Source organism: Hoplias malabaricus, chromosome 1, assembly GCF_029633855.1.
Source record: "Hoplias malabaricus isolate fHopMal1 chromosome 1, fHopMal1.hap1, whole genome shotgun sequence".
Classification (NCBI taxonomy): Eukaryota; Metazoa; Chordata; class Actinopteri; order Characiformes; family Erythrinidae; genus Hoplias; species Hoplias malabaricus.
The window spans coordinates 29,535,922-29,680,100 of NC_089800.1; the positions used below are offsets into that span (position 1 = coordinate 29,535,922).

The window sequence follows — 144,179 nt, forward strand, 5'->3', positions numbered from 1 at the left end:
TTGTTATTCTTCAATTTGCTCTTGTGCTCTGTCTCACTCACCCTCTCCCATTCTCTCCTTCCACGCATCTTTCCAGCACCTGCTCCTTTAAATGACAATGAGTTTCTCACTGTTCACCCCGACCACGGCGAACAGTGAGGAGAGAGGGGCAAAAGCTCTGGGTTTTTGCTGTAAGTATTACACTTAAGGCACATTCATGATCTGTAACCGCTTATCCAATTCAGGGTCGCGGTGGGTCCAGAGCCTACCTGGAATCATTGGGCGCAAGGCGGGAATACACCCTGGAGGGGGCGCCAGTCCTTCACAGGGCAACACAGACACACATTCACTCACACCTATGGACACTTTTGAGTCGCCAATCCACCTACCAACGTGTGTTTTTGGACTGTGGGAGGAAACCGGAGCACCCGGAGGAAACCCACACGGACACAGGGAGAACACACCAACTCCTCACAGACAGTCACCCGGAGCGGGAATCGAACCCACAACCTCCAGGTCCCTGGAGCTGTGTGACTGCGACACTACATGCTGCGCCACCATGCCGCCCTGGGTGTTGCACAGTATCCTTTAAAAGATTTCCTTACGTAAGGATTTACTGTATTAACAGATATTTACGTGAGTAAAATTCTATTGTTTCCATGGAAACCGTTGTTTACATGCACTTGTCTTGTACCAGCTCACAAATTTTTCAGAAAAAAAGGAAGAAAAGAAAAAAAGAAAACCAAATTGGTTGAGGAATACAGGGTGGGCCATTTATATGAATACACCTTAATAAAATGGGAATGCACGCCATTGTTTTTCTTGTGAAATTCCCAATAAGTTTGATCTGTCACGACCCTCTTTTCATTGAAAAAACAAAAGTTGGATCCAAAATGGCCGACTTTAAAATGGCCGCCATGGTCACCACCCATCTTGAAAAGATTCCCCCCTCACATATACTAATGTGAGACAAACAGGAAGTTAATATCACCAACCATTCCCATTTTATTAAGGTGTATCCATATAAATGGCCCACCCTGTACAATAAAAGCATGTGTAAAATAGTGAGGGCATTTGAAACTTGGTGAATGATGTGGAATACTGTTGACTTATTGGCATGAAATACCTCACCTATTACTGGAAGGATCCCGTAGCGTGAAATTGGTGAACAATCATTAACTGCATTGCAGGCACGAAGAGAACAACTGCGGAAAGTCGTGTGATCCAACTCAAGACGACTAAATAAATCATGGATTAATTGCCGATCAAATGTATGATTTACAGCCAACTGTTCTTCATTAGGCGTATCCAGTGGGTTTTAGATCCAGTTCCGGTCGTGGAACACTGTCCTCGGGATACGTTCCTTTATCACCATAAACTCCACCATGTTGCGGTTAAGACAATATCAGAGGTACCTTATATTGTTTTCCTTAATTTGGTTGCTAAGGTGTTTTGTGCAACGATTTAATGGACTTTAAGGGATTCCTTAAAGGGATAAGACAAAGATAAGAATAAAACCTTAAGGAAATGTTTTGTGCAACCAATTTTATTTTAAGGAAACCTTAACTTGGACTATTTCTCCATTCCCGTTGTGTCTATATTGCTGTGTTTAACCTCATCTTTGTGCTCTCACATAAACACTGTGATTGGACACCTCAGACGAGGGGGCGGGACAATTCTAAAGTATCTGCATTTTATGTCAGAAGCCGAGAAGGACAATAAATTTTATCTTTTCAGACTTAGGCAGATCACAGGACACTGACTGGGTGGTCTTGTTTCACATTCTGTGTGTTGGTGGGCTAACTTTTTTTTTTTTACTGAAAACTGAATTCACAACAAAGCAAAGGTAAATGAGGAAATTTCACAGAATTTATTCCCTCTCTCTCTGCTAATTTTCCACAAAAATGTCTGACATTTCAGGACATCCCCATTTTCCAACTGGCTTTTCTAGAAGTCTAATCTAGGGGCACTGCCTGCTTTCTGCACTGAACTAGCTGAAACCCCTACACACCTAAGCAGAGTGGATGTGTCTCAGGGTGAGGACACACTGGTGTTGAACTCTGAGAGAGAGAAGCTCTTTAACCTGGACTGTAATTCCAACCAAAGGCCAGTCAGAGTGGCCGGGGAAACTCGACCAATTTCAAATTGCACGTTGGAGTCATTTGGAGTAGCCAGTGCTCAGGCAGCAACCATGGGGACTGTAACCGCGGCCTGGGTCCCGTTGCCATGGTAATGGCGGTCGGTCTGGCTTGTGTGTGTGTGCGTGTGTGTGTGTGTGCTGGAGCGAGAGTGACTCCAGTGAACTGTCTGATAGCACAAGGCAGAGGGATTAGGAGAATGTGTTCGAAGGAAATGAAGTGAGGGATCATGAAAATAGATGGAGAGAGAGAGAGAGAGAGAGAGAGAGAGAGAGAGAGAGAGAATCAGTCATGTGTGTGACAGAGTACACAGGAACACACATACAGCAGTGTTTGGAGATATGTGTGTGTGTGTGTGTGTGTGTGTGTGTGTGTGTGTGTGTGTGTGTGTGTGTGTGTGTGAGAAGATGGATTCAGGTTCCTCTGTTGTTTACCTGATTAATACCTGATGAATATCTGTAATATCACTCTCTGCGTTACTGAGTTATTACTTTACATCTGCAAATAAACACAGGCTTTTGTTTAGCGTCTTTGATATGTCTCACACAGCGCAACACATTGATCAGCTAAAACATTACAATCACCTCCTTGTTTCTACACTCACTGTCCATTCTCTCAGCTCCACTGACCCCACAGGAGCACTTTGTAGGTCTACAATTACAGCCTGTAGTCCACCGGTTGCTCTGCATACTTTGACCCTTGCCCTATTTCACCCATCATCTTCAATGATCAGGACCCCCACAGAGCAGGTATGATTTGCGTAGTGGATCATTCTCAGCTGTCTTTGGTCAGTGAAGCTGACAGAATGGACAGAAACAAGGAGGTGCTTATAATCTTAGGGTTGACTGGTGTATAATAGCTGTATCTAAAGTTGCATGCAGCTCCATAACTATGAGAAATGTACTGAGGCTGAAACTGCCAGAATTAAATGATCAACCAAGGCTTTACATTTGAGATCCCTTCAACTACACTGGGCTCTAAAGAAAAGTATTTAATTTGAAGTGTTAATTTAACACCAGTGACGTTAGTGTGCTATAGGCATTCACACCCTCTTAAAGCTGCGGTGACACACCTGATAAATATAAATATCTGATTTTGACAAGTTGTGTCTCACGTGCCACCACAAAGCAGCAGTGATACTTCCCATAGTGTAAAGCTTGGCATCGGTTATGAGCTTTTACACACAACACGGTTTCAAACACAACAATGGAAGAGTGCAGAGAATGTTTTTCAGGAACCGGAGTGATCATAATGCACACTGATGTATTATAATTCTATAAGATCTTTCTGTAAGATCATATGATGTGGATCATTCTCAGCGCTGCAGTGACACTGATGTGTGTTAGTGTGTGTTGTGCTAGTACGAGTGGATCAGACACAGCAGTGCTGCTGGAGTTTGTAAACCCTGTGTCTACTCGCTGTCCACTCTGTTAGATGCTCCTTCCTTGGTGGTCCACATTGTAGATGTAAAGTCGGAGACAGTAGCTCATCTGTTGATGCACAGTGGATGTTGGTCCTCCTCTAGTCCTTCGTCAGTGAACACAGAACACTGTTGGCTGAACGTTTTTGGTCAATGGACTATTCTCAGTCCAGCAGTGACACTGAAGGGTTTAAAAACTCCAGCAGCACTGCTGTGTCTGATCCACTCGTACCAGCACAACACACACTAACAGACCACCGTGACGTCAGTGTCACTGCAGCGTTGAGAGTGATTCACCTCCCAAATCATACCTGCTCTGTGGGGGGCCTGAACATTATTGTAGAGCTAAAAGGTTGGTGAGGTTAGGCTCATGTGAAGATGCTCAAATATAAATAAATAAATAAAAACCTCTTTTTTCCCCTCTCAAACTATCAAAGCCTTCACATTAGACGTGCACTCTCTATAATCAGAGCCTCCTGCCAATTCTACTTAATCGTGCCCTCCAACCCAGTGGGTCTAATAGGGTCTAATGCAGCCGTGCAGCCTGGATGTGACGAGCGTGGCCAGGAGGCAGCCGCAGCATCCAGAGCAGACGGTCTGGCCTGAACACGCTAATGGAGCAAATGGACGGAAATGCCATGTGAAAGAGCCTGATGTATGGGGGCTGTTGTTGAGGGGGAGGTTAGTGTTGATCTAATTAGAGGCTGGCAGTGATGGAGCAGGGCCTAGTATGGGGCCCTGAGTCACACCGGAGCTGGGAGAGCGCCACTGGGCTCAATTGGGTCCAGGATGCATGGTCCTGCCTTCCACTATTGGCATGTGCACGGGGAACATTAGTCTTAATATCTTTCTCTCCGTAGCATCTCGTCTCTGGCTCGTTGGACACGACGTCCGCTCATCCGTCCTTAATGCATCAGGCTGCTTCAGGGCTTTTTGACTTCTTTTGTCCGTCCCCCTGTTTCCAAACGCTACTATTCATGTCTGGGATCGATCTGATTAGAGGTCATGACAGAAAGGGAGTAGTGTATATGTCAGTGCACTGCTGCGTATTTATTTATTCATTAGGCCGATGCATATTCATCAATCGCGGAGCTCGAATCAATCCAGGAATAAAAAACGAGATCCATTCAAAGTGTGTTAGCAGATATCAGTGGGCTATGATGACCTTTCCAGAGCTCTTTTTTCATCCGGGACGGCCTAACTAGTTTTAGATACCATCTCCGAGGAGCCTCACCCGCACCGTCCAATCAGACGTCCGAGAAACCAGAAGGTCACTGGCTGCAGCTTCGGCCGACTGTGGAGGAAAGCTCAGAGCAACAATAGCATTCACTGTAATACGATCAGGGACATAGGCTTCGGTCTGAACACTGTTCCTCGGTGGAGCTTGAACCATGCCCCCTCCTTTATCACACGCCTCATTCAAATTGACCAGTTCACTGTCCAGGCTGCTCTGAGTGCAAGTGCTAGGGAAAGTGCTTCAGGGCAAGGGCGCCTTGCACCTTCAGGTAGGAGTTTTGGGGTTTGTAGAAGAAGGGAGAGAATGAGAGAGAGAGCAAAGGTAGACAAAATAGAAATAAACAGAAAGAGAAAAGGGGGGTAAAAAAAGGTGAGAGAGTTTGTGACTGTTTTATTTAAGTGAATGTGATTTTTACTGATTGACTCTAAAGCTTGTCTGACCTAGCAACAGTTGCTATGGATGTACTTGCTAAAGGTGGAGCCTGGATATGAACTGCAGAGGATGACTGGGAGGAAGGAGGACTGGAAAAGAGAACACATCAGACAAGGGTCATGAAAGTTCACAAGCAGATTAGTGAGGACGCCGTGTGAATTATGTATCAGAGTCGGACACAATCAGACCTGAGCCTGCACTTCAGCTCCGGGAGGAACACTGCACACGTTACCAGACATCTTTACGTACAGTGAATGAGAATATGCAATATTAATAAGAGATATGGCTGCCCTTGGAAGAGCACGGTCAGAATGTGAGGCGCATAAATATGCAGAAATCTCCTATATCCACCACTACACTTCATAACACACCAACAGTTACCTAACTTTACTCTATCATTATCACTACACCAAAGCACAGGCATTACAGAGCTGTGATAATGGAGAGAGAAAACAAGCGGAGGACCCTAAATGGGTTGTGTGTGTTTTAAGGTGGACTGAGAAAAGAAAAGAAAAGAGACATAATTTTTGGAGCAGACAACAGTGACATCTATTGGCCACAAAGTAAACAAGGAAGCAGAGAAAATGATTAATTTTAACATCCATCCATCCATTATCTGTAACCGCTTATCCAATTTAGGGTCGCGGGGGGTCCAGAGCCTACCTGGAATCATCGGGCGCAAGGCGGGAATACACCCTGGAGGGGACGCCAGTCCTTCACAGGGCAACACAGACACACACATATTCACTCACACACACGGACACTTTCGAGTCGCCAATCCACCTGCGTGTGTTTTTGGACTGTGGGAGGAAACCGGAGCACCCGGAGGAAACCCACGCGGACACAGGGAGAACACACCAACTCCTCACAGACAGTCACCCGGAGCGGGAATCGAACCCACAACCTCCAGGCCCCTGGAGCTGTGTGACTGCGACACTACCTGCTGCGCCACCGTGCCGCCCTAATTTTAACATGCTTAACACATTTAAATAATAAAGAAAATAACAGAATAAAATATATCTCTTATCTGTTCTTGCCTTACGCCCGATGATTCCGGTTAGGCACCGGACCCACCGCGACCCTGAACTGGACAAGCGGTTACATAGAATGAATGAAAGAATGAATGAATGAATAATGTATGGGATGATTACAAATTTATCCGATAGATAAATAAATACATTTAAAAAACAAATTTGCATGAGGAATTAAATCCAATTAAATGCAGGGCATCACACATTTTCATTCACATACTCACACCTATGGACAATTTGAGCTATCAGCATGTGTGTTTGGACTGTGGGAGATAACTGAAGCACACAGGGAAATGTAAACACACACAGGAAGAACACACCACACTCCTCACACACAGTGGTACCGGAGATTAAACCTAGGACCCCAGGACCCTAGAGCCTTGTGGAAGGGACATTAACTGAAATGACAAAATGTTAACTTTATAAGAATAAAATTCTTACGTAATGTAATATATATATATATAATGAAAGTAATTTATTCCAAGAAATTTCATCATGAAATTTCATACAAGTAAAGACCACATTGAAGGCATATTAATTCAGTCAGCGAGGGTATATTATATTATATTATATTATATTATATTACATTATATTATAAAAGTCTCACAGAAAAAAATATCTTTCTTTGTTCCCTTGTCTAAATGGTATGTCTGGAACTAGAGCACTTAAGTGTATTTTTCAGGTTTTCTTGATGGAGATCAGGTGGTTTCCTTTTCTCTCCGCAAGTGATTAGATGGCCATTTAAATACAGAACGTTTAAGGCATGGCGATTTTAAATGGAGCAATTCTAACACTAAAAAAATCTGTTGGGCAGAGGAGTCAGAAGTGTAAAAAGCACGGATCCATCCGTCTGACAAAAGCCATCTCAGATGCATTACACTCACTCAGTCACTAAATGGGTTCGGTTTCTGTCTGAGGACAAAAACTTTCTCACCCTTTCTTCCTCTTTTCAAGCAATTCCTACCATTTTACCTCGTGTTAAAGACTGAGTTAAAGTCAACTTACACTTCAGACAGAAGCCAAACACAGAACGTTTTGACCAAAAAGAGAGGTCAGTATAGAAATAAAAGAAAAAGAAAAGGGGGAGGGGATTGATTGTGTCAGTATTGACTGGGGGAGTATGTGGTGCCCTTAATGGAGCTTCTTGCTTTCGTGTCCTGTGTTTTCTCATGCACTAGTTTGTCATTTTGAGGTCCAAAAGTGACTAAAGCCTGACTACACAAATCAGATATGGGCCCAATCCCATTTCATATTTTTACTTCTACCCCTGGTGTTCGAGTGTGATTTTGCCCCTTGGAACTGAGTTAGAAGGTGTAGTGCTTTAAATCTTCCACTACAAAATGGGACAACCCTTCAAGGTGCTGTTACTTCATTAGCAGCTTTGCCAGTCTGCAGCGATATCAGAGGAGATATTCAGAAGTGCAGTTCCACCTTAAAGGCAATATCGACTGTGGGGAAATGCTGTTCCCTGGTTTGTTTACGTTCAAAAGCCCCATGTCTTTTAAGGTGAAACAGTACGTTTGAGGAGAAAAATTAATGTTGTAAGGCTAGGTTTATGGAATATGTATCTAGACTTAAGAAACACGTCTGGTTTGCTCTGTAGTGTGTGAACAGCTTTGTAGTTTCTCAGCATTCCCCACTGCCTGATGGGTTGGTCCGGCCAACAGAGTCTATTTTCTTTAGGCAGTTTTTATGCCCACCTCACAGAACACCCACCAGTGTGTAAGGTCACATAGAACTTTGTTATTATACACAGTAAACAGATTATTATTACGATACTGAAGATAGGTTCCAAATTCAAATGTCACATACACAGGTGCTGATATGGATTCTTTGCCTCATGTCATAGCAGAACAACAGCAGAACCACTTTGAATTGTTTGTTTGAATGTTGTTTTGCATATTTTTAGAGTTTAAAATACCTCCACACATTTAAATGTTCTAGGAAGTGTATAAGAAACTTCCCCTCATCACCAGAGGGAGACAGAGAGCAGCTGCGCAATTGTAATCAGGATCCAAGACACCTGGATGAGCATTTCAGCTGCTCCCTCAGGTCCCTCAGCATTCAGTCTTGAGTTCTCCTTGGTGAGTGTTGTTCTGAGAGTGAGCCAATAATTTGGTTTAAAAAAAAAAAAAAACCTTGAGCTTTTTCCTGCTTCAGACCAAACCTTTGGGGCCTGTTCCCTTGAGGTGTCTCGAGTCTTGAGTGAAGTATTTTTTTATCCCAAAAAAGTAAATGATGAATAAATAAATGCTTTTTCTCTCTGGATTTCCTTTGCCCATAATCCAGTGATATGGAGTGTTACTGTTAGCTTAGCCTCTAGACCAAGTTTGGTATTGAGTTCTTCGAGCTAGTGCTCTGAAACTTTTGCTACTGCTCCCTTCATATTGCTCCTCTCCAACCCTGAAAGTGATTGAAATACTGAGTAGAGATGAGTAGTATATTTAAATAAACGCATCACACCCCTAGAACTCAAGTAGCCAATCCCAGTCTGTGGCTGCATATGAAATCGTGTACTTGAACAGTACCTACTGAATTGGATCCAGTGCACAGTGCCCAACCGTTAAAGCAGTATGCAGTTTCAGTACGTGAGTGTGCAGTATCCATGCAACTTCAGACCAACTACATCTGCCATCTTACCAATGTCTTTTGATGTATGATGTCACACCACCAACAACAAAAGTCCCACTAGTCACTAAAAGTCCTGTTCGCCAACTCTATTGTTTTAATTTTGTTATTTTTGGAGAAACTTACCGGGGCTCTTTTCCTCATCCTTTTCCCAAAAGTTCTCCCAATAAAGTATGTCATCTGGGGACTTTTGTGTACTGCTTGATGAATACTATGTATTCGGACACCCTAGTCTTTCTCGCATACTGCTTTTGGAAGTACGCGATATCGGACACAGCACATAAACAGGGCTAGATTACTGACATTCTGGTATGGCCTTGTAAAAAAGAGTGGTTTAGACAATCTTAAAACATGCACCAGGATGTCACGTGTCTATCACTGTCTTCAGTGGACATTTAAAACTGGTTCTCATGTTTTCTTTATTTGGAATAGACAAGCATCTTCGAATACTTTCCAAAAATATTTGTGCTGGCAGAACTGGTGCTGACAACCCAGGGGTCCTAAACCACATTCTATTAAGGGGCAATTCAGCCTGACCCATGTCAAACATGTGTAATTGTCACACTCACATATTTAATCAATAGTTAATGTCAGTCCATTGCTTCCGAATTGTAGTGGTAAGTAAACCTTGACTGAAAGAATAGGGTCAAATTTGTGTCAAAAAAAGCAACAAAGAAGATTTCTTACCCCAGTTACAGTCCCTTTGCACTGTTCAATGTGTTATTAAATCCTGCAATGTCTGTGACAAAATGTCACACAATAAATGTGGTCACTTTTAAATATTTTCTGAACTGAAATAATCAAAAATCCAGTGAGCTGCAAGCCCCATGTAAGAGATTATGTTTGTATTCTTTTTCTTGTCTGGGTGATTGTGTTGTGCTACACCAATGAGTCATTGGGCAAGACTCCTGACACTACATTGCCCCCCCTATGGTAATATGAGTAGTATTACAACACCTTTGCCCTAGAGGTGGCATTATCATTGGCAGGTATTTCAGACAGTCCGTTCTCAGCTCAGCAACAGTAAATGACCAGGTTATCCTAGCAGTGGTGTGTTCTAAGAAGACCATGCTGAGAAACACTGGCCCTGATAGTGTGAGGAATAATTTCCACATCTGAACTGGCCTCCACAGAGTGTAGGCTTTCACCCCATTTTAAAAAGTATTTGGAATGTGCCATAGAAGGTTTTACAGAGACGTTTGACTGTTGGGTGGTTTATACTCACCATCCACAAATGAAAGCAGCTCTGAATAGAGACGTGTGTAGGTTTGCAAATGTTTGCTATACTCAAAGCTAAAGCATTTTCCATTGAAATTTTAGTGTGCTACTTCCCTTATTGCTGCAGGAAAAATGTCTCTTTGGACTTGATGTGAGGACTTGAAGACACTCAGTAAGAGCAAATTTCATATTAAAATATAAATCAGTTAATGCTAATAATGCTAATACTAGTGTAGCGTGGTTGTTTGCTGTAGCTCAGATTCTCAGACATTTCTACCTAATAAACTTGAACTAGAAACCATATCTACCCATCAGAAAACAAAATGCATTATATGCAAAAAATTGGATAATCTTTTTTTTCCCTCAATATCAGACACTTCAAACTTTGTTTGACATTTGAGGCTGCTATGTATATTTCACATATAGCAGTAAGCTAGCTAGCTGGCTAACAAGCTTGCAAATTTAGTGACATAATGATAAACAGCAGCTAATGTGAATGAAGCTCTCTCCCTCTGTTGATCCCTCCCAGATATTCCACCGTCCACTGTGAGTGATTTTACTGAAAATTTAAAGCATGTAGGAACCACAGCATCTCAGCCACAAAGTGTTCAAGTAGTGCAGAAAAATACCAAACATTTTGCTGATCAATACATGCAGAGCTACTGCAGAGCTCACACATGTTGTTAGAACTGCAAAGACCAGGTCCATATATTAATGCTTGTGAGTTTAGGATGTGACGCCATACAAGCTCCTGTAGGTGTCCCAGTACTTTTTACAAACTTTAAAAACTTTATGATTAATTTCAGTTTAATATACTACTAATCAACTGCCTCAATTGTGTTAAATATTGAAATGACATTACATCTGGTGACTTGACTAGGACTCAAAGCTTTAGACTTGGGCCTCACACAAGACTCCCTTGTATTTACTTGGGACTTGACTCGAGACTCTCTTGTCTTGATTGTCAAGACTTGAGACTTACTAGTTACATGCATCTTAATGACATGTGCCCCCTGTCTGAAACATAGACAGATTTGTTAAAACGATGATGTTTAACACTAGAAGCACTCATTTCATCGCTGTGATATCTTGCTGCCTCCCGCTTGTACCCCTAAGTGCCAAACACCTGTGAATCAGGTTTTCTGCCAGCAGGTCTCTCAAAGAATTTTTATATGTCATGCAATTAATAATGCCTATGTGAAATCATCTCATGATATATTTGTGTGAAGAAAATCCATTTCTGGCTGATTTTTGTGTGTTTCCTGTGGATTTTTCTGCAGTTTGTCGTTGCTGTTGAATTGACACAAATGTACATATTTCAGAAGAATAAGTCTGGACGCCGAGACATAGACTAAAAATGGGATATTCCTGGGGGAAAACGAGACGTCTCATCACCCTACCTGAAGGTAGTGAATATTTAACCTTGAGGGTACTACCGGGTTTTCAGAGTGTACTGTAGTCTTCTTTTCGCTTGTAAAACCACATACAGAACAATATCCACTGCCTTTTTTTTCCATGTGATGCACTTCCTCTCCAACAGATGGAGGCAGTGGAGCTGCAGTCAGAGAATCCTCAGCACTGTGAACCCTGTACATCAGAGTTATATAAGACCAGCATCTTGAAGAAGGATGATACAGTGTGGAACTGAACTGCTGCCCTTTTGATTTATCAGAAATCTGATGCAGATGCACTGTGCAGTGTTAAGTGAGGAATTAGTGAGTTGTTGGAGCTGATGAGAATTCCCTCTGAAAGACAGTCTTGGTTCCTCTTCTTTCCTTTTATACATTTTTTAAAACACTCCAGTATCCATTTAAATTCCTTAATTAGGTGCAGCACTTTGGCTTTATATATAACATTTTAAATACTACGCTCTACAGTATTTAATAATTAACCTCTGAGATTCTGCTTCTGAGGTGAGTGAGTGATCCACTCTTGAGTCTTGAGTTGAGGTATCATGAGTAGCTATGTCTAGGGAGTCTTGCCTGGTGTTATAAAGTCATGCTCTTGGGGAGTTTTTTAAATATTTTGAGTCTTAGTTCATGTCACTGTCTCAGCTGGACTGCAGTAATTAATTCTATCATGAGGAGATGCAGGTCTAAACACCCCCCCCCCACACACACACACACACACACATATATATATATATATATATATATATATATATATATATATATTTTTTTTTTTTTTTTTTTAACTACCAACCCCCAGGTTACTGTTATACCCTAAAGAGCAGAAAACCAGTAGTTCCACCTCAGCAAGATTCATAACCCACAAATCTAGTAAAGCGAAATATGAATATATCTCAGTATGAAATGAGGCGCTCTGTAGCATCTGTGCATAAGTCTGGTGTCACCATGCTCAGTGCCATGTGTCAGCTAGAGGGGTATAAAGCCTCCTGAAACACAAAGGTTGTTAATGCAGCAGTTTACACCTTGACTTCAGAAGAAATGTTGCATTAGCAGGTTTCAGAATGGTGTTTTAGTTTAAGATGGTGTTAAGATGTATGCAGCGTCTCTGATTTGAATTCTGAGCACTGTTGACTCAGACTGTGCATAATTGATAGTGATGTAGCATTTTAAACTAACACTCACAACTGTATTTTGTGTGTGTGTGTGTGTGTGTGTGTGTGTGTGTGTGTGTGTGTGTGTGCGCGCGTGCATTTTGCCCTGGCAGCCTCCCCCACAGCTGTGTGAAGTGCTGCTAATGTGTAGTAATTAGCACTGATTCCAGGGTCGCGCACACAGAGACGGACAGACGGAGAGAGAGAGGCCATAACTCTCTCTGTCCATTATCCTGAGTGCTCTAACTGCAGGTGTTAATTGTGAGGACATATATATGTATATAAATATATACACTACCAGACTCACCATTTCATACTTAAAGTAATGCACTGAAACACCATATACTGCAATATATTTGTTTGTACTCAAGAGCACAATTTTGGCACAGGGCATTTCGGTCTCTTCACACTGAGGTCGTTAAGGTCAGGTGAGAGAGAGAGAGAGAGAGAGAGAGAGAGAGAGAGAGAGAGAGGAATGACCATCGACCTGGAAGACTGCATCGGGCACTAGGGTTTCACCCAGGATAGAGTGCCCATCCATATCTGGGCATACACACATTCACTCCCACACATACAGACATTCATTCACATACACACTCATTCAGTCACTAAAGAAGCCAATTCACCTAACCTCCATGGTTTTGGACGTGGGAGGAACCCGGAGACCCCAGAGGAAACCCACACAGACACGGAGAGGACATGCAAACTCCACCCAGATGGGACTTGAACCCAAGATCCCAGCACTGAGAAGCTGCCCACTGTGCATTTTCACAAAGTGTGTTCTGACACATGCTGCTGGTTACACACACTGAGTGACTGAAGCAAGAGAATGTAAAGACAAGGTGATATAAAGGTACATGTTCTGTACAGAAAACACAGCTCTGCTAATTTTAATAGAAAATTATTCATTTACTACATTTAACAAAGACAGGAAACAACATAAGACAACTTGCATGATAGAGGTTGCATTGGAGTTCTTGTCATTCGTGTGTGTGTGTGTGTGTGTGTGTGTGTGTGTGTGTATGGAGCAGAGAACATGTCATGCCAGATGTGTCCAGCCCAGGGCCTTCAGCATTAGCCATGAAACACACTGCTTAGGAAGTCAGATTTTACAGCTTGTGTGTTTTAGCTGTAAAGTGTTAGATCTCTGCAAATTAATTTATTCATTTAACAATTGTCTGACATTTTTTATCAGGTGAAATAATTTTGTTAACCCTATAAATAAGATTATATTGCATTTGTGATCCAAGCAAAATTGTTTAATACATTTGCTCCCAAGAGAATAACTTTTATAGTTGATCACTTTCAAACAACGGAAAGCACCTTTTAGGAATGGCCTGTCAGGAGAATAATTACAGGCGATATTTTAGGAAACCAAAATGTTTCTTTTTATGGCTTTATTTAAAGGAACCTCCTCTTTTTTTGTGTATAACAAGTATTTATCACATTGTGGAAAGCCTGTTTAAACACTCCCAGTGTGGGCATTAGTCTTCCTTAGGGATGCCCACCACCAGCTGATCCCCAAAATGGGTCCCCACTCTGTAAAATGTTTTAATCTCTAGTGTCTGTGTGTGTGTGTGTGTGTGTGTGTGAATATCTGCATTACATAAAGGGTTCAGGAGGGACTCTTAAATTAGAAAACATGCTTTTACGCCCTTTTACCCTTAAGCTTTTTTTTTTTTTTTTTGCGAACTAAACCACTGAAGGAACACTTTGTGGCACTTTTTGTTAACTTTAAGACTGTAGATTTAAACAGGATAAATTCTGGCTCCATTTCTGTGCTGATGAAGTTGCCTGAGGCATTGTGGGAAACAGCCAGAAGCACCGGAGGCTCCCGTCAGAGCTGCAATTCAGCTGAAAATTCACACGTTTTCCTTCTTTCCCCAAATGTATTGATGAAGCCTGGCCACATTGCTGTCTCTAACTGAAACTAAACGTCTGCTGTCTGTTTTTATCTTGGCATGGTAGTCTTTCAGAGGACAGACGTGAACTGTTTTCACAGCAGGGGATAGCTCACTCCTCCACTCTCACCTCGTATTACTCACTAGCAGCTCAACATAGAAACAACTGATTAACAAACTCAAACCTCAAGGACTCCCTTGTGGAAGAGGTCTGAGGTCTTCAAATGTCTGTGACCTGCTTTGGTAAAAATACCATAAGGATCATTCCCTGCTGTAAACAACCCTGTTATTTCTCAGCTTTTTTTTTTGGCTCCTATTTCTCCATTCTCATTATTGCTCATTTGCCTCAGTTTTGTCGTTTTATGTTTTATTATGTTTCTAATTACTACACTTCTTTCAACTCCAATTTTTGTTTCAACTCTCTGTTCTCTTTATTCTCCAGTTGTTCAGTCAGTTCTCAATTTCTCCGCTGTTGTCAGGTCACTTTTACGTGGTTTAACTCCCCACTTTTGCACTCTCACATTAAAGTGGGTCTGTGACTGAAGGCTCATATGACGGGGCAATGTGATTCTGTGTCTGATAGAGGTGACGCAAAATCAGAACAGCTCATTGAATCTCATATTTTCTGATTCAGGCAGCCCCCAGTATAACTTTTCACAGTGTGTGGGTTGGAAGGCTTTGGGTACCCAGATGTATTTGAACAAGCAGTGACCAGGTTTGTGAGGAGGGTTTTTTCCCCCCTTTTCACAATAATAATCGTGTCCCACTGTGAGGATTTTGGTGTGTTCTCCCCGTGTCCTCGTGGGTGTCCTCCCGGTGCTCTGGTTCCCTCCCACGGTTCAAAAACATGTTGATATGTGGACTGGCGACTCAAAAGTGTCCATAGGTGTGAGTGAGTGAATGTGAGCATGTCTCTCTATCAAGGATGTGCACCCCCTCCAGGGTGTGTTCCTGCCTTGTGCCCAATGATTCAGGGTAGGCTCTGGACCCACCGTGACCCTGAACTGGATAAGCGGTTACAGATAATGAATGAATTAATTAATACCAAACTGATGTGGGTTACCAATTTTAACACCTGTTTTAGCTTTTTAAGCAGATGCTTTTTACACCATGGCTGGAGCTGTTCTGTTGCAGGAAGATAAGGGATCAACCATCATGCCCCTTATTCCTTGAAAAATGTTTACTCAATTTCATGTTAATGATTCCAGAATTATTTGTTCCAGTTTGCCCGTGTATTAAACCCAGCTTACCCATGCAGAAAAATAATTTAAAGAGCCACTACTGTGAGTTACAAAAAGCTTGTTGCCTGGCAAGCTGCACATAATGGAGCTGTAAGTCTGGGTGCCTTTTAAAAATAGGACAAAGGTTTTGTTTTTGAACTAGCTCTTTGATTTTATTTTATTTATATTTCTTTTTTAAATTTAGCCTAAACCCCTGCTGAAACCTAGATCAGCATTACAGGATACAAATATAATATAGGTGCATTCCCGCATATATATTTATCCACATAATTAATAATCTATTTATTTTCATTTTTATTTATTGTTTTTTGTTTTTCTGCAGGTTTGTAACAAAATAAAAATTCCTTCCCACCAATGCCCACTAAGGGGTCATTAAAAGGCTTTGTGTTTGTGTGTGTGTGTGTGTGTGCACTCATAATTCTTGTTGATGTGCCATTGCCAGAACATGACCTTCAGGGCAATCATTAAACATCCCCAAAATACCAACTATTACGTTGAATATAAATAGCTGCAGTGTGAAAGCCATTGGACAGTCTTAGAGTAGATGCTTTCTCCTAATTGGTTTCTTCCATCCTAAATACCCTCTCACTATGACGCAGCAATCACCGGACTGTCCTCTGTGGCACTGGTGAATACATTTTCATTAGAGTGTGGTGATTCTGTGCCCTCAGAGGTCCATCTGTGTCCAGGAAACAAGGGGAAGGTTATTATGACTGGCAGCATTGTGCACAAATGTTTATACCTCCTGTGCATGTACCCTCACCCCCAGAGACATCGGGCATCACTGCGAAGATGCAGCACCATGGCAACCTGGAGGTTGCCTTGAATCAAAACCAATTTCATCCCAATTAATGCTGATATCTTAATGATATTCGGTGTCATGTGTTTTCATCTGTTACAGCACAAGCAGACAGTGACCAATTCTTAGGTGTAGTTGTTAAAGACAACAGCCCTGTATGGAGGGGAGGGGGTGGGGGGAGTCCATTTAAAACTGGATAATAGCAGAGGTCTCTGTTGTTCTGCTGCCATCTGGATACAGACATTCTCTAATGGAGCTCTCTGTCAGAGCTGAGACTGCCCTTCACAGCCCTGGCCAGTCGACAATACGCAGACTTCCAATAATCAGCTTAGATAAAAGCTCATGCACTTCAGGCCTTATACTATGTAGTGAAAATTGGGATTTATAACAACAGTGCGAGATCTGGGGTTACACAGACTGTCCCCATCAGATAAACATCAGATAAGGAGAAAATTACACTTCAAATCTGTACATATTCTCTCAGAGTACGTCCATCCTTCCACTGGGAGAAGCACAGCTTAACGCCGTGGTTCTCTTAGGATATGGAGCTGGAGAGAAGCCCTCACTGGGAAAAGGAAATGGACATGTGTATTTACAGACTGTCACAGACTGAACAAAGAAGCTACTGGTGGTCCCTGAATCCTGGATTGACCATCCCAGAGCCCACACCTCAACCTCACTCAGTGTGTTTGGAAAGTAGATAATGCAACAAATTCTAAAATTAAACTTTGCTCTCTTTCACAGAACGTGAATGTCTGAGATGTGGAGTAAGTGTACACAGACTCATTCATCCATTATCTGTAACTGCTTATCCAGTTCAGGGTCGCGGTGGGTCCAGAGCCTACCTGGAATCATTAGGCACAAGTTGGGAATACACCCTGGTGGGGGCGCCAGTCCTTCCCAGGGCAACACACACACACACACACACATACACACACACACACACACCTATGGACACTTTTGAGTCGCCAATCCACCTACCAACGTGTGTTTTTGGACCATGGGAGGAAACCGGAGCACCCGGAGGAAACCCACGCGGACACAGGGAGAACACACCAAACTCACAAAGCACAACAGACAGTCACCCGGAGCGGGACTCGAACCCACAACATTCAGGTCCCTGGAGCTGTGTGACTGTGTGATTTTCGGTAACCAGTTCATCTTTATCAGGGTCGTGGTGTATCCAGATCCCACACAATTATTGGGTGCAAAGCTGGAACACACAACAGCCCATCATAGGGCAACGCACACACCTGTGGACAGTTTCACACATTTATTAATAATAAACATTACTTATGACATACAATAATTGTATATTTAATTTAGTTTTACACTAACAAACACATGGCATTGCCCAGTTCCAAAATTACATGGAACATTAGCCAAAACTTTCATATAATACAACATACAATGCACATTGTCACAAAAAATATATAAAATAAAACCAACACCATTGTTCATACTTATGAGGAAAAATATAGGAACCCAGGCTTTCTGTCATTTTTTGGTAGCTGAGTTAGTGTTGTATATATCCGCTACAAAATTACAGCAGCCAAATGCGTTTGCCAAAAATATCTTGATGAAAGCAACAATAGGTAGTATTTTTACCTTAGAATTACTGCTTCAAAATCAGTGTGATGTTGGGAGAATAGAGTCTCTTGCTCTGTCCCAAAAACTAGTGAGCTTCCCATGTAGGGACTGACTATGTAGTCAGCTGTTTAAGTAGACAGCGTTATAAGGGTCTTCTGTCCTCATGAGGCACAGCTTGTTCCTGCCCACTGCATGCGGCTGTTGTTTACTTCCCTCAGCTACTAGCATTGCCTCAGCATTTCAGCGTAGTGGAGTCTAGTTTTCCTGTTTTTGTTACCATTTTAATTTTGGCTCTGGAAAAATAGTAAAATAGACGGACGTTGTGCTTGCGTTGCATCATGGGATTGCCTTTGTGGCTGTTGAGCAGTTCGATGATGCCTTAAAATTCGGCCAGATTAAGGTATCTCAGTAGGCAGCATATTTAAAATGTCTTAAAATTGGGACAGCCTACCTGTCAGGAGAGTGCATACTATGACATAAAATGCTTTTTTTGTAGGCAGCTCACTATGTTTTTGCTACTTTGCTACTCCAGGCCCAGCACTGTAGAAACTGAACTAGGTAACATTGGAAGGAGGGTAGGAAACCACACCACCTCTCCACTGATTTCAGGACAGTGCTGTAAAAGTGAGTTACACTCTGAAATTGTTTGGTGGGGAGTCCAGGAGTAAAAACAATCTTACCTAGTGTTCCTTTAACTGATGATATTTTGGAAAGATTTAGGGGAAAAGTGTTTGAATCAGAAGGTTTTTTTTGTTTTAACATACTCTATCAAACTTTTTTCCAGAGTCAAAACAAATGAGGGTAGTTCAGACTGGAGGATTTACAATTAAGGCAGTGTTAGTGAAGCTGATGATGTAGATGCAGAAAGCAAACCATTGAATGACATTAATCATAGTAACATTTGGTGAAATTGTGATTAGAAAAACATCAGCAAATGAATGGATTAATGGTGTCCCAGAGACAGACCATCTGCTCCTGTCTTATTCTGAGTCCTGTTTATTCTTGTGATAAAGATGCGTGCATTGTTTTAGAATGTGGTTCCTCAATCAAAGCTAGTTACAAGGAATTAACGGTCTCCTCTCTTTCTCTGGAGTGACACGTGGAGGGGGATAATTTACGTCCCATGTCCCTGAAGACGACACAGATTTTCACAGGAGTGCACATTTTGAAAATGCATGAGATCAGCATGCAGCACTCAGTCAGCATGTTCGGCTTTGATTAAGTCTTTTGTTTTTAAGTTGTTGTCGGCACATTTACATACTCTAAACTCCGTGACCTGGGTCTGTGGCTCAGAGCAGCAGCAGTACAACAACATGTTTGAGTCGGTTATTATGTGGATAATGTCCAGGTTTAAGACCCATTCTGTTTCTGTTCACACTGACCACGTCCTTGTTTCTAAACTCACGGTCTATTCTCTCAGCTCCACTGACCACAGAGGAGCACTCTGTAGTTCTATTATTTTAAAAGCCTGTTGTCCGTTACTCTGCATATTTGTTAGCCCCCTTTCATGTTGTTCTTATATGAGGTCCTGGTTGTTAAATAAAGTGTTTACTCAGCAATTACTCAGTACTTGAGTAGTTTTGTTCACCTAGTACTTTTTACTCTTTCTTAAGTAATTAACTGAGTTATTACTTTTTATTTTTACTTGAATCATATTATTGTAAAGTAACAATACTCTACACACCTCTGCAATATAATACACCTGAATGCACAGCAACGGGCAAATTCAGTGCCGGAGAATATCTCTTAAACAACTAAAACAATAATAAATTCAATCTTTATAATTTAACAAATTAAATTGATCACAATAACTTATTTTACAGGTTGTCGCAAAACACATGCCGTTATCTCTGCCGTTTTACTGTGCTCCTGTGTCTGCTGTCGGGAGTTTGTGTGTGGCCATGTGACGACTTGGCTCTGTTTGATTGGTGGAATGGAGTCAAATGTCGCTAGTGGCTACATTTGATTCGTGAGACGCAGTCATGTGCCAGAGGCTCCGGTGATGGCAAGGAGAATGTGGACCCACTGTTGGCCCACTGAGGAAAAAGTTGGAGGTTTTGCAGAAAGTTGGATGTTTTGCACAGCATTATCTGGGCGGACCGCTGATGATTAAACAGAATTTTAGACAAAATGCCACATTTTAGCACTTTTCCATTCACAGTCTAATTTACATTTTTCCTTCATTAGGTTTTTTGTTATTCTTTATAAATAAGATGGTGGACCAGCAGTGGTCTACAGTCAGCGGTGTGCCAGCCTTTTTATGACAGTGGACCGATATATGCTTGCTGTCTGGGTCTGTTGGAAGTCTCAACAAATAAAGAGATTGTGCATTGGACGGATCAATGAAAATAAGTAACGAGTAAGACACTATGTAGCTCAATGTAACAAAGTAAGGCTTCTTTACAAATATACTCAAGAAAAAAGTATCCTGCATTAAAACTACTCTTATAAGTACAATTTATCAACAAAGTTACTCAAGTACATTTAGTGCGTTACTACCCACTTCTGTTAAATGTTCAGGACCCCCACAGAGCAGGAAAGATTTGGGTGGTTGATCATTGTTGTGCTAGTACAAACAGATCAGACACAGCAGTAGTTGCTTGATTTTTTAAAGCCCTCAGTGTCACTACCAGACTTAGCCTTTTCTATACTTGAGGACTGAGCATTTTCTAGACTAGAGGACAACCAACACAAACTGTAGCAATAGATGAGATACTGTCTATGACTTTACATCTATGAGGGGGACGAATGCAGCAGGTGTGTCTAACAGATTGCATAGTGTTAACACTGTGTGATTTGAACAAGGGGCTAAGGCTGCAGCCTGCACTCTTAAGAAACATCTTCTGTGTCCTTGTTTTCAGTCTCCACTTCCCCACAACATTCAGCAGTCTCTCTGACAACTGACTGGAAGACGAGGGACATCAGATTTCTTGTTGCCAGACAGCAGAAAGAGATCCCAGTTCTGATTTGTACTATTGATGCTCCTCCTGCTGCTGTGTAGCGGTCAATCGTCTCTCAGCACCGAAGTGATGAGAGTGAATAAGAGAAGAGTCTGATCCTGAATCAGCTCTCCTACTCTGAGAAGCTTTGTTGAAATCGGACCCTGGTCTAATTACACTTCCACAGAAATACATTCTGCTCTTACACTGTCAAGTTTGGGTCTAAAACTCGTCATTAGATGCCTCTCAAGTCTAGGAAACATACAGTAAGACTTCTCATTTCAGGTGTTAATTAGATCATTCAGACCCTGTTGTTTCCTTTCCTGCAGTTGCTGCCTTGTTCACTGAGATGTTCATGATGTGGTTGATTTCCGCAGGCCTGCTAATCCCTTTGTGCTGGATAAGTGGAAATGTTGAAATTTGTAAGGAACCTTAAATTAAGTATTTCTCCAAATAACTCCCTGTAATCAGATCCACAAATATCTACAGATCCACTGCTGGTTCTTAGTGTATAAAGTGTGGACCTGCTAGTGATCAATGGACTGAGGCTCTGGTATTGGAGGGGGGTGCATTGAAATAAAACCTTTTGCTATATATGCAGCATATAAGTATGGTCCAAGTAAACAGTCATTCTTTAAAGTTTCCATAAGTGAACAAATTCTAGGGAGTGATCAAACAGCTGTTCAAAACGGCTACTTTCAGCACCTGTTCCTTTAAATTGTAAGGATCAGCTCACTGTTCACCCCGACCCTGAGTGCATAGCATTGAGGAGCGAGGAGCAAAAGCTCAGGCTCTTAGTTTTTTTTCGCTCTGTTCTCTTTCTTCTCCATTCTCGTTTTCTCTGTTTATAAACAGTGCTCTCAGTTTGCTGTGTGTTTAACATCATCCTTGCGCTCTCACGTAAACCCGGGTCCAGTGCTGTGATCAGACAGACTCTAAAGCGAGGATCTCCTCACAGATCTCCAAATTAATGTGTACATTCACTGGGTTTTTCATCATAGGTCCACTTTTTTATTATTATTATTGTTTCTGTATGTTTAAAACACAGTTTATCACAGGTTTCTCTAGACTTTCAGTCATGCTGAAATAACTGTTTGTTATTGGGTGTTTTGCTTATCACTCAAACATTTTTCTAATTTATGAGACTCATCCAACTCTGACGGCTGTGACTAAAAGTAGAATTACATCTGCCAATTCCAGACAGCAAAGGCTTGAAATTCAGTAAGCGTTTAGAACAGTCCCGGTATCCTATTGATACTCCCCTCCTGGTCAGTAGTCCCTCGACACAGAACAGCAGTAGATAACAGAGCTGTGGTCAGTGCCTGTCAGCAGCTGTCTCACTCGATCCCACAGTGTGACGCTCTGAAGTGTTCCAATGTCTCGAAGCGAGAAACACAAACTGACAAAGGAGGGTTATTAATGTCCCCCAGCAGGAGGCTGCAATTTGATCATTTAATAACAGGCTTCTGGGTATTCGCTCTTACTCTTGGAGTGTCTGTGGGAGCCGTGGAGCTGATTAAAGCACAAATCCAAACAGCTTCAGGGTGTTTGAGGTTAGCTTCGTGTTCTCTTGTGGAAACTGAGTGTGTTTGTAATGGATAAGCCACACATTTAAGACGTGACTGCTAAGTATGATGAAGTTTGTTTGGGAAGAGTCATTGTGTACAAGTCATGGCAGGAGTCACCCTTAAGTGCTCCATGCTATGAGCTTTTTATCTTTTGATTATAATGGTCCCCTCATATTCACCTCCAGAGCTCCTGCTTCTTGGGGTCCTGTGTTGGATCCTTGTCTCATGTCACTGTTGTGTTTGTGTGGGTTTCCTCCAGGTGCTCCTGTTTCCCCTTGCGGTCCAAAAACACGTGTTGGTAGGTTGAATGTCTGGGTGAATGAGTGAATACGATGACCTCTGGAGGGACATATAACGGCCCCTTTTTAAATCTTTAGTTGGAACCATTTTGAAGTTCTGACTCATTGTGAAGTTCGTCACAATACTTTCAAAGATTTTCCAGCATGAATCAAACAGTTGTATGATTGCATTTGTTTATTTTGGGAGCAGTGGAAGTCTGTCATGTCCATTGTGTCATGTGTGAGTCATTAAACAGCAACAGATGGTTGTTTAATTAAGCTCACTTTGTTTTTTTAGCATTTTAGAAAAACAGACTTATGTTTTTTTTAATCATTTATAAAAAAAGATAAAAGATTCATATAAAAAAACATGACACCAGGGGAAACAAGGCTTCATCTTTGTGTCTAAAACAGCCTCTTTCATTAAGAAAATTTACTTGGAAGATTACAGACTGTGTTACCTACAGTGTATGGTAGGGGTGGGTAAACGCTGTCCAATGGCCATGTACAACCCCCCTGCTCAACTGTGTGTGGCCCACCGAATGTTTGTTAAAATGCATAACATAGCAAAGCTGAAAACCAGTGTCATGTCTTTGAAGAAATCAGAGAGTGGATTTCTTTTTGGCTGAAGTGAAATTGCATTTGTTGCAAAGCCCTCACTGTTCTCCTGAAGAGCAACTGAAACGCCTCACATCTTCAAACCCACAGATTACACCACTCTACAAGGAACAGTACGAGCAGAGAAAATGAAGGCGATCAAGGATAATTTGATAGTACAGTGAGCTAAAAAGCAACTGTGACTTGTGTGTGTGTGATGAGGATATGGTGAGAGATCTGAGACTGCTGTCATTTTCTGAAGGTGAGTTTGAGGAGTCTACAGTTGGCCCCAAGGGGAAAGTGCACCCGCCACCTACCCCTGATCTATGGTAACGTACAGAGGTTTTATTCCAAGGATATTTTAGGCCAATACTTCAGGCCCATTCTCCTGCAATGTTTGTGGTTTGTGGAGCTTTAAACTGGTTTTTCTGTTTGTACTAAATTAAGAAGTTTTTGTTATTCGATATAAAATTTTAGAAGTGGTGATTTAATTTAAGAATTTAAAATAATTAATCACATATTGGTGGCGCAGCAGACAGATTCTCTGAATGTTTTATTTTTTTCAATGCCATAGCCCTAAAACTCTACAAATCTCAGGTGCTCAGTGGTTTTGCACCAAATATACCTCCATAGAGGTGGCTGAATTTTGGGATTAAAAGGAGCCTCTAAAGACTCTTGGTTTTCAGTTTAATTGCACTTTCATTATGAGAGGAATCTGAGTTCAGAGATAGCCTCACTGGACACACACACAATCTCCATATCTCTCTCTCCCTCTCCCCAACTCCTGTTTATATATTTTTTTCATATTTCTGTTTACCTGCTCTTTTCTTTTTTCTGTTCCCTCCCTTCTCTCTCTCTCCTCATTTGATATTTGTCTTTGTTGACCTGCTTTTTTTTCATGAACCCCCCTCCTATCCTATACTGTCCACCTCTTTATTACACTCTCTCTCTCTCTCTCTCTCTCTCTCTCTCTCTCTCTCTCACACACACACACACTCTCTCGCTGTCTTGCTTGCCCAGGGCTCTGTAGTGTGTTGTCAAAAGGAGCAGCACTCAGATGGCTGCCTGCAGGATAAAAATCTTCTTTAATTCATCTCCTCTTCCTCGCTGACCCTTTCGGCCACTGGACCCTCTTCTCTTAAGCTTTGGTTTGGCTTCAGAAAAGGTCCAATGCCCCCCCCCACACACACACACTTTTTTTCTGGACCCTTTTGAACATTGAACATTGCAGCTGCACAAAAGCTTAAGGTCACCATACCCAATGCCAAGCTTGGGGTTATAGGACCCATTTGGCTGTGGAACTGTGAAACTGTGTTCTCTGAATTAATGTAGCTTCATACAATAGGCTTGATCTGGATTTGTGTTTGTAAGCGATCTGCTCTCAGTTCCCCTTAACACTTAGAAAACAGATTGAACAGCCGTGAAGACCCTTACGGTCAGTCTGACCCCTTGACTGATACTGTACGGAAATGGAAACAATAATGGAACATGCTTAATTAAACCAGTGGGACACTCACTGTCTTCTCTGATTTTACTCAGTGCTCTTATTTCTCCGCGCTCATTGCGTCTGTTTTGCACACATTAATGTGCACATGCACTGAAGAATATTCAGAATATTTCCATAGCATATTAATAAGAACACTCCGGGTGACTGTCTGTGAGGAGTTGGTGTGTTCTCCCTGTGTCCGTGTGGGTTTCCTCCGGGTGCTCCGGTTTCCTCCCACAGTCCAAAAACACATGTTGCAGGTGGATTGGCGACTCAAAAAGTGTCCGTGTGTGTGAGTGAATGTGTGTGTCTGTGCTGCCTTGTGAAGGACTGGCGCCCCCTCCAGGGTGTATTCCCGCCTTGCACCCAATGATTCCAGGTAGTCTCTGGACCCACCGCGACCCTGAACTGGATAAGCGCTTACAGATAATGAATGAATGAATGAATAATATTAATACATAATGGAGATAACATCTTCTTCATACTTATATATCACTAATATTTTACCACATTACTATAACTCATTTACCTTTATCTACTTCTGTTTTGTTATCTGTGCTCTCCGGTGTCAACCTGGCTTCCCCCTATGAAACTAATTCTCCATCCACGTGGGGAAGTATTTAAAGACCGCAGCTTTTACAGAGCCGCTTCTTTTGTCTTTTTTGTAGTACGTAACCTTATCTTACATTATTAGCACCTCCTCCAAACATTTGACTCAGAACCAACATAAAGGATGCATAGAAATGTGGGCAGTGAGAGTTAATATTTTTGAAACGGATGTATTCATCTATGTACACAAAGGGAGAATAACTGAGCCTTAAATTTGTTTTGAGGTTTGATTCTTGATTCCTGAATTGCATTCTCAATACCATGAAGTTCCATCTTCATACCATGGTGTCTTGACACAACATCAGTTCATACATGATTCAGGACTCATTTCTCTACAACATTGATGATTCAGAGCTAAAATCTGCCCACAGCAGACTTTCTCAATTAGTATTTACTCACCAACCCCAACCCTCAACCCAGCCCTGACTCCACTCACTCTCATCACCACATACACACATCCAGCTGTATTCAGAACCAATAACTATAGCCCTTTTCCAGTTCTTAGCTTACTCTCAAAGGCCCTCACACTTCCGCGAGTTTTCTGAACCAAGACTCTGAGCTGTGTGATGATAGACATGTAATGATATTTGGAGCTGGTTTCATAGATTAAATCTCAGGACTCTGTGTGTGATGTCCTTGTTCTGTTTTACCCCTTGCTCTTGTATGTTTTTGTTTCATCTTCTGATTATAGATTACCTGTGTTTACCTACCTGGCCTGTGTACTGACCTCTGACATCTGATGCCTGACTCTATGGAGCCCCCAAATACAGCTGTCCATTATTTACGTGCATTATTTATGTGCAGGGATAGTAAGAGATGCTATAATCTCTCAATCAGCTTTTTAAATTCATAGATGGATCAATACGTGAGTGAACTAAGCTTCAGGCTAGACCTCCCACATCAAATCAAACATGAACTTAAGAAGACTCTGTGCTCCTCATAAAACTGCTGAGGGAATTATTTCTAATTTATAAATGATTCACACCATGAAAACAAGGAGTGCCTATTATACAACGTAATTATACATCTTCTTACTTTTTAATCACCAGTTCAAAATTTAATTGTCCTTTCAAATTAGGGCTGGGCAATAATTCAATATCAATATATGTCCCAATATAAAATTTCAATATCAGCAAATTTAATGATTTTTAAACACATGTTCAATATCTCAGTATACATTACTTACATCATCTGTCACTGACTGACGTTCATTACAGGGCACTGCCGTCAGTTCAATATTTTTCAAACTAACTTTTAAATTAATATTGACTAAGCCAATAGATTTATGTTTAACAGTGATGTCATGTTTCTTGTTTATTTCTTGGCAGATTTTCTGTGGCTTTTATATTATTCATATTGATATCAGAATGATATTGTATTGACAGGAATTAAAAAACATATCGTGGTCTAAATTTAGACCAGATCATCCCTATTTGAAACGTCAATTTTTTCATATAAAGTTTAAATTTAAGCTTTATTATTTTAGTGATGGATGTCTCTAATCTGAATAATTGTGCTTTCTGCTTGAGGTCATGATCATTAGCACCCATGGACCAACATTCTGATGTGTGTCACGCCCTGGTCCTGTCAGGTCTGTTTTCCCCGCCATGTGCTCTCTCTGCACATGGCTCTGTCTGTTGTTGTCCTTGTCTCCTCCCATGTCCCGCCTTTGTTCCGCCTCCTCGTCTGTGTCTCATTTGTTACTCTGCCCTCTCATTATCTTTCTCAGGTGCGTCTCGTCTGTGTTTAGTATTTAAGTCCCCTTGTATCTCATTCTCTTGTTGGTCATTCGTTCTTGTACTGTTTCGGTCCATGTTATCAAGTCTGTCTGTCGCCGCTGATTCTCCGTCATTGTTTTCCATGTTGTCGTTTCATTTTCTCTGTCGTTGTTTCGTTTTGTAGTCTGCTTATCTCTTTAGTCTGTCCCGTTTGCCCTGTTTAACTCCCCGTGTCCAGTTTAGCCTGCTTGGCTCCCTGTTTGTTGTCTTTCTGTTAAAGTCTCTTTACAATATATTTAGTTTCTTACCTTATGAACTTAATTGTTTGTTGTCGAAATTTATACTCATTCAAAATTTCTACTTGCAACAGTATGTTGCATGTTTTTCAGTAGAACACAGCTCGGCATTATAAGCAGGTCTACACTCTCTAATGAAACAGCCATGCTGTTTTAACACATGCAGAATGTGGCTTGGAATTGCCTTGTTGAAATCAAACTTTCCTGGAAAAAACATCATCCAGAAGGAAGACAAATGTGTTGTTTAAATGTGTGAATATATGAGCTTCTCTGTGGGATTAATTAAGTGGTATTTGTATCTCTGTACACAAGCTATGGATATAATACACTGCCATGACAGACCCTCACTTTTGAACTGTACACTGGTAACTATCTGGATTCTAGATTTCCTCTCCATCTCATGCCTCTTTGTTGATATCCATGAGCCGAGCTTGACTTGGTTACGGCATTTGTTCCATGCCTCATCTGACATCTGGCCCATATAAGGTGGAGGTGTGGCTGAGTTGAGGCAGTCAGATTCACCCTGAGTCAATGCTGTCATTCAAGACAAAACGTGGGCTACATTTGTCCCAAATATTCATTGTTTTCTGGGTGGTGATAACAATAGTGTTAAACTAGTGATGGACAACAGCACTGAAGTCTTTGATGTAGTGCAGTGTAATTCAAATTATATTAATGTGACCAAATGATTTGCAAAATAAAGTCACGAATGTATCTTGTCTTACTGAGAGAAAATAATTCACATAGACAATCAAGACAGGGGTAACTTTAGGTGAGTTGAAGTCACACTGGAGTAAATTTAAAAGGGAAGAGATGTTTAAATATCCATCTCTCTCTTTCTATTAATAAAGATTAATTCTATTATTCCGTTCACATAGGATCTCTCCAAACAACGTCCAACGTCAGAATGTTGTGGTGAATCTGCGTTTATCGCTGCTCCTTGAATTCCTTGATTAGGTTACAGCATTTGAAAAATAAACCTGTCACAATCATGGTGTAGCTTTAGGGCAGTGTTTTTTTTTTGTTGTTGTTGTTTTTTGTGACTAGTGTAACTTTAAAGCAAATGTTTTTTTACAGTCCAGTTCAATAAACAAATAATATAAAAAAAAATAGCCCACAAAAAAGCACACTCCCCAGGAGATGGTAAACGACAAATAGAAAAGTTGAACGTAATGGAAAATTGAAAAGGATATTTACAACATAAACTGAAAGAAAATACAATTTATTAATACGTTCAGATAAATAAAACCCTCGTTCAATTCTGAACGGATTCTCTGCAAAGCACAAACATAATAACTAATAGAAAATGCACCATTTTCATGACTTGAGGTCTGCAACAAAAAAAACCCAAAAACATTTGAACCCCCCCCCCTCCCCCCAAATAAATAAATAAAACCTTTACAGGAGAAGGAAATCAGTTTCAGTTTATGTTTATTTATTAAAACTGAATCTTAAATCACTGTGAAGCAGTTCTATTTGTCCCTTTGTCCTGAAATTTTGACACAGTTTAAATAGCAAGTGATATGTTCAAATTATTCACATTTTCACATTACTGGTAAAGAATAAACACTTGGCTGTTTTAAAAGAATGGTTTTCGGTAGAAGATTTTCCCATGATTTTATTTCAATTATTATTATTATTATTTCATTTATTTATTTATTTTGCTTTTTGAGACTTTAAACACATTTTTAAAAGATGTCTGGTTTCATTCAGCACCATTGAACATTTCTCCCTCTCTGGCTAAACTGACCTGTTCCATTTCACCAGAAACCATATCTGCACATGTACAACACACACAGTCGAGGCAGTATGAAATCAGAGCATGTCTAATCTATTCTAGTCTTTAATTCAATCTCCCGCCACAATTAAACATGTCAGACCAGCGCGAGCTGCCGTCTGAAACCGTGACACAAAAATCAATCTCCACTTCTCTTATCACTTACACTACATAGCCTCAAATCTGTGTACACCTGCGCCTCCGACATGTCTCCTGAAATGAAGGGGAGTGTTAATGAGGAGTTTGACCCTCTTTGCTGCAGTAACTGTTTCCGGGAGGGGTCTACAATAGATGTTGGACCATTGCTGTGAGGATTTGACAGCATTGGGCTTTGAGAGCATTAGTGTGGTCAGACACTGATGTTGGATGATTAGTTCTGGTACACTGACTCATTGCAAATGTAAAGGATGGAGCTCCGTCACTTCAGAGAACACTGCTCAGTGTTTGGAGGCTGTATACCCCTCTAGCTGACACGTGGCACTGAGCAAGAGGATGGCAAGAGGATATCAGCCTCATCAGCAGCTGCTCCTGTTTCATACAAACAGTGTAGCTAAGCTTCAGAGACCAAAATGGGTGCTGCTAAAATTTTTATCAACAAACTTTTGGGCATAATGTACAATTTATTAAAATTATTGCACTGTGGGGAGTCTCCAGCCCATCTGTAAATTCAAATCAGTTTGCCAAGTTAAGGTGCTTTAGCATACCTGGGATTATATCACACCTTATTTAAATCAGAAAAACAGCATCTTAGTAAAGCTTTACACAAGACATCAAACAACAATATACAGCTTCAAAATTATCTACACATCTTACACAGAGTGGCTCAGGCTGTAGACTTTGGCAGTAATCAGTTCATGGACGAATCAGAAAAGAAATACTCTCTACTAGTGATGAACAAGTTGGCTCAATTTTCACCTGCTTCTTATTCGAATTCCCCATTCCATCTCAAACGGAAGCACCATGTACTGTGGTATGATACATTTTAATTAATGCACTATTTAACCTGGTAGGGGGATAAATCTATTCCACCTTAAATGATATATGCAACTCCTGCACTTTTTTTACGGTGGCACAAAATGGTATATTTAAAAAGAACACTAGGTAGTATTTCTACCTTAAATTACAGCATGAAAATCATTGTGATGCTTTACTGAGCTGTAATATGGAAATCAAAGTGTCTGTCCTTGCTACTCCAGGCTCAGCACTGCAGAAAATGCACTATGTAACTGTGTGAAGAGGGTAGGAATTCCTAATTGGTGTTCCTTTATCTGCAGTAGCATTTCCATGTGGTAAGGAAAAACGCTCATTCCATCTTGGTACATTTAAACGTGGTATGAATTTTAATTCAAATAAAAATAAAATGAATAAAAACATACATATGTGCTGCCTTCAAGTCCTAATGAAAGTGTTGTAATTACAGGATGATGGCACTAGAGACCAACTCCAATTTTTTCATTAGACACAGGCTTCTTCTGAATACCAAGAACACAATGAATGGATTATTCTCCAGAAAAATGTTCTTGAGAGGTCACCATGCATCCTTCATTATTTTAGGGACAGAGCAAGAACAACATTTGGGGACTTTAAACGTTCTTGCAGTTTGTGAGTATTAGAACGTAACTTATTCTGAGTAGGACTTGACAGCAGCAATATTCCAATGCTACATCAAACACAAATTATGTTAACAGAGCAAATCTGCTTTGCAACTTCAGTTTCACCTGTTGCACATTTAAAGGAATGCAAAATGAGATCACTCTTATAAAAATAGGAATATGCACCAGGTTTGGTCAGAAGAACAAGACAAGGACAGCAGTGTCTACACTAAGGTGCAGGACTTTAGAACATGGCCAAGAAAAACTGGGAAATTCATGGAAAATAAATCCATCAGATTCATGTTGCACTGAAAGTCATTTGTCACAGAGGAGAGCAGCAACATTTTCCACAGGGTTTGGGATGGTTTTGCTTCTTCAGTGTCATGTGACCTCAGCATACGTAATGGGACTCTGGAAAGAAAATAAAAAACACAACAAACAGATAATCAAAGCATGATTAACAGATAAACACAACTCTCTCTTTCTTCAGTCTCTCGCCCTGTGGTCTGCACAGTAGTTTTAGAAGGGGAGCAGCCTTTGAAGTCAGTGGTCTTTTAGTCATTCTTAGAATTTATTTATCATAGTTTATATTTTTAGCCTCATTGTTAATACTTAAAAGCACTACCGTAATATTGATTTTAAACCCCTGTGATGTGTGTTCTCCCTCTGTCTGCATGGGTTTCCTCTGGGTGCTTCCGTTTGTTGCCATGGTCCATAAACACTTTAGAGTGCATTCCTGCCATACGCCCAGTGATTCTGGGTAGGAACTCTACTTAATTTAAAAGACGTCCCTCTCCCTCCATCACTGAGCAAGACATGACATGAGTGGCATAGTTAGTGTTCTCCTCTAAGCATGTTGAGCTCCAGCAGCTTATTGTTTGCACCAGTTTGCCATGACTAAAATGGAATATAACACCGGCTAATAAAAAGATCACTGACTGAGTGGTCCTACTGATATCCACCCAATAACGATAAATATCACTACACTGCCCAGCCCTACCCTAACCACTCTCAAGATTAATGACACAGCCTTGAAGCAAGCAGAGACAGAGTGGGTACAAGCCAAGCATAGCAGACATATACAGTATGTCTTCAACAGTCTGATAATCTTGATGAACTGCCCACTGTAGCCCCTCTAGACCACCCTCCTCTGAATGCCCAATTAATTTGAAGTAGTCAGGTTGAGCTATTCATCAAATGACGAGGACAGATGAGCCGTGGCTACGGGATGACACAGGTTAGAGGTTATGGACACTGTTGTCCACCTTACACACACACCAGTTTTGCTGAGTATGAGCTTCTAAATTTTACATGATACTATACAGCTCTGCTCATCGTAGATCGAGAATCAGTCCGTGAGACTGTCATAAAAAACAGCCCAGTTACTGTACAGCACTATATGTTCGTTACCTGCTTTGGTCAAAATACCACAAGGTTAAAAACTACACAGCAGTGTTCTCCCCCTGTTCTCCCCCTGTCTCCCCCTGTTCAGAATGGCAGGTTTCAGCGCCTGTTCCTTTAAATGATAATGGGTCACATGCAGTTCCCCAGGACCCGAGCGCACAGCAATGAGGAGTGTAGAGCAGAAGCTCTGGTTCTTAGCCATTTTTGCTCGGTTCTTTCTTCTCCGTTTTGACTCAGTGCTCTTATTTCTCTGCACTCATTATGTCTGTTTTGCTGCATTTAACCTCGTCTTTGCACACTCACGTAAACAAGACTCCAATGATGGGATTGGACAGGCTCCAATGAGGGGGTGGGACCATTCTAAAGTCTCTGCAATGGACGTCAGAATCACAGCAGAATAAGAATGGCTTGTTTTATCCCAAGTTTTCTGACTTAGGCTGATCACAAAAGTCTGGGGGTCTTGTTACTTGTGTGTGTGTGTGTGTGTTTGTGTGTGTGTATGTAGGTGGGCTCCAGATTCACAGATTAATTCAATTCAATTTATTTATAAGCACATTTAAAATAGCCAAAGCTGATCAAAAGTAAAAAAGTGTAAGATGAAATTGAAACTGGGGCTAATGAGAGTGATAGATATTTAATCACAGTCATAAGCAAGTGAGAAGAGATAGGTCTTAAGACAGGATTTAAACTGTTCAATAGAGGACATGGATCAGATACCATATGGTAAAAAGTTCCACAGAGTCGGAGCAGCAACAGAGAATGCACGGTCACCCTTGTGTTTTAAATAACAGTAAGGGATTTTTAACAGCATTTTTTTAGAAGACCAACGAGACCTGTGCAAATTATAAGGACTTATCATGTCACAAATATACTGTGGAGCCAAACCATTAAGAGCCTTGAAAACAGTAAGATTTCAAACTGAATCCTGTACCTTATGGAAGGGAGGCCAGTGTAGGGAAGCCAAGATTGGAGGAATATGGTAACGTTACTTAGTGCCAGTAAGAAGTCAAGCAGCTGTGTTTTGATCAAGCTGCAGACGGGCTAGAGAAGACTGACTGACCCCTATATAAAAGGAATGTATATGTATATAAATTTATAGGCAAGAAGAGATGTAATAAGAGCATGAATAACAATCTCAAGATCCTTAAGTGATCAATTTTGTTTAAGCTTAGCAATGTGTCTCAGTTGAAAAAAGCTTGATTTAACGGCAGAATGAATTTTTTATCAAATTTAAGAGCTGGATCAAAAATGACTCCTAAATTTTTTACGCAGTGTGGCAACTCAAGTTATCATTGGTAGATTGGATATTTACTGAGGTGCTGAATAGGACAACCTCTGTCTTACTCTCATTTAGCTGGAGGAAGTTTTAAGTTAGCCAAAGCTTGACTTCACTCATACATGCAGACAATATGTTTAAAGAGAGTGTATCCCCAGGTTTCAAAGGTAAATATAAATATATAAATAGTGTCATCAGCATAGCAGTGATATAAGATTTCATATTTCTGGAAGATTTGTCCCACAGGTACCAGATATAATGAAAATAGAATAGGACCCAAAATAGAGCCCTGTGGTAAACCATGTCTAATGGGAGCTGAAGAAGAAATCAACTTTCCTATTTGAACAGCAAAGGAACGGTCTTTTAAGTAGGAAGAGAACCATGCTAATACTCTCCCATGGATCCCTGCCACTGTATTGAGATGCTTTAACAAAAAAATTATTATCAACCGTACCAAAAGCGGAGGTAAGATCTAGCATCCAGGGTTCAAATCCAGGTTAAGCAGAATGTCATTAGTTAATTTAAGAAGGGCTGATTCTGTATTAGAATGGGCCCTAAAACCTGGCTGAAACTCGTCCAGAATATTGTTCTCTGATAAATGTAAATATAGCTGATTATAGACAACCTTCTCCAAGACCTTTGACAAAAAGGCAATTTTGAAATAGGTCTATAACTAGATTAACTTTTTCAATGCATGAGCACCTTAAAGGTAAAATTATGAGAGATATCACAAACGCCTACTTCCATCTTAAATGAAAGACACTGCTCTCTGTGCATATGTCCTGTGAGGTTAAGTGCAAGCTAAGAGTGGGAAGCTATAAAAGCTAGTTATGAAATATGAGCAGGTTTTAATGTAGTGGCAGGTCCAAGAGACAAGGTGCCTTCACAGGACCTTTACAGGGAGCCCAAAATTCCTGCCATATTTCAAGCCAGACATTGTTATAGTGATATAAAAATTACAAATATAAGCAGCAATGCTAGGAATACTCAGAGTGCGCATAAATCAACTGAGGGAATCATTGGAGAACCAAATTTAGGTTTGCTTCAGCCATATTCCACATCCTCTGAGCTCCCTGCCTGTGGCTGCAGAGTGTTTTTCTTCTGTGTGGCTCTAATTTCACAGCTCTGTGGACAAAACCCAGAAATTAGCATAAAAATGTAAATGTAACATGTGCCTTGGATGGCCTTGTTCTCTCTATGTGGGCCCTCCTTCTCCTAGCCCCTCAGCACAGTGCTAATATCTGAGAGCTTCTACACCACTGTCCACTCTTAGACACTCCTACCTCGTAGATGAATAATTAGAGACCGTAGCTCATCTGTCGCTGCGTAGTTTTTGTTGGTCATCTTCTAGTCCATCATCAGTGACAAAGGACGCTGTCAGCTGGAGGTTTTTGGTCGGTGGACTTTTCTCAGTCCAGCAGTGACTGAGGGCTTTAAAAACTCCAGCAACACTGCTGTGTCTGATCCACCCGCACCAGCACAACACACACTAACAGATCACGTGGTGTCAGTGCCACTGCAGCGCTGAGTATGATCCACCACCCAAACCATACCGGCTCTGTGGGGGGGTTTATGTAACCAAACAAAAATGTATAACTATGTAAAACAAAGTATCCAGGGCAACAAGTGGACTACATTCTGTAATACAAAATGCAAATTTAGTGTATCAGGATTTGGCATTACCCTTCCTTGTCTCGTCTTGGTTTTCTTTATATTTCTGTTCCTTCAGTGTCTGTCGCCATGTGCTTCTTTGTTTTTGTTTATGGCCCATGTGCTCATCTTGTCCTTGTGTAGCTATGCTATGTGGTTTTGTCTTTTCTCCCCATCTCTCTCTCTCTGTTTACACCAAGTTCCGGTTTGTTCTATTTTCTATGTCTATCTTTCTGGTTGTTTACATTTTTTTGTCCGCTTATGTATTCAGGCTGTCCAATGAAAAATATGTATCTCCAAAATAGCACCTTCTTAAATTTCAACAGACATTGACAGTGTAAAAAGATTTTATTCCAAGTCATTTTGGAGCATTTCTATTGCTCAAAAATTGGTCAAAATATAAATAAATAAATAAAAATGGAGATACATGTATTTGATGGGACAGTGACAATATGTTTAACAGTGTTTGTGGTAATGTGGATTGGGTGGTCTGAAGGTACCTTTTTGGGAAGCGCCTTGTTGGTGGACAGAGGTAATACAGAGTCAGGAATGGAACGTTAGATCTCGAAGCATGCATACATTCCCAGATGTTTTGGGTAAGTATAGTACTTCAATCATATAACAAAATGTATTGATCAATGTTTTTTTCCTTTTTTACAGGTTCACTGGATCCCCCCTGCACCAGATATTTCCCCCAGTCCACTCAGAACCACAAACGCTGCGAGACCCGCGCCCTGCCACTCCTAAAATGACATAGGTAACAACCCGTTTCCAATTCATAATTGTTCATGTCAAGTCTTTTTAAAAGAAGTGTCTTTGGTGAGGTGTTTCAGAGAGATGGAGATGTGTTGGGCCAGCCTTCATCATCACAATCATCACAGTGTTTCCTTACCTTCGCTTGTTTATTCATTCAGTCTGATTCTCTTGTTAAAATGAAAGACCTGCATCTACACATTTACTCCTGTGCCTCGTTACTTGTTTTCACTGTGACCCTGTGATTGTAGAAAAACTCAGATTTTTCGAGTGTTGCTGATACGCCACTTACTCAGAACTTTGGGCAGTAATAGAGTCTGACCTTGTGTTCTGACCTTGAAGACTTTTTTTAAACAGTGATTTTAACATCAGTTGGAATGACCTCATTTGCATCTTATTAAATAGTTTAAATAAAGGGAAAATCCCTTTTGATCTAAAAAAGAAAAGTCATAACTGAATGTTATTATAGGTCATTTCAACAAAAACGGTCACTGATTGATGGCTCTGACGTTACCACCTGGTTTAAAGCAACACTGGGAAAGATTTAGTATTTTTCTTACTGGGCTCCCCCCTACAGTTGTGAAGTGTTCTTAATTTTTACTGCACTCTCCTGAAATCAAGATTGTGGGGGAAAGGAGTTGCTTTCCTACCCTCCTCCAGAAGTGACATAGCGCACTTTCTGAAGTGCTGAGCACAGAGTAGCAACAACAGAGGCTATAATCTCCCTATAACAGCCCAGTGGAGAATCTGAATGATTTTTAAGATGTAATTTTATTTGTAAATATACTACCCAGTGTTCCTTTAAATGCTAACAGTAAACAGTACAAGTGTTTGCATAATCATATGGAATGTCTTGTGTTGTCTTATAGGGGACATATATTATGACTAGTTAAAGTACTCTGTTTTAAAAGAAAATTGAGACAAGCATTTATAAGCTGTGGTGAGTTTTTGGTGAGTTGCTAAGCTACAGTTAAAATACACCTGATACTGTGTGACTCATGTAGACTTGTGTAATTTTCACATTAGTAGATTATTATAATGTTTGGTAACATGTTGAATGGGATATTATAAATAAACTACAGTCTACCTGCAGCAGTAAACCTCTCTCCTGACCGTGTGAAAAAATAAATCACCTTCACAGTCCCTGGATGGTGCGTTTATACCAAGCGCTAAATCAATGCACATTTTAAACCCACTTCTTTTTCTGTGCTGTCAAAAAAGCTCTGTTCTCGCTGCTCTACCTGATCAGAGTTAATTACTCTGTCAGCTTTAGAGCGGCATTCTACTTCTTAAGAGTTCTGAATGAACACCGTGGAGATCAGACCGCACTTCTCCATCAGAAATAACCCGGCAGTTCGGAAACGTGGGGGATATGAAAGTGGGCCACAAGGGAAAGCCAGCTTTACTTCAAGGCTGGGGGCGGAATACCTGTGAGGATATGTACTTCCCCATGTGCTCTGTCCTGGGCTGGCCGAGCACAGGAGCGCTGGAAACACTCTCCTCTGGAGGAATCTCTCCCAGCAGAGGCTTCCCTTTGAAGTTCTTCACCACGCAGACCACCTTAAAAAAGATCCCACATCATCACAACACATACACACACACACACACACACACACAAAGAAGAACTGTTACTATTACTCAGTTAAACATAATTAAAGGATGTATTGATATAATAGTTATTTAGCCATTGGTAAGATTATGGCACTTGTGTGTAGATATAGATTAAGTTTGAGATTAAGCCGATTAGAAAAAAAAAAAAAAAAGTGTAGAATTCTGATTATATATACAGAATTAGGGGTGGTGCAGCAGGTAGTGTCGCAGTCACACAGCTCCAGGGGCCTGGAGGTTGTGGATTCGATTCCCGCTCCGGGTGACTGTCTGTGAGGAGTTGGTGTGTTCTCCCCGTGTCCGTGTGGGTTTCTTCCGGGTGCTCCGGTTTCCTCCCACAGTCCAAAAACACACTTTGTTAGGTGAATTGGCGACTCAAAAGTGTCCGTAAGAGTGTGTGAGTGTGTGTGTGTTGCCCTGTGGAGGACTGGCGCCCCCTCCAGGGTGTATTCCCGCCTTGTGGCCAATGATTCCAGGTAGGCTCTGGACCCACCGCGACCCTGAACTGGATAAGCGCTTACAGATAATGAATGAATGAATAACAGAATTATTCATTTAAAGTAACACTAGGTAGTATTTTTACCTTAAAATTACAGCTTCAGAATCATTTAGATGCTTCACTGACCTGTAATAGGGTCAGTAATAGACTTTCTGTTGTTGCTACTCTGGGCTCAGAACTGCAGGAACTGCACTATATAACTTTAGGAGGAGGGTAGTAAACTACCCCACTGATTTCAGCAGAGTTTTTTTTTTTGTTTGTTTGTTTTAAAAAGGATTACACTCTACAACTGTAAGGGAAGCCCAGTAGCAAAAATATCAAATCTCACTTAAGTGTTCCTTTAAGCATCAAAACCCCTACAGCTCCCCAAGTACTGAAATGGCTGCACATTTGTTTGTGTGTGTGTGTGCATGTTCACTGCTGCATATGGGTTAAATGTGGAGACCAAATTTCATTGTACTGCTGTGCAATGATGATTAAGGTTCCAGTTATCCCTCTTTAAATATTTATCCCTAGGAGCCAGAAAGCCACTGGTCCAATATTTAAAGGAACACTAGGTATTTCATATACCTTAGAGGGGACATATTATGCAAAACTCACTTTTTGCATGCTTTTGTATTTCCATGTGATTCTCTACTGTACCTTTAAACACTCCCAGCACAAAAAAAACATACATCCATTTTCTGTGAGTCTGTTGAAATATTTTGGTGTCAGGAATCACATGCTTCTACAAACTGTTTTGCATAGAACCACCCTGGCATTTGTGAAGGTTTTTGTGCAGGCAGAGCTGGACCACCCTATACGCTCACTATGAATGTTGCGTAGGGCCCTGCAAATGAACAAAGGCCCTCTCGTCTCATGTTAGTGAGAGTTTGTGTATCATCAGAAGATGACGAGAAACTATCCTTCAGGAAATGAAGAGGAAAAGCACTCCACGAGACTGAGCTGCAGGAACAGCAGTGAGGTAAACCTGTTCTTCTCGAGTTTGGATTGCTAATAAACTATAGTCTACGAATATAGTCGTGGGAATATATTTAGTGTTGGAGTGCACTGCGCAGCTGCTCTCCACATTTTTAAAAGCCTCTCAGTGCCACAGTGTCATGAACCAAATTTTGAAGCAGAAAAGTGAAAAGTGAATATATATTGATGTTTTTATTTAATTACAGTTTCAAAATCATTATGATGCTTCACTTAACTGTAATAGGGAGAACAGAGCCTCTGTTGTTGCTAATCTGGGCTCAGCATGGCAGAAACGGCACTATGTAACTTTGGGAGGAGGGTAGGAAACCACCACCCACTTCCTCCCATCCCCTTGATGGAAGTTGTAATTTTAGGTCGAATGAGAAGCTTTAACAGCTGCACCATTTCAGCTTTGGTACACTATGTAATTCTGTGTGGTCCCTTGTAGCTGAGGATGATGGATTTTGTGAAACATACTGTCACCCATAATGTACTGAAACCATTTGAGTCAATTATATTATGCTGTTTATTTACTTTATATGTTTCTTTATTGTCAGCTGCTATGTGTTTTGTCAGAATTGTCCTGAATTTTGGTCTTAGCTGAAAATGTTCATCAAAATAATCAGTACCCTACTTGGACAGAATTGTAATTCATAGTGACAGCACTAGAAAGAGAGGGAGAGAGTAAGAGGGGTCTGAGACCTCCAGAAAGTGCCAGAGGCAGTTTTTCTGCGAGAGAAACCCTCAGCTCCTCTCTAAATGATGGTTTATGGTTTATGTAACTCATATTTGACAGGGTAGACTTCGCTTGGCTAGCTGCTCTAAATGACTGTGTGCTCTTGCTTTCTCAGAGGGGAAGTGTGCAAGACTTTCCAGGGGCACAATCATCCATTATGAAGGCCAAATGAGCATTTTCAAAGGGACAGGGACAATATGGGCAACATTAGAGCGCTGCGCGACAAAGAGCCAAAGATGAGTTTAAATGGATGTCATCTCAGGCCAAAAAGCCCCGTGGTCAGCTGCTGAATTTAAAAAGATGCAGCGATTCATCCTCCGCCAGTGCATCATTTACCATCTGCGGCTGCTTTGGTTTGAGCTCCATGTTCTTGGTTTTTCTGCCCTGGAAGATGTTAAAACAAATGAAATACGTACAACTCAATTACAATTACAGCTGCCTCCGCGCATATTTTAAAGCAGTAGGTCACTGAAGGTCATGCATTACTGAGGCATTACTATAGTTAAAGGGCACATATTCACCCCTTTTTCACAAGTGAACACAGTTCTGGGTCTCAATGAAATGTCTGTGACCACAAGCACCACAGCAGTGCTCCCCCTGTCTAAACAACCCTGTTCAGCACCTGTTCCTTTAAATGATAATGAGCCACTTGCTGTTCACCCCGACCCAATTGCACAGCATTGAGGAGCAGAAGCTCTGGCTTGTATCTATTTTTGCTCGGTTCTCTTTCTTCTCAGTCCTCAAATTTCTCAGCGCCAGTTGTGTCTGCTTTGCGCGGTTAACCTCGTCTTTGCTCTCGCACATGAACATGGGTGCAGAGCTGTGATTGGACAGACTCAGAGGAGGGGGCGGCACAACTGCAATGCCAGATTCAGAACATCTCATTTTATCCCATGTTTACTGATTTAGGCATTCCACAGAAAACATCCCTAAGACCTTCCCTATGATTATTTATTTATTATTATTTTAAATTTAAACTTTATTTACAATGGCAGCCTGGCAAAAATGTAAGAACAACAAAATGTTAAGAAAGTTACAACTAGACAAAGGATACGTACAAAAACAAAACAAAAAGACAACAGGAAACTTATTGTTTGCCATTAACATTAAAAGGAACAGTGGGGAGTATATTTACCTTACAATTACAGCTTCAAAATCATTCTGTCTGGTACTCCAAACTCAGCACAGCAGAAATAGCACTATATAACTTTAATAGAATGGTAGGAAACCAACCCCCCCCCCCCCCCCCCCACACACACACACACACTGATTTTAGGACAGTGCTACTAGTCCTAGACTGTTCCTTATTCAAAATTTCCATTCCACTTTAAGGGACACTAGGTAAGATTTGGGTATTTTTGTTCCTGAGTCTCTCCCCTAGGCTACAAAGAGGCTGGCTGTTCACAGATCTCTGTGTCCAAGCACATTAATAGAGAGGCGATTGGAAGGAAAAGATGTGGTAGAAAAAAGTGCACAAGCAATAGAGATAACCGCACCCTGGAGAGGTGTGAAACAAAACCCATTCAAAAATGTGGGGGAGATTCACAAAGACTGGACTGCAGCTGGAGTCAGTGCTTCAAGAACCAGCACACACAGACGTATGCAAGACATGGGTTTCAGCTGTCGCATTCCTTGTGTCAAGCCACTCTTTGACAAGAGACAGCGTCAGAAGCTTCTCATTTCCAAAAAGAACTGGACTGCTGTTGAGTGGTCCAAAGTTATGTTCTCTGGTGAAAGTAAATTTTGCATTTCCTTTGGAAATCAAGGTCCCGGAGTATGGAGGAAGAGAGGAGAGGCACAGAATCCACGTTGCTTGAGGTCCAGTGTAAAGTTTCCACAGTCAGTGATGGTTTGGGGTGCCATGTCATCTGCTGATGTTGGTCCACTGTGTTTTCTGAGGTCCAAGGTCAACGCAGCCGTCTACTTCATGTTTCCTGCTGCTGACCAACCTTATGGAGATGCAGATTTCATTTTCCAACAAGACCTGGCACCTGCACACAGTGCCAAAGCTACCAGTACCTGGTTTAAGGACCATGGTATCCCTGTTCTTAACTGACCAGCAAACTGATATAGAAAATCTATGTGGTATTGTGAACAGGAAGAGGAAATACGCCAGACCCAACAATACAGAAGAGCTGAAGGCTACTATCAGAGCAACCTGGGCTCTCATAACACCTGAGCAGTGCTATAGACTGATCGACTCTATGCCGCGCCGCATTGCTGCAGTAATTCAGGCAAATGCAGCCCCAACTAAGTATTGAGTGCCTTACATGCTCATACTTTTCAGTTGGACAGCATTTCTAAAAGTCCATTTTTTTTATTAGCCCTAAGTAATATTCGAGTTTTCTGAGATACTGAATTTGGGGTTTTCATTAGTTGTCAGTTACAATAATCAAATTAAAAGAAATAAACACTTGAAATATATCAGTCTGTGTGTAATGAGTGAATATAATGTACAAGTTTCACTTTTTGAATGGAATTACTGAAATAAATCAACTTTTTCATGATATTCTAATTTTATGACCAGCACCTGTGTGTATATATATATATATATATATATATATATATATTCACACAGGCATGTACACTTGTAAACATATGCTCACATCTCCTCTCCTCCTACAACTAAATCTGCCACTGAGTGGATGCCATGCGACATTAGGATGCTGTTATGTTTGATTATATCACACACACACACACACACACACACACACACACACACACACACACAGACTGTCCACCCCCTCCCCTCGTCTCCAGCTGGAGAAATAGGTCAGTGTATATCACAGCCTCATGAGCCGGCCCCAAGAGGGAACACACACGTTCCACACTGAGCCCGTTAATAACATTGCTGTCTCCCAGCTGATGAACCTAAACTAAGGTAAATTAAAGGACAGACTTCTTCCAGATCTGACCTTTCCTCTTGACATCATGCTGCATTTACACTTGCTAGACATTTAGCTGACATGAGAGACAGGCCAAGGTCAGTGCCTTGTGGCTTAGTCTATCTAGAAAATAATATTGATTTTGATATCGACACTTCTTTAAAGCACCAGCGTCTAACAGCAAACACTGGGTTTCTTTAGATATCTGATCTTAATATTGCCTTCTTGTGTGATCATTGATCCCTGAATTATTTCTCCTTAACCACACTACAGGGAACAGAAGAGATTAGTATACGCACTTTACTGTAAGTTTGGGGGATTAAGGAGAAACCTGGAGGACTGTATTGATACTACTGAAAGAGTATGACATATATAGGTACATTAGGACATCACGAGACCTTACGATGTACATATATAAATATTAATCTACTGAGACCGGCTATTCCATGCTGTGGTATCCCAGATGGTTGCTATGGCATCATCCATTAATCTTTATTTATTTCTATGGTACCTGTTGTATAATACAAAAATGATAATTGTGATTTTAAGTGAGGGACTGGCGCCCCCTCCGGGGTGTGCCTTGTGATTCCGGGCAGGCTCTGAACCAGCAGCGCAACCCTGAACTGGATAAGCGGTTGCAGACAATGAATGAACAATGAATAGCTGTGATTTTATTCAACAAATATAACCTAAAAATGAAGTAGTTTGGAAATGAATATGTATTGATTATTGCATTTCTTATGAGTTCTTATGAGTTTTGGTTTGGAGAATTTAAGGATTATGTATTAATACATTCATTCATTTATTCATTCGTTCATCTTTTCCACTTGATCCAGTTCAGGAGCATGGTAAATGACAATTGTCATATTTAATTCTAAGAAACAGTCACGATAAAGTGACAAAAAAAATTACTTTTAAATACAATTAAATTTGACACCAAAAACGCTTTAAAACTTATTTGTCCACGAAATATTGTGTGTTGTGCAGAAACGGAGCCTCATGGCCTCACATGTGTGTCTCTGGCCATGAGAGTCTAAGCAGATGTGTCTGTTCCAGCCAGGCGTAGTAGCAGCACCTGAGAACAAAGAGCTGCATCACTGTTCATGTGAGGATTACACAGAAGAACAGAATATTCCACTGTTTTTCAACTGGACATGGCTGCGGTCAGAGAGCCTTTACCAATTGTTAAAAAACTCAGTAATTTACTCACAGAACAGCAAACCTGTTCACTTTAAACACACCTAGTCTGAATGTAAATGCAAAGACCGAGGCTGACGATGCTACCGCGTGGATTACTCATGTTCAGTTAGAGCTGCTTTATGCAAAGTGATTGTAAATTATTTGTAGGGCATTCCTTCTCTGTAGGACATTAATAAACAAATTGTCACAGTGACCCCTGTTGAAGGGGTGGGGTACAACAGTCTGCGGTAGTCCTCCATCGGTTGCCACAGGAAGCTGCTGGCCTGATACTTTCAACTAGAAAACTATTGTCAGTCCATTGACACTGAGGGGTTTACAAACTTAAGCAGCACTGCTGTGTCTGATCCACTCCAATATAACACAAACAAACCACCCCCAGATCAGTGTCACTGCAGTGCTGAGAATGATCCACCACCCAAATCACACCTGCTCTGTGGGGGTCCTGAAGAACAGGAGGATACAGGAAAAATGTGCAGCGCAACAGCTGGACTACGGTCTAACTGCAGAACTACAAGTGCCCTGACCCTGAGCTAGCTGTTGTTCTCAATCATAATCATGTTTAGTCTGAACTTGTATAAATCTGCACAGTGTCCTGTCTCCTCTGTGACCCAAGAACACAGCTAGCACTGAATCCCAGGTGTGACATGTTCATCTGGGAAATCTCAGTGTCCCTGTCCTCAGGGAACAAGACAGGATGGTTTTTAAAAGTAGTTCTCTTCAGTTTCTCTTCTTTTTCACAACTGAAAAAATATGACTGGGTTTAACGATTACTCACTGTTATTTTTAAAATCATAATTCTTGGATCTGTGGTAGCACAAGCAGACCACCCCCCTTGCCCCCAACTCCTGGCACTGACAGTAACAAAAGACATATCCTTGAGGGGACAAGCCCAGTGCCAGTTGTTCTGAGAGTGTATAACACTACACAGTGACAGTGGTCATCTGTAATGAAGCTCACCATGAAGACGGCGATGGCTCCTCCGATGATGAAGCCAGCGATGACGTCTGACCAGTGGTTCCTGTATTCCACCACACGATTAATTCCCGTCAGGAACGCCAAGCACATGAGCCCTAAGGAGAGCAGGGGTTTGGCCAGCCGTGTGCCTCTGGCCTTCATTGTGCAAGTGATGTACATCTGCAGAAACACACCAGCACAGACACACTTTTTATTTACTACAGCTTTACACTCTGCTTGATCTCTGCTGTTGTGTAAAAGCATGTTTATTCTGGAGAATTCAGAGAACAGCTTCCGTAGATCCTCTGAACATCTGTGAACTCTGGGTTTCTTGTCTCATGTTTACACTTCTGGGTAATGTCAAAGGAAGTGTAGAAGCACAACCATGCACAAGATTTACAGTAAGAAACATAAAGGGAGGGAAAATGTGAAGTCACTAAAAAAATTCACCTTTGTAGTGCTATCAACTATGTGATTATAAATCGGCTCTTGATACATCACTGTAATTATTTTTTAACCATTTCTAAACACATTTTGCTTCACTGCACGCTCCAGGTTATCCTAATATTTGTGCATTTAGCTCCTTCATATTTTATATTTAGTTTATCTTCAATAAATGAGCTACTCGCCAGGTTTCCAAACAAGAAAAACACAATGTTCTCTGTTAGCAATAGCGCTACAGGCACAAAACACTGCTGTTTCTAATATTGTATGAGTTTACATTCATGTTTACAGTAATGTTTATGTTTAGGGTTAAGTACAGTTAATCAAGCACATAACATTGCCATTTCTAAATCTTTGGGTTTAAGTTTAGGGTTAAGGCTAGTTGTAGGGTTAGTTGTTAGCAATGGCACTACACAAGCACATCCGTTTGGAGCTTTGTGTAAGGTTACTGAAAATTGTTAAGTACCTACAAAATCACCTTGAAGACAGGGGGAGGGGGGTCATACAGAGGAGAATAAGAGACTAGAAGGAGAGAAAGGGGGGATTAGAGAATGATAGAGAAAGAGGCAGAGAGAAAGAGGTTTACATCTCTCAGATGACTGATAAAGCAGATAAACACACACACACACACGCACACACACAGAGAGAGAGAGAGAGAGAGAGAGAGAGAGAGAGAGAGCTTTGTCTTTATAGAACCTGAGGGCACAAGGTTAAATATCTGTCCTTTGATGGTTATATATATTTCAGTTCCTATGTTTAATTTGCTCCATATATTATATATTTAACTATGTACACTACAGAATTAATTAATGCACATCATTCTGAGAACACCAGCAGCTTCTACATTTATTCTGCAGTTGTCCTTGTGTGTGTTTCCTTTTGTCAGTGCTAGGTTCTTCTCTCTGACTCCACATCCTTTCAGACCCAGTGTTAAGCTGCTCTCCTCCCAGTGGAAAGATGGACATTCAGTTGTGTGCTCAGATCTGAAGTGAATGAGAGTGGAGCCAGAGGTTCTCCACCCTCTCAAAGATAACAGATGGAAGTGCAGTTTATCTGATGGGGACAGTTTTGGAGTGAAACCAGGTTTTATGCAGCTGTACATTTTTTAAAACTTTGACATTGCCCTTTCTGGATGTGCTGATATCTCATGCTTGATATTAAAGAGCTTGTACTTTAAAGAACCAGCTTCTGAAAAAATTAATCAGGGCCTTTTACACAGACTCAAAGCCTAATGCAAAACTTAAGTGTCTCACCCAATCCACCAGAGATCCCACCTTCAGTGCCTTACAAATGCTTTTCAAAACCAGAAGCATTTAAGTAAGCCCGTTTATAGAACTTTCCAAAGACACCAATATACAGTAACACACAAAGTACTCTCCGCCAGAAGATAAACAGGACGACACAGAAATAGAAGGGGCACAGAAAAACACAGGGAACAGACAGGTCCAGGGAAAACAACGCTAAAGTAGCGGACAGCTGCATTGTGTTTGTGTGGCACTGTGTGGGCAGAGCGGGGGCGGAGGATGTGGGCACTCTCCACCAGCGTCACTCCAGAATGGCAACGGCTGTGGGGAGCAGAGCAGGGTCAGCAGAAGCAGGCAATTTCCACCAGGATGCGGGGCAGTAAAAAGTGGAGACAGGCACTCCCAGCGAACACAGCAGCAGAAGCAGGCTCCCTTACAGTGGTGGTGAAAGCGGGCTCTGACTGGTATGAACAGACAGTAGTCACGTTGGTTGCCAAGGGTGACAGAGACATTGTTTCCCATTTACAGAGCCAGGGCTACATACAAACACCAGACCTTTTTCCAGCACATAAACTGAGAGCAGAAAATGGTGAAGAAATTCTCTGAATGATATAAAAAGTGTATATCGCCTCTAATACGTCATCATTTACATTGTGGGGACCATAATGAAATGCAGGTGGTGGGTATTTAAACAAAGCAAACAGGCCTGGAGCCTCCTTCTCTTTGTCAATCTCTAATTCCTCTGTTCTCTATAACTCCAACAGGAATTCTGTTCAATGTCCACATTAGTCACCTGATTACTGTCATAGGAGCCATCGACTCCCTCGCTTGTGAGTCCAGTTTGTGCTTTTCTCAGACTCTCTCCCTCTTGAAGCCCCTCTGGATGTTGGTATTAGAATAAGACTCCTCTGAATCCACATCGTCTCTGCCACTCATCGTGAAAACATTATTTACGCGAAGAGTATAATCAGTGCTGCATGGGGGAGTATACAGCACTTCTTTCATTAACTTTCACTCCCTGTGTCTTCTTCCCAGTTGTGGTCCGTGTGTCTATTAACCCCCAGCCTTCTTCTAAACAAAGAATAATGAGAATAATACCCTGTATTTTAGAGGGAACCTTGATAAGCAGGCATCCAAAAATTGTTGGCCATATTCTGTATACAGACACCTGCTATTTTAACATACTTCTGACATTATCACAAGTTTGTTCCACAGACCACTGCCAGAGGATCTCATATCCTTTAAGCCCACCTTTGTCATTGGTGACTTTTGGCTGGTGTGCTGCAGGAAAATCTATTCTCAGAAGGTCTCAGGACAAGACTGAACCCTCCCTGGGCATCCGTTATGTTCCAGGGTGTGAGAGGAGAGAGAATAAGACCCTTTTTACCATCGTGCTTTAGGGAATTATCATCTCTGAAAGCATTTCAGCAGAGTCCAGAGTGTAGCCCCTGGCCAGCGTCTGCCTTGTTGGGTGGACAAAGATTTCTACAACAACTGAAATGTTGCTCAAACAAAAACGACAGAGGGAAAGTGGAGGGTGAATAAATGGCCGCTCTCATCATCTCCATATACCCTCAGTGCTGTGCTCCTGCTTTGATCAAAGCCGGTACGGGCCACTCTGAGCCTTAACCCTTAGATGTCCAGAGTTATTATGGTATGTTCTGTCTACAGAAAGTCCAGATTTAAAATGCTTCTAGTAATGACTGAATGCAGATACTTTAAGGCATGGTGGACACATTTTGTTTGTACATTCATAAAAAATGCATGCAACTGCACGAGTCAAAGGTCAAAACAATTCAAAATGCACAATGCCAGCTGTTAGCCAGAGGTGTATACGTAGTATAAAATAGTATATTTTATTACTCTTTTAACTTATTTGATGCTTATATTTGTTTGCAATTTAACAGTCTTTTTAATTTTGTATTGTTTTAAATTTGTTGAAGTTGACCTGGTCCATGGTGCTTCACATAAAACCAAAAGAATGATAAATAAACAAATAAATTGCTAAAATATCTGCATTTAGAATTCAAGCGGAAGAGACAATGTTGAAAAGTCTAGAAAAAGAAAATTCAACTCACATGACGAACACTGATGATGTTCCTGATGAACACACACCCTGCCTTCAGAAACATGTCTGAACCCCAGAAATACTCACTGAGTGCTCCTGAACTGAATGAAGAACACCTGAGACCCAGCACCTGGTCTGATCTGGAGAGACGCTGTGTTTACCGTCTCATACAAACCAAGACCTTAAATACAAGCTCAGGAGGGAAGACCTGTAGTGAAGAAAGACTAGTAACCGTTCTATCTTCCCTCAAGAGAGAAGACCTGTTTTCCCCTAGGTGGGAAAACAAGTAGTTCTGCCAACTATTTTATATAAACTTAGTACAAAAAGTAAGAAAATTTGTGTGTTGGTAGATTATTTCTTTGTTGTGACAATGCTTCTTGGCAATTGAAAAGTCTGTTAATTTCCCTTTTATATGGTGCCACATTTGTAAGGAACATACATTTGTGGGATGAGCAGCATTTTTGAGCTGAGTATGTGGGTTACACCCATGAAAAATTTGCTGTATCTTATCTGCCTTTGCCAAACAGCTTATTTTGTTGTCGCTATTGACATTTATTTTGAGCTTCTGGTTTCCCCAGGTGCTGCCAATCAACCTGTGAGCATGGGCCCTGCTACAGTGGTCAGTAGGCGTGTGCTCCAAGAATCAGCATGCAACGTTTAACTGATATGGATAGGGCCCATGCGATAGGGCAACTTCAAGTTGGTGTTCCGCAAAACCAGGTTGCAGCAGTATTTGGAGCTAGCCAAGTACCTCCAAATTGAAGGCCATGTCCCATAAAGGGAAATTAACAGGCTTTCCAACTGTATATGTTTATAGCCAAGAAGCATTGTTACAACAAAGAAATAATCAGAGTGACACAGCTCCAGGGTCCTGGAGGTTGTGGGTTCAAGTCCTGCTCCGGATGTGTTCTCCCCGTGTCCGTGTGGGTTTCCTCCAGGTGCTCTTGTTTCATCCCATGGTAATTATATATATATATATATATATATATATATATATATATATATTGCTAATAATGTATCTTCAAATTTTAATCATTTTACTGTTTTGTTTCATTGTTTTAAAGTCTCTGTTCTTTCATTTTACTCTTTCTCTAAAGCCCTTTGGATGGACATTGTGCTTGAAAGGTGCTCTATAAATACACTTGCCTTGCCTTGTCTATATTTGCAGTGTGGCCTTCTTCCGCTTCACAAACATATAAATCAGACAAGTGCATTTCCCCATTACACTCCTTAGACCTCTGAACTGAATCTGAAATGATTAGTATTGGATTAAACAGGTTTTGAGGAATATATTCTGCTGTCAGAAACATGAGGCCTCATCTAACCAGCTCCTACATTTTAAATCTGTGGTTCTCAGTCCTGGTCCTGGTGTACCACGGCCATTCATATTTTAGAGGTTCTCCTGCTCACAGCTGAGGCTAAATATAATAACTACATAATGTAACTAAATATCGCACAGAAAGCTCAGCAGCACAGTAAATTCACCAGTGTTAAGTCAACACCGTTAGTGTAATAATTTAACACTCTCAGTGTTAACACTAATAGTGATGATTTAACACTGGAGAATTTGCTGTGAACTAAACAGTATCAAATATGTAATAACACCAAACACCAATTTAATGATTTAAATATTTTAAATAAATAAATAAATAAATAAAATGGAACACAAAAATTGTGCAAGACCCCGAACACCTCTAAAACCTTCTCCATCAGGTAAACAGCACTTTAGATTCCTCAGACTGCAACACTGCCATCGTTCTGACACCAAGTGGCCTGGACGTGTCTCAGATTTAGCTTTAAACCTAGTTTAAACATGTCTTCCCCTATGTGATGGACCCACTGTATGTTACGTAATAATCTGGTTAGAAAGGCAGAATTAGAGAATTAGAGATACAAAGCATGCTTCTAAGATCAGGTGGCGCTGAGTTAAACGGGAGTTAAGAGCCCGGTCTCACTGCTTCTGTTCACTCAGAACTGAAGCACAAGCTGGCGTCTCTGAAGGATGTAACGGCTGTGTGAAGAAATGGCAACAGAACGAACACTCATACCTCATTAGCCCTTAGGGTCTGAGCCATTCCTGGGTGTGTGCTTGCTTTATTTTACATTTAAGCTCATGGAGTGGACTGGATCTAAACCAGAGGTGTCCAGGAAACAGTATTCAATATGTATTTATTTATCTGATTTTATTTTGCTCCTACATTTCCTGGACAAATTGGATGATTTTCTCTGACTGTTTATTATTAGGTGTACCATTTTTTTAAATTTTGTGTAATGTTTAATTGTAATTCAAAATTGTAACATTCTCCTGCTCTTTTGTGATTTGATGGTAACCGCAGTGTAGTATTAGAAATGAAAATTGTCATTCTTTTTTTAAAAAACGTATAAGTGAACTACTATTATGTTTATGTGGTGGCATGGTGGCGCTTCAGGGTCCTAGGGTTGTGGGTTCGAGCCCTGCTCCGGATGACTGTCTGTGAGGAGTTTGGTGTGATTTCCCAGTGTCTGCATGGGTCTCCTCCACAGTCCAAAAACACACGTTGGTACACTCTCAGAAAAAAAAGGTATGGTAGAAGGAGAGGTGAATATTTGTGAGATTGCATTATAGAACTGTGTCAAATAAAAAAAAATAATGTAATTCCTGGAGATTTTAATATCAACAATAATAATAAAATAAGATACAATTATGTTGCCTAATTAAAAATACCAATATGTACCCTTGAGGGTACCACCATAGAAGTGACACAGTGACAAATTTTCTGAGAGTGCAGGTGGATTGGCGACTCAGAAGTGTACATAGGTGTGAGTGTGCTGCCCTGTGAAGGCCCCTCCAGTGTGTGTTCATGCCTTGTGCCCCGTGATTCCGGGTAGGGTCCGGACCCACCGCGACCCTGAACTGGAAAAGTTACAGGTTATAGGTAATGAATAAATAAACAAATATGGTCCTGACCATTGAAGAGCGGGGTAAAAAAGGGCTAACAAAGTATGCAGTGCAACAGTAAAAAACAGACTGTTTTTTAGTAAAAAGCCACGTGAAATCATACAGACTTTACTCACAGCGAGGTAAAGGGCAGCGTAGACACTGAGAGCGGCTTCTTTGGAGGGGAATGATTTTCTGGCGCGCAGGATGTCATCGACGTTCCCTGTGCACGCCTCCTGTTGGTTAATGAAGCGGACGCCCTGCTGACACCCCAGGGCCGTGTAGTTGGGTTTACACACAGTCAGGAAATAAGGAGACAGATTCCCGGTCACCACTTGACCAGCGTTCACAAAGATATCAGTGGCAAAAAGGCCGAATGCATACACTCCTGAAAAACCCACACACACACACACACACACACAGAAGAAGTAGGGTCAGTGAAGAGTTGTTAATGTGGAGAAGAGCTGTTATCTAAGAGCGGTTTAAAGGTGGAAGGTAAAAGCTGGAGCAGATTGTCCCACCATCTGCACTGCACAACTACAACCCACAATGAAGAGAAGAGACTAAATCATGGCAGGAGGACTTTGACAGTTTTATGTCTTTAAAAATGACATGTTTAGATAATTGATGGTGGTTGTTCATCTGGAATAATTAGAGTCATTAAATTAGTGTCTATTAATCACAGTATATGCTTTTAGAAATGCTCACATGTACAAAAACAATTAATTAAAAAAATATAAAAAAAAAAAGTTGAACATAGCCCTTACCAAATATAACCGTTAATTGCTGTTTATTATTATTATTATTATTAATAATGTTATAAAATCTTATAAAGTCTTAATTAAATATCTGACCTGCTTTAGTTAAAATATCATACGGATCATCTCCCCAGCGCCTTATCCTTTAAATGACAATGAGCCGCTCGCTGTTCACCCTGACCCGAGCGCACAGAAGTCATTTTCGATTGGTTCTCTTTCTTCTCCATTTTTGTTTTCTCTGTTTTTACTCAATGCTCTTCGCTCTCGTTGGGTATGTTTTGCGCGCTTAACCTCGTCTTTGTGCTTTCACATAAACATGGGTCCAGCGCTGTGATTGGAGAGAGTCAGACAAGGGGGCGGGGCAAATCTAAAGTCTGCACAAGCAAAGCTCGTTTTATAACCTGCTTTCTGAATTAAGCAGCACACAGAAAACTGACTGGGTGGTTGTGTTTCGCAGTGTGTGGGTTGGTTGACTCCAGGTGCTCAATTCAATGTGTATGTACACTTAATCATCCATCCATCCATCCATCCATCATCTGTAACCGTTTATCCAATTTAGGGTCCAGAGCCTACCTGGAATCATCGGGCGCAAGGCGGGAATACACCCTGGAGGAGACGCCAGTCCTTCACAGGGCAACACACACACATTCACTCACACACTCACGAGTCGCCAATCCACCTGCAACGTGTGTTTTTGGACTGTGGGAGGAAACCGGAGCACCCGGAGGAAACCCACGCGGACACGGGGAGAACACACCAACTCCTCACAGACAGTCACCCGGAGTGGGAATCGAACCCACAACCTCCAGGTTCCTGGAGCTGTGTGACTGCGACACTACCTGCTGCGCCAACGTGCCGCCGTGTACACTTAACCACTAATCGTAATGTCCCCTGTTGAATAGTATGCAAGTTTAAGAAGCTTTATGTCATTGCTATGGAAAAGAATAAGCTAACATTCAGTGTGAGTTAATGTAATACAAGACCATTTCTGGTGGTGTATTGATTGTAAAATTCTGTTACTGTGTAAACTGCAGATTGTATTTTAAATGTATGTCAAAAAATAATTTTGTTTTTTAATTGTGTTTTTGGCTTTTGTTTGGAATCAGAGCTGTTTGTCAACTAAAAAATTCCTTTGCTGAGGACAGTCAACCAGCCGTTTTCTGGTTTACTCAAAATCCCGGCTGGATAAATGTAACAGAACAGGGCAGGAGTTTATGTGAAGAGTGGTGTGAAGTCTGAGCTGATTGTAATAGGGAAGAAGTGCTGAAAAATGAACAGCACTGGATTCTCTGATCTCAAGGTTACTACATCAACACAAATCCAATGCATTACAGTGAGATTCTGTTCAGATGATGCCAAAGTATCAGCTCTCGGTAATGCAGTGTGGACTGTGGGGCTTTTGCAACCGAGCTACAAGGCTGGGGGAAGAGTGTTGCGCATTTGTCGCATTGGATCTGCGTGTTCTCTGAGCTCGGCTTGGGTTCAGTGGAGCATTAGTCTAGATTAGACTGAGCATTACCAGGAGACAGTGCCCTAACATTGCTCTCCTGCCTGCCACAGTGTTTATACATTTATTCTGCTCTGTCTGTTTTTAGCTGTAAATGTGATGTGGTGTAATGCAGAAATTCCTTGAAATGTTCTCCAGATTTTGCCACAAAAGATGATTTGTTACAAAATAGAAAGAACTAATAAGAGCAGAATAAAATATTATAGTCCTTCCCAGGGGATTATGACATCATATTTAAATGTATAAATAATAAGAATAATTCCTTTCCATGATTATAATTAAAGGAAGCATATGTTTTTTTTTTTCTGAAAGCGACCGTTTCTGTGTGGAATCGTAGGAGCTTTCTCATCCTGGAGACCCCTGAGGCGACTCAGCATCGTACTCTGTCTTATTACCCTTCGCTTCACTGTGCGCGGAGGCAGGAGGAAATAATAAATAAATTATAGCGAAGACGGCCCACTGAAACACGCTCAGGGCCCTCGCCCTCCTTCAGATGCTCTCAGAGTGGAGAGAGGTTCCCTCTTTTTCACTGAATGCTTCTTCACAGTGCAAGGTCAGTCCTGATGAGTATTTCTCAGGGTTAAGGTATATATTGGGTTGCCTCAAAGAGGCAGATCAAAGAGTCTTCTACTTGATTTTGACAAAATTCTGTCTGAATCATGTCATTTAAAGATATATGAACTCGAAATACTACCTGAAACAATTATGTCCAAACCCAAGTGTAAGCAACAAAATTCGGCCTATTCTTGAATGTACTCTGAGAAATACTTTAATTGGGTCATATGATTCTGTTCAAATGCTGAAAGTATTCAAGTAAATTTCTGCTTAAACCCAATTTCTGTAGCCAAAGGATTTCTTATTGACCTGACAGTAGCTCAACTGCAGCTGACAGATTTACATCTAAATCACACTGAAGCCGACAGATTTCTGTCCAAACCCAACTGTAGACGATGGATTTCTGTCCAAACCTAATTGTGGACGATAGATTTCTGCATAAACCCAACTGTAGCAAAGGATTTCTGTCTGAACTGGACTGCCGCTGATATAGTTCTGTCTGAATTCGCAGGATAAATTGTGTCATCCCACTTGTAATTACATAAAGTTGTATCTGATTTAGCCTAGCCCTGTGAAGGACTGGCGCCCCCTCCAGGGTGTATTCCTGCCTTGCGCCCAAAGATTCTAGGTAGGCTCTGGACCCACGGCAACCCTGAACTGGATGAGCGGTTACAGATAATGAATGAATGAATGAATGATTTAGCCTAAATGTCCTGTTCAATCCTAACTGCAGTCTGACACACTTTAGTCTGAAAACCTCCACCACTTGAATGGTTGAATTCAAGGTTGAATTCAACTCCAGACACTTCTAATGGTATTACCACTGCTACCCTTGATAAATAACTGTTCCCTATATAAACTTAGAATTGCTAGTTTACTTATTTGTACGAATGCATACGTACCGAGAAATCTGAAGGTTCTGCGCACCAGTGGGTTGAGGTAACAGCAGTCTCCCATCACTATAATCTTCTCTCTGTTGTCCAAATCCTCAGAGATGTACTGCAGCAGGAACAGCACTGACTCTGTGGCTGTGATCTACAAACAGAACCAAAAACCAAAACGTCAGACTCCTGGTTATGGATGGCTGTGGCATCACCGGGGATCAAACTTGTGATCTCCCAGTGGCAGAGTCAAGCTCAGTGCTAGCCACCATAGGAGATTAACTTGCATAGCAGACCGGTCCAGCTAGCATTTCCCCCCAGGCATGTTAAACTCCAGTGGTGTTGTAAGCAGCAGATCGACAAGAAGAGGTAGTTCGCTTGACAGGTCTTGGCGGAAGCATGTGCTCCTTGAAAGTTCAGCAAGTTTGTGAATCTCAACAAAGTTAGCCAAGGCATCCAGCATTTTATTTAACCCACGACATATAGCACTGTACAGTAGTAAAGTTTTCTAACAGGACAACTTGGTCTTTAAAGTTTATAATAAAATAGTCTAATCTTTCGTTGAAGTAGTGGAACTGCTGGCGTACATGGCAATGCGAAACACTCCTGCTAGTGGGAGATGGTGGAGCTAGGTCATCACTCTCACATTGCCAGACTCTCTAGGAAGAGTCTGGTACCTTTCACCACTTAACATGTTCAATAACTACCTACTACAGCAGGAAAAAAAAGTCACTGGCACACAAAAGGACCAGTCACAGGTCAGAATGCAACTGGCAGAATCCTGACAGTGAGGCCAGATTAGTGCACATAAGGGATCAGACTGTCAGTCTACTTGTGGGCGCAGCATCTGTGGCTGAGACTAGGTCATGAGCAACAGGAGACAGAGAGCAAGATATTTACAGCTGATGATGATGGGAAGCTTACATAAGTCCAACAAAAGTCATATTTCAATTTTGCAACCAGTCAATAATCTCATAGAAGGCTGTTGCCTTTTGTAAATATTGTGCCATTTTACCTGCAAATATGGATCTTTTTTAAAGCTTTCTAATAGCAACACAGCAGTGCAGGTAGTGTCGTAGTCGCACAGCTCCAGGGGCCTGGAGTTGCGGGTTCAAAACCCACTCCGGGAGACTGTCTGTGAGGAGTTTGGTGTGTTCTCCCTGTGTCTGCGTGGGTTTCCTCCAGGTGCTCCTGTTTCCTCCCGTGGTCCAAAAACACACATTGATAGGTGGATTGGTGACTCAAAAGTGTCCATAGGTGTAAGTGTGTGAGTGAATGTGCCCTGCGAAGGACTAGTGCCGACTCAAGGGTGTGTTCCCACTTTGCGCCCAGTGATTCCAGGTGGTCTCTGGAACCACCGCAATGACCAATTTCAAATATTACACAATGCTTCCCTTCTTAAAGCTTTCTCTAAACTGCTGCAAAGGCTGAGACAAACTTACACTGAATGAGCAGCTGTTCTTGGACACGCTGCACATGTCCCTTTTGTTGCAATTTGGGCTGTACACACATTCACAGTAAGGACTGTTGGGAGCAAGTTTTTTAATAATATGCAAAGGACACCATATATTTACAAAAGTGTGGGAGAATGTTTGAAGTTTGAATTACAGTTCAGAAAAATGACAGAAAAATGTTTAAAAAAATGTTAACACCTAATACAAGCAGGTTGTTTCAAGCAGACTCTCTCTCGTTTTAGACATGTTCTTACTTCCGTGTGACAGAAAAATATGACACAGTGTGAAACATTTGCATTTGGAACATTGGCCAAATTGGAGTGAGCCTAAGAAAAACACAATGGAGCTGATTAGTGGCTGATTTCAGGCAGGCACTGGGCTGGAGAATCCCACAGTGGGTCCTAACCTTGCTCTCCTAACCCAGTACTGCTAATGGGGCTCTGACACATTGAGTTTTATAATGAGGCCTGGGCCACATCTGAGAAGCCATCTATTACAGGTAGGCTTTAAACACAGGGAGCACTGAGCACTGAATAATTTGTCATAGCGCCACACAGTATATATCTGATAAGAAATCAGAGAAATCAAACAGTTACACTGATACAAATTCAGTATATCACAAAATACAGAGTCTGTACCTTATTTGCAAGAACAATGGTGTCCACTCTTATGAATGGCTTGACACAAAATGTTGGAAAGTGGCTGTGAGGATTTGGTGGCATCCAGCTACACCAAACATTACTGAGGTCAGGTGCTGCAGTTGGACAATTAGCTCCAGCTCACAAACACAACTCTAACTCGTCCTAAATTTACTGAATAGAGCTTCATGGAGTTCCACTGCTCCACAGCCCAATGCTGCAGTGGTTTTAACTGTACAGCCAAACTTAGATTCATACATGTCTGCTCTATGCTTGGTACCACTTTAGAATAAGACTACACTTACAAAGGTTTAAAATCTGCTGTAAATACATAAAAAGTCATTAATTATTAGTTATAACACAGAGATAGAAAGCGCAACAAAGATCAGTTGTTTGTCAAATAGTGAACCCACATCCATCTACACAATTAAACATCAGATCTTACCAGATACTGACCTTACTGTGTCTTCTCCATCAGTCAACATTAACCCTGTTAGCTTCAGCATATTTTTGTTAATTTTTCAGTTTAACAAGCAAGGTTAATGAATTAATCAATGTCTTTTTAAACGTTGATAATGTGGTGTGTATTTTAACATGTGAAATGACTAAAAGCACATCCTCAGCTTACTTTTTACCTAGACACAAAGAGGTGACTGTTGCCCTTTCTCTCTGTGTTATAAATGATTATTAAGTATATTTAAGGCAATGTAACAAACAGACTTTAAATCATTTATAAATGTTTAAAGTGTAATTATATTTTCAATGGTATCCTATGCTTTTCTTTCGAGATAAAGCTGTGTGCACACAAGTGAATATCTATGTCCACAGTGGGCAGAAATCACACATTTTAAGTCGTGTCCACACTTTTTTGGACATTATATCATATTTAGTGAACTAATGCTGGGGAAATGTCTAGATTGAGGGGGGTTCCTGATATGTTTCTTGCTTAGGGAAGCCGGGCAGCTCTGTTTGTCTCCTTTCATGTTGCTTTTTGGTTATTCTTTTGATCTGATGTTGACTGGAGGAGAATTGGTTCCCCTTCTGAGTCTTGGTTCCTCTCAGTGGTTCTTCATCATGTTCGGAAGCCGTTATTTCTGCCAGTGTCACCTTGGGAAAGTTGAGATACGGTAAACTGGTGAAGTCATGCGCTAAATGCAACATCACAGTGCACTCCTCACTTCGGCAGCTCTGCCATCTCAGTGTTAGCCCGGCCGAGAGGAAACCTCTGCTGACACACACTTTAACCTCACTGTTAGCCTAAAAAAGTTTCCCACAACAATCCAGTCTCACTCCTGTCAGTCTTTGACTGATGACGTAATACCATCTCTGAGCACGATTGTGTTGTGAAAATCTGCAATAATCCCTCGACGGATAGGTAAAAAAAAAAAAAGGTAAAAAAAATAGAAGAAAACAAAAATTAAGCATAGGGAAGTGTTTTTTAATTCTGTTAAATACGTGTATACTATAAGTACTTTAGTACTGTGTCAATCTTTGGATTGTTTCATGACAATGACATGTTATTGCTGTTTATTATTATTTATTTGGTTGAGAATATTCTGGTTTAGAATTATGACAAGCTCTGATCATATACACTGTAACAAGAGTTCATTTTCATAAGTGAAGCTGCTGCTAGAGGTGGGCGATATGGCCCTAAAATCATATCACAATATTTCAGGGTATTGTGGCTATAAAGATATTCTTGGCGATATGAACAAAACATCTGAAAAATACTTTTATTAATTTCAAGAACACACTATTGCAACTATATTAATTTAAGTTTTATTTAAATACAAATGTTGCTTATTTTGTAAACAACAAAAGATTTTGACTTTGTATAAAATTTAAAAAATGTAGTGTATAGATCGACCCTACAACTAAAATAAAGAAAATGTAATGTGTGCATATAAATATTAATTCAATGACTGTAACTGCTTATCCAGTTCAGAGCCGTGATGGGTCAGGAGCCTACCCGGAATCACTCGGAGCAAGGCAGGAACACACCCTGGAGGGGGCACCAGTACTTCACAGGGCGACACACACTCATAAATTCACTCACACACTCACAACTATGGACACTTTTGAGTTGCCAATCCACCTACCAAATTGTTTTTGGATTGTGCGAAGGAACAGAAGCACCCGGAGTGGGACTCAAACCCACAAACTCAAGGTCCCTGGAGCTGTGTGACTGCGACAATACCTGCTGCGCCACCATGCAGCTGCATATACAGCAAATGCAAAATAATATATTTAAAAATACCTTTAAATCTCCACAGTAAATAAACAAATACAAAAAATTTAAAATCTGAGTTAGAGCTCATTGTCGGTTAAACACTCCTCATGACGTTTTTGGCTTTCCTCATCCTCAACCGGATGCTTGAGATTAGTTGTTGTAGTCCATTTTGTTGTTACAGACTTCTTTCACATCTTCCAACTACAGTGGTTTGTTATACATCTGATATTTTGTAAACAAACCATCTCCACACAACTGAAGTCACTCCCCTTTTGGAGCAAATTCTTCCATCTTATACCATGTATGCCATATTATACGACGTCATTATGAAAACAAGTCAGAATATCACAATTATCATGATATTAATCTCTCACTCTCACTCATTATCTGTAACCGCTTATCCAGTTCAGGGTCGAGGTGGGTTCAGAGCCTACCTGGAATCATTGGCCGCAAGGCGGGAATACACCCTGGAGGGGGCGCCAGTCCTTCACAGGGCAAGACAGACACACACACACATTCACTCACACACACACACCTACGGACAATTTCGAGTCGCCAATCCACCTACCAACGTGTGTTTTTGGACTGTGGGAGGAAACCGGAGCACCCGGAGGAAACCCACGCGGACACGGGGAGAACACACCTCACAGACAGTCACCCAGAGCGGGAATCGAACACACAACCTCCAGGCCCCTGGAGCTGTGTGACTGCGACACACTACCTGCTGTGCCACTGTGCCGCCCCATGATATTAATGTTTTTATTATTTAAAAAATTATTGAGGTGTTATCGTGATCAGTGCAAAATGGCACAGCCCTAGCTGCTGCTAACAAATTTCTTACATTACAGCCAGCTTACTTTTACTGTTAGGACTGTGATATCACAGTACAACAGTGCATTGCAAAAACGTCCTGCACCCAGACCTGGATTTCAAGAGATTTCAAATCTCCAAACTGTTCACATTACAAATACACACTCAGATCCGAATATTATAACCACCTCCTTGTTTCTACACTCACTGCCCATTCTCAGCTCCACTGACCACATGGGTGGATCAGACACAGCAGGGCTGCTGGAGATTTTAAAGCCCTCAGAGTCACTGCTGGACTGAGAATAGTGCAACAACCAAAAGTATTCGGCCAACAGTGTCTTGTGTCCACTGATGAAAGGACTAGGTGTGGTTCCCAAACTTTTTTTTACAGCGTAACCCCCAAACTGTGCAGCAACAGACGAGCTACTGTCTCTGACTTCCACATCTATAAGGTAAATGGGAGAGCGTGTTTCGTGACATCGTAATCATCAAGGTGTTATACAGCCGTATCATAACTCAAGAGAAATGAACACACATCCTAATGTCAGTGCTTTCCCCGTGTTATGCCACAGTAACAACAAAAACATTTCCTACTACATAACACTGTCATAAATATTTTCTTGAAAAACAAGATCATTTAGCCTCACTACGTTTTTACACACTAAATTTCAAAGCTAATAAAGGCTAGAATGATATCATTTTCTCTGATCTCCTTCTGGACTTAATAGGGGTGAATGTCCATTACGCAGGTCAGCAGGTCAGAATACTGGTAAATGATAGTGAAACACCCCAGCGCTGTGATTGGAGAGACTGAGATGACATGGCGGGACAATGCTGAAGTGCCTGCACTCGACGTAAGATTTAGCACAAAATGAAAAAAACGTCATTTATTTTTTTATTTGCAGTGTTATGTATTAGCGATTGCCCTAATAATAGTGTTTCCTTATTTTTCATTTAATTTTGTTGGACCTTGTTTCTTATACAATGAATAACACAAGTTTTTTTCTTTTAATGAAATGATAGTGAAGCTAAATGTCCTCTAAATGTCTACAGGAGAGCTCTGCGTGACCAGGACTGGTCCTGTGTCCTGAACTGTGAACACAGAGGACATTAGTCACTCTCATTAATAACACTCACGTACCCCTGGCCTCTAAACGTCACACACTGTAAGGCTCAAAAAAACAGCCTCCTCATCAGCATCATACTGGATTTTGTTTTTAATTATGTCATTAAAAGAAATTTCTTTCAATATTATTAAATTATGATGTAAAGAGCAAGAGACTAGGGTGGTACTGTAAACTCCATATAATTCAATATGAAATTGTCCTCTCTCTCTCTCTCTCTGTCTTTCTTCCAAATGCATTTTCTAAATATATTAGTGTCCATAAATTGCTAAAAAGTCTCATATCATGGAATCTAACACTTCCTCTGCTTCTCATTTAATGACAGACTTTGATGGATCATGTAAACAAGCTGACTCTAGTCATTTGGAACCTGCTGTTTGTGTGATGTCACAAAAACCAGTGCATTTAGACTCAAATTTTATAGCCAGAAATGTTTGGATAAACCTTTATCTAAAATCAAGTGTATTAATCACATGTGTACGGTGGCTGAGAAAGACCAATAAGTATCAAAGTAAAAACCCGTCATCATGATTCAACATGAGACATGATTTAACTTCTGAAACTTCTCATCTCGTTTATGAACGACCATCGTATTTGTGAAAAGAAGCACATGTGATGTCATTTTGATGGATGGGTTTTGTGATTTTGCAGGTAGTTTTTAATCTGACAACATGAAATTACACCAACCACTTACATAGATAGCACACACTTTAGAGTTGTCCTGCCTCCTTGTCTCAATCTCTCCTATCACAACGCTCGACCCGTGTTAATAAGAGCATGCAGACACAATGAGCGGGAAGAAATAAAGGTACTGAGTAAAAACGGAGAAAACGAGAACAAAGAGAATCGAGTGAAAATGGCTAAAAAAGAGAGCTTCTTCTCCTCGCTCCTCACTGCTGTGTGCTTGGGTTGGGGTAAACTGCGAATGGCTCGTTATCATTTAAATGAACAGGCGCTGATAGCTGCCATTTTAAACAGGGTTTCTAGCAGGACGTATAGTGTTATGTAAAAGCCAGAGACCATACATCAAGTGGCATTTAGCCACATAAGCTTTAGTATAGTCGGGTACTGAAGTTATTGACTAGTACTTGATCACACACACCACTCCAACTCTTCCCACAAGTATTGGACTGAGCGCCATAACTGCAGAGATGCACTTCTACGTCTTGACACCCAAATGCTGGTGGCTCCATAAGACTCCAGCCAAGGTGTGGACTTCAGCATGGTGACCTCAGACTCATGTGCAGCTTCTCCAGAGGGTCACATTTGAGTTCATGCTTTTTTATGGAGACTACAAACACTGTGTTCAAAGAAAGCATAGACATTGCTTATGTTGCATGAGGAGGAACACCGTTATTTATGCGAGGGCATTCAGTTTATAGAAAACAGTGTATAATTCATACAGACCTCCTGCAGATCATTCAGTCAATAGGGAACACTGTGAACCATTGGTTTATTTGGTAGTCTGTGGTGTGTAACACTGAGAGCTGATGTGAAGACAGTGAAAGGTGGTCAGAAACCGGACAGACCTCACTATTATAAAAGAAGCCTCTGGTTTCTCTAGAGGAGGTGGGTTCGTGCCGGACTAACAGTGACTCTGTGTTGTGAGAAAAGGTCAGCGTCTGCGAGTGAAAGGACAAATCCATCTACACCCCAGCGGCAGCCCCAATCAAACTCTCAATGCAGTCTATGAAAGGTAGCGCATGAAAAAAAAAAGTCTTATTCTGACTAACATGTGGTTACAGAGAACACTGCAAAAGTAATAAACACATTGTTCTCATTAATGACCAAACAAGCCATCACCCTCACTGTCGGAAATAGCAACGCCACTTAGTTGTGTTTAACATTCAGTGGAATAACTACAATGTAATGCACTACAGCGTTAAATGGACGGCCCCCAACCCACACACTGTGAAAGAAAACCCCCCTGTATATTTTCTGTGTGCTGCCAAAGTCAGAAAACATGGGATGTAACAAGCCACTCTGATTCTGCTCCGCTTCTGTCGTCAAGTGCAGAGTCTTTACGATTGCCCCGCCCCCTCATCTGAGTCTGTCCAATCACAGTACTGGACTTGTGTTTATGTGAGAGTGCAAAGATGAATTTAAACTCAGCAAAACAGACACAACGAGCGTGGAGAAATAAGAGCACTGAATAAAAACTGAGAAAACGAGAACCAAGCAAAAACAGCTAAAAACCAGTGCTTCTGCTCCTCACTCCTCACTGGTGTGTGCTCGGGGTCGGGGTGAACAGTGAGTGGCTCATTATCCTTTAAAGGAACAGGCGCTGAAAGCAGGCTTTCTGAACAGGCCTGTTTAGACAGGGGCAGAACGCTGCTGTTGGGTTGGATCCTTGTGGTATTTTGACAAAACAGGTCACAGACATTTCATTAAGACTCGGTGGAAAAGGTGCAGAATATGCCTTTTTTAAAAATGTATTGGTTCCCATTTTGAAAATAAAACATAAGTGAATAAAAAAAAAACTTGTGGGCAGATTTTTTTGCTGGGGATTTTTGCTATTTTTTATTTTTTTTTTGGCAAGGTGGTGCCCATTTGTACAAGGAATATTTATATAGATTATATTCCTTGTTTTATATGTAATATTCTCTGATGTTTTACCTACAAGGTACACCGATGAGGTCGATTAGAGTGGATTAGAGTGAGCAGGGATATGAAACTCATACAGCACTGCTGTGTCAGATCCACTCGTACAAGCACAACACAAACACACCACCACCACGTCTGTGTTACTGCAGTGCTGAGAATGATCCACCACCCAAACCAAACCTGCTCTGTGGGGGTCCAGATCATTCAAGAACAGAGTGAAAGAGGACAAACAAAGTATTCAGAGCAACAGAAGGACTATAGTCTGTAACTGTAGAACTACAGAGTGCTGGACACTCAGCATCCAAGTCAACACCGAGGGATTAGCAGAGTATCCGTCAGACTTTCAACGCCTGAGACATGCCTGAGCTGACCTTTACCGTCCAGCAGAGCGCAAGCCAAAGATCGAAGACTCTCTCCACATTTGGCTCTACCGGGAAATCTCTCCACAAATGGACGTCAGTTATGACCTCAGGAGAGTTCCCTTCTATGGCCTTAACTTCAGGCTACAGCAGCTTTCAGAACGGTTGAGTAAACCTACAGGGATTCCCTTACCAGATCTGTACAACTGCTCTGTCTTTATTGATCCTTTAGTGTTGCTTTTCTTCTATTACCTGGGCTCTACACCTCTAACTTTACACCTGATTTCAGCTGTTTCTGAGCTTGTAATTTAGGAGAGTTACTCTGTTTTTCACATTTTTTTTTAATAATGAAGAGTGGCACAGGGGTAGTGCTCCTGTCCTGTGTGTCTGAGGTTCACAACTCAACTCAGCCAAATGCTAACAATCAGCTGATGCTCACTCCCTGGGGCAGCTGGGCCCTGAGGTTAGAGAAAAGCGCTGGGGGCAGAGAGGTCACTGGTTTGATCCCTAAGAACAGCACAAAAAATATTGGTGCAGGGAGAAAAGAAATTGTGATTTCTATTCCCTCAACCTCCATAGCTAGAGTTGGGCAATTAATCGAAAATTAATCGAAACTGACATTCAGAACTTCTAATCAACATGATCTTATCTATATAAATTATATACATTTTTATTTTTACTTTTTTAATATTTAAAAAATTATGTTATATCCCCTTCCTCCGGGTGCTCCGGTTTCCTCCCACAGTCCAAAAACACACGTTGCAGGTGGATTGGCGACTCCAGTGTCCGTAGGTGTGAGTGAATGTGTGTGTGTGTCTGTGTTGCCCTGTGAAGGACTGGCGTCCCCTCCAGGGTGTATTCCCGCCTTGCGCCCGATGATTCCAGGTAGGCTCTGGACCCCCCGCGGCCCTAAATTGGATAAGCGGTTACAGATAATGGATGGATGGATGTTATATCCCCAATGTGTGTTCATGTACTGTCCCTTTAACACCACACTACCACTCTGTAGTCATATGATTTTGCCACTATCTGCCACATGGAAGCAACATGGAGGAGAACCTAAATGCTGAGGCCAAATGAGCGTCTCGAGCTTGTACCAAAGAAAAACATCTGTAGTTTGGATGTGTTGTGTTTTGACTTTAATTCAGACAACACTGAATAAAAAGAAGTGGAATGTAAACACAGAGAAAAAAAAAACATTTCAACGACTTAAACACAATCACACAGCAAATATGAACAGTGCTCAAAAACAAGAGAGGAACAAGCTGCCAGCAACATCAGAAAAAATATCCCACTTTTAATACTGGAACATATTTACAGTACAAGCCTCATCACTGAACTATGAGAATCAAAAATACAAAAACAAAATAATCCTTCATTAATCGTAATCATGGTAAAATTTACAGTTAATCATGATATTGATTTGCGCTCATATCGCCCAGCACTATCCACAGCAATTGTGCCCTTTACCAAAGCACTTAAACACGTTTGGATTTCCAGGCACCAATACTTTGGGTGCATATCTGTTCACTACTCCTAGTTTTCACTGTGTGTATGTGGATGTGTGTGCATGCATATGTATACCAGGTATATATCACATTGTGGGGACCAAAACCTGTGTACACACTGACATTGTAGGAACGTCTTCTTGTGGAGAACATCAGCTGATTCCCACAATGTAAATCACTACATTTTAAAGTGAAAACATGTTTTAAGATAAAGTTGTGATTCAAGTTAGGGTTGAGGTAGTGGTATTTGTGTAAAGTTTAATGGTATATTTCAATAAATTTTATGGAAGTCTATGCAATGTCCCTACAGTACACAACTACAAGTCTTGTATGGAGAAACCATAGTTACAGTAGAGGAAATGAAATGTCTGCTGATTTGTGTGATGTTTACACAAGAAAGTAAATTCAGATCTCGTCCTCTCACACTGAGGACGTGAAAAGTGTACATGATCTGGCTGAAGTTCATCCAGATACAAGCTGGAAATCAAACACATGCTAATGCAATGTGGGAACAGACAGGGTGTGTACTTCCCAACTCTGGAAATATGTATATACATTTTTAAACTCCACAGAACCCCCTTTTAATCCAGAAAGCAGTTATTGAAGTTACTTTCTAAAGGCTACTCCCTGTTGAACTCATTCTCCAAAAAGAAGTTTTCTGCTAAAAAAGCTGAGCTCAGGAGCTGAGTTCTCTGTGAGTTCCTACAGGATACAGTTCAGAAAGAGAAGTTTTCTCTGTGGAATTACAGTGGGTTAGATTCAGTTTAGCAGTCTGGGCACAAGCCCAACGTTTTCATGTAGCATATCAGTCATAAAATTAGCATTAACCGTAGCACAGTGTGTAAAATGGATATATTCTGAGTAAATTTGAAAGTGGTGTTTCACTGATTTAGTTACAGTATTAATACATAGATGTGCACTTCAGATGTGGTAAAAAACTGTGGCAAAGAAGTTCTGCAATATCTTTCAGGGTCAATAAAGTATTCTGTCTGTCTGCCATCATCATATGTGACTTATTCTTGACATAAAAACATAATGCCAACGCTTGGGACTCCAATTTCGTGAATGAGATTGTAGATTACAGCCAACAATGTCCACAATGGGTGAACCGTAGTGGGGACATATTATGAAAACACATCTCTTGTTCAGCGCATGTGCACATTAATGTGTGCATCTGAAGCCCACGAACCTTCACACTGTGAAACAAGACCACCCAGTTTTCTGTGCTCTGCCCAAGTCAGAAAACATGGGATAAAACGAGCCGCTCTGATTCTGCTCCACTTCTGACGTCAAGTTCAGAGATTTTAGAATTGCCCCGCCCCCTCGCCTGAGTCTGCCCAATCACATTGCCCAATCGCATTTATGTGAGAGTGCAAAGATGAGGTTAAATGTAGTAAAGCAGACAATGAAAACAGAAGAAAGTAGTGATGGGAATTTCGGCTCTTTTGGCTCGGCTCTTCATAAAGAGCCGGCTCTTTTGGCTCCTAAATGGCTCTTTGTTTTACCACTTATTTCCACTGGTACAGAACAATATTACCTACATTTTACATGACTATATGGACAAAATATTATTGTTCAATATTAAAAATAAATAGTGTTGCAATGGCCAATTGTTTTTATGGCTGTCACTGATTGCACTCACACATTCAACTGAATAAATAACTTTAAATAATAACTTTAAATTATAAATAACTTTATATTTTTATTTAAACACCTTAATGAAAAATCACTTGTAAACTCTGAAATATAGCCAATGGAACCCAAAAGGTAGGTATTACAAAATAGCTTATTAGATTAAATAATCATCCATTTCTGGGAAATAAACAAATACTCTGCAAAGAGCAAAACAGCAGCATTCAGCGGTAGTGATTAAAACAACCACAACTGTCAACAAACATTTCACTGATTTAACATCTTCTTCAACTATTTTTTGGAAGGCAGAAGTTTCCAAGTGTCTCAGCTCGGAGGGGTGGAGGGTTGGAGCTTGCTTGTTGTTCTCTGATTGGTTGAATGACAAGCCTTAGAAAAAAAATGGCTCGGTCTTAGACGGGAACCGGCTCTCATCGTTCACTTACAAGAGCCGGCTCTTTGAACCGGTTCGTTCGCGACCGACACATCACTAGAAGAAAGAGAACAGAGCGAAACTTACTAAAGGCCAGACTTCTGCCCCTCGCTCCTCATTGCCGTGCGCTCAGGGTCGGGGTAAACAGTGAGCGGCTCATTACCATTTAAAGGAACATTTAAAGGAAATTAATTCCATGTCCCCCAACCATGCCCCCCACATCAGAAAACCATGCACACTGCATCACCTCAGAGCTCCAGTCTTGACTCACTCGTTCCTACACTCCTCCAAAATTTATATACTGCAGTTTCTGCAGTGCTGAACCCAAAGTTGCAACGACAGAAGCTCAGTTTTCCCTTTTACATGTCAGTGAAGCATCAAAGTGATTTTGAAGCTGTAATTTTAAGGTAAAAGCACTATTTCTTTAAAGCGGTTACAGAAGATGAACGATTGACGGAATTAATACACTGCTGTGTGTAAACTGTGCTAAAATTAAAATGTGTCGTCTCTCGTGGCTATTTATGGATTTAAAGCCAAACCCAAAACCTGTTGTTAAGTCTAACTCTTCCATGTCAGAACTTTCTGTGAATGTTTAGAGTCGTTCGGACTTTTGGTTCCATACCCCACCACTTTACTCCCCTCAGATCAAACACACTCTCACTGACACTGTTTACATCTCAGAAAAGTGCTGGAGAGTGAGTGCAAAACCCGCGGGTACTGACCAGCAGTGAGGGCACTCCGGTGACCGCGGTGTAGAGCAGCACGGGCGGCACGGCGCTCAGCTCCTCGGGCCCCGGGTACGGCTTCGTGAACGCGTGGTCCGGACAGAAGAAGCCCTGCACGCGCACGCTGAACGTGTCCGTGTACTCGAAGTAGTACGCGAGCATAACGGCTCCTGCCATGATCACGAGCTGAAAGTAGAGCATCGCGGAACGGGAGAGATCCAGTCAAAAAAGAAAATCAACAGGAATCCGGTGGGATCCCTTCCAAAACCGTCGAAGAAACCACAGAAGAAAACATAACATATCCGCGTGCGAGCTTCACACGCGAGTGAATGAATGGAAGAGGCGAGCGCGCGCTGGGAGCACACTTGGGGTGGTGGGCGTGTCTTACGTTTTAATATATACCCGTGATATTGTGTGTGTGTTTGTGTTTGGGGGTTACAGTAAGGATTAAAGGTTCAAGCTACATTTTGTGTTTGTTCAGTTCCGTTCAGCTTTATTTATATGACACCGCTCACAATCAGCTTTACAGAAATCCTGGTTCAAACTAAGGGTGACAGTGGGACATTCCCCCCTCAGGGTGGGAGGAAGAAACCTTGAGAGAAACCAAGACTAAAACAACAAACATGGTAATAATGGTAATAAATATATGGTAATTGTATTAAATATATGGTTTGGTGAGGTATAAATGAGGAATTAAGCAATAATACATGAAAGGGAGTGCTATAACTTGAGATATTGGTGATCATTTGTGCCAGTATCTCACATTATCGTTATCACAGTTTATTATTATTATTAGGTTTTAAAATAAAGGAAGCAGAAAAAAATTAATAGTTTATTAACCTTCTGGGAGGTAAAATGGTTCAATCGTCTCACATTCCTTTTTGCCCTTTTCAATGACCTCTGGATCTACAACAGGTTCCATTCAGGATTTTTGAACCATGGTTCTGTCCAGCGAGCCGGTCCATGTATACACCCGTTTGTGATGGTAACCAAGGCTATGTTATTGAGAACTGCTCTTGGTGTAAATTGGGACAGAGCCAGAGATAAATGTATAGCTCCAATAAAATGTCATGTTTTAACCACTGTTTACAGCAGGTTACGATCATAGTGATATATCATACACTAAACAGTGTTAAATTCCCTCTGTTTTAATTTAAAAGTGAGTATTTTTGAGAGTGGCTCAAGAGCTGTCAGTTGAGCTGGTTAGAGAAAACAGAGGAGAAAAAAGACACACCTCGACTTGAGTTGAACACAATCACAGAAACCACACAGAGCATTTTCCTGTTTATTTTTTCTGTGCAGTTTTTTTTTTTTTTTTTAAACAAATCACAAATGGGTCTACTGTGCCATAACCCTTTACAATGTTCAAAATTATATGCGCAAATGGAAACTGAACCGCTCTCCATTGGCACCCCACAGTTTATAAGCACTGACATTGTTGGTTGGTTACATGTATTTGTGGAGTAATACCAGAAGAGCTTTGGTTAAAGTTATAAGTTCAATGTGATGCATGCATCTTTTTCTTTATGTAACAGATTGCATTTCTCTGTGACAGCGGTTTTCTGAAGTCCTCTTGAGCCCCTGTCGCTTTATTTATCAGAGAAGCAGTTGTTAATGCAGTGTTGTCTGAGTGTTCGAATGTCTTGCATAGTCAAGTGTCTGGCCTTGTACTACACAGACTGAGATGTGTCCAGTTTAACTGATTTTTTCAGAGTGATGAATACAGTAGATGGTGATTTTTTCTTTTTAAACTGTTTGGCAACTCTCACAAAGTTTGGTACATATCCACTTTCTTGCAAACACTGAGCCTTTGTTGAATGCTCCTTTCATAAACATTTCAAGATTTTTGGAGTTCCAGGCTTCAGATTCTGAATTTATTTAAATGTATAAAAATAAGAAGCACCAGAATACAGGGTGGGCCATTTATTTGGATACACCTTAATAAAATGGGAATGGTTGGTGATATTAACTTCCTGTTTGTGGCACATTAGTATATGGGAGGGGGGAAACTTTTCAAGATGGGTGGTGACCATGGCAGCCATTTTGAAGTCGGCCATTTTGGATCCAACTTTTGTTTTTTCAATGGGAAGAGGGTCATGTGACACAGCAAACTTATTGGGAAATTCAAAAGAAAAACAATGGTGTGCTTTGTGGTAAAATGATGTTTTAACGTAACTTTGTTCTTTCGTGAGTTATTTACAAGTTTCTGACCACTTATAAAATGTGTTCAAAGTGCTGCCCATTGTTGTTGGATTGTCAATGCAACCCTCTTCTCCCACTCTTCACACACTGATAGCCTGTGCTAGCATTTCTCCTGCAGTGTTGCTATCAGTGTGTGAAGAGTGGGAGAAGAGGGTTGCATTGACAATCTAACACTATTGTTTTTCTTGTGAAATTCCCAATAGGTTTAGTGTGTCACATGACCCTCTTCTCATTGAAAAAACAAAAGTTGGATCCAAAATGGCCGACTTCAAAATGGCCACCATGGTCACCACCCATATTGAAAAGTTCCCCCCCTCCCATATACTAATGTGCCACAAACAGGAAGTTAATATCACCAACCATCCCAATTTTTTATTAAGGTGTATCCATATAAATGGCCCACCCTGTAGATTGGTTTCACCAGTTAAAGTCGAATGGAAAATCTGAAAAAGAAGCTTGTGCATAAGAGGGGCCTGACTGTAACTGTTACTCTGTATAAGGTGGAACAGAAACTTTGAATTAAAAGCTGGGGAAACGGAGATGCAAGCATGTAGATGCTTCATCATTTAAGGTGGAATTTAAATTAAAAAATAAGCTTACAAACAAGAGATGCTATATTAACTGTTGCTATTTTTAAGGTAGCATGGTAAATTAGAATTTGAAACTGGTAAATAAAAGGTATCAATGTGGAATGGAACCTTCCAATTAAAGGCTGGAAAATGAGAGATGCAAGTGCATCATCATTAACGATGGAATGGAAATTTTGTGTTGGAAGCTAGCGAATAAGACTTTTTTTTTTCTTGTTTCAGCTAAATGCATGAAAGTAAACAGACTGAAAGCACTACAAAACTAAACAACTCAAATTCATCTCAAGTAAACAGCAATGTACAAACAACATTTTCTACAAACCTACTGTTCCACCTAAAAAGTTGCGGAGCTTCTGAACATAAACAAACCATGGCAGTTACGTTAAAGTTATTCAAAGAAATTATCTGCTCCAATCTAAAATATTTCTGAAGATCATTCCATGTCAAAGGTGCACTGTAACTAAAAGCTGTCTTTCCAGATTCAATCTGAACTCTTGGAATGTCCAATGTTATATAACGACTGGAACCTAATTTATACAGAGACCTGTTCACTGATTAAAAATCTTTAAAAATCAGACAAGTATGAAGGAAGCTGACTGATCATTACTTTCTGCACTAAAATAATACAATGTATTTGATATTGTACTGAAAGCAGAATCAGGCATTGCATAAAGTTTACAGTGATGAATTAAATAACTGGCACATGTTATAAATCTCAATGCAGAATGATAAACAGAATCCAGTGAATGTGGCATTGTCTTTGGAGAATGTCTGTGTAAAATATCCCCATACTCTAAGATTGGCAAAAAAAGGTAGCTTTCTAGTCTCTTGAGTATAACAAGAACTATTTCTAAAATAAAATCTGTATTTGAACTTTAACTTCTTTACCATGTATTCAACATGGAATTTAAAAGAAAGCCTATTATTTTATATAAACCCCAGATATTTATTCAATTTTCAATTTGATTACCAGAAAAATATATAACTGTGTAAACAGTCACTGAGGCAAATTATTAGAGAACAAGATAAATTTTGGTTTTTGATCATTAAAACTAACCCTAAAGAGCTAAGGTGCAACTGGATAATAACAGACACAACCGCTTCACTTTTTAAGGTGGATCTGAAACTTCACCTGGGAAATGTTGGATCTAATGCTTCATGATTTAATGTGAAAGGGTAAGTTCGAAGTTGGGAAATAAGACACCCCATAATATAAACGTGTTATAATTTAATGTGGAATGGAAAATTCCATGTAAGAAGCTGTTAAATACATTTTTGACTGAAATGTCACGACGAAGAAAATCCTCTTCCTGACCGATATAAACGGGGAAGGTCCAGTTTGTTGTTAATAGGAGGATTTAAGAGCTTAGACTAGTTTTCCACGTGAGACTCTCAGTGGGAGATCTACGCGGATGCGTGTTAGAGCGCCATCGTGTGTTTAACAGATGGAAACAGTTTAATGGAAAGATAAACAAACGTCATGGTTAAACTCCACTGAGAGTCTAAATATTGACACATTATCAATACAGATGAACGGAACATCCCGAAATATCATCATTAGACCCGGTTAGACCTGGAGGAATGGAGTTGAAGACATTATCGTTTACAAACACATGAATAAGCGAATTAAAACTGAAAGATCAAAGTCACGTGTTCAAATATATAGCTCCATAAGCCCACATTGAGTACTCAAAATCAGCCATAACATTAAAGCCAGCCCATTGTTTCCCCCTTCACTGTCCATTCTCTCAGCTCCACTGACCACACAGGAGCACTTTGTAGTTCTACAATTACAAACTGAAGTCCAAATGTTGCTCTGCATACTTTGTTAGTCTCCTTTCACTCTGTTCTTCAATTTTCAGGACCCTTACAAAATCACTTTATAGCACGTATTATTATTATTTGGGTGGGAGATCATGTTGTGGGTGGTGGTGTTTTAGTGTCTGTTGTGCTGTATTGAGTGGATCACACACAGCAATGCTGCTCAAGCTTTTAAACCCCTCCACTGAGCGGTCAGTGTTTTAATGAATGGTCAGTGCAGATGACACATGCTTCTGTCATGCCGTCTACACTCATTAACACCACCATCTGCTAAAACATTACAACCACCGGCTCTTTCCCACACTCTCTGTCCAATTCATCATCTCCACTGACCATTATACATTTACAATGACAGTAGCCCATTAGAGAGAGACAGAGAGTGACTGAAACCTGGTGAAACACAGCAAAGCTCAATTAATTAGTAATTACATATTAAAGGTGTAACTATATTTATGTAAACAGTGGTGCTGTAGGCTACCTGGCCTGCAGGTGATGTCCAGTGACCTCATACCCACTGAGAAATGGGACAGACCTGTCCACCTCTGAGGAGCAAATATAAAATTACCCTTTCACAGTTACTTTCTCTTTTCTCTCAGATGTCAAATAAACCAATTAATCATATTTAAATATATTTGTATGAATTGCTCAAATTTGATGCCTTTTTACGGACTGTAGTCCATCTGTGGCTCTGCATACGTCGGTAGTTCCTCTTTTTCAATGGTCAGGACCCCCACAGAGCAGGTATGATTTGGGTGGTGAATGACACTGACTAGCTTTGAATATACCTCTAATATTTCTGTAATATTGATGTAGCTCCATTAGGGGGCGGGATTGTTCAAAGAAACGCTCGTCAGTGACTTCCACCAGGGAATCAGCGTTAGCTTCAGCCTTGGTCTCATCAGTAATGAACCTTCACACAGATTACATTACTGGCATCACCCAGGGCAGGACCTGGTGAGAGAGAGAGAGAGAGAGAGAGAGAGAGAGAGATGGGGGGGTGGGTGACAGTGATTGAACAGTTATAACGAGGACAACCCTCGTTTATTCATTTATTAACATACCTTCTGTGGGCACTTCAGGGTCATAGTGCGTCCAGAGTCTACCCAGAATCACTGGACGCAAGGCAGGAACACACCCTGACACAGTGGCCGAGCACCCACTCACACACTCACCTATTCACTCATACCTGTGGTCAATCTCATTCACTCACACCTGTAGTAAATTTCACAATCACCCACCAACTGGACTGTGGGAGAAAACTGGAGAACCGAAAGGAGACCCACACAGACACAGGGAGAACACACCACACTCCTCACACCCATAATGACCCGAGGAGAAAATAGAACCCTGGAACCGGAAGCTGAATAGACACTACATTGCACCTAAATTATATCCGTATGTTTTGAAAAACTCCAGCTGCACTGCTGTGTCTGATCCACTCGTACCAACACATCACACACTAACACACCAAACTACCTGTTCTGTGAGGGTCCTGGCCATTGAAGAAGGTGGTGAAAGGGAGCTAACAAAGTATGCAGAGCAACAGATGGGACTTCAGCCTGTAATAAAACTACAAAGTGCTCCTGTGTGGTCAGTAAAAACCGAGAGAATGGACAACGAAGGTAGAAACAAGTAGGAGGCTTTAGTGTTATGGCTGAATGGTGTATATAATTTCTATTCAGAAAATAAACAAATAATAATGAATTACACGAGCACGCGCACAGAAACCACGCAACAGCGCACAGAAAAGCGCATACCTGTACTCGTACGCGCAAACCAGCCACGCGTGTACAAAACGGTTACACGCACACACACGCGGGTGCGCGCGAAAATGGGTTTTTAGCACACCTCGGGTGACGTCACGCCGTCACGTTACCTATTCCCTCTCTCTCTCTCTCTCTCCGTGCTCCCCGTTTCTCTCTTTCTCTCTCTCTCTCTCTCTCTCTCTCTTCATCCCTCCATCCCACTGTCATCTGTGTGGAGCTCTGTGTGTAGAGGATGCAGCTGCTGCAGCTGACTGCTTTACTGCTGCAGTCTTGTGTGTGAGTGTGTATGACACACACACGTCTCTCTCCCCCTCTTTTCTGGACGCTGAGGATGGAGAAGGAAACGCCAGCCTAGTGGAGCTCCAGTGCATTCCTGTTGGAGCCACTCTTCAGCGGAGGGGGGTCTCTGTTTTCTCACCCCCTGGGAAGGTACCCTCATGCTTGCCATGGCCGCGAAGGAGAGACTGAAAAGCAAGATGAGCAAAGACAGCGTCACCCTGCTGCCCTGCTTCTATTTTGTGGAGGTAGGTGAGCTGGGGGCAGGCTGGCAGAGCGCCAACAGGGCTGACAGGTGGGGGGCATTCAGCTGTTGGGTTCTGGACCCTGAGACCTGTTCAGGGAAGCGAGGGGGATTCAGAAATATGGGGTTATTCTGATACCAGGCGTGTTTTCATGGACGTGGGTTTAGAGAATGTCTGAGATTTGAGGAGTCTGGACAGGCGTTGTCATTCATGGTCAGTCAATTGGCTGTCCTAGTTAAATGGATGTCTTAATGGACGTCAAATGAAGTGGCATAATGGGCATTGATCAAGTCCTGTTTCAAGCTCATTCGCAGTGGTTTATAGGGTGGACATCAAGAATGCTGTGAATGATTTCGAACGAGTGGTTGGTTACTCCAGTGTATTTAGATCAGACTAATTGTTCATGAAAGTGCTGTTATCTTTGTGGGAATATCATTCTGATAGCACTTTCCTTTAAATGGACCAGTAAATGAACATCAAGTGAGCTATTGGCCATGATGTACAAATACAGTCTCATGATACCAGGAGTGAAAAAATGGACGTGGTAATGGGCATCAGACTGGGATATAGGGGGCATCCAGTGCACTTTTATGCTGTATTATCTTCTGGAGCCCCTGGATCTTCTGGTCAATTATACACTAAACGATCACTGAATTAGGAACACTCACAGTCCATTTTTATCAGCTCCACTGACAATACAGGAGCTTATTGTAGTTCTACAATCACAGACTGTAGTCCACCTGTTGCTCTGCATACTTTCACATCCCTATTTCACCCTGCTCTTTAATGCTTAGGACCCCCACAGAGCGGGTTTGACTTGAGCTGTAGATCATTCTCAACACTTTAGTGGCACTGACATGGTGATGTGTGTTGTGCTGGTACGAGTGGATCAGACACAGCAGTGCGTGGGCGTTTTTAAACCTTGTGTCCTCTCACTGTTTAGCACTCCTAACTTGCTGGTCTTTCATCAGTGGACAGAGCACACTGGATACTTCTGGATGGTGGGCTATTGTCTGTCCAGCAGTGGCACTGAAGGGTTTAAAAACTCCAGCAGCACTGCTGTGTCTGATCCACTCGTACCAGCACAACACATACTAACACACCACCACTATGTCAGTGTCACAGCAGTGCTGAGAATGATGCACCATCCAAACCAAACCTGCTCTGTAGGGATCCTGAGCATTGAAGAATAGGGTGAAATGGGGACAAGAATTAATACAGAGAAATAAATTGACTATAGTCTGTAACTGTAGAAGAACAAAGTGCTACTCTATGGTCAGTGGAGCTGATAAAATGGACAATGAATGTACATAAAATGTAGGTGTTCCTAAACCAGTGACTGTTCAGTGTAAACTAGATTACTAGATTTTAAGCCATTGCTCAGGTTACTGAGCTATACTCTGAAAGTATTTCTAGATTTGTGGGCTTTGGCAAGGCATGATCACGCAGAGTTATTTATGGATTAGGCTACTTGTTTATGAAAGTCTTGTATGCTTTGTAACATGCTCATATATGGTGTTTTCCAGACACCAGCCATGCTTATACAGACAATTTAATGGACATCAAGTGAACTGGAGTAATTCCAGGCTTTTGGTCATACCAGTGTGTTATAGGCCTGACCAACTGTTCATAAACACGCTGTTAACATTGGAGGATTAGGGAAGCTAGCAGCCGGATGCTAATGGGCATCCAGTCAACTGGTGTAAAGGACTTTGAGCTGCTGGTCATCTGACGTGTCAAGGTTGCTGTGAAGAGAACTGGTGGGCTGTGTTTGGAGCCTTTGGTGATGGGCTATAGACAAGGCTACTTGTTCCTATGTGTTATATTAGCTTGGGGGAGGTTAGGTGATGCATTATGAGCTGGTGGGCATGCTAATGTGCTTTAGAAAAGATTCAAGACTACCAAGAATTCCTGTATGTTTTGTAGAATTTGGAAATCCAGTGATATTTTAATGCCAGCTGGATATGTGTTACATGAACCTGCATGATGTTTTTGTCCCTGTTGCTACAGAGGCTTATAGATAGTAATATATTTACTTAAAGATCCTGTATGCTTTGTTGAATTTCAAAATCCAGTGCTATTTTAATGCCAGGAATTCGGATGGGTGAACTTGTATGATGAATTTGGAAATCCAGTGATCTTTTGATTCCAGGAATCTGGATATGCATTAAGTGAACTGGCATGATGTTTTCCGACCTATTATTTATTCCAAACTGAACTGGTGCCATATTTTGAGCCACTGGTCTTGCTAGTGGGTGTACAGACTATAGGACAACTGTTCATGGAAATGTTTTTGTCTTTGTGCAATTTAAAACAACAACAGTTGTTTCAATGGCCACTGAGTGAACCGGCATAATGAGCATCAGCTGGTTTGATGTGTTAGGAGCTACAAGGTCCTGCCAGGTGATAATGAAAGCCATATATGCTTTGTAGAATCCAGGAATGCTGTGTTACTCTGATAACCGGCACATTTAACTAGATGTTTGAGTGGGCACCAAGTGAGCTGGCATAATGGGCACCAAGTGAACTGGCATAATTAGCTTTTCACTCTCAGCTTGACCTCAGTCCATCAGCAGTGTATTGTGAAGCAGTTGGTTTTTTCCACGGTTGGTCTTTACTTTCAGTTTTGTTGGAGTTGAGTAAACCAGCACAACCTGTATACCCTCAATGACATGACAAATGGCAGACAGCTGGGGTGAGATGTGTACAGCCTGTTGTTTCTTCTCAGCTTGTAGACTGAGGGGTGGAACTACATTTATTGAGGGGAAAAAACACACAAAAATTGAGTTATTGGAATCGTGTGAATATATTTATGGACTATGTAAGTGATTACAACGTTACAACAAAAGGATACATTTATTTCAGAAACTGTAGCTATAAATGGAGGCTCTAGGAGCCCTGTTGGGTCTCATCAAGCCTGCATCCTGCAGCACATTTGCCCACAGATGTCACAGCTGGGCCTATGGATCCTGCACCCTCTTAGGTTGCCAAAACTGGTGTCCCAGCTGGTCTCATGAATGCTTGATTGGTGATTAATCTGGCGACCAAGGAGGCCAAGGAAGTGCTACAATCTGGCGGAGCCATTCCCGGGAAACCCTTTCTGTGTGTGGGCAAGCATTTACTGCTGGTGGCCCTGTACTATCCTGAAGGAACATCTCTGAGCTGTCAGTGTCCCTCGTCTAACTAGTAAAGAGGATTGTTGCATGTGATGGCTCTGTGGATCATCAGCATCACCAGCAGTTTGGGCAGTGTGTCACTCCATAGCAAAGGGAGGATTGAAGTGCTCAACACAAGGCCTCCATACTGGAATCTGACGTCAAATCCAACAGAACCTGGATTTGTTGCTAAAGACAATACAGTTCCAGTCCTTAGTAGTACAGTGTTTTTTTTTTTTTTTTTTTTATGACACCACTGCTCCCAGCTCCTCCTAACGGCTTGGTCAAAAATGGTGTCAATGGCAGCATTTTGTCGAAATTACTGTCCAGCTTATGTCTTTGAGTGCATTATGGAGTCACCTAGCAGTCAACAGTCTCTCACCAGGAGGTTCAATACACAAAAGTAGCCTCTGAGAACCATTTTATAAGACAGTGGGGAAAAGCACATTATGCGTTCTTGTGGCAAGACCAAGTGTCTAATCAGACAACACCTGTAATCATTTACATGTTTGCCTGAGACAATATTTACCCGTGTCCGCGTGGGTTTCCTCAGTGTGCTCCGGTTTCCTCCCATAGTCCAAAAACACATGTTGGTAGGTGGATTGGCGACTCAAAAGTGTCCATAGGTTTGAGTGAATGTGAGTGTGTCACCCTGTGAAGGGCTGATGCCCCCTCCAGGGTGTGTTCCTGCCTTGCGCCTAATGATTCCGGGTAGGCTCCGGACCCACCACGACCCTGAAATGGATAAGTGGATACAGACAACGAATGAATGAATGCGGGTTTATTAAGAAATCTTTTATAACATTGCCTGTGTTCTGTACAATCAAGCTGTGGCCTGGTTACCACAGCACACACTATATGAATGGAAATAGGGCAGGTGAACTCTTGAGGACTGGAGGACAGAGAGTGTATGTTCCTTGCGGTGGTCACAGTTAAGAATGGGAGGAACATTTACTGGAAATATAACCAGAAAATGGCAGCTACTTTTAGGTATCTCATTTCTAACATGTTCAGCTGTGCACACAGATCTTTGATGATCTTCATAAAAAGCACGGATCTATATAGCACCCTTTAATTGAATAGTTCCACTGAGCTGCAGCATAGATAGCGTAGCTGTGGTTTCCAGACTAAAGGAGCTCCGTCTGTTACTCTGGGATGAGTTGAAGTGGTGTTTGTGATCCACAACTAATCATCCAACAGCAGCAGCGTAGGACCTTCCTAGAACAGTAGAATCAGTTATGGCAGCAAAATTTGTATCACAGACTCCATATTACATTGTCAGAAAATGTGTCACTATGGTGGTGCCTTTTGCTGTCTCTATGGTGGTACCCTCAAGGGCACATAATTGTACCTTTAATTAGGGAACATAATTGTACCTTATTTTATTATAATTGTAGATTTTAAAATTTTGTTGGTTTCATACCTTTTATCTTCAGGACTTTTATTATGTTTTTTTCATATGACAAAAAAAGTTCCATAATGAAAGATTACAAACATGTATCTCTCCATTTAGAGAAGAGAATGTAATGTACTTTTAAGGAACAAAACTGGACTTTTAAACACCGTTGTACCATTAAAGGTACATTTACACACTTTTTACCTTTAGTGACCAATAATGTACCCCTACCGTACCTTTTTTGTGAGCGTGTAGGAGCCTTCATTTCAGAATTAATGTTGGATAACAAGTGCCTAAGAAAAGATTTTGCCATCTAGTGCATCTTCAAGCTGTCTATATTTGTGTTAGCTGCAGTGGGATGTGATTAATAACCACACGGTAAAGTACCACAGTATCGGGATGCAGGATCTACAGTGATAAATACTAAAGAAGGTCCAGAGAATGTTCTGTTCTGTGTTTCATCATCAAACAGAGGCTTTTCTTCTCAGATTTCTTCAGATTTGAAGTGCACTGACAAAAGCCATGACTCAGGACCAATCAGTGGGATGTGATCTTATTCCACTACATATTATTTCAAGCTCCTGAATCACTGTTAGCTAATGAAACATGGCAGTCTTGCACACCTTTTTTTTCCTGAGTAATATTTGAGTAAAGCAATATTTAGTAATAGTTTTACACACTCATTCAATTTCTTTTTATGATGTGAATTTTTTTTAGTTTTTATTTCTTTTTTAAGAAACAATACAATGTAATTTTATAAAGATTATGTAAAATTATAATTTGGTTATTCTTGAGTCAAGGCGGCACGGTGGGGCAGCAGGTAGAGTTGCTGTCACACAGCTCCAGGGACCTGGAGGTCGTGGGTTGAAGTCTGTGACTGTGAGGAGTTTGGTGTGTTCTCCCCGTGGAATGTGGAAGGCTGACTTTACTAACATCACATTGTTAGTACACTGTTAAACACAATGTGTTTTTATACATCAACTTTTAAAAACGGTTCTATATAGCACCACAAAAGGTTCTACTATGTTACACTGGCTACCTAACATTACAACATTTTGGTGCTGTCTAGAGCCATTTACAGAAGGATTTGACATAGAAAAATTAACAATGGATTTTCCATGAATTTGAAAAACATTTTAATGATGCAGTGAGCACTTAAATCATGCAGGTGATTTTTTTATTTAGTTTTCCTGGTTCTATTTATGACCATTGCTTTTAATGTAGAACCCTGGAACAACCAACTTTTTTAAAGAACATTTGGGCTGTAGCTCATCTGTTCCTACACAGTGTGTTATTTATCATTGGTAGGTTTTTGGCTAGGACCATTGTGTTCCAGATAATACTGCGTGTGTTTGTGAGTGTGTGTGAATGTGTGTGTGTGTGTGTGTGTCACATCGGTGTCACTGCTTGGTTGATAATGGTCCATCAAAACGACTGGGACAAGAGCAGCTCTGTGGTTAGAAACTGGGGGAGGCTAAAACAAACTGTGCACCAGCAGATGAGCTTCTGTCTCCAACTGTTCACCAGCAAGGAGCTACAGGAGAGGGGTTTCTAATAAAATGGCCAGTGAGGTTGTAGGGATCGCTGTGCCATTCTGTTAACATTCAGAAGCAGAAGCTTTCTACACCTGTTTCTCATCATATTCAATCAGCCTCAGTCTGGGCCTGTTTCTGCCTCATCATTATTCCTCACAGTCTCGCCTCAGTCCCTGTCTCTCTGCTGTTTTCTGCTCACTGTTCTGTTCATTTCTCTCCATAATGGTCTTTATTTACTGTTTATTTACTGTTGTCTGCAATGGACAATCAGGACCAGTAAATCGGTCAGTATTATGCCGCGGGCTGGGATTTTGGGTTTGTGGGACTTTGAGTTGCACAAGTTAGTGATAAAAACGTAGCTTTAAAAGGAAATAGATTGTAAACGACAAGTTTATGAACTTCTCATGAGCATCTTTAAGCTTCCTGAAATCGTATTTCTTCTTGATTCTCTTCCTTCTCTGCACTTGCTGTGTCTGTTGTGCTGGGTTTAACCTTGTCTTTGTGCTCTCACATAAACGCGCGTCCTGTGCTATGATTGGAGAGTCTCAATTATAAAGCCTTTCCATGATGAGTGGTCTTGTTTCAGTGTGTGTGGGTTGGTGGGCTCCAGATCTGTATGTTAATGTACTAATGCACTGAGCCACTGAACCCATTAAAAAAAAGTTTGAACAATCCAATGTTTCAAATTAGTTCCTATTAGAAGTTGCCATTCCACCTTAAATCATTACATTCTGTCACCTGTAGTCACCATATAAGTGCTACACAATTTAATACAGAATTAAAAACATCAAAGAGAAGCAGACTTCAACTTTATCACAGTTCCAACCAAACAACCCGAAGCCCATCATTGTCTTGTGCAACTAAACTCCACCACTGTAACTTTAAAATACCACATTAAAAATGTGATTCCTTTGATTCTGAACTATATTGCAGGCAAAACTCAACTCTCTTGTTGGCAATGTCTGTATTCTGCAACAGCAGAGTGTAAAGCTCCAGTTCTGAGTTACAGAGTAAAAACACATTAGCGAGAGCATGAGAGGCTACATGCTGGAAGAAACTAGGCCATAAGTCAGAGGTGGTTGCATGGGACTTGGTGATGGACATTATTTAGTGACCTCTTTGCAGCTGTAGTAATACATTAAGAACAGGTTATGTTCAAATCAGCCATAACAATAAAACCACCAAGAGGTGAAAGGAATGACACTGATGACCTGGTCATGGTGACCCCTGTCAAGGGGTGGGACATATCAGGAAGTACATGAACAGTTGATGTTGTGATGTTCATTATGTTTCGGTCAGAGCATGTCCACATCTGCGTGCCTTGTGAGGTGTTACTGGATTGCAGTGGTCATTACCTGCCAGAAGTGGTTCAAGGAAGGATACATTCTCTTTTTCACAAGCAACTGTGTTATTGGATCTTTACAAAATGGTGAACTCCTAAGAGCACTGTGCCTACAGTTGTGTCTACTTTCTGGTCCTTCTCTCAAGCTGTGTCTGCTTTGTTGTCTGGTGTAAGCTCTGCTCGTGTCCTCACGCAGACACTGAACCTGACCCTGCTCGTCTGGACACTGTACATTACCAAGGTGCTTCACTCAAGTGTCTGACATCAGATGTTAAAACTTGTATTAGACCATTTAACCATTGTTGTGCAGCAGGAAGAAACTGAAGGCATATGTGTAATATTACATGTACATTTAGTTAATATTCTTCAGGGTTTTAAATATTTCTTATTTTTTATTATATTTTTATATTCTATTTATGTTTATAGTAATGATCAAGTTTTCCTTTTGTTACCTCTTTTTATTACCAAGTCCTTTGCTGCCCCTTTGCTGCTGTAACACTTTGAATTTCCCCACTGTGGGACTAATAAAGGACTATTATATCTTATCTTATCTTCAAATTTACATATAATATAAATTATTTTGTTTTTAATGTTTCTCTGTATTCATTTGTTTGTTTTATTAAAATTTGTCCCTTTTATCACAGCTTTTTACTGTTTTCAATATGCTTGGTTTAATTGCTCTGCAGGGATGTTTTCTCACACCTCTAGTGTTCATCAGCGTTCTGCTTTTACTAAACTGCTTTTCTACTTCTCACTTTTCATTCATTCATTCATTTGTTCATTCATTTGTTGTAAAAACGTTATCCATTTCTAGTTGATCCCAAATACATTCAGTGATGTTAAGATCTGCACTTGTGCACTTTATGTAGCCTTTAAGGTCCAGTTAGAGAATTTTTTTCCAAGCCAAGGTCTGGAACAAAATGTATAACTTGAATTATGATCATTGCCATATCCTGTACATTAAAATAGCCTTATAATTATAGCATAATTTTATGCTATATTTCAAAATCAATTACATTTCAATATATTTAATATTATTATTAATAAAAGATTTATTAATATCTATAAATAACAAATACCCTAAAAAATATCCTTTTCTCATTTCAAGTAAAATTTACAAATAAAACAATGATTTTGGGGAAAAAATGCAAGTCCCTAATGATTTTTTGTAGTTGCAGTTGACATTACTGCTTTTCCATAACCAACAATCTGATTGGTTCTTATTGCTGAAATGCATGACTTTATCCATTAACAGAAAGCTGGTTGGCTCTTTATGCTGAAGGACTGGATTTTATCTGTAAATGATATTCATGTTCAGCGTTATAAGAGTATTTCATCCTGTAATTGTTCCCTTCATTTTAAAGTTTCTGGTTTGACATCACACAACACTTTTGTTTCGGTGTTTTCCTCCTGAAAATGTCCCAAAAGTGTTTTTATCACGTCCCTTGGGCTATTTTTTACTGGCCCTAGGACAGCGGTGTCTGGAGCCCTGCCCTGTGTGTGTCACTCATTCGAGTCACAGCGCTCATCATAATGCACAGATCCGATTAGCCTCACCTGTGATATGCAAAAGCACATGCGATTAGAGTTTCTTGGTGCATTAACCTGAACCGTAAAGACTAGAAGAGTCACACCACTTAAAACAAACACTCTGTTCAAAATTAAACTGCTCTTAATAGTTTATCAGTTACATGTCCGGGTCTTTATAGGACAGAGTCTGCGACCGCCTGCTCTATATGGAATTAAAATCCACTTAAATTGACTTCTCTCCAGTTCTGCGTCCTTTCAGACCCATAGTGTTGAGCTGTCTCTTCACAGTGGAAGGATGGACACAAACAGCTGTGGATTTTCTTTTTCGAACATGTGGCTTCGTTTTCTTCACTTTCTGAATGATGTCACCTATAAGTGCTGTTTGCCTGAAGGGCACGGTTTTGCTGTGTAACCAGGTCTTGCACAGCTACTATGACTCCCATTTTCTACAAAATCACTGAATTCCAGTTTTGGAAAGTCTTTCTGCTTCGTTATTCGGGTGATACCTTGAGGAATATCTCTGGAATCATGGATAACATGAAAAAAAAAGCAGTATTTGTTTTTTTGGTTCAGTGCTTGGTCTTTGTCACTGCACTAAAATTAGAATTGAATAGATAAACAAGGATTATGTAATCCAGTCATTACAGCCTGTTCCAGAGACTAGTCTCAGCTCAGTCAGAGCTGTTCCACTGCCTCAGTGATGAACTGGAAAGACACTTTGAAGCACACATCACTGTTCATTTACTTGCTTTGTTGTCCAGACTAGTAAATGAGGTCTAGCAGAGAGGGAGAGGTGTGTGTGTGTGTGTGTTAGTGTCTGTCTGCCTGTCTGTCTGCAGAGGTTCAGTGATTAGCAGCTCTCTCCAGCTAATGGACTTCCTAAATTACCCTGGGCATACTCACGTTTTGCTGTGATTCTGGGACTAATGCAAAAAAAAAAAAAAATCCCTCACCATTTGTCGATTCAGATCTGTTCCCTTAAAGTAACACGTGTAGGCTGAGGAACAGAAACGCTCCCCAGAGGAGGCGGACTCTCCCTTTTTGATCATCTCTTCAAATGGCTATAAATGGAAGCAGGAGAGATGAGTTTGAGTGGAGTTGAAGCCAGGCTCTGTCCGTTTAAAGCAGCAGTAGGTGGGTTGTCTTTATTTGTGTTATATTAGTTTAATTCTGATTTATATCCCCTAGGTGTGGGTGATAAAGTAACATGCATTCATTCATTCATTCATTCATTGTCTGTAACCGCTTATCCAGTTCAGTATTTCGGTGGGTCTAGAGCCTACCCAGAATCACTGGCACAAGGTAGGAACACACCCTGGAGGGGGCATCATTCCTTAACAGTGCGACACACACTCACACATTCACTCACACATATGGGCACTTTTGAGTCACCAACTACCAACATGTGTTTCTGGACTGTGGGAGAAAACCGGAGCACCCAGAGGACCCACTTGAACCCACAACCTCCAGATCCCTGGAGCTGTGTGACTGTGACACCACAGTGCTGCCCCTAAAATAATATTTAATAATAAAAAAACAATAGACCAAACAGAAATGACATGGTTTGTGGTTCACAGTGAGTGTCAAGTGTAGGAAAATGAGAATATGGCAAATCTGGATGCTTTCTCCAGTTATTTTATTAGCTTAGAGTACAAGAGAGGTTGTCCTACACTAATAAGCTAACTCTTAATAATGGGGTGAGGTTATCTTACCCATACTCACTGTTCGGTAAGTGGATCAAGGAACCAACTAAATGGCCAAAGTTACAGTGGCCAGACATCTTCATATAGCTTGTGGAAAAACCAAGCGTGTATACAAAAGAAACACTCAAGGCATAAAATCTTTCAATGCCTACAATGTCCAGGACATTGAATACCAAGATTTGACGGATGCTTTTTGTGTTTTACGGATCGACATACTGCCTATGGTGTTTACCATTATGAAATAGCTGAGAATGCCAGCTTTGTGGTTGCTGCTTTCATTCTTTTGTTATTAAGTACATCATTGATTTTGCATTTGTGTGTGATAAACAGTGGCGAAAAACTTTGCCTGATATGAAATGTGCACTGCAGAGGTGAGAATTTTGCATGCTTTCATCAGTCCAGTCTTTCTGTTGAATAGCTTGTAACCATAAAAGTCTGCGTTTTGCCCCAAAATACATTTTGTCGATGACGATGGTATTCTAGAAAAGTGAAGATAATTTGCTTTTCCAACAGCAAAACACAACGTATTTTGACCCTATTTTGTTTATCTCGCCCGTTTCACTCCACTTGCTTATACTGTTTTACTGCCACCAAAATGCGTGCCCAGCAGTGATGTAATCGTGACGTGCATTGCAAATATTTTGATTTATTTCAGGGTATATTTTCAATAAAAATATCCTTTGCTGATATGACAATACACTGAACAATATTTTAGTAGTTTCAAATACATACTACTGTAACAAAATAAAGCTTTATTTTAGTATGAATGCAACAGTTTTATTTTGTGTAAAAGTAATCAAATGTAACCAAATTTTTCATTCATTCATTCATTGTCTGTAAGCGCTTATCCAGTTCAGGGTGTCGGTGGGTCCGGAGCCTACCCGGAGTTATTGGGCACAAAGCAGGAACACACCCTGGACGGGGCACCAGTCCTTCACAGGGCAACACACACACTCATAGACTCAAACCTATGGACACTTTTGATTCACCAATCCACTTACCATTGTGTGTTTTTTGACCCTGGGAGGAAACAGGAGCACTCGGAGGAAACCCATGAGGACACAGCAAGAACACACCAAACTCCTCACAGACAGTCACCTGGAGTGGGACACAAACCCACAACCTCCAGGTCCCTGGAGCTGTGTGACTGCCACACTTTTAACCATATTTAACCAAAATAAATATTTTTTCTAGAAAAGCTGAGGTAGTTGTTTCAGCAAAAGAGGGGTCAATCTTACTATTTAAACCCCTCGATTTTGAGGTAAGGGTGTGTGTGGGCAGGTGATCCAGTGAAATATGGGGCCAGAGATTTGTGTTTGTGACGAATGTGTCGATCAATTTAATTAGTTCTGATGGCTTTTTCAAAGTAACCATTAACATAAAGAGTAATTAGTCTTATAAGACTGCACTCCACAGCCCCAATGTTTCCTCTGAAAGGAAGGCTATTCACTGGTAGTTTGTTCACTTTTTGCTGCAGTAAAATCTTCTTACTCACTAAGGTTTGCAGTAGATATGGGAACACTGCTGTGAGGATTTTATGCCATACAGCTACATGAAGTATAGTGAGTTCAGGTACTGATTGCAAGTGGCTAATTCTGGATCCCAAAAGATTGTGGTTCCACTGCTCCACAGTGGAAGGCCTGTTGACATGGATACATTTATTTAAAAAAAACTAAGGTTTTGGCCTCCCGTCCACATGAAAACGCTCTCAAAGATGGAGATTTTTGAAAACCCACTGTTCTCATGTGGAAAATAGAAACCAAAAATTTTCCATATTTCAGATGTCACACAGCGAGCCTGACCCTGGCTGAAACGCAAATACCTTCTCACTCCCTTTCTAGTAAATTACATAAGTCTTTATACTACAATGTACATGCAGCTAGCACTAGATTTCAGATTTCTGCATACAAATAAAAATAAATGTTGCTGTATTAGAAATATATAATGCAGTGTTAAGATTTGGTTCAGTAATTTCATGACTTGTGTAGTGCACTACATAGGGAGTATGGGGTGACTGGAATTAACACCTCTGTGTTTCTCTCATGAGTCTTGGTGTTTTGATGCCTCTCTTTAAGAGGTAATATGCCCCCCTACTGGACGGGCATGATAATGCAGCTGTTTTCGTATTCTGGACGGGGATATTTTCAAAAACAGAGAGAGAAAAATCTACGTTTTTAAAAATAAACTGATACATGTGGATGGGGCCTTAGTGTTTTATTTAGAGCTCATGTTTAGTGACAAGTGATTCAGCCAAATCTTAGTGGACTATTCCAATTCCCTATATATTACACTGTTTCCTACCCACAGTGCATTAGTGCATTGTGAAACCAGTGAACAACTCTGCTTTACATTTTGAAACTGGGAATTTATAGCCCCTTCTGTGAAAGTTACTGGTGTCAGAATGTAAAGTGAGTGAGACTGAATCATACTTGTGCTTGAGAAATAAGATGCATGAGAGTATTTTACAGTATTTTATATTTTGGGAATATGGAAACAGCTGTGTGTGTGTCAGTTTGAGGCTGGAAAAAAATCACTAAACTTACATCAGTGTCTTATGATGGTGTGGCTTTTAGATACAGTGCCACTTAGCAGTGTTGATGCTCCAGTTTATGTGGCAAAAAGTAACAGTGCCTGAGTAAATAACGGTTACATGATTCTCTGTGGAGTCCCGATTAGTGTCCTGTAGTGAAACGTCTGCATAGTGGTCAGTGAATGAGTGAACAAGTGAGCCATTTCAACCACAGCTTTGATCTGTTTCCCTGTAAAACTGATCTAGACATCACTGGCACTATTAGAACTCTTGTAGGTTTTAGTGCTTACTGGGAGTGGTGCGTGGCATCAGTGACACTGTGTGATTTTGTTATACTGTGTCCATGAGTTTAACATAAAATATGAAATGTGCCATAAATGTTCCACAGCTAACAATTATTCTTTTTTACTTAATGAATGAAATTCAGAAAATGAACAATGTCTGTGCAGTAAACATGTAGCAGTGATAGATAGTGAGTACACTTATATACATTTTGATCATACACAGACTTAAAAAACACTGCTAATGCACTAAAAAGAAATGAGTGTTAGTGAAACTGCCCAGAAGTGGATGACCTTCAGCCACAGTAAGGAGACAGATCATTTTCCAAAGATCATGGAGATGTCAGAAGATGGAGCATTTAGGGATCACCAGGTCTTAATTGGACTCACGCAATTAAACCATCAGTGACTGGAGGGCTCAGTTGCATGTTGCACTAGTTTCAGATATTGTTTATGTAAGACTGTTACTGGGATGAAAATGAAGGAGATACTGATCAAGCAGACTCAATTTTTGATCAAATGGCATCAAAATGTCCCCACCTAAAAAGCGACACCCCCTTAACCTTCACTGATGTTCTATTTTGGTCTGCAGCATAACACTCTATTCTTATAAGAGGACATCTTTTCTGGGACCCTACAAAGTAATGTCCTTGCATTTTTGAAGAATGTTTTAAGGTGGTCCTAAAGATGTCCTTTTTCTTCTGGGTTTGTGAAATATTTTCAGCATTTAGATTTCTGTTTCATAGTTGCCCTATATTTTAATCAAATGTAGTCAGATTTTGCTCTTTGGATCTTGCTATCCATCTGAGTTGTGTATTATTCATCATTATGGGATAGATTCTCTGGGTACAGGGTAGCCTGAGGGCTCCTGAGGACAGAAACAGCGTCCTTCTCCAGTTGGACAACTTCCCTAGCTCTAGGCAACATGGGGATAACTCTGAAATCCCTGGAAACATGTAGAAGCTGTTCGGTGGCTGTGAATAAAGCCATGTGCACGTTCACCTGCACATAACCTTTACTGTCTGAGCTCCGTTCTGACCCGGTGTTGAACCGAAGGCAGTTGGAAGTGAAAGCAGCTTCAGGGCATTGAGTTCACTCAGAATACTTGCTTCACCTAAGAGTCCTGGTGCTTAAATAAACCAGAAAAAGAAAACGATGCAGACAGCTTCAAGGGCTCAGGTTTTTCTTGAAGTCGGTGGAAAAAAGCAGTTCCACTGATTATGGTTTAGTGCTGAATAAATAAATACCAACAGCTTTCCAGTTTCTCATTCAAGTGCTCTATCAGAAACGATAGACTTTTAATTACTGGTTTGAAATCACTGGTCTGGTGTATGTGCACTAGGGGTGGGCAATATTGCCATAAAATAATATCACGATATTTCAGGTTATTTTGGTGATAACTATATTCTTGGCGAGATGAAAAAAAAAAACACAAAAAATGTATTCATTAAAAAAAAAACACTATTGTAACACAATATTACTATTAAATATATTAAATAAAATATATTTTTACACAATGACATGGATTATTGTACGCCAGTTATTTTCTAACCAAACCACCTCCATATGACTGAAGTCACTCCCCTTTTTTTTTGAGCAAATTCCTCCACCTCAGAGCCATTTTCCACCGTACTTCACTGCGTCAAAATCACTCATGTAAAGAACTCATGCCATATTATGGATAACTGCAAAAATGTCATTACATAAAAAAGTCAAAATATCACTATTATCATGAGGTAGAGGTTTTATATCATTTGAAAAATTATGACAATATTATAGTGAACGATATGATATGGCACAGCTCTAATGTGCACATGAATGTGGGGATCAGGAGACCACCAACACACACACACACTGTGAAAAAATACCAAATACAAGACTTTAGAATTGTCCCGCTCCCTTGTGATCTTGTCAGATCACCGTGCTGGACCTGTGTTTATGTGAGAGGACAAAGACGAGATTAAACGCAGCAAAACAGACACAAAGTGTGATGAGAAATAAGAGCACTGAGTAAAAATGGAGAAAACGAGATCGGAAAAGAAAGAGAACCGAGCGAAAACGGCTAAAATCCAGAGCTTGTGTGAACAGCGAGCGGTCCGTTTGTCATGAAATTGTGAAGGACATCTGCTGTGTTCAAATGATGTAGTAAACTAAAGAATATTGACAACATAGAGATACATGTTTTTCTTTGGACAATGTGACTATACAGATGTGAGCTGAATGCTTTTATTTGTTACTAACCTGGACTAAAGCTTTGAGCTTAGGACCTTACAATGGTGACCTCACTAAAGGATAGACACCACTAAGAGGGAGGAAAACCACAATAAATGAAAGCCAAATAGATACCTCCATTATAAAACCCATTAATTGACTTCATTTGTGTCTGTTTGTATTGTTTTTAGTGTCAAGAAACTGTAAAAAATCCCTCTTGTTTCTTTCAGCTCCCTATCCTGGCCTCCTCTGTGGTCAGTCTTTATTTCCTGGAGCTGACGGACATCTTCAAGCCTGTGCATTCAGGCTACAGCTGCAATGACCGCACTCTCAGCATGCCCTACATCGAGCCCACCAAGGAGGTCATCCCCTTCCTCATGCTCTTCAGCCTTGCTTTCGCCGGTCCAGCAGCTACGGTCAGTAGTGAATGAGTGAGTGAGTGGGTGGGTGGTGGCCTATGATGGACTGGTGCTCTGTCAAGGGTGTGTTTCAGTGACCTTGATGCAGATGAAGCACTTACAGAACCCTCTAGACAGGTGGAATATGGAAATCAACACACTTTTATGTTTGTGTACATGTTCATGTTGTTTTTTCATGTTCTTGTTTGAATTCAGTTATTTAATTATTATTATATTCTCTGCAAACCATTTTTTTGGCTTGTGACACTTTGAAAACCCTGCTGTAATGTACTGACTGTAAGTTGAAGTGGTGTAGAGTGGTCTGGTGGTCTTTACAGGTGGTCTTATAGACAGTGTCTATACTGGAGGAGTGACTAGAGTTTGAATGAAATCATGACTTTCCTGAAGTGTGTTGTCTGTTTAGTAATATGTAGATTAATCATTTGTCAGATTTGCATATGACCTCGCTACTTCTCTCTCTTTCCTTTACTCTTAGTCTCTTCTTCCTTTTTATTTTTCGACCACTCTCAATTAAATTCAGTTTACTCTCTCTCTCTCTATCTCTCCATCTCTCTCATGGATTTTCGAGTATCCAGATTGCAAGCTCAGTTTATACTGTTGTTTTCCCAGAATGCACTGTGAATGTAAGCTGGGGATTGGTCACAGTGTGGATGTATCACCCTCTGAGCCACGGGCTTTGAACCCAGACTCTAACAGTGTCTAATACTCTAATCCCGTAAGAGTTCACTCCTCTTCTGAATACACACACACACACTTACAGTGGCCATTACACATCACTGGGTTACTGAGGAGTCTCTGTTTACACAATCAATGATATGATAACAAATAGGCTGCATTCATAACCAAAATATTAATATTTGCACGTGTGTGTGTGAATGACTGGGTGAGTGTGTGAACCTGTCCACAGGTGTGTGTGTGTGTCAGTGACTGGGTGAGTGTGTAATCCTGTCCACATGTGTGAGTGATTGGGTGAACCTGTTCAAATGTGAGGGTGACTGGGTGAGTGTGTGAACCTGTCCACAGGTATGACTGGGTGAGTGTGTGAACCTGTCCACAGGTATGACTGGGTGAGTGTGTGAAAATGTCCACAGGTATGACTGGGTGAGTGTGTGAAAATGTCTACAAGTATGACTGGGTGAGAGTGTGAAAATGTCCACAGGTATGACTGGGTGAGTGTGTGAAAATGTCTACAAGTATGACTGGGTGAGAGTGTGAAAATGTCCACAGGTATGACTAGGTGAGTGTGTGAACCTGTCCACAGGTATGACTGGGTGAGTGTGTGAAATGTCCACAGGTATGACTGGGTGAGTGTGTGAACCTGACCCACTGCGACCCTGATGCTGATGAAGTGGAAATGGAAAACGAATGAATGAATGAACTATTGACTGATTGGTCATGCCTTGTTCTGATGCCATGCAGTACAGAGAGAAGTATTAAGAAGCAGACATTTCCCCAGTGTTTGGAGCGACTCATGGAATTGTGTTCTGGGTCTATTTTAAGGGCTCTGAAATGGTCTTTAAAGAACAAACCTCCAGGAAGAACAGATTTACAGTTCTTGTTTCTACAGAAGAGGAGTTCTTAGGGAACTCATATAGTTTATATGGAACTAGCAAATGATTATGTTTTGTTTTCACCAAGGAATTATAAAGGGTCTTCTCACAGGGAAAATTCAGCCCACAAATACAGGACCACAAACATTAACTTCAGGTCATACACTGATTAGCCGCAAGATTAAAACCACTGACCTGTGAAATGGATAATAGTGAAGATCTCGTTACACTAGCCCCTGTCGAGGGGTGGAATATCTCTCAGCAAATGAACAGTCAGTTCTTAAAGTTGATGTTTGAAGTAGGAGACAGGGCCAGCGTAATCTGATCCCACAGCACACAGAGTTACTGTAGCACACCGTTGAAAGGGTTAATACTGATCTCATAGAAAGGGGTCTGAATACACAGTGCAGTGCGGCTTACTGTGTATGAGCCAGCATTGCTGCAGACCAATCAGGGTACCCTCGCTGACCACTGATCTCTACTTAAAGCTCCTTCACTGGGCACATGAGCATAAGAACTGGACCGTGAAGTAGTGGACAAAGGATGTCTGGAGTTACACTTTATAGAAAATATGTCACACTCACAATTAATCACTTTGATAGATATATATTTTTTTGTCAAAACAACATAATGATTTTATGAAAAAGTCTTTGTTCAGTGCATGTGCGCATTGTGTGGATCTGGAGCCCACCAACACACACACTGTGAAACAACACCGCCCAGTCACTTTTCAGTGGGCTGACTAAAGGTCTGAAAAAATGGGATATAACAAGTCGCTCTATTTCTGCTACGCTTCTGACGTCAAGTGTGGAGACTTTAGAATTTCCCCGCCCCCTTGATTGAGTCTGTCCAATCAAATCGCTGGACCTGCATTTGTGTAAGAGAGCAAAATCGCATCAAAACAGAAAAAAAGAACACATAGAAATAAGAGCACTGAGTAAAAGCTGATCAATAGAGAATGGAGAAGAAAGAGGAAAGAGCAAAAACAGCCAAAAAACAGAGCTTTTGCTTCTTGCTCCTCACTGCTGTGTGCTCAGGGTCGGGGTGAACAGTGAGTGGCTCATTATCATTTAAAGGAACAGGCGCTGAAAGCGGCCATTCTGAACAGTAATGTTTAGGTAGGGAGAGAATGCTGACCATGTTGTTAGCCTGGCTCTGTTTCTGACTGTTTACCGAGAGTGAGGATAATAAGTTCTCACTCACCCAATTTTAGCTTGAGTTAATGTTCCTTCTTCCCTTTAGAACACTGCACTAGATCAGGGAATGGAGACACAAGTATTCAGAGCAATAATGATGCATTAGTGAGGCTTTTTCCTATGGAACTGCAGCCCAAACACACAGAGTCATGCTTTACATAAGGCAGAACTAGACTAGTCTTACTGTTAGTGGAAATGTGTGTCTGTGTCACTCATGACGGCAGCAGTCCGCCTTAAACACCAATAAAACCTGCATGAATCAGTCAGTAAGACGATGTGTAGGAGCTTCTGTGCTGAAGCTGGACGAGTGGGTGATGTCTGTGTGTGAATTCTCCACAGTGAACACGTTCAGCACATTTACCGCACAGATACTGTTTCAACAAACTGTGGAAAGAACGTAAAAGAAGGCGGCAAAGTGATGCTGCAGGGCTGGGGGTGGGAATGTGTGAGTGATTGGATTAGTGTGTGAAACTGTCCACAGGTGTGAGTGACTGAGTGACTGTCTAAAACAGGTTTGTATGTGTGTGAGTGACTGAGTGAGTGTGTGAAACTGTCCACAGTTGTGAGTGACTGGATGAGTGTGGGAAAATGTCCACAGGTGTGTGAGTGACTGGGTGAGTGTGTGAAACTGTCCACAGGTGTGAGTGACTGGGTGAGTGTCTAAAACTGTCCACAGGTGTGTATGTGTGAGTGACTGAGTGAGTATGTGAAACTGTCCACAGGTGTAAGTTTGTGATTGACTGAATGAGTGTGTGAAACTGTCCACAGGTGTGAATGTGTGAGTGACTGGATGAGTGTGTGAAACTGTCAACAGGTGTGAATGTGTGAGTGACTGGATGAGTGTGTGAAACTGTCCACAGGTGTGAGTTTGTGATTGACTGAATGAGTGTGTGAAACTGTCCACAGGTGTGAATGTGTGAGTGACTGGATGAGTGTGTGAAACTGTCCACAGGTGTGAGTGACTGGGTGAGTGTCTAAAACTGTCCACAGGTGTGTATGTGTGTGAGTGACTGAGTGAGTGTGTGAAACTGTCAACAGGTGTGAATGTGTGAGTGACTGGATGAGTGTGTGAAACTGTCCACAGGTGTGAGTTTGTGATTGACTGAATGAGTGTGTGAAACTGTCCACAGGTGTGAATGTGTGAGTGACTAGATGAGTCTATGAAACTGTCCACAGGCGTGACTGACTGGATGAGTGTGTGACTGAGTGAATGTATGAAAATGTCCACAGGTGTGAGTGACTGGGTGAGTGTGTGATGCCCTGTCTGAGGTGTGTTACTTCCTTGTGCCTTGTGGACCCAACATGACTCTGATCAGAATGGTGTAGTTACAAAATGAATGAATGAACAAACATAACATGGCATATCATTTATTTATCACCCAACTTTTTCTTAGTCATTGTCATTTCCACCATCTAGCTAGGTCCAATTATGATTTCTTGAACGCTGGCTGGGGCTGGCAATGGCATTGGGAGGTGTAACTCCATTTCATCCCAGAGGCGTCCAATCAAGCTTCATTCATTCATTCCAAGATTCAAATGTAGAGCATCCCTTTCTAGTGGCAGTGCTTTTCTTTGCTGATTACATGGCTGTCTGTGTGCTTTTTAACATCTGTGGCAGCAGTGGGCGTGTCTTCGAGCACTAAAGCCGCTAATTGCAAGGAGCGTTTGAACTATGTTGGACATAGTGTGTGTGTGTGTGTGTCCTACTGGTAGCTCAGACTGTCCTGTTGCAGAGCCTGCAGGGACACAGCTGCTGCTCTTGGCATTGTCTGTGCTTGAGGACGTGCCAGGAGTGTGCAAATATGCATCAAGCCTACGGAGGCTGCTTTGAGAAACCTGAAATAGAAAGGAGTTTCGAATTATCATGTTCTGACCATAGTATTATTCCGTGCACTATGATACATAATCCTCAATGATATTGTTATTCTAAAATGTGGACAGTAAATTACACAAAATTTTTTTCAGATGTGATATTCCATCATGCTTATGTTGTATTTGTGTGGCTATTATATTTATGCTGGAACTCCTTAACACCCACCTGAATTACCATAGCATGTGTTTTAGCAAGCACCTGGGACACCATTGCAACCACATGAAATAACATTGCAACCACTATAAAGACCACCTGGTGCACCTCAGCATCTTAGCACCTTAATTGCCATAGCAACCACCTAGAACACCTAAAGTACCATTGCAACCATCTTAATATCCTCCTGGGGGACCTTAGCGTGCCTGAAATACCAGAGCAAGTGCCTTAGCTACCACCTGAAACACCTTATCAACCACCATATCAACCACGTGTGATACCATAGCAGCTACCTAGCAACACTTCAGCCATGCCAATGCATCCACGTAGCACTTATCTTTGCAATCAGCTGAATTACTGTAGCAAACACTTAGCAAAAATTACCCTAGTGGCTACAAACTTTTATCAATTTAATATGGATTTATAAACAATTATTCCAGTAGTGTTTATTGTCTTTGAAATTACCCAGCCTTCATGAGGCTATATCACACACCATGTCTGCTTTATTTGAGTTATGGTAAAGTTTTATTTAGAAGAGGCTGGCTCTGTCACAAAAACAACAACAAAATCAGTTGTTGTAACATACTATGTCTTAAAACGTGATGTATCATACTTGGCATCAACACTGCTCCTCTGTGATTTTATTTCCATCTGGACTGGTCATATCTTTGTTTTCACCCTCTTCCCCTACTGTTTTATTCCACCAGATATTCTATGGTGATTTTAGTCCCAGGCAAATATTGGCTCATGTTAAAAAAATTTGTGCTGGTTCTCGCATCAGAGAGACCCCCCCACCCCCCAGATATCAAACAACTTAAGAATTGTGGGAAACATTAACATGTTCTGAAGAAGAACCATTCAATTTACTTGGTCTGTGTGTTAAAATTTCACAAATGGGGCTGGGGCAGTAATAAATGCACATTACCGTCCACACACTTATAATCTGCCTCACAACCGTGTGGCACTGGATGGCACTGTGCCTTCATTACTGACCCTGCCCCATGTGGCACTGATGGGAGGTGTGTGTTATTATGGCTGCAGTAATGGAGGTGTCCCTGATTCCGTTAGAGCTGAGCCCAGGTGGCCATTAACAGGGCTGTGTTGTGCAGTATTTTAGCACTACGGTATTCCACCTGGTTTAACCACGGAGAAATGTCTCTCTGTAGATTATGATTGGAGAGGGTATCCTCTACTGCTGCCAGACCAGAAGAAACATCAGCATCAAAACCGAGGCCAACATCAATGCAGCTGGCTGCAACTTCAACTCCTACATCCGCCGGGCTGTAAGGTTTGTGGGTAGGCATTCATTTTTCATGCCCTTTTTTAGTAGAAGTCCATAATGTTTTAAATAAAGAAAGCCACTGATCACTGGGTGGAATGCACATTGTTATCCTTGTGTTATTTCACAGTCAGTTCTTTATTATTTTTCATAATTTTGTTATTTTTTTGCAGGCTTTGCTTTCTTAATTAATTTGATTTAAAATGATTTACACAGTCTTTGTTTCATGCTGAAACTTTATTTTACTCTGTGGGAGATGTGCAAAGTTTGCGTGTCCCTATTTAAAAGGCTTGTTGGATGATTTTCTATGTGAAATAAAGTACAGATAAACATTGTAGAAATTTGAAAGAATAAATATACTATATGTATAATTGAATAGATTTACTATATGTTATATTTAATAGATACACTATATGTATAAATACTTAAAAATACTTTAAAATGGCCTTAAAATCTTATGATGTTGAGGTTAACAATCTTAAGAATGTTGAGGGAGGACACAGTGCGGTTCTTTCACTTCGAGCAATCAGTCAGTGTCTTTAGTGATTCTTTTTCACGTTATTAAAACAGACTTTACCTGACCACCCTACTTTATGAAGCAAATATAGCAACTACAATACTGTTTGATATTTTACTTCACTTCATTTTCATTGTGTGCTACTTTTTCCTGTAAAAAATGACTGATTACTCCATTTACTTTTTACATAGGTTTAAAAGTGGTGTTATGCCTTTTCCCACAGCAGTATTTTGTATTTGTATGTGTGTGTGTGTGTGAGCAGGAGTCCATATTTTTGGCCTATGCGTCACAGCCCTCATCACGGACATCATCCAGCTGTCCACAGGTTACCACGCCCCATATTTCCTGACGGTGTGTAAACCCAACTACACCACCCTCAACACCACCTGCGACGAGAACACTTTCATCATGGAGGACATCTGCTCAGGGTCAGACTCTGCAGCCATCAACGCCGGCAGGTCAGAGAAACACACTAGTGGCCAATCACAGAGCCTCAAATGTGTGTGTAATTCATGTGTTTGTTAGCAACACTGGCCTCGTAAATCCAAAGACCAAACTCCGGACATTAGATGGTGCTGCTGGAGCTTTTAAACCCTGTGTCAATTCACTGTCCACTCTGTTAGGCACCTTGGTTGGTCTACCTTGTACATGTAAAGTCAGAGACAGTAGCTCATCTGTCGCTGAGGGATTTAAAAACTTCTGTAGCAGTGCTATGTATGATCCACTTGTTCCAGCACAACACACATTAACAAACCACCACCATGTGAGTGTCAATGCCGTGCTGAGAGGTTTTGAGTTTTGAGGGTCACAGACACAGCTGGACCCCTCTGCTTGCCAATGAGTCATAGGGTCAAAATTGTTCATCTAGTAAAAATCACAAGTAGTTAAGTGATTTAACATTAAAATGGGTGATTATCTGCCACGGATGAAAAAACAATAACCAAATAACAGTAAAGGATATTTGCTTATGTGCAGTTTCTTGAACAAAACAAACCCCAGAAACAGTATAAATTGCCATCTGCCAAAACCGCATCCACATTCTTTTGATGTACACTTAAATACAATGAAATATGATAGATTTGTGTAATTAGATACCGTCTGTATTTCCAAATTTACAGTGACGTTGTTCAGAACTGAATGTTTCATAAAGGACAGTGTGTACAACTAACATTCTCATGATACTCCATTTCTCAGCACAAAAAAGGGAACTAAAATGGCTCCAACTCAAATCTGCTCAAAGGATTGGAAGGACACTGGGGCATTATGGGAAATGTAGTGTCTATAGTGAACTTGGGTCTTTTGTTCTGAAGTTCAGCTCAGCAATCCAGGATAAAATTGACTTTTTACTGCAGTGATTTTAGTGGGGCAACAGCAACATAAGTAGGGTCTAATGACACCCCTGTCATACCTGCTCTGTGGGGGTCCTGACCATTTCACAAGTATGCAGAGCAACATGCAGACTACAACTTGTAATTGTAGAACTACAAAGAGCTCCTGTGTGGTCAGTGGATAAAAAGGTTGTATGTGTATGTATTATTTTTAATAAACAAGTCCACAGCATGTTCAAGAATTTGTGCGTCCTCCTGTCTCCCCACACACTGCAGTCTGTTGGGTGTGTGTGTGTGTGTGTGTATGAGCGTCAGAGGGAAGAGAGAAGCTGCACAGCGTTAGCACTCAGAGTTCTGCGAAGCCCACACACGGCTCAGCGCGGCTTTGCTTGCGAAGATCCAACACACCCACACACACACTTCCATTTACACACTCTCGCTCGCCTTTTCAATCCTCGACAGATCCTCCAGTCCATCAGTGCTGCAGAATCACACCTGCTTTGTTCAGACTTCCTGCAGGTAGACCGTCCTCGGCCCTGAGGCTAATTCGTGTCCTATATTGCATAACCACAAGTATGTGGACATCTGAAATGACGGCTATTCATAATTTATTTTTGACTTGTTTGCTGCGGTAACCGTTTCTACTCATCTTACAAAGTTTTGCACACAATGTTGGAACATGGCTGTGAGAATTTAATGGTGAGAACATTAGTGAACAGTGAACAGGTGCTGATCTAGATCAGACCAGTACCACCACTCCAGCTCATCCCAGAGATTACTGCTCCAAGCCCATGCTTGGCATTGAGGATTGTGACCATAGGTTGCTCCCGAGCACCCCATACTCTTGGACAATGCCTTTCTATGGAGATTTACTACAGAGAAGAGGCGTCTACCTACATTTGCACACTACATATGGTATAGCTGTTGGGTGTTTAGACTAAGAGCATCAGGATATAGCAAGGTATCCACTTATTTTGGCTGAAAGTGTATGCATATATAAAAGACAGAGCCTCTGTAAATGGACCTACCTGCCCTTCATGCAAGAACTGCTCCAGAGTCAGTCTGATGGTTCCTCAGTCATGTGGAAGTTACGAGTGTGTGTTTTGTGTGGGTGTGTTTGTGTGTTACAGGAAGTCTTTCCCCTCTCAGCACGCCACTCTAGCTGCCTTTGCTGCGGTGTACATCTCTGTAAGTAATTTTCCCCTCACACACTTTCACCTCCACTCTCAGTGCTCTCATTACATCAGTCTGAGCCCAGCTCTGATTTGCAATGTCTAAAACCTCTTATCTCCAGTTCTGATTCTCTATTTTCTCTATGCATTGTTTGTCTTCTATTTATCTATTTTTTTATTCTCTTATTTTTCCCCATATCTTTGATTTTCTTTTTTCTGTTCTTTCCTTCTCTTTTTTCCTTTTGCTCTCTTCTTTCATTTCTTTTATTTTCTTTTTATATGCATCATAAGATAAATGCACCCTTTGTGCTTGTCAGGTAATGATTGGTCAATTTGTGGTAACTACATCCAACTCCGGAACGTCTGGTCACTGTGTTTCATAATGGTCACTATTAGTAATGTAATGATTCATGGAATTTATTCTTGAATCTATGCAGTAAAAAGCAACATATCTTACATTAATAGGATGATTTTATTTTCGTTTCATTTTCGGGTTGTGGGTTATTAGGGTTTCAGCTTTAAACATAAATTTATAAAATGTCATGCTTTATTCTTGACAAATATAATGCTCTGGCTCAGGGCCAGTGCTGTCTGATAGAGAGTGGTCTGCTGTAGTTACCACAGATCCAGCCCCCCGTGCCCCAATGAACTCTGACACGTTCACATCCCACTTCATGATGAGCTGATGGATGCCTCTCTAAAAAATGCACCTCTGTGTTCCACAGGGTGCAAGGCATTCCCTTGCTTAAGGGCAAGGCCTCCCTGCTTCTTCGTGTTGGAGATACTTTCACTAGAATAGTCCCTTACCATCCAAGTTTCAGTGTTCCTTTTGGTACAGGAGGCTGGATCTTCACCCGGCCCCAACCTCCCAAACAACAGAAGGGTCCCCTACTCAAACGCATCTACTAAACTTGGCAGATAACAGATGAGTTGAATTAGGTAAAAGTCACCACACTGTGCTGGACACTGGCCCTCCTGCTCCAGTAGCAGTAAACATGATAAACTGATACAACATTGTACAACACCACACCCTACAATTAAATATGATATTGTTATGCTTTACCTTTTTGGGACATCAGGGAGTCACCTCAACTCTCAGCAACATGCGGCAACCACCTGGGTGATCTTTACCACACATCAGATATAAGGTAGAGAGTAGACAAGAGGGAGGGACTGAGCCGGTTGAAGATCAAGGCGAACAGCAAGACCAAAAGTGACCACAGTAACAGATTTAGCCAGACATCAGAGTCACACCTTGATGCTTTTTAAAGAATTGCCTAAGATCTTTTAGGGCTCATCTAAAGAACGACACTGTTTGTTCAGTACAGTGTCCCTGACACTGCACTCAGGCATTGGGATCCACACACAACATTTACAGCAGCCGCCCAAGCTTTCCTAGGAGGTCTCCCATCCAAGCCAGACCTGCTTAGCTTTAGTGGATTTGGATGTTCGGTTAGGCCGGTGTAACAGCCATTAAACAGACACCTAGTGGCTTGGAAATGTCACATATTCTGTACTAAACGTGTTTGAAACATGGGCGTTGCCATGTGGGTGGCACATGTGGGTTTCTTGTGAGTTTCAACTTTTAGAAAAACACTGCAATACTAATAAACAACAACTTTAATAATTATTCATTACTTTTGGTGGCAGGGAATGACTGCTCTTTTAAAGGTAAGGTAGCAGTGTGTGAGTGTGTCCCTCCTGAGAGAGGGCTATGTTGGAGAAAGTGGTAAAGGCATTTAATGTAGTGTGGGGTATTCTGTCCTTAGATGTATTTCAACGCCACTCTGACGGACTCCTCCAAGCTGCTGAAGCCTCTGCTGGTCTTCTCCTTCATCATGTGTGGCGTCATCTGCGGTCTCACGCGCATCATACAGTTCAAAAACCACGCCATCGATGTCTACTGCGGCTTTCTCATTGGAGGAAGCATCGCCATCTACCTGGTGAGTTTTAAACCATCAGAGACATGGCTAGAATTGGGGGCTACTGCCAAAATGAAACTTTTAAAATCAAGAATATCAAAATCGGGATCCAAAACCATATAACTATTTATTGAACAATTCAGACAGACATTGTAGGTTTGGATTTGTCAGCATGTGTTTTTAGATAGTGAGAAGCAACTGGAGCGCCCAGAGGTAATGCACACACTTCAGACAGACAGCGACCTGAGATTGAAGCCAAAAGCTCAAAACCCTGGAGATGTGTGGCATAGTTCCACTTTGCCACTCTATTATAATACAATACAGAACAACACAGAACTGTCAAGGGCCCTGAGCCCAAAGACTCTGGGTGGGTTCTGAACCCCTGGTGATGCTGATCAGGATGAAGCAATTAAAAAAGTTAACCCTCAGCATTGGCATGTTCCACACGTGAAAACGAAGTCACGCTGGGCACCAATTTCAGTAAAAAATACAGGGTTTTTTTTTTCTGTTTGGTTTTGTTTTATGAAGATAGACAAAGTCGAAACTGAGATACCCTGGTTTAAATGTGATTACAAATCATGCTCCCACTTGAGTAAATGCACAAAATGGAATGGGAAATTTATTTTACTATCTTCGTTATTTTACGTCTTAGAAGGAAACTGCAATACAGGTTGAAATTTACTGACTTTTTTGTTACAAGCTGGATAAAGAAAGGGGGTGGGGAGGGGGTAACAAGCTGAGAGAGAGAGAGAGAGATTGCTGGGGAAAAAATATAGCATATATGGTAATGGTTACTATGTGATATATAAAGGCAAACATCAAAAGTATAGAAAAATGACCAAAAGAAGCCAAGACACCTGAGGCCTACTGAATCACACAGCTTCAGGGACCTGGAGGTTGTGGGTTCAATTCCCACTCCGGGTGACTGTGAGGAGTGTTCTCCCTGTGTCCCCATGGGTTTCCTCCAGGTGCTCCGGTTTCCTCCCACAGTCCAAAAATACACATTGGAAGGTGAATTGATGACTCAAAATTGTCCATAGGTGTGAGTGTGGGAAATGAATGTGTGTTTGTTGCCCTGCGAAGGACTCGCGCCCCCTCTAGGGTGTGTTCCTGCTTTGTGCCCAATGATTTCAGGTAGGCTCCAGTCCCACCGTGACCCTGAACTGGATAAGTGGTTACAGATAATGAATGAATGAATGAATAACTTTACTCAATATTCTCTGTTCAGCAAAATCATTTGTGCAGTAAAATATATGACACAATGTGCAAAAAACCCAACATGTTCTCTACTGAGGACGTGTCCTTATTTGCACTTTGGCAATCAACTGAAATTTACCAGCGTTGCTGAAACATTTGCACAGGGCCATATCTGTCCAGTGAGAGGGGTCTCTCCTGTGTCCATGTTTCTGCTGAGTTCTGCTGAGGGGAAGACGGGAGGATGAGGGAAGATATTGAGTTCTCTTGTTTTCTTGGTGATAAGACAATGCTGTGTTTAATGGTTTATAAATAGAGAGGATGTAAATCCCACGTGGCTGTTTTCTGCGTCCTCCCACACACACGCCTCCTCCTCGCTGAGGTTTCTGGAGCTCTTCTCTGGGCTCTGCTGCTGCTCTCTGATCTCCAACGTGCTGATCTGAGGAAAACTCATCTCTACAACTCTCCTCCGAGCTGAGGGAAAAGAGGGTGGAGTGTACCGTTTCTGCCCTTCACTGAGGACAGGGACTGACCTGTTTTCAAACCCCTTCTGTCTTAAAGTGTGTGGTACAAATATTCCAGGAGACACTGTAACAGTACGAGGTGGTCTCTCTCATGCTAAATGAGTGTCCTGAAACAGTGTTCCTGTAGAGGTTGGAGTGAGGCAATACAGTAATAATCTTGCTGTATAGATAATTAATGATAATACAGTGCTAATTTCTTTTTCTGCTCCAGGCAGTGGTTCCTGATCCCCTGGGACCCTCACACTCTTCAAATTTTCTGTTAGATATTTTTTCTCTGTTATGAAGAACCCATGACCCATGAAGGGTTTGATAATGAACTGATAATGTAAATATGGTGTGTTAAAAACTAAAACAGTGAGTGTGAAATTGGGCCGAGTTCAACTTCAATGTATGTGTATTCTTCATATCACAGACGTCAGCTTTGCTCCCACCCTCCTTTCGGCTCAGGGGTGTCCAAAACCAAGCTAACCTGGCTAACGCTCCCCCACTGACACTGTATTATTTGTGTTGCCATGGTGATAATGCTGCCAGTCATTCTGAGATTAAACCCGCCCTCACAGCTCAGAGAAGCAGCAGATAGTGATTTGTAGAGCTTTTAAACTCCTATTAAACTGCTTTACTGTATTAATATGCACTGAATTATAACACTGGGTAAACGTTGTTCAGCGGTACATCCTTAAGTTCAACATAGGTTTTTATACAAATACATAAATATGAGTGAACAGTGGCTTTAAACATTTTCACCCTCATAGAATATGTCCGCTGATACAAGGTCCTGTGGCCAGAGCAGTGGTATACTGTACATTAGAGAGAAATGAAATGAGATGTGCGCTGGTTCTCTCGTTCTTGTTAAACATAAATAAAATAAATATCCCCAGTGGTTCAGTGGGAATAAAGTGACAGGCTACATCCATGTTACAAGTTGTATGGCTCAGTTCTGATCTTTCTGCCTTGTCGCTTTGTGTTAATGTGACTGACCCATATCTGTCATTACTGTGAACACACTTGAGTCCTGGAACTGAAATGTTTACACAAACAGTAACGAAACACACATGATCCATAAACAACAATGAAAAAACTCGTGAAATGAATGAAACTGGATGAAATGGAGAAACTTGTCTCACAGGCATAAATTTATCAATGCAGGAAATCTGTGTTATGTAATATATATTGTTTACAACTAAATGAAGTGCTCTTTATGAGAAAACAGGAACAACCTGCTGAAATACAGTGTCCTTATTCTGCTGCTAAACACTGAAATAATCATTTAAGAGTCAGCGCTCTCAAGCTGGATTTACCTGGAGTTTTTTAGACCACGTCAGGTGTATTTGTATAGTAATATCACACATACACACACACACAAAGGATCAAAAATGAGTTCAGGCTCTATGGATTGGTTACCTGAGTATCATATACTGTGGCCTAAAATTGGTGGACATCTGCTCATTCAACATTTCATATAAAATAGAGAGGCATTTCAGTACATAGTAAGGTAAAGCTGTAAAAAAATTACATTTAAAAATGTGCATACCTAACCAACCGAACTTATGCCATGCAGCTTTAAGTTGAGCAAGCTATTTTAAATTATCTGCATTTTGTTTCTGACTGGATATGCATCTCATATGACCATACATGATAGTGTTTCTTTTAAAATGATCAGATTTTTGAACATAGTCTTCTACACAGCACTACATCCAGCCAAAATGAAAAAAAAAAATGAACCTTTGCTAACTTTTAGCATAGTTAGTACAGAAAGTGTTTTTGTTTGTTTGTTTGTTTGCTTTATTTATTTATTTATTTATTGTGAATGCACAAGTAAAGCAGATAAGTTACTGCTAGGACTGCCAACTTCATCACAGTAGTTTAGTTAGCAAAATGAGGAAGGCAGCAAGCTAAAACTAGCAAGGCAAGGTAGCATCTGGCCATCACTTCAATTTGGTTTCTGTTCCAATCTCAAGGGCAGATCATGTCTCTGCCATTCATTTTGTTTACTGCCCATAATACCATAATCCCTATGGAGATACCATCACAAGCCTGCTATTTTGGCATGACATAGAATGAGGCAGCCTTTATGATTCACATCGGACCAGTACCAGAGCCAGTACAAAACGATACATGGACGTGTGTATACGCTCATGTACAGAGAGCCCATCAGAATGCAACTGGCAGAATCCTGATAGTGAGGGCAAAATTAGTGCAGTGAAGGGATCAGACGTCTGCGGCTGAGGCGACCATAAGAGTTACTCAAATGCTAGCTTGACTGTGTTTATTAGCCTATTAGCTATGCTAGAAAAAACAGCAAAGTACAGATACCACCAAAACCAGCATGTGTTGTGCTGGCATAAAATTCATGTTGGTCTAAGTATTTTTACCTGTTAGATGAGTGGCTAAAAAAACAGCCTGCTTTGTGGTCATACTGAAGCCAGTATGACCAACCAATATAGCTTCACTGGTTGAACAGGATACAAGCATCCAAAACTACTCACATGCTGGTTTTGGAACCACAGAACTTTGCAGTAGCTAAGCAATGAATGCTGGGAAATGTAGTCAGAGGACACTAATCGACAATATGAAACCATGCCTGGATCTAGTGATGTTATTTTTTTGTTAATTTGTTTGGGTTTTTTTTGTGCTCCAGGGTCTATACGCGGTGGGGAACTTCAAGGCCAGTGAAGACACATCTTTGCGGCAGCACTATCACCACCACCCTCTGCACCTCCCTCATCTCCGCCCCCAGCAGCCGATACAGCCAGTCCCCATGCAGCTCCCCGCTCAGCCTCAGCCACAGCCAACCCCAATGCAGATCCCCACATCCGTGTCTCTCCGAGAACCCATGCGGCCTCTCCTGCCTAGCCTTAGTGCGGACCACCCACGCCTGCTGCAGCCCAAGAGCCTGAGTGTGAGGGAGCGGCCAACCTCGGCCCGCTCAGAGAGCATCCTGCTGAGGGGCCCTCACCGCCACAGCGACTCGCTCAGCAGCCTCAAGAGAGCCAGCACGGAGGTGGAGTGCATCACTCCCCCAAGTCCAATCTGCAAAGAGAGTCTGGTCACCTTCAGCAACACACTGCCCAGAGTCCACTCCACTGTAAGCATGTGATGTTGTACATGTCCTGTTTTTGCTGTAATTTCCAGAAAATTTTGCATAACATCTCCTCCAGAACATCATATCTCCAAAATGGTCACTTTAGTATAGATACAAAAAACACTTTAACCTTAAATCAGAGTTACAATAACGTATCTCTTTTCCAAGTAATTTTTAACAATTTCTTATGTGAACAAATTTGTTTTACACTTCTTTTTTTCATGTCTAAGGTATAATTGTATACTTATGAGATATATATATATATATATATATATATATATATATATATATATATATATATATATATATATATATCCCCATTTGTCATTTTATGGTAATTGTTGACCATTGAAAATGGCGAGCGAGAAGAATTTATTGGTCACTGCATTCGTTCAGGAAAAATTGCCTCAAATTTATGTGCAATCATTTATTCTGTTCTTGGGGATAATCTTGTATCCAAAAATATGTGTGAGTTTTGATTTACATGATTTAAAGATGGTGATTTTAATGTTAGTGTTTTTTTTTACAATATGACAATAGTCATATTTAATACTACTCAACAGTTACCATAGAATGTATGTATTTGTACATCTAATATCTGAAAACAACAACGTGGCCAAAATGTGACTACTTTTGGATGGGCACATTCTTTCCCTGGAAAGGAGGACATTGTACCAGACACAGTGTGTCATGATGCACACACCATAAAAAACCATAACCTGTATAACAGACTTCAAAAATCTGAACAGTGAGTAAAGGACTAAATATGTAATTTAGCAGACATCAGATGTGGTTTATAAAACAATAATTAATTTTGGAGGACTAGGAGCTGAAAAGCCAGGCGGCTGGTCACTCTAGATAACCTTTTGTGATGGTAGAACTGTAAATAAGCTGTAAAAAATCATGCTAATTGCTATTTAGCAAGTTGAATGTACATGGCCAATAACAACAAAAAGAAAGGCAAAACAACAAAATGAATTTGCTCTGCTAAACTGGTACACCACACAGACATGCATCTGACTGTGCATCAGTCAGCACAACCCTGGCTAAACCAAGTTAGAAGAACTTTCACTCTGGTGGTACACTCAAGGGTACATATTCATACCTAGTGAAGATGTACCCCTGAGGGTACCACGACAGTGACAGTTCTTCTGAAAGTGTAGCAAAACCAGCATGTTTTGTTTTTCTGATGCTGGTATGCTTGTCATGACTATTCTAACAAGCTAACCTAGCTTTTTTGTACCCAGTTGTTTAACACGTCATTATGGCCTTTAGTGTTTTTACTCCATACCTTCCTTTGTATCATTTGAGATATATTTGCTGACCTATTTGGCCATTTCTTAGTATAGCTGTTATTTTATTAGCTGTTAGCTAGCTAACTTTCCCTGTTGCCAGCTTCTGTGAGATATACTAAATGGCCACCAAATGAATAAGGTAAATGTATACTTGCAGATTGCCCAAGTATGGTACCCAGATAGAAAGGGATATTTGTCCCAAACTTGGCCCATATCTACAGTATTCTTTAATTGAATGATGGTGTTGGCTCAGGGTGAGTCTGGCACCCTCAGCTCAGTCAAAGCTCCACCGTATATGGGCCAGATGTCAGGTGTGTTGTGGAAGAAATCTGGACCAAATGTCCAGCCCATGGAGCACATCCACTGCTGTATCTGAGAGTATGTGAAAGTGCATCTAAACTTCTAAAAGTGAGACAGATTTGGCCCAAAAATATATGTGTACTGTTTATAGAAGCGAAAAACTGTAAATGTATAGTTTACAGTCTAAGTGCAATGTTATCTTTCTTTCCCTGTGTTATGTAGCCATTCCCTCCACCTCCAGAGGAGCCCGTCCCACGGCGGCACACCTCCATCCACGCCTCGATGGACTCCACCCGCTCCAAGCAGCTGCTCTCTCAGTGGAAGAGCAAGAACGAGAGCCGCAAGCTCTCTCTGCAGACCATGGAGATGGAGCCTGACCCTGGACGCTCACCTCAGAGATCCATGGAACTCCGCTGCAGCTCCGAACCTGTCGCCATGGGCATGGATATCGGCATGCCACCTGGGCAACACATGAAGCTTGCGGCTAGCTCTGTGCCCCTGGCCAATCACAACCATAACGGAGGGGGTGGGTTGGTAGGAGGAGCCAGGGTGTCCATCCAGTCCCGGCCAGGATCATCTCAGCTTGTGCATATTCCAGAGGAGGTGCAAGAAAACACTTGCTCTTCGCCACAGGAAGACAACGAGGATCTTAGCGACGGTGGAGGAGGGAATCCCGCTTTAAACAAGTGGATGAAAGTGGCGGAAAAGAGTACCGTCTGCAGGACTAACAGCCAGCCACGCATCATGCAGGTCATCGCAATGTCCAAGCAACAGGGAATGCTGCATGGCAGTCCAAAGAGTGAGAGCAGTGCCCTGAGCTGCACCGGATCCATCCGCTACAAAGCACTTATGGACCAGGAGCCCAATGCCGGCATTGTCCATGTGGAGGCACACCCAGAAAACAGGCCCATAGTGAAGCTGGATGGAGGTGGAGGCTCCTGGAGGTGGAAGCCACCCCAAGAGCGAGGCAGTGTGCGGCAGTGCTTTGAGCTCAATGACCTGAACCGTGACACGGAGAGCTGCGACTCACTCAGAGATGGGTATGGCTCATGCGACGGCAAGAGCAGCCTCCCGGACATGAGCAACCCTCCTCCTCCTCCTTTTCCTCTTCCTGTCCCGCTCCCTTTTCCTCCTCACCATCATCATCCTCATTTCCACCACCACTACCACCCCCACCCCCACCCACAGCAGCAGCAGCAGCAACAGCCGCCACAGGGTATCACTACCATCCGCGTGACCCCGGTGGAGACCAGCAGTGAGGCCGCCTCTGAGACGCTGTCCATCGCCTCCAGCCGAGACTCCACCCTCCAGCGCCGCAAGAACAACGTCAGCGTCAGTGTGGTACTGCCCCCTGACAGAGGACCGAGCCCCGACAACACCAGGAACCTGCCGCACTTTTTCAAATCCTCCCCCACACCCCCTCCAACTGTGACCTTCAGAGAGTGAGCTCAGACTCTTCTTTTTCTTCGTATATCCCTTCTTTTCTGTTCCCGGAGTGGCCTTGCTCTATTACTTGCAGTTCTCAAGAGGGACAGATGGAGGCTAATACTGGACACCCCCCCCCCCCACCACCCCATTTCTGACAGCCAGGTGGCTCTCTGTGACCTGTGTAAGTCAGCATTGTGCATCCCCCCTACCTTCTTCACTGTACTGTGACATTGAGAAAGCACAATAACCTTTTTTTGAGGTCCCTCGCTCATAGTGGACGATTCTGTTTTATAATCCTTGCTACCATAATTTAAAGGACTGATTTAATGTCTGCTCTACCTGCTACACTATCCTCGTCCTAAAGGAACATGTGTGTCGCCTCAGACGACAACACGTGGGTGCTTTTCATGCTATAATCCAGTGTGAAAATCTATGTTTTCTCAGTTGTAAATACTCAACAGGCCATTATTCAGCCTCATTACAATGTCACCGCGAATAAGTAATAATTATTATCTAAAGCCTAACTTTATGAACATGGAAGGTGCATGACTAGATGTTTACAGAGAGCCAAATCACATAAAGAAAGAAACCAAATGATCAAATGATAAGACATGGGTGGAAGGGGTGGGGCTTGTTATAGCACCCCCTATGCAGTGTGTGTGTGGTGATAAATGAAATTATCACTGAGGTCGTGCTCTTTTGCTTCGAGACAATGGATTTCTAAAGAAAAAAAAAGATGCCTGCCTTAAGCTGCGCTCTTAAAAAATGATGGTTCCACAAAAGTTCTTGATTAAAGAACCACATTCAAGTCACGCATAGGACCATTTGTATGCCTCACTTTGCATGGTGAAATGGTTTGAATGGTTGAATATTTTTCTATATAGAAACCTTTTGAAAATGGTTCTTCTACTGTTACAAGCTGCACATCAAAACAAGAGAGAACCATTTCTTGGTGCTATATAGAACCCCACATCACATTCTTTGTACATCCGAAGAACAATTTCACCATGCTTAATTTATCCGTTTTAATCCAGTATCCTTTTCATTTCAAAGAAATTCCTTTTCAATCATAATTATCATTTATCCTTTATTTCAATCAATTATCCTTTTCAATTCATAGAATGTATCCTCACCATTTGCTGCATCTTGGTCTGTTGGCGTGTTGGAAAAAGTACACAGCCCTGGCTCTGTAAATGGGAATCAAAGAAAGTGGCTCGGACTGAACACCAAAACAATAGTCTACACACAAAATACTACTTCCTGCTTTTGTTTCAGCTCCGTCACCTGCTTCAATGTTCCATCTCTCAGTTGCTGGCTCTGGCACTCTCTCCCTCTGGCAGATTAAAAGTTAAATGACATGATATGGGATGAGGATATTGTGTTATTCTGCTTTTATAGGTGCATAACTTTGACTTTTAACTTTGCTGTTTCAGTGATGCAGCAAGTTTAGTTAAGGACCACTTAAGGGGGAATGGACAAATGTTGTGTATTGTTGCTAACGCCATTCCACCTTAAAAGATGCAGAGGTTCATTAGTTTAGGTGGAACAGACTCCAAATTTGGGAGACCATAGCTAAGTAAGTGCTAATAATCCAAACAGTTTCATTTACTATTTTAAATAGTCAATATAAACTTACATGCAAGTTAAACTCCAACCACCAACAAACTAAATTCTTATTTTATGTTATTATACATCTTATTGGAACATAGAGTTCCACATTAAAAGATGAACTCGGAAAATCTGTCATAGCCTTGAGGGAGGAGCATCTGTATGAACACAAACAGGACGGTCGAGTTTGTTTTGCTGTGAGAACTGTAGTTCTTCATAATTGTATATTTACTTTATGTGAAAAAGTTGGTTCTGTGTAGACACTGGTTTAAACAGAACTAATGTCTTTAAATTTCTTTAATCAAGAACAATAGAAAAGCCATCGTTTTAATAGTGTACGTACACAAATGCAGAAGGAGATTCAGACGCGCCTCCAAACGTTACCTGCCTTTTAATCAGTTAACCGTAGGTTTCTTTTACGCTTTCTTCATCAGTAGGGTTTATTTTGGGCTGCGTTCTGCCCCTCCTTCATCCTTGTGGTTGTAAATTGCATTTCCATGCCTTTGTTGTGGGGCTGAATAGCTTCAGTGATGTTATTGTTGGGCCCATTTTCTTTTTCCTCTTCCACCTCCACACGTCTAGTAGGAGGACTCAGAGAAATGAGTCACTCTCCAAACATGAGGCTCCTGAAGAATCGCCGGCCACAGTCTCTTCCACCTTCACCCGAATATTTCGCTAATACTCATCATTCATATAGTGCCTCAGATTTACAGTCAGTTATTGTTGTGTGCCAATATAGTACAGTGACTTCTTAATATGGTGCAGAACCAACAGACACATTTATAATTTCCTCCTGGTGCATTACACTGCTATTGTGGGCAGACTGTGTGGGATTGACATGGCTTTGTGGAACTAGTGAGCTTACAGTGCTGTGCAAAAGTCAGAGACCACCCTTCATTTTTATTCATGTCCAGCTGTTACATACATATCATTCAGTTTCAGGAGCCATTTCTGAGTGTGGTAGCTGGTAATTTTAGCTCTGACTGTTGTCCAGTATTGTAAGTGTCTTAAGGCCTACTCGTTTTGCCAATTACAAGTTTACTAATTACTCCTTATCTTGTTATTTTATTTTAGTATTTTTTCAGGAGCAAAATTTAGTAAATGCTTTTGATGGGTTGAAATAATTTATGGACAAGGCTGGCCTTGCTGGTCATTTTTTTAAGCCAGAGAGAACACAAGAAGAAAGCATCTGCAGAAACTGTGCGTTTAAGACCCTTTGTTTACATCCTTGCTAATGCCATGTAATATCATTTACAGAATAATGATAATGAATAACAATAACAATAATATAAAAAAAAAATGCCAAAAAGAATGTATTAACCCTGATCTTGTTGAGAGTTGAATTTAGTCTGTGTACAGTATCATTTCTATAACCTATTGATTTAGGTATTTTTTATTAATTTCTTTCCTTTGAAATTAGATAACGTTGCTATACATATACGTATTTTCAATGGAGTGTACGTCTAAAGAATTTATGAGATGTGAGGCATTTAACTTTAGAGTTTTATATATATATATATATATATATATATACACACACACACACATATAAATGACTGTACAGTATAAATGTACCTGACACTATTCTGGCTTTAACTGAGCTCATAGCTGCATGCTCCTTTGTATTCTGATTCCTTCTGATTTTTATTGCTTTGGTTCGGTTTTTGTAAACAATGCCTTTTAATGGTGATGGTTGGTTCTTTGATTTCTGCTCTGCTGTGCATTCTGTCCACCACTGGATCTTCTTTGTACCACTGTAAATAGATCTTTGTATCTTTGCCAGTGTCCATTAGAAGACGGACGTGACGTTTGGATAAAGTGTCCGACATTTCATACGAGAAACAGGAGACAGGGTGGACATTCAGTTGAGTGCCATAAAAAATCTTTTTCATTCTTGCTTTTAAATACAAAGGTCCAAAATGTGAAAATGGGCTGAGCGTTTAGATTAGATCTTTGGATCTGAAATGAAGATGGCTTTGTGTTTTGATTGGGGATGATATGTCTTATACATATTGTAATAAATGTTTGGTATCAAGGTTGAGCTGGACTGTTTGAATTTTTACAAAGTATTTGCAGTTGTTTGAGTGGAATATCAGAGCCGAATGGGAACCCAGCTGTGTTCATGTTTTCTGTACCAGTTTCTCACTTAAAAACCTCCATCTTTAAATTATTAGAAACAAACCATATTACTAAATATTATATAAAATAAAAAATACATTTATAAATAACTCCAGCCCTAAAGTAGACAAGTTGAACATGTTGATTATTTTTATACATTTATGTTGTAGCCAAGTAGTGGAGAAGGTTTTATCGAGTGTCTGGTAGGGGTCACCAACCTTGGAAAGAGTTTTGAGGACAATGGATTATCAGATAACACACAAGCTTCATCCTCACACAAAACATTCATTCATTCATTATCTGTAACCGCTTATCCAGTTCAGGGTCGCAGTGGGTCCAGAGCCTACCTGGCATCAGTGGACGTAAGGCAGGAATACACCCTGGAGGAACCCCACGCGGACACGGGGAGAACACACCAACTCCTCACAGACAGTCACCCGGAGCGGGAATTGAAACCACAACCTCCAGGTCCCTGGAGCTGTGTGACTGCGACACTACCTGCTGTGCCACCGTGCCACCCTTTCACACAAAACATAACCACACAAATACATCTACAACAAACTACAACTACACACAGCACATGTAAAAATAAACAAGAACACTGTCCTTCACTGGGGTGACTGTGAGGCATGCTGGGAACTGTTTTGGATGACCCTGCTCCTTTAATTCCCCATTGACACATGGGGGCAGTGGCAAATGCCAAAATAGACTCAGATCAGCCCCTTTTTTCCCCATGTTCTTCAATGTTTAGGAGCACAACATAGCATTATTGTTTGGGTGTTGATCAGTCTCTGGCTGTTATAGAAGATGAATGAATGAATAATGATATTGTAGACTGACAAAACTGCACTGAAAATATATTTATACTGAAAACTGAGGTGAGCAAAAAGCTTCTGAGTCTGTGTCATCTCTGGGGGTTATATCATCTTGGCGAGGTGCTCTGTCGTTGCCGTCACTTGGTGAATAGAGGCGTTTTCCTGCGGTGAACATTTGTTGTGGCGCTGAACAGTTGGTCTCCCTCCTCCAGAATCATCCACAGCTCTTCCACAAGTCCATCTGTGATCTCCAACAATCCTCCCAGCCTCTCTCAGTCAGAGACTCTTCCCTCCAGACTCAGGGGTTTACTCTCTAACAGACATGGGGTGGGAGATATGAGGATAAGGTGTTATTGTTAGTGAGATTAATCAGGTATCATATAAAGGTCAGTGGCTGGTATAGCGTAGGGAGATCAGTGTTAACATAATGTGTAACAGCAATGGGACTTTTGACTCCACATGGGTTTGGGTTTAAAAAAAAAAAGTTTGGGTGGCGGGGATCTAGAGCAGCAGTGATGTGCAGAGAGTAGAGTACTCAAAATGCCATTATATCTATGGCAGGATACACATATGTTATGTATCCTATCACATGTTCACTTAGCATTTTTTTTTATTCACTGCCCATAAAAAATCTGTGCCACCTGCAAAAGCTGTCATGAGCAGAATGCTCATGGTTCTTGCAGAAATTTTTTGCAGAATCCATTCCACTGTATGAACACAGCTTTCTACATATAAATGTACATTGCAGCTGTCTGCACTAATGCAGACCTACACAAGCAGCATGCTAGTGTACACGAGAATGTTTGTGTTCCTCAGCAAGGTCAAATCCCAGTTCAGTTGAGGAGCTATATGTGTGGGCGACAACAAACAAATCATAATCTATTGTGGCTTATTACTGTTCCCTAATAAATGGGGCTTGAAGAGCTGTTGTATAAGGACAGTATCACATTGGAGGTGGTGTTGTTATTGAATGTCAACATGACTGAAATTATCTTCAGTTCTCCTCCTGTGGCTGAATCATAGTCATGCTGGTGTTCAGTACAGCAGCTATTGTTTTAAGTCCTTGTCATACTGGGTTTTCATTTTGCTTCACCTTGGGAAATGGGCGTGGCTGCAAGTGGGGTGGAAATCTGCAATGGAGAGTGCTAGTATTGTTAATAAAACCCCAGAAGAAATGACAATTACCATCTCCCACCTCCCAGCTTACCATGTGCCGTGCCGCCTCTCAACTATGTTGTATTTTGTAATCTGCACCAAAAGAGTTGTATAATATTTCCTGTTTTTAAAACTACAACAGTCAGATCTTTCTCCATGTTGGCTCTTACAGAGCAGAGACAGTACAGAGAGTGTTAGAGGTCATACAGCCCGAGCAGCAGCGCTACAACTCTGGGAACCTGAATTGTAAAGTTGAAAACTAAAGTTGCGGGTGCGATGTATTCTACCAGAACTTGTGTACATGATATTCAACTGCTGCAGCAAATTTCATAGAAATACCTGCAATCACAGATGGCATAATGCTCAAACAAAAACACAGTGTGATTGCAGCTTTAAGCAAAGAGCACCATACTCAAGAGTCTTTGGGCAAGACTTTTAGTGCTACATTAGCCTAGCTCTGTAATGTGGTTAAGAGTTTGAAGGCACACTTTATTAAGTAGGCATGCCAGAAACATAAATGTAAATGAATTCATACTTTATCAGTTTTATCTATACTTTATCGGCCCGCTACTGGACAGAAATTCAGAAGTGAATGTGAGCAGAAGTAGAGGGCCTATAAACAACAACCGAAACTGCAGAGTAAGCATTAATAATTGTAAAAAAAGTAGGTGAACGGACATTAGCTTAGTGTGATATTGTCTGACTCTGGCTTTGTTTCCGAGAGAATTAATAATAATAAAAAAGTAGGAGAAGGACAGATATTGTATTAATCCCATGGGAAAATTGAGATTCTATATTAAACCAATCCACAGTAGCGAACACTCTCACACCACCTCAGGGCCCTGGGAGCAGTGTGAGGTTTGGTGCCTTGATCAAAAACACCTCACCTGTCAATGTTGAGGGAGGAGAAAGCTCTGTTCTTCCACTACCCCAAGTTCCTAAATATCTCTGTACGTTTATTGTGATTATATCTTTAACTATCACAGTTTTGCACTGACCATGTTACCATTCCCTAACTAATGACCCATGAGTCAAATAAAAGCCCTCCATATATATGTTTGATGCTGGAAGGTCTGTGGCTCTCTACGTGAGACCCTCTCCCTTCCTCTCTCACTCCCTCAATCACTCCCTCCCTCACTTCCTCTCCCTATGTATGGAGTGGAGGGAAAGTGGGTCTGGTTAGCATTGCCGTGCGCTATCAGCAGGCCTTAAGTAGGTCAGAGAGCTGACCTAAATTAGAAGAGAGGACTTGCTTTTCTGCAGCTCAAGCAGCATCCCTCAAGACCAGAGGCATTGTGATCTGACGGAGGAGGAAAAATGGCCCTTAATGGATCAGAGGAGACGAGGTAAAAGGACACAATCACAGATTAAGGCAGGAACAATGAGGCAGACATAAGCTTTGTAAATAGGAGGAACACAAATGGAGGCAGCAAAGGGAAGAGGGAGATCATGGCCCGCAATTTCTAATTCTAATATGTCATTTATGAATTCAGCTACTTGCTGAATCCTTTCACACGTGTGTTCAGTTGCACCTCCACAGAAATACCTGGCTAAGTCTAAGGTCTCCATGCCCAATGCCAAGTGTGGAATAGTGGAGTATAAATAACCCCACCACTGGTGTGTGAATGTTACTGTGTCCTCTGGAGTCATAGAGATCCTTTAGGGCAAGTTGGAGAGGATCCAGAACTGATCATCCATCATTCACATCTTCACAGAGCAACACATTCACTCACACGCCCACACCTATGGGCACTTTTGAGTCAGCAATCCACCAATGTGTGTTTTTGGACAATGGGAGGAAACTGGAGCTCCCAGAGGAAACCCACGCAGACATATGGAGAACACACCTAACAGACAGTCACCTGGAGCAGGACTCAAACCCACAACCCCAGGACCCTGGAGCTGTGTGACACTACCCGGTGCCAGTCACTGATTGGTTCAATACAATCCTAGCAGAAACGTAAATAAAATAACAACATACATGTAGTATAAACTCTACTGGAGTCTCTACTGAAGACAAATGACATGAAGACATGGTGGTATAAGAAAAAATCTCTATATGATCTACATTTTTATTATTATTGTAGTGTGTTTTGATAAAAGATGCTGGGAGCACAGCCACTATTGCTAAATGGTGCTCTTTATTATGTCCTAACAAGGGTGTATTGTACAGCGGCATGAGAGCAGTTTGGACTCTGTGTATGTTGAGTCCCAGGGTTTACCATCCATACACACATACCTCATTCTGAAGATGCCCCAACAAAAACCATACAACACACTACACACCAACCCCAAACTCACACACAGATACACATTCCAAATATATACAGCCATTCACAAATAACCCCCTAACTATTCCAAACATGGCAGGGGGCAGCGTGATGTAACTACAGCCTCTGTCCTGACCTCCAGACATTCCAAAAGTCCATGGCAGCCATGACCTTTCATATCATTATTATTTGTTATATGTCTCATTCATACACTCACACTCAGGGGTCCACCCTCTTGGATGTTTAAGCTCCTTCACCAACTCTCCCTCACATTTGAGTGATTAGCAGCTTTACTAGAGTGTGAATTAACACAGGGTTCATGGACCCAAATTGTCCCTGTGTCCTCTGGATTAGTAAATTGTGGGCAAGGAGCCATGGATTACTCCCCTTCATGGATTAATCCACTTCAGCAGCAGTCTGCAACTAAATCGGAGTGTTACACAGACCTGCAGCCTTACTAACTCACGTCTGCCTAGACCCTTCTTCCAAAGTCCAGTCTGAAATACTGAAATGATCCTCTCTGTCAACTTAGGTTTCACCACGTCCATACATTTTAAGACATGAAACATGCATAATGTTGTTGTGGGAACAAAACCTTTCATATATGTAATATGTCACTTCTGAGTCTATGGTTTACAAGATAGGAGTTGGTGTGTTCTCCCCATGTCCGCGTGGGTTTCCTTTGGGTGCTCCGGTTTCCTCCCGCAGTCCAAAAACACACATTGGTAGGTGGATTGGTGACTCAAAAAGTGTCCGTAGGTGTGAGTGAATGTGTGTGTGTGTCTGTGTTGCCCTGTGAAGGACTGGCGCCCCCTCCAGGGTGTGTTCCCGCCTTGCGCCCAATGATTCCAGGTAGGCTCTGGACCCACCGCAACCCTGAACTGGATAAGCGGTTACAGATAATGAATGAATGAATGAATGAATGAATGTTTACAAGATTACTCCCCTTCTACGGATACTGGAAGCCTGTGCTAGCATTTCTCCTGTGGTGTTGCTATCAGTGTGTGAAGAGAGGGAGAAGAGGGTTGCATTGACAATCCAACACAATGGGAATTTAAGTGATCAGAAACTTGTAAATAACTCATGAAAGAATAAACTTATGTTAAAGCCAAGCACACCATTGTTTTTCTTATAATAAATTTGATGTGTCACATGACACTCTTCCCATTGAAAAAACAAAAGTTGGATCCAAAATGTCCGACCTCAAAATGGCCGCCATGGTCATCACCCATCTTGAAAAGTTTTCCCCCTCCATATACTAATGTGCCACAAACAGGAAACTTTTTTTTTTATCCTTGTGTTATTTTGACCAAAATAGGTCACATACAGATCTTTGCTCATTTGTGGAAAAGTGGTAAAACAGGTCCAAATGTAAATCTTTTCAACAGGACATCTATCTTTTATAAAGTAAACCACAGGACTTTCTCACAACAGTAGGTAGTTAGTAGTTTATAGTAGCAGATAGTAGTAGTTAGTACAGGGATGTCTCTACCTTAGGGGTCAGTGGGGCCTGGCCCCACCAGATGTCTGTGAAGCTGTGTGCGACATAACCGGCCAGTACTTCTGTTGCAGTCTTCATTTAGGGAGCAAATGAACTGGCCCGTCAGCGTCTGTTTAACCAAATGAGCAGTTGAAAACACCGTGTGCATGTTCCACACGCTTTGTATAATGAGCTGTGGGGCATGGTTTTGCAGGCCTCGTTCTGAGAGCAGCCAATACAAAATAAAAGATTTGCACACGTGAAGAGGTTAAGTGAATGTCATTTATGTTGCCCTATACGCTCATTACGCACGCTGTGTAGGACCCCGCCAATTAACAAAGGCCTCCTTGTCTCCCCCTCTGGTCAAGTTAGGGATTGTTTATGTATAATCAGAAGATGACACAAAACTATGTTTCAGGATATGAAAAGAGGAAAAAAAGACTGAGCTGCGGGAACAGCAGTCAGGTAAACCTGTGTGTTCTTTTCGAGGTTGGGATTGTTAATAAATAATAGTCTACAAACATAGCTGTGCAGCCGCGCAGCCGCGCAGCTGCTCTCCACAACCTTAAAAGTCTTGCAACACCACAGTATCATGAACCAAACTGTGAAGCAGAAAAGTGAAAAGTGAAAATATAATTGTTTTTTTTTACTGCCTAGTACTGCCTGAACCAAATTTGCTTTTAGCTGCTACAAACAAGGCAATATAATGAATCACGTTGACAAGTTACATTTAGTACCTTATTTCCCCATCGTCTGCTAACCCCTACTGTAACTCTTGCGTGTCATTCTGTAAATGTGTGCATTTGGGGTTTTATTGATGAGGTGTGTTTGTGTACCTACTGAGGAAGTAGGTTTTTGTTTAGTTTCACTTAATGTGCCTCACCAGACTCCCCATGCAAGAGACACCACTGATTTAGTATATAGTTAGAGCTCTATGCTGCCTTGGTTAGAAGTAAACATCGCAGCGACGTGTTCCCTGAGAAACATGGTAAACCCTGGGCTTTTGAACATGGCTGAATCATGGCTCAAATTTCATTTAATGCTAAAGCTGTCTCATCGCCTCACTGCTATCGGGGACAGAATGAACGAAGACTCTGTTGCTGATAGGGTCATGTGGCAGATCCAGTCCATTCTGAACTCAGCTGTAGGGCAGAAAGAGACAACGTCGAGTCCATTTGCACAACTGTCAGGCAGGAGCTGTCACTGTGATGTCCATGCGGAGAAGACATGGGGCCCTTTTTGACGGCGGGAGCGGCATAGAAATGGCTGAGGAAGAGGAGAGAGAGAGAGCTACATGCTCTAAGCTGAAGAGGAAGGTCTCATCTGGGTAACAATATATTGATATTGGAGCTTGGATGTCTTGTCTCTTCAATGCATTATTTATCTGAAATATGGTCAATGGCTTTGAGAAAAACAGTGATGCAGAAATGATCACGTTGAAGTGTGTTAAAAGCATTCAGTGCCACAAAATCAAAGCACGATCATGAATGCCATGGCAACAAATGCTCAGTGGCCAGTTTACTGAAAAACCTTTCACCTTGTAGGTGTACAGTTAGAGACTGTAGCTTATGTGTTAATGTACTGTTTTTTACTAGTGTTTTTTAGTCACTCATCAGTGGTCAGCTGCTGGCCAAAGAGTCAAAAGTGCCCATATATTTTTGGGTGTAAATAGAGAAATACTTATAAACACATGTGTCTTATAAACACATGCCAGCAAAAGACACAGACACACACACAAACACTGCTGTGTTGAGAATGCTCCAGAATCTGATCAAAGAGAAATGGATGTGCTTCAAATCTGTAAAAGTGTTCCCATATAATGGCCCTACATGGTAGATGTATCATACAATGGTCAGTGAGTTGAAGCACAAAGTGGTGGGTTCTGAAAAAAATGGATACTAACTGCTGAATCCCCCAGAGAAAAGCACAGATCCAGCCCTGAATCACGTACAATAACAGGGTCTGAAATGGCTGTGGATGTGAGCCTTCGCTGAAAGCACTGCTGTCCTATTTAGCTGCCACCAGACACAAAAATCTGTGAGGCAAAGTACTGTAAGTTTGCCATCCCTGCGAGGTTGCCATGGCAACTCCCGAGCAGTCTCTGGATAGGAGGAGTCTGTTTCCAATCAATGCTTTTCTCTTTTTTTCCTTTTTCTTTCTTTCTGTCTTTCTTTCTTTCTTTCTTGCTTTCTTCCCAGCATGAACGTGTGTGTGTGTGTATATGTGTGGCCAGACGGCCTTGGCTGACTGAACTCTCTCTCTATCTTCAAAAAAAAAAAAAAAAAAAAAGCAAACAAATGTTCAGATTCGACATAACATGATGAACAGACATGAAACAGAAACTGACATGTTTCTCCAATGTCTGAAAATAAAAATGATGGGTAATCTTTTCAAATGAAGCAAGATTGTGATGCTAATTTCACACGCTGTGAATCCACAGCTCTCATCAATTAGCCAGTTTGCACTCTCATTAGAAAATGCCATTAGGAGGGACACAAGCTTTCCTAAAGCACTAATGAAAGAGCGCAAATGATACCGTGTCAAGCGTTTAACAGCAAAATGAAAATAGAATTCATTATCCCTGCTGAGGAGGAAGCATGTGCTTCTGTTTCCTGCTAATGGCAGCTAGCACACGGCACTGTACTCTGCAAAATCTGCAGCTAAACTTGTGAAACGATGGCAGTAAGGAAACACAGAACACACTGAGCAAGTCTAAATGAAATTGTTGCATGGCTTTCATGTTTTATTTTGCTACAGGTTCCTCCAGGGCACTGCTGTGTCTGAGCCCATTTTTGCTCTTCCAAGGCTAATGTTACAGGAAGCCTAGCATAATGTGCAACGTAGCAAAGTTAGCAATTAGGCAACATTTGTCCCCTGGGTGGCACAGCTAACACATCCCCTTTATTTATTTTTTAATCTATTGGAGTGTCCCTCCAAGCTAAACAACTGTGGGCAGGGAGTTCAGCTTGTTACCTTTTTTTCAAAGGAGCCGTACTCCGCTAATGATGAGAAACTGCATGAAGCAAATGGAGCTAATAAAGTTGTGAGCGCTATCAGCGGATCTCTTCCTCCTTATTTGTCCCTTTGTAGCTTCACATGAGTCCTGTGAAGTACTGAATGGAAGTAAACGGAGTTGGCAGGCCAAGCTAATTCTGTTGACAGCATCAACACAATGTATTCATGGTCTTCAGTGGTATTTAGGTCACACTATTCCACTGAAGCTAAGACACAGAAAGCAGATCTGTGTCTCTCATGAAATATCATGTAAAGTTTTAAGAATCCCACTTTAAACCTTGAAACAGGGCTGCGTTAGCAGTTAGTGGTGACAGCCGTGATCTCATGTGAGATTGCAGCAGAATCTAATACAAGTGGTCTCCCTAAATGTCTAAACCAGTTACACAGTGTAAAAAAAAAACATTTTTTGAGTAATTTTGTAATTCCTATTATTCCATTCATCGTGAGTTTTTTATTTTTACAAAATGTGAAGGACAGCTGTCTTGTTCAAATGTAAATTAAAAATTGACAAACATGTAGAAACAAGTTTTTCATTGGATAGCAAAATTTAACTATTTTTAGTGCTATTTAATGTTTTCTAATGTTAAACTATAGCCTTTGTCTTTATCACCTTTTCATTTACTAGTTTTAATATCCCAGCCATATTTTGTTTTGCCTTGATCCTCTTGGCTCTGCCCTTGTGCCACGCCTCTTACTTGGGTCTTGTGTAGCTCCGCCCTCTGATTACTGCCAGGTGTTCCTTATTTGTGTTTCCCAGTATAAATCTGAGTTGAAAATACAGCTAAGATACCATGTACCATGACCCTGAACTGGATAAGCGAATGAATGAATGAATGAATGAATGAATGAATGAATGAATGAATGAATGAATGAATGAATGAATGAATGAATGAATGAATGAATCTAAAATAGTAAGGGTTTCAGAATTATTTTCTCTGCTACTTTTTGAATAAAGCTGTGTGGTGGTGCCACTACAAATCTTTCACTAGATTGGAACATTGCAGTGCAGATTTCATGGCTTTCAGCCACATGAACACAGAAGTAAGAGATTTCAGGTTCTGGTGATATATGACTTGTTTTGGATCACATACACCACTCCATCCCAAAGCATTGGAGGACATTCCTTCCCTACACAGCCCAACGCTGGGAGGATTAATACCCCTCTAGCTGACACTTTGCATTGTGTCTGATGCCTCTAAGCTCAAGTCTGTTAATACCTCACTTTTGAACAAGGTAGTTATTGTAGTTCTAATAAAGTATTAACCAGAGGCTGATTAAATATGAAGTCAGACCTTCTCTGGTCATGAATTTTATGCAAAGCTTGGCACGATTTCCTCATGGAACCGTGTTCTAGCTTGGTAATGAGTGTCAGACTATACCTGCTTGTGGCCAGTAGTCTGATCAGAGCCTTTCTTCACATGCTGGGCTCATTCAGGGCCAGACGTGTTTGTAATGAAGTGAGCGTCATCATCACTCAGCCTTGTTTGTTTCAGTCTGTCCACTGGGCTGTTGTTTTCCTGCAGAAGATGGATGGCTTCTTGGTGAAAGGAGTTTATCTCTGTCTAAAGCTTGAGACATCCACTCCAGAAGTCTTGAGCAGGGAGTTTGTTCTTACTCACTGGGCCTTTTATCTGTTCCTGTTGTTGTCTCTTGGGGTTGTTTTATAGCAGTTATAACGTTTCATCAAGAGATAAGACAGGAAGACACAAATGTTTAAAGCACAGTAACATCAAATATGTGTGTATCTGATAAGTCACTGTGGATTTATACTGTAGTGTATATAGGCTGTGTCTGAAACGAGTGGAATGCTGTCTACTAAGGCAGTATTCTGAGGTAGGATGGCACAGAGTTGTGTTTGAAACGAATGTTTGTATACATTTGTATGTTGGTAGAGCAGTAGAGCTGAGTATGTGGGTTGCGTCCATTTGGCAAGCAAAAAATAAATCATTTTCTAGACCATTTTCAATCGTTTCAAATTGAAAATTTGACTTCCTAAAGAATTTCCAAAAGCCTTCACAACTAGCCAGGCCCAGTCCAGTTCCAGACAAATACTTCCAGCTGTAGATCAGAAGAAATTTAACAGAGGAAGTGATGTGATTAGATCTGGATTTACTTAAACCATGAAAACAGGTCTTGGAGCAGTGCTGACTATTTTATGAAAGGGGCAGCTATGACCTTGAGGTTAAAGGAGCGAGCTTGAAGCCAGAGTGCCCTTGACTGGTTGAAGTGCCCTTGAGCAAGGCACCTAACCTCCAAAGTGCTCCCCAGGCCCTGAGATGGTTGGCATCCCCCTGCTCCGGCTGGAGGATGGCTTTGATCAATACAGGTGTGATAAGACATTGCTGTGGTCACGGGGGAAACTGGACATGAGTGGGATTTAACCTCAGCCTTGAATCAGCTCTAACTCTCGTGTGTGATACTTATTAGGACTTATTAGACTGACAGAAGTGGGAGAAAGTGTGTGTGTGTGTGAGCACAAGGAATATATCATAGTGGACCAAATACCTGATTACACATTCACATTGTGGGTCTTGTCTTCTTTCCTTGACCTCAAGCTACTCCCCACATTAAAATCATTACATTTAAGGTGATGACATGTTTCTAAGTTCAGGGAAAGTTTAGAGTCATGGTAAAATTGAGGTTTAAACCAGTATTACATATAAAAAAAGTAAGGGTAAGTCTACACATAATGAATGGGTGTCTATGTAATGTCACCTCAACTCAAAGAAACCAAAAAACCTAACAATAACCCAAACCCTATCCATAAAACAGCTTGTTGTTCCCACAATGTAAGGTTGTAAACTGGTTTAAGTCCCAGTTTTAATATGGTCTATTCCTCTCTCTCTCTCACTCTCACACACACACACGCACAAAAATTGTTTCCACTATATGTCTTAGGACTTGGGTGGCACAGTGGCGCAACAGGTAGTGGCTCCATGGACCTGGAGGTTGTGGGTTTGAGTCATGCTCCGGGTGACTGCCTGTGAGGAGTTTGGTGTGTTCTCCCTGTCTCTGCATGGGTTTCTGGAATTTTTATTTTGGAATTTTGACCTGACATTTCACATAAACACACACACCACAGGCTGAAGCTAAGCCTGAGAAAGGAAGCTTTACCTTCGACACACAGAAATGTGCTGTGACATGTAATGCTTGACTAGCCTTGATGTAAATCAATATTGCTCTTAGTGAGCAGCTGATGTGACAGTGCTGACATAAACACCAGCTCCTACTGTTGGGACGCCTGACCAGACCTTCTCCTCTGAAATGAATACTCCTGTACAACAGGGAATTATCCCCCATCTCAGGACATCTTTCTTTATGAAGCTCTGAAAGATCCAGAAAAACAGCTGTCACACTCTGAAAAATAAAACCCTCTCGCAAAATATTTGAAACGCAATAAAAGAATGGCCTTCTTCCATCATCCCTTTTTTTCCTGAGCTGCCCTTTTATTGCAGACCTCTTTTATATTTTTTTCATCCAGCGTTTTCATAGTTAGCTGCTTGACACATTGTGGAGGGCACTAGAGAACATGCAATCCACCGTTACCCAAGTAGAAATTCACCATGGCAACCGTGCCACCGCGGCAACCGGAGCACCATCCTCAGCAACAGCCGACTCTCGGCGAGGCTCAGTCCAAACCTGCTGCAGATCAGGCTTTAAATATGTACACCATCACCTATGCATTATTGAATGCTTTTATTAATAATGCAATAAACATATGCACTTCAATGGGTGCACATATGCATATATGGACAAGACCTGTTTAATGCATGAATTGGAATCTATAGGCATTGCTGTGTGTGTGTGTGTGTACTAAAGCTATGCACTTGAGTGGGAATTCATTCATTTACAGTAAGCTACACTATACACCCTTGATAAAGACAGATGTCTCACATTGAAAATACCTGGAACTGTGGGAAATCTAACTTTTAATGAAGGTAAATTTTGCAGAAGAAACCAAAACTTTGCATTAAAAAATAAATGATTTGAACAATATTATTTTATATTAATAAAACACACACACACACACATATATATATATGACTGTGAGGAGTTTGGTGTGTTCTCTCTGTGTCCGCGTGGGTTTCCTCCAGGTGCTCCAGTTTCCTCCCACAGTCCCAAAACACACGCTGGTAGGTGGATTGGCGACTCAAGTGTCCGTAGGTGTGAGTTAATGTGTGAGTGTGTGTGTCGCCCTGTGAAGGATTGGCGCACCCTCCAGGATGTGTTCCCACCTTGGACCCAATGATTCCAGATAGGCTTCAGACCCACCGCGACCCTGAACTGGACAAGCTCTGACAGATGATGAATAAATGATTAAAAAAAAAAACTTTACACCACCACCGTGCTAATAAATATTTGAATGTTGAGCCTTTTGTCATCCACCCACTGATATAAACCAGTCATCCATAACATTTAAATGACCACTTTGTTTTTACACTCATTGTTCATTTTTTCAGCTCCACTGACCATACAGGAACACTTTTGTAGTTCTACAATTACAGACTTGTAGTCCATCTGTTGTTCTGCATACTTTATGTGCACCCTGTTACAACCCCAACAGGACCCCCACAGAGCAGGTATATTTTGGGTGGTGGATCATTCCCAGCGCTGCAGTGACACTGTTGTGCTGGTACAAGTGGATCAGACACAGCAGAGCTGCGAGAACATAGCCTTATTAGTTTTCATACTGCAATGTGTCACCATACCTGAGTAAGGAGACATGTAATCTGCTCCTAGAGACAAGTTGAACCTGAGGGGGACCTTGGGGGTCGGTAGAGTTACTTTTTAAAGGAGCAGTGCAATGGAAAACCTGTTGCAGCTGTCAGTGCCTTCTTTGTAATTCGATCACCTTGTGGTCTAATACACACTGATAATGATAAATCCCAGACCCCACATTTCTCAGAATCCTCTATTATTTCTTTATCATCTTACCCAAAAACACATTTTCCTAAGAGATTTGACCGGACAAGTGGCCTTCCCTCACCTCCACTGGCACATTACATCTTTACAAATGTCAGAGGTGCATCTGAGGGCTCATTATCACTTAGGGTCCACACTCTGCTTCTGGGAAAAAATATAAAATCCTCCCAGCAAGCCTCAGTCCTTCCTGATACCAATAAACTGATGATCCACAGCGCCATCTGCTGGAAGATCAAAAGGTGAGCCGCTTAGAACGCAGGTGTCTTTCTTTTTGCTTCTGTTAGCCATGAGTTAGTGTTAGTCTCTGAACACAGCAGCTAGTGTGTTAGTCTATGTCTGTAGACAAATACACCCACAGGAGGAATAGTATAAATTGGCCAAATGGCTTATCACATACACCGTGTCTGAAGGTCTGAAAGCTCTGTTCCAGTTCTTTATTACTGGAGAAAACGGCAGATTATTCATTCAAAGGCACCAGTGTGAAAATGGGTGTAAAATAAATCTGCTGCATGTTCCAATATAGTTCAGAAAATATAAACTATACAGTGTCTGTGTGTGTGTGTGTGTGTGTGTACATATAGAAAGAGAGACATCATTTTATTGATCCCAGAGTGGAAAATCAGTAGTTAGAGCAAAGATGTCAACATGGTTAAAGATGTACAGATTAAAGGGAACGTCTGTGATTGCAGGGAAACACAGTTCTCTCTGGTTGTTTATATTCAGATGATCCATGTCTTTTAAGGTGGAATGGTTTGTTTGAGTGAAAAAAATAACTAATGTCTGTAAGTGTTTATCACTGTTTGAATCACCCCAGATACTCTTTTGTAAATTGAGTTAGTTTTGTAGCACTTTCGTTAATGCAGTTAGCCGTCTCCCGGGTTTGGAGACAGTTCCACCTTAAGTGATTAGAAACAGCAGAAATAAGTCAATATTACCCACCTATGGAGCAGGAATAGAGCAATATCCTCATCTCGGTTTAAACCTTTCAACACTTGAGGTTCTCTCCATTGTCTAAAAAAAACTCCAGATGCTTCTGCAATGAGCAGAGAGAGAGAGAGAGAGAGAGAGAGAGAGATGACATGGGGTTTATGAGTGTGTGACAGAAGTGTGATGATGGGAGCTGGTGACAGAGTGTGAGAGTTGGGTTTATGATGAAGACCAGACACTGAAGATGTTTCACACAGAGCCGTCACATTCTCTGTTGCCCTCATCACCCCCTCACACACAAACACACACACCGTAGATTTACTGCAAACACTGAGAGACACACAGTTGGAGGCACAGTTGGACGGACATGACAGGGACAGGCCGACAGACATGGAAGGATGGATAGATTACTGGACGAGTGGGTAAATAAATTCATGAATAGAATGGCACCAAAACACAGGGACAGGAGACTGAAAAACAAGCATAGAGAGAGAAAGAGAGAACAAAGACACAAGAGAGAGAGAAGGAGAGTCCCTGAAGGAATTGCCTGACCTGTGTTTTCTGTGTGAGACTAAAGGTTTTAATCCTCTCTCTCTTTCTCTCTCTCTCTATTTTTTTCTTTGACGTGCCCTCGCACTTTTCTCAGATCAATAAAGCCTTGGGTGAAGTGAGAGCATGTCTGTGGGGTAGAGTGGGGGCAAGCCTGGAGTGGGGAGGGGGAAATGGAGTGCCAGCATTATTGGATTATGACAGTGAAGTGGGTTAAGTGGCTTAATGGATGGCAAACACACCCCAGGCACTGGTCTGCCCCGAGGACAAACTAGACCCTTCAGTCCAGTGTCCCGAATGGACAAAGACGGAAGTGACAGATACTGAATGGTGACAGTGGTCCGGGACGTCTCAAAGTCTGAGGCTATGGCCATCTCCAGGAACAAGGGTGGCATGCCATTGTAAATAAGAATGTATACTTAATGGCTTGCCTGGTTAAATTAAAGGTTCAAATATTGCTCCATAGAAGTAAGGTATGAAGACGGACCTCAAATCTCTCAGGGTCTTGAGAAGAGGAACATAGGTTTGGACATAGAACATAGGTTTGATGCTGCAGCAAAAGCCACGGGGATGCTATACCAGCGCTGTATCCCCACAAACCTTGTCTATAGTGATGTACTTTGGGCAAGCTGGGCTCACTTTCTGTGACCAGGTGAGGACCACTGTGATCCAGGGGGCGCTGAGAATACATTTCACAGTGAGCCCAGTTGATGTGTTTTGGGTGCCTGATAATGATGCCCCCATGTTTGCCTTCCGCTGGAGGTGTAGCAGGTAAGACCAACTGGTTGGTAAGGCCAGGACATGCTTGGGAGATTATATCTCCCAGCTATTCTTGGGCACCCCCACCGCCCTGATGCCACCATGACCCTGAACTGGACTAAGCAGAATCCTGATCTTCTGAACGTGATGATACTGAAAACTCCTTCATTAGAGTCCACTGTAAGAATGTACCATCCTGATGCGGACCTCATTTTTCATGAGCCATGTAAATAAACACAGGGGTGTGTGTGTGTGTTGGTGGGGGCAGGTTTGACCCTTGATGGGAACTTGTGAGCTGCCATACGTTGCAATGAGGTATTGCACTGTTGTTTTTCTGCTTCAGTGTCTGTGAGAGCGATTATTTCAAGGAACACTAACAGCTAACAGCTTTAAAAGCATTGTGACGCTCTACTGATCTGTCACAGGGAAAATAGAGCCTCTGTTGTTGCTTCTCCAGGCACAGCACTGTGGAAAATGCACTATGTAAATTTGAAGGAGGCTAGGAAACTGGGCTACATTGGTATAACAATCCCCAGCATGGGAGTGCAGCTGTGTTCTCTGTAGGGATGAACCTCTATGTAAAATCTTTGGAATGACTTGGTGTGGTGTTTGTGATACAGAACTAATCACCCATATTCAGCACCTAGTTCTCCTGTGGCTATATGCCGTCAAATCCTCACAGCAATGTTTTGTCTTATGTCTTCCCAGAAGAGTAGAAGCTGTTATTGCAGGAATGAGGACAACGTCTCTGTTAATGAGAGGTTTCGGTCAAATTTGCTTATCAATTTTTCATAGAATTAATCAGTTAATAGTTGATTAACAATTAATTAATTCTGAGTAGGGGCAGCATGGTGGAGCACCAGGTAGTGTTGCTGTCACACAGCTCTATGGGTTTGGAGTTAGGGGTTTAAGTCCCGCTCCGGGTGACTGTCTGTGGAGTTTGGTATGTTCTCCCTGTGTCTGTGTGGGTTTCCACCAGGTGCTCCAGCTTCCTCCCACAGTCCAAAAACACACGTTGGTAGGTGGATTGGTGGCTCAGCAGTGTCCATAGGTGTGAGTGTGTGAGTGAATGTGCAATTATGTGTCGCCTTGTGAAGGACTGGTACTCTCTCCACGGTGTGTTTCCACCTTGCATTCCGTGATTCCGTGTAGGCTCCGGACCCACCGCAACCCTGAACTGGATAAGCGGTTAGAGACAATGAATGACTGAATGAATAATTGTAACTGGCTAACAGAGCTAGCTGTGTTTCTGTTTTTGTTTTTGTTTTTTTTTTGCTGAAGAGACTAGAGCCTCTGTCAAGTTTTACACATAGGGCTACTTTGTTCTCAGACAGTTGCCGCTTAGAAAAGCTAATTAGTGTATAATAAATTCTCCTGAATTACTGATCATTTTACTCAAATAATTTAATAAATTATAGGCCATGGCCTAAAGTTATAGAGGTGGGCTTGGGACTGAAGTGATGCCCTCAGTGCGCAGGAAATTTGGGGATCTGGAGGGAAGGAACAGTTATTGGGCACTGGGGGAGAAAACAAATCCAAGAATTTTGAAATATATATTATAGAAATATATATACATTCCAAGAATAAAGTCAGAATTTCAGTCCAATTAGTTATTTGAAATGTGGAATAATTGGCTTAACTCTCTTTGTGCACTGCATGTATCTCTCCGCGAATGTGATTCACAATTAGTTTTAAGACCAGGACCATATCAATATCAGGCGTTCACTATAATCCTGAGCTTTTCAGAGACCGCAGACTCTTTCGACATCTGCTTCCATTCATTAACACTGTCATCAGCATTTACTAAGCCGGTAAACAAAGCTCCTAGAAGCAAACTGTTAAGAGAGAGAGCGGAGAAATATTTAGGACTGGGCGTGGCCGGTGAGATGGAAAGGCGTCCTCTCCTCTGGTTGGTCCCTGAGATTGTCAATCATAATGATTCTCCCCGCCCACTGCGCAGGGGCACCACGCTAGAGCTGCGGGCTGATTTTACAGCGTTGGGAGCGTCAAAGTTTCTTCAGTTCCTCGAGTTTTCACCTAAGGTAAGCGTCTTTATAAAACTTTAATTACAGTGACACATAGAATAGTCGCTAAACAGAAGTTTTTAGAGTTATCCCTCAGACGTAGCAGTTTATTGAATTAATTAGTTGAAGCTGAATTTTTCACGTTATAATTTATATTCACGTGAGCTATCAATTTATAGCTGGCCACAGCAGATATGTGGCCAAAAGTGTGTAGACATCTCTTATAATGAGTAAAAAATATATATATATATATATATTTATGCGCGCTCTGGAACAACTGCATGAGTGAGGTCTAGAGGGGTATTAAAAGCCCCAACCTTGAATTGTTGAGCTGGGTCCCCTGAAGCTCCATTCAATAGTTTTAGTCGTGTTTATCCATCGCCTTACTAATGTCTTTGTGGCTGAATGCCATCAAATCCTCACAGCAATGTACCGACATCTACTTTGAAACATTTTGCAGGAGATTAGAAGCTGATACCACAGCAAAGAAGGACAAAAACACTATCAGTACTCTTCATTTCAGAAGCACCCTTGGGTATGTAGAGAGTTTCTTCAAAGTTTTGGCCATGTAGAGCAGGTTGTGTTCATGGAAATGAGATCCCCATTGTTTCAACTTAAAAGTTAATGTTGCACAAGTCTCTCCATTTAGGATCCAGGAGAGTAAATGACGTGTAAATGTGTGAGTGCACATTCACACCCAGCGCAGCTCCTCTGTTCAGGTGTGGAGTCTGATATCAGCCCTTAGTTAATGGATTATTATGGGGGAGTTTACCTCCTTCGTTGTAGTAGCAGCTTCTAGGCCGCTGGGAAATGTTTCCCACGTATATGCAAAATACGATGTTTGAAATCAAGGCTTAAATATTTTTTCCTTGTTAATGGAATTTCAAATAATAAATCCATATTATAAACATAGAGAAACCTCACCTCCTGTCACTGTGAGGAGTGTGGTGTGTCCACAGCTGTGAGTGTATGAGTGCCTGGGTGAGTGTGTGACGTTGTCCACAGGTGTGTGTGTATGTGTGAGTGGCTGTGTGTGTGATGCCCTATAATGGACTGGTGCTGTGTCCAGGGTGTGTTCCTGACTTGCGTACCAGTGTAACCCAGTGATTCTGTGCAGACTATGGACCCACTACTACCCTGCACAGGATGAAGAGTTTACAGAAAATGAGCGAATGAATGAAATTCATAGACAAAAACACTTCTAGGAATGAATTTGTACTATGTAATTACTTGAGTAAGAACTGAAGTTGTTTCACATGCATTTACAAAAGCTATAAAACTGCAATACTTTTGTAACAGTGGATACAACACCAGTTTTTAAAGCACAGTTATTAGAAACACTTCATAAAAAGGGGGGGTTGCTTAGTATGGGTGGGCGATATGGCCCCAAAATAATATCATGATATTTCAGAGTATTTTGGCGATAATGATATTCTTGGCAATATGAAAAAAAACACTTGCTTATTTTGTAAACTGTAACTTACCAAGATTCTGGTTTTGTATAAAACAATACTGTAGCATATATAGCTAACACAACACACAAGTGCAGACAATTTTGTGTGCATATAAACAGCAAAAGTAAACATTTATACGAAAAGTAAACTTAAAACTTCACTGTAAATAACAAAACAAATAGTTATTATATTATATAGTAGAATAGTTATTGTGCTGAGTCATTACATAAACAAGTCAGAATATCACAATTATCACGATATAGATTTTTTACATGGTTAAAAATAATTATGATGATATTATCGTGAACGATATGATATGGCACAGCCCTACTGCTTAGTCCAGTCAGTGTCAGTCATGAATGATACTGTTCAGAGTGAATTTAAAACAGTGTATTCTCCCTCTTTACTACAAGTGAACACAATTCTGGGGTCTTATGGTGCTTTTCCACTGAATGGGATCGGCTGGACTCGACTCGCTTTTAGCTGGTCGCTACTACAGTCCCACAGCTCCCCCTGTGAAATCTGAACAGCAGTGGCTCGTTGTGTATTCATGTGTTGTTGTTTTTTAGACTGGGCTGGAGCTCTGCATTTCATGATGATTGACAGTTCTCTTCGGCCAATCAGCGCCCTGCAGGATTTGCACGTCACATTCAGTACTTACTCGGCTCGGTTGGAACTGTACGCAAGCAGTAACTAAAAAATTACCTGGTTTCAGGGGCCAGGACCAGATTTGCCCAGTGGGAAAGCAAAAGAGCGAATCCGAGTGAAGTCATGTAGGTTCCTTGCAGTGGATAAGCGCTATGGAGGAAACGCTGTTGACGTGCCTTAGTCAAACAGCATTCTCCACCTGTCTAAACAGCCCTGTTCAGAGTGGCTCGTTTTAGCGCATGTTCCTTTAAATGATGAACCGCTCGCTGTTCACCCTGACCTGGGTCAGCAATGAGGACAGAGGAGAAGCTGCTCTGTTTTTTAGCTAGTTTTGCTCTGTTCTCGTTCTTCTCCGTTCTCGTTTTCTCAATTTTTGCTCAGTGCTGTTAATTCTCAGTGCTCGTTGTTTCTTTTTTGCTGTGTTTGACCTTGTCTTTACGCTCTCACATAAACATGGATCCAGTGCTGTGATTGGAGAGGCGTAGATGAGGGGGCGGGTCAATTCTACAGTTTCTGCCCACAGAAAACTCACTGGTGTGTGTTGGTGGGCTACAGATCCTATGTGCCCTTTAAATAAGACTGCTTCCACAGCTTTGTTTCCATATGTAGACCGCATGGACAGGAGAGGGAATCTTGAACAATGCCATGATACCACACTAAACTCTTTTACTGCAGCAAACGTTGTTTGCCCTGATCTGGCAGTTAAATGACAGTGTTTATCAGAATGGCCACGTGTTGCTGGGCGTTACATTGCTCTGGGAGCAGATGCTGCAGGAGATTTGCTCCACAAGGCACTGCTGATCAGATTAAAGCAGATTAGAGGACACGTCTTCTCAGATACTACTCAGCACTTAAGCCAAAAGAGAGACACAGTTTATACCATAGCCATGATATCAGGTACAGCAATGATAAGTCACACACATACTGGTTACAGGCCGATATCTGCTTGGCCATTGAAAGACTAGTTTATCTAAGCAGTCTGAAGCCTCTCGTATGACCACTCCTCGTGAGGTCAATCATTTACACCCCTAAAATATGTCACCGGAAAATGTCACAAAAAATTGTGTGTGTCCCGTCTGACCCTTGCATCCGTAACCTCTGACTTGGGATGATGTCACCTGTTCCTTATTCGCAAGGTTGAGGTAGAAGGGGTCACTGGGGGGGGCTCATTATCTTTAGACACTGCTCATGCCTTCAGGAATGCAGGGAAGAGCAGAGATAGCCACTCTCGCCTCTCAGTACCCGTGACCTCTGGACACCAGCTTCAGGTTCCCCTCATCACCCTCGCTGTGACTCCACAAGTTTGCCCAGAGTCTTGGTTCCTCTCTGTACTTCTGCTTCATGCTCTTACAGAGGTTCACGTCGTGGGTCTTGGTTCCTCTCCTTCTCTTCACATGAGAATAGTACTTAATAGCCAGAACAGCTATGATTTGGCTTGGGAGAAGTTATTGTTCTCCTCCAAGCGTGTTGAAGCATCCAGTGGTGTTCTATTACATCAGTGGATGATTACATATGTCTCAGAGGAAATAGATGCTTGCCTTTATCTTCCCTTCATAATGGCGTGGAGGGGGTGGATGGGGGAGTCCTAGCTAATGAGTGGCCTTTAGTGAAAACTAATGATTGAGACTTAAAATGAGGTAAAAAAATACATTAAAATATACATTAATTATATGTGTGTTTCTGAAATTGTAGTTAAAAAATGTATCAAAATAATGGAGAAACCAACCATGTAAGACCCCTAAGAGCTGACCTTTAGACGCAGCCTAAATGAAGGTGGGAGCAGCTGTAGCTGCAGTGTAATGCTTTTCAGTAAACTGTGTGTGTGTTATATATGTGAAGCAGATGTAGCAGGGTTGAGTCAGCAGACGACTGGAGACAGGACGGCTGGAGTCTGACTCTCTTTTCATGGAGAGTAAGAGGAGACCGGGGGGTCCCTGAAACACTAGGATCCTGCGTTTCACTGAGACACTTCTGAATAAAGGCTTAAGCTTGACTTTAAAGTGGATCTAATCACTTGTTCAGTGCATGTACATGTTAATATTTGAATCTGGAAACCACCCAGTTTGTTTTCCGTGGCCTGTGTAAGTCTGAAAACTCAAGTTTTGTCTGAGGTCAAGTGCAGAGACTTTGGAACTGTTCTGCCCCCTCGTCTGAATCTGTCCAATTAGCATGGCTAAAAAAACAGAGCTTCTCTGGTTTTGGTGTGTACAGTGAGCGGCTCATTATCATTTAAAGGAAGAGGCCATTCTAAACAGGACTGATTATACAGGGAGAACGCTGCTGTGGGGTTTGACCCTTGTGGTATTTTGGCCAAAGCAGGTCACAGATGTTGCATTAAAACCCAGAACTGTGTTCACTTTTGGAGAAGGGGGAGAATATGTCCCTTTAATCTGTACTTTTGGGATTAACTGAATGTGAATGATGGACTTTATATCATTGAGGTTATATATCATTGTTATTTTCTATTGGTTTATTGATAAAAATGCGTCCTCAGGTTTTGGTGTATAAACATATTGGTTTATTTTTTTTGTTTTTGTTTATTTTATTTTATTTTATTTTTTTCCCCACACCAAAATAATATTTATTAGCATCTAATGGCAGGAATTTCTGTTACATTTATGAAGGAACAAGCTCAAAGTGTTTCCTAAATAAAGGTCTGCGCACACAAACTGTAAACACCCAAATGAAAGCAGCTTGTGTCACTGAACTCCATGATGTTGCTAAAGTAAGAGATAACTACTGTAAAAAAACAAACATAAGCCAGTACACAGCTTATTATTGTGGATATTGTGTTCTTATATACCCTCGGGAACATTCTTGTGTTAAACCCCTAATGTCCACATCTGAAAATGTATATTTAATTAACAATAAAATAACAACATCTAATGGTGCTGGTACACGGTTGTGAAAAATATAACTACACAATATTTCGTCATATATTAATTAATTAATTTATTCTTCCATATGTGGGAGAATATTTAAAACATTTTTATAATACTGTTATTGTTTAAGAATAATTTAGGAAGTCCCTGTGTAGGTAGTGAATAAACTATTTGACTTGTGCTTTTTATTCTAGCAGAGATTAATTGTAGAATTTATCATTGTGATTAGGTGCTATATTGAGTGCAGGAGCACTCTGTGCACAGGGCACCAGTTAGGGCTGGGCAATAGTCTATATTGATTAAATCACATTTTTTGTTTGTTTGTTTGTTTGTTTTTGTATCCTGTTATGTCCCCACTGTGTGTTCATGTACTATCCCTTTTAAAACCATGCAATCAAGCAACCGTTCGACCAAGCAACTCGGGCAGCTAGTACCAAAGAAAATCACAGTGTCTGTGGTGTGGACATGCAGTGTTTTGACTACCAAAGCACAATCACAAACTGAATATAAACAGTGCTCAAAAAAGAAGAGAGGAACAAGCTCCCAGCAATATTAGAAAAAATATCTGATATTTAATACTGAAGCATATTTACAGTACAAGCCTCATAACTGAACTATGAGGGTCAAAAATACAAAAAACAAAATAATCATTCATTAATCGTAATTGTTTTAAAATGTACAATTAATCCTGATATTTGCGTTCATATCACCCAGCACTAATCAACAGAGTGTCATTAATTTTGTAAAATATCTTCTTGAAGTTGCTAGTCTAAGCTCTCCTGTTTATTTATTGAACATAGCGGGGGTAGAACATTAAATGTGGCCTGTTAGAGCCATAGCTCTAAGGATTTCTAAAATACCAGCATCATAACTCTTAGCCGTATTTGTGTGTATTATGTGTGTGTTCTGACCCTGGCTTGTTGAGGGCCAAAACATGAGAGACAGGAAACTTTTGAACAAGGGAAAAAAATATATGGAAATTGTGAGTTGGACTGGAAATGACACATCATCAATGCATTGTCGTTACTGGAGTTCCTGTGAGCAGTTCTATTTTGATTAGCTGTGTGTATATGAAAATCTCCATGCTCAAATGCAGCCCCAGAACATTTGTTTTCACTCTGCTCCCAGGCTGGAGCTGTGTGTCCAGTAAATTAATGTGTCCGCAGTTAAAGTGTAAGCAACTAATTCTGTCTTTATTTTCTCCAGTGGTCTCCTACTGATGATTCTTTTGCCACCTATTTGATCTAAATAATACAGCAAATGAATGAAAACTGTTTATTAAAATGTTCAAAAAAATCATATTTTCCCCTGCATTTTGTCTAGCCCATGTGCTTTTGTTGCGTTTTGTCCTGGTCCACGTTTTCTGTTCTGTTGTGAGTTTTGTGTCCATCCCTTCATTCCTCACCCTCTTGTGGGAATATTTAAAACCCCTGCGTTTGTCTCAGTCTTGTCAGTCCTTTTGTTATGATCATATTGGTGAACTGTGAACATCAACAAAACATTTCTCGTATGTGTTCGCTGTACTAACATTGCCTTATAATCTTAGATCATTCTGAAATACACTCTCTGTGACGTCTGACACATGTCCTGTCCACTCCAGTGCGCTGGTCTGAAAGGCTGAGTGATGAACGGCTGAGAGCTCTTCCCCAAGGCTCTGAAAGCTCTGAGCCCTGGCCTGGTTTTGGAGTGAGAGGCTGCAGTGCGCTGAGGTCACTCGCCCCCCGCACACAGGCAATCAAATCCTGTCAGGACGAATATTTTTGGCCAATCAGCGCGTCCGTCCCACCCGCTGAGCTATTCCTGGCGGAGCAGGGAAGCAAAGGCTGGTGATCTATGATCAGACACTGGAGCAGGTCTGGATCAGTTTCAGCTCATGGCATCTGACCTACATCAGTGTACACTATGTTGTCCAAATGTTTGTGGACACAGAGCTTGTATAACCTCCACAGAAAAGTAGCTAAAGAGGTAGCCCCGCATCTTTGGGCGGTGGAGCTGTGGAACTGCGTTCTCTGGATCCTTTTTTAGCGCTATTATCATTTGGAGTGCTGTTGGTGGTCCAGAACTGATCATTCAACATTAGCACCTGACCTCACTATGGATAATGTGGCTGAATGTCATCAAATTCTCATAGCAATGTTCCAGCAGCTAGTGCGAGGCCTTCCAGGAAGAGTAGAAGCAGCTTACAAACCTGCAGTCCAGTTTTATTTTTGTCTGAAAACAACTGTTATAAATAACATTCATTCATTCATTCATTGTCTGTAACCACTTATCCAGTTCTAGGTCGTGGTGGGTCCAGAGCCTACCCCGAATCACTGTGCACAAGGCAGGAACTCACCCTGGAGGGAGCACCAGTCCTTCACAGGGTGACACATACACATTCACTCACACACTCACCCCTCTGGACACTTTGCAGTTGCCAATCCACCTACCGATGTGTTTTTGGACTGTGGGAGGAAACCAGAGCACCTGGAGGAAACCCATACAGACACAGGGAGAACACATCAAACTCCAAACTCTTAGTTATATAACATGTATTATATTAAGGGCTTGCCTTAGCCCCTCTCATGCCTCAGTCAGTCTTGGGCACCCATGACCTTGTCACCTGTTCTCTGGTTGACCTTCCTTGGTCCACTTCTGCAAGATGCTAATCTCTGCACATCGGGAACACCCCAACAAGACCTGTTTTTGGAGACACTCTAACCAAAACATTATAAACATCCCAATGTGGCCTGTTCACTTGCTGCTGAATATATCACACCCACCTTAACAGAGGCCTCTGTAATCAGTGTTTTTCCCTTCACATCAGTGGTTTTAATCTTGTGGCTGATCTGTGTTTTTATTCTCTCTAGAGTCAGAATGGAAGAGGCAGAGCTGTTAAAAGAAAGACTTCAGGCCATCACGGTAATCGTCTTATAACTGTCTGCAATTATTACTCACTCTGTTAATTTCTGTTTTTATAGAAAATATTGTTGCTCTCATAACAACACCTCAACAACTCTCCATGTTTGATATTTTGTATTTTAGACAGTTTAAACAACACCTGCTGTTTACAATAAAACAACATAGTCAAAATGTTACAAAATGGTTTCTTAAGAGAACACTAGCTAATGTTTTAAAATTGCAGCTTCAAAATCACTGTGATGATCCACTGAGCTGTAAAAGGGAGAATACAGCCTCGGTTGTTGCTACTCCGGGCTCAGCACTGCAGAAACTGCACTATGTATCTCTTGAGGGTTTACACTTTGCCCCTTTACACTTTGCAACTTTAGAGGGAGTCAAGGAGCAAAAATACCAGATCTTACCTTGGGTTCCTTTAACTTGCATCAAAATTTAAGAATGATTTTTCATTGTGCTGCATACAAGCTTTTTTGGAGATTTAATGTATTAGATCCTTCCATTTTTCTTTTGAGTTTTAATGTTTCTTCACTCAGTGAAGCTCACTGTCCATGGCACTTTTTGTATGGATAGCTCATCTTTCAGAATCTGTTGGTCACTGAACTTTTTTGACGTCTGTCCATAGAACAAGAGGAAAATCCAGGAGGACATTGCTTCTAAACAACTGGAGATTGACAGAGAGAAATTAAAACTTCAGCACCTGAAGGTACACTGTATGATTGCCTTGTGTGAACAGTTTAACCCCTTTTCACAGTGGCCTGAGTGCCCACCATTTCTGCAACCTCATCTCCTGCCCTCTGTTAACGGAGTGATGTGTGTTTGATGTGCACTGACCGCAGTGGAACAAAGCTGGACATTTCTAGGTGTTTATTCTGACTGTCTGTGAGGAGTGTTCTCCCTGTGTCTGCGTGAGTTTCCTCCGGGTGCTCCGGTTTCCTCCCACGGTCCAAAAACACACATTGATAGATGCATTGGCGACTCAAAAGTGTCCATAATTGTGAATGTGTGTGTGTGTGTGTGTCACCCTGTGAAGGACTGGCGCCACCTCCAGGGTGTGATCCTGCCTTGCGCCCAATGATTGATGAATCATGAATTAATTAATTTAAAACCATAAGAAAAAGCTATTTCCATCCTGCCACTTGGGGGCTGCAGAAAGGAGCAGTCTTTGGACAAAGGTTAGTTGAAATTTAGAGAGGGTTCTTATGTCTAAGAAGTGGAACCAGAGCAGGAACGGACCCTCCTCCCAGGAGGAATGGTTCAAGCCAGACTCCCAGAAAGGAGAAACTGAGACACCTTTCTACCTTAAGTGGAGCAGCATTTACGGTAGAACTGAAATTTCAAAAGAATGTTGCCATTTTTAAAGTAGAAATATATCATGGAATAAGAGGATATCAAAAATCTGCCTCTGTCTGCCTGTCTTCCTCTCCTTTCTCACACTCTCACTTTACTCTGCCCTCTCTCTCACTGTCCAAAATAAACAAAGAAAAATGAAGAGAGTGGAGAGAAAGAAATAGAAAGAGGGATAAAGGAATTAGCAAGGGAGAAAGTATGGATGAAAAAGGTGGAAGGGGAGGCAGAGGAAAGAGAGAGTGGGAAGGAAAAAAAGGAAAAAACAGGCAGATAAAAAAAGAAAGAAAGTGAGAGAGGAAGGAGACAGAAAAAGGAGGAAGAGGAAAGGGGAAAAAAGAGAATGAAAGAATAGGAGAAGAGAGAAATCAGAGAGAGAGAAGGCTGAAGAAAACAGAATAAGAGAGAAAAGAGAGGAGCAAGGAAGAAGAGAGAGAAGAGGGTGAGCACTGGGGCTTGCACCACCTTGTTTAATTTATGCATTAATGCCTTTTATGTTTTGCATGTCATGTCCTCCTGTTCAGTTTTCATTTTCCGGTCTCGTCCCAAAGTGCTCTCATGTTGGTGCATTAATTATTCGCTGTGTTCATGTGGTGCCATCTCTAAATGTAGTTCGTTAACAACATGTGCACTTTTTTCCAACAGAAGAAATCTATGAGGGATCTGTGGCTGATGGATGGAGCTGGTGCTGGAAATGTTCAGGAGACTCAGAAAGTTCAGGAGGACGTGCGACAGACCAAACTACTGCAGAGCAACATTCACCGGTGAAGCAGCTGCACATGAGCCTTAATCTTGAGTCATACTCAATGTTAAGCCTGAGCTAATAGGGGTATCAAAGTCCCTTGGTATTGGGTGGAATACGAGTGGTGTTGTTTTCTGGAGTGATATAGCTCTATCCAGTGCCTTTGGGATGAGTTGGAATGGGGTTTAGTGAACAACAATCAATCATCAATCATCCAACATCAGCACCTGACTGCACTGGTGCTTTTGAGGATGAAAGCTCTCAGATCCTCACAGTAATGTCCCAATATGTAGTGTTAAGCCTTCTCAGGGACATGGAGGTGGTTAAAATCCCCTGATATCTGCAGGTGTCCACACACTTTTGCCCCATAGTGGGACTGGATTGACTAATTATAGTCTATTTGTTCAGTCACAGCCACTGTGTGGTCAGATTCTAGTATTAGTCCACAGGGCATCTGTTGCTGATGAGGACGTTTGGATGACTCCAGTGTTTAGCAGCTATTTGCCCCTCAGCTCTTCCAGCCAATCAGAATCAAGTATGAGGCAACATGTGTGCAATTGGCAGTTGGGAAAAAAAGCCCCATGTGTGGAAAGCTGAAGCTGTTGCACTCCCGGTCAGCAATGTGAGGCCCTGGCGGACACCAGCGCCCAGCTCATTCCTGGTGAATTTGTGAAATGACTGAGAGACAGATGATTAGATGCCACACTGGGCATGTCTCACTCCTCTGAGAGTGACCTCATACAGACTCAGCAGATATTTTCTCCTCTCGCCATTGCCCAGCCTGTTGTGTCTGGTCATTTGGGACGGGGTCAGTTCCAGCTCGTCCCACTTTGCTGGTAAATGCCAGGATGCCGGGGTTGTGTGTTAAAGGAACGGTAACAAGGGTGAGTCATTGGCACCCAGCACTGACACTGCACCAGTGTGTGAGGCAACGTGGGTGTGTGTGGTCTACTTTATAGCAGCCAAGAAAAGATAAGGTCTACGCCAGAACCAAAATGAACACCCTAATCACTGCACCATTTGTTAGTGTGGATCAGACACAGCAGTGTGGCTGGAGTTTTTAAACCCTTTGTTCACTCACTGTTAGACACTCCTACCTCGTTTTTCCACCTTGTAGATGTCAGAGACAGTAGCTCATCTGTCGATGCACATTATGTGTTGGTCCTCGTCTAGTCCGTTGTCAGTGGACACAGGACACTGTCGGCTGGGTGTTTTTGGTCGTTGGACTATTCTCAGTCCAGCAGTGACACTGAAATGTTTAAAAACTCCAGCAGCACTGCTTTGTCTGATCCACTCGTACCAGCACAACACACTAAAACACCACCATCACATCACTGCAGCGCTGCGAATGATCCACCTCCCAAATCAGACCTGCGATGGTCTGGTGCGATGGTGCGAGGGTCCTGAGCGTTGAGGAACAGGGTGAAATGGGGATGAGAAAGTATACAGAGAAATAAATGGACTAAGTCCAAAGTGCTCCTGTGTGGTCAGTGGAGCTGATGGAATGGAAAGTGAGTGTAGAAACAAGGAGGTCATTTAAATCTGTGTGTGCCAAGACAGGGCTGTGGGTGTAATGGGATACACATAGTAACTGCCCAAGCTGGATTTATTAAACTATTCCAATAACCAAAAGAGTGAATGGTTTATTCACAGGGAAGTTTACTGACTGATATTCCCCTGTGTCCTGAAGGATAGAGAAGGAAATAGAGACTCTCGAGAGGGAGGAGCTCAACATCTCCACAAACGAGGGTCTGATCTTGAGGAGGCTGAAGGCCATTGAAAAATCCCCAGAAGACATCATTAAGGTGACGTGAGGGAGGATTCTGTAGATGGACTGAAGCGTTTATTTTATGTCCGCTTTATTGGAAACCAATGCCTCATAAACATAGATTGGAATTGTTATTGCACA

The 144,179-nt window shown here is 41.4% G+C and overlaps 3 protein-coding genes across 5 annotated transcripts in view; 2 read left to right on the forward strand and 1 right to left on the reverse strand.

Moving 5' to 3' along the window:
* Positions 1 to 30,814: 30,814 nt before the first annotated feature.
* Positions 30,815 to 69,114, reverse strand: plppr5a (phospholipid phosphatase related 5a). Its single transcript, XM_066661672.1, has 6 exons — positions 68,845 to 69,114; positions 55,355 to 55,487; positions 51,770 to 52,020; positions 44,963 to 45,139; positions 37,546 to 37,677; positions 30,815 to 31,445 (listed from the first exon to the last, which is right to left on the reverse strand). Exons 1-6 carry the CDS (start codon positions 69,046 to 69,048, stop codon positions 31,416 to 31,418), a joined length of 927 nt encoding a protein of 308 aa, XP_066517769.1. The 5' UTR covers positions 69,049 to 69,114; the 3' UTR covers positions 30,815 to 31,415.
* Positions 69,115 to 75,533: 6,419 nt separating this feature from the next.
* plppr4a (phospholipid phosphatase related 4a) lies at positions 75,534 to 114,294 on the forward strand. Its single transcript, XM_066661659.1, has 8 exons — positions 75,534 to 75,747; positions 91,658 to 91,843; positions 97,785 to 97,914; positions 98,677 to 98,872; positions 100,873 to 100,930; positions 102,684 to 102,857; positions 107,193 to 107,639; positions 109,454 to 114,294. Exons 1-8 carry the CDS (start codon positions 75,661 to 75,663, stop codon positions 110,675 to 110,677), a joined length of 2,502 nt encoding a protein of 833 aa, XP_066517756.1. The 5' UTR covers positions 75,534 to 75,660; the 3' UTR covers positions 110,678 to 114,294.
* Positions 114,295 to 132,202: 17,908 nt separating this feature from the next.
* palmda (palmdelphin a) overlaps positions 132,203 to 144,179 on the forward strand; it is an 18,281-nt gene continuing 6,304 nt past the window's right edge. For 2 of the 3 annotated variants that reach the window (XM_066643147.1, XM_066643131.1), the window contains exons 1-6: positions 132,285 to 132,320; positions 132,763 to 132,837; positions 140,136 to 140,187; positions 140,807 to 140,887; positions 142,174 to 142,292; positions 143,961 to 144,075. In XM_066643147.1, the coding sequence (XP_066499244.1) occupies positions 140,143 to 140,187; positions 140,807 to 140,887; positions 142,174 to 142,292; positions 143,961 to 144,075 (360 nt within the window). In that variant the 5' untranslated portion in view covers positions 132,285 to 132,320; positions 132,763 to 132,837; positions 140,136 to 140,142. Of the gene's footprint in view, positions 132,321 to 132,762; positions 132,838 to 140,135; positions 140,188 to 140,806; positions 140,888 to 142,173; positions 142,293 to 143,960; positions 144,076 to 144,179 lie in introns of all 3 variants that reach the window. The other variant, XM_066643141.1, reaches the window with a different exon arrangement.

Excerpts from the sequence above, each read along its gene's own strand:
- plppr5a (XM_066661672.1), bottom strand. The coding sequence starts at position 69,048 with ATGCTCTACTTTCAGCTCGTGATCATGGCAGGAGCCGTTATGCTCGCG. Across the intron at positions 45,140-51,769 it reads ACGCTGCCCTTTACCTCGCT|ATGTACATCACTTGCACAAT; the intron begins GTGAGTAAAGTC and ends GTGTTTCTGCAG. Across the intron at positions 31,446-37,545 it reads GGAAGTACATATCCTCACAG|AGTCCCATTACGTATGCTGA; the intron begins GTATTCCGCCCC and ends TTTTCTTTCCAG.
- plppr4a (XM_066661659.1), top strand. The coding sequence starts at position 75,661 with ATGCTTGCCATGGCCGCGAAGGAGAGACTGAAAAGCAAGATGAGCAAA. Across the intron at positions 75,748-91,657 it reads CCTGCTTCTATTTTGTGGAG|CTCCCTATCCTGGCCTCCTC; the intron begins GTAGGTGAGCTG and ends TGTTTCTTTCAG. Across the intron at positions 91,844-97,784 it reads TCGCCGGTCCAGCAGCTACG|ATTATGATTGGAGAGGGTAT; the intron begins GTCAGTAGTGAA and ends GTCTCTCTGTAG.